The sequence below is a fragment of the Phoenix dactylifera genome, chromosome 5 (genome assembly GCF_051530095.1).
Source record: "Phoenix dactylifera cultivar Ajwa chromosome 5, Ajwa_hap1_PhDact_Kaust_v1.1, whole genome shotgun sequence".
Taxonomy (NCBI): Eukaryota; Viridiplantae; Streptophyta; class Magnoliopsida; order Arecales; family Arecaceae; genus Phoenix; species Phoenix dactylifera.
In genome coordinates this window covers 36,759,030-36,900,812 of record NC_143194.1, presented here as the reverse complement: position 1 = coordinate 36,900,812, position 141,783 = coordinate 36,759,030, and the positions used below count along the sequence as shown (strand labels likewise).

The following is a 141,783-nucleotide window of genomic DNA, read 5'->3' as shown; positions in this document are numbered from 1 at the left end:
TGTACTTCGATAAGAAACATTATGGTTTCTTTCAGGAAGAGCACCTTCGATCTATTCGAAGCAAAAGTAAGGGAGGAGATGGCAAGCTGACATGGGAAGACTACAAACATCTGAAATTCACTCAATGTGTAAACTGACGAGAACTGCAAAATTCTGCAAGAATAAGAACAGGAAGTAACAAAGAAGACACAAAAAGATGCACTGCTACTAATATAACTGTCTCTTGATGTAGGTTATCAACGAAACGCTACGACTTGGCAGTGGTTCGATTCTTCCAAAGAAAGCATGTATCGATATACAATACAAAGGTAGGTCCCTGAGATTTATCTTACAAGAAAACATCAGAATAAATTAAATATTCAAAGTGTATTTACATGTTTTTACTGCCTAGGCTATGTGATTCCGCGTGGATGCACTGTTATGGCAAACATCTCAGCAGTGCATCTGGATCCTTCGTTGTATGAGGACCCTGAGAGTTTTAATCCATGGAGATGGCTGGTGAGAGTTTAGTTTTTCCTTTGCATCTTTTTCTCATTCATCAGAATGAATTTTTGACAGGCAGATAAAATAAAATCCTTTGGTTGTTACTGCTGCTGCTGCTGCTGCTCTTCTTATTCTTCTTTTTGTTTTCGCTGATAGGAATTCAAGATCGCTTGGATTATATAAAGGAAAGATTCAACATAGGCAACCTGCCTATATAAATATAACAAACATCTTTCAAAATGAAGTTGATGCAATTTTTTTTTTCACCCCTTGATTCACAAACCTGTCCTATTCCACATTGATTTATTGAATCTCTTTCTCGGGGCATCCATGATAATAAAGCCAGCATATGTAACTTTCTTTAACAATGCAGCACTATTTCATTATTCCAGGAGATTAAACATGCCAATGCTGAAAAAAAGCCTCATAATATATCAATACAGAACCTTCCCATGGATGTAAAAAAGCATAAGACATCACAAATCAAATGAAATAAACTGGGATGCCACTTTCAAAGACTCACATGATTTGTATTTATAGATTCTTCCCTTATCATTTACCTTTTTTGTCATTACCTACTGAAATACCCTTACAAGCTAATTTCTCGAGGCTAATAGTGACATGAAAGAAACCAGTCTTTAATACCGCAAATATTTTCATTTGCCAAGTAGCATAGCTAAAAGATAAAGAAATAAGAATGTTCAGACAGTTTTTCTTATATTCTCTTCTTTTTTGAAGGATGCATCTGGTAAAGCAAAACTCAAGCACTTCATGCCATTTGGAGGAGGGATGAGGCAGTGCCCCGGAGCAGAGCTTGCAAAATTGGAGATCATTGTCTTCATCCGCCACCTGATCCTGAACTATAACTGGGAGTTAATTTCGCCCGATTGCCCTATTACTGCACCACATGTCGACTTCCTCAAAGGACTGCCGGTGAAGGTCCAAGCATTGTTGCTTGAATAGCAAATGGCATTAGAAAGAATCATGAATGCCAGCTTCCGAACTATATTTGACATTATTTTGAAGAGAAGCATCTTGGATCCGAACTGGACTCAGAATTTTTAAATGATCGGTAATAATGTACGCATAAATAATGATCGATATTAGCTAATAAAATTACAATTATGATTGGATTTAGAAGCTTAAAAGCTTTTTTTCCTTTTCAAATTAATCCTTCATAAACCATTTTGTTGTTTGCTCTTGGTTACCAAGACCAGCTCGTCCTGAGAGATGATATGCGAAGTTTTCGACCGAATTTATGCTCTTTCACTAACCTGACAAACATCGAAAGCTAATAAGCATCGAAAGCACCGATAGTTTAGTTTAGCAGCATATGATCTTCCAAATGCCATAGTTGTTGATTCTAAAGCAGCATCACATTCGAAATCATTAAGCATGTTATAAGTTTTGAGACTTACGACTGTAAGGACCCGTGCGGGCGTGTATTTAGTCCCACATCGATTATTCGTTGGGTAGATCTTGGATACTTATACAGGATTAAGGAAGCCAAATAATACCTTCCGGCTAGCCATTTTGGACGAGGTTCTGGGTTGTTACAAATGGTATCAGAGCGGATCCAGCCCATAACCTATGTGGACTAGGGGACACTGCAGTACGAATCCATTGGGACTGACCACGGGTCAATCGTGGTGTTTGTGATTAGATTTGAATAGATTTAAACCCTTAGCCTGACGAGGACGTCAGGACTTGAACGAGGAGAGTATATGAGGACCCGTGCAGGCGTGTGTTTAGTCCCACATCGGTTATTCGCTGGATAGATCTTGGGTATTTATACAGGACAAGAAATCCAAATAATACTTTCCGGCTAGCCATTTTGGGCGAGGTTCTAGGTTGTTATAAGGACATCCTCCAAATGGAAAAGGGTACCAACCAACCGACAAAGACCTCACTGATTGACTCTAGACAAACAACCAACAAGGTATAGCGAACGAGAGATCAGATCTAGTCTTGATCATCTAAAATAGTTTGTTAGATTCACTTCTACATGAGTGCTTCTTCTAAGTTAACTCATAGATCTAGTCTTGATCATCTAAAATAGTTTGTTAGATTCACTTCAACGTGAGTGCTTCTTCTAAGTTAACTCATACTTTGGTATCACAACTTATTTTAAGCTAAAGTTTAAGCAACAAGTATTGTTCTTTGTATAAGGTATTCGGCAGAACCAGTACCAAACACCATACCAGTTGTCTGGTGGGATAAGTCGGTATGGGCCTGCGTTGTGCCGTGCCGGGCCCATACTGTGCCGTGCTAAGCTCGTACCGACACATCTTCTACGGCAGGGGGAGAGGGAGAATGAGAGAGAAAGAGAGAGAGAGCAGAGGAGGGAGGGAGAGGAAGAGGAGGAAAGAGAGGGTCGGGATCAACCGACAGAAGCTAAAGAGCCTCCACGCGGAAGAGGCAGAGGCCGGGGAGACTCGGAGGCGGGACTTCGCCTCCGGACCCTTTTATTTTTGATTTTTTTAAGTTGAAGTCGGCAAACCCATTTCTGCCTCTGTGTCTTTCCGGCCTCCATCTCTTACATAAAGGCTCTCCGGCCTTCACAGAGTTCGGTGATCTGTTGGACCATTGGGGATGGGCGATCTATCGATATCTTGGAGGAGAGTTGGGTGACTAAGCAGCCGATCAGCCGATTGCCGACCATGCTAGACTCGGTGAGGTTGGCAGGGTGCAGGGTCAGTGATCTGTTAGACCCAATTGGGGGTTGGTGGAGGGATGGGTTCATTCGGAAGGTGTTTAAAGAGCGGTTAGCAGAGATGGTCTTGGCCCTTCCGACTCCTGCCTGGGAGGAGCTTGACAGGCTAGTGTGGCTGCCGTTGGGGTGGTCAGCTTGGCAGATAGATGGAGGTTGGATTTGGAGGATGTGGATTCACACACGGGTAGCGCTCTTCATCTGGAAGGTAGCATGGGGGAGCCTACTGACCAGGAGTCTGCTTGCTAGGCATAGCATGCGGGTTCCTCAGTGGTGTGAGGTGAACTCTGGGTCGGGAATCTTTGTCCAACTCTTTTGCATTTCTGCTGCCTGCATTCTTCTTCCCAGGGCCAGGTAGATATGGGGTAGGTCACCGGTGCCCCTACCCCACTCAGTGGAGGTGGTGCAAGATCTGATTTACTTGTTGAGAGTCTCCATGCGGAGTCTCAGCTCTGTTGATATGAGGATCCTTAGAGCATATTTAGCTTATTATATATGGTTGGACAGAAATGCTGGCCTTTTTGAGGGCAGGAAGGATTCTGTGAGGATGGTGGATAAAGCCACGCTACATGCAGGGGAGGTCATCGCTGCTCCTGCTACGTTCTCTTCTAGATTGACCAGGGACATATGGGGCACTCCTTCCGTTGTCACATCGTCGAAGTTTGTCTTTATTTCTTAGGTGCCTCCAACCTTTGGTTATCTTAAAGTGAACTTCGACGGTAGCGTGTCGAGGGATGGTACGTCTGAAGGTGTGGATTTCGTGATCAGATATTTTTTGGGCAGGTTGATAGCTACTGGTGGGCGCCGCACACCAGGTTTTACTACTGTTGGGGCAGAGTTTCGAGCAGCTTGGGAGAGTATATCTTATGCAAGATGGGTTCTTCATGTCAAGTGGGTGTATCTAGAGGGAGACTCTTCCTCGGTGATCGATTGGATACGGAGTGTGGATAGGTACGGTGATAGTCATCCACTCATTCGGAAGATTTGGAGGCTGCTTCAGCAGGCGGCCGAGTTTCAGATTGCATATGTGTTTCGGGAGGCAAACAAGGCCGCTGATTGGGTCGCTACCTTCGTTGCCCGACACTCCGAGGAGTTTCTTTGGACATTTGTAGCAGATGTTCCATTTCCTTTGAATGCTTTGCTTTCTTCTAATTTTGGCTGACTGTACTCATGAGTAATTTAAATTGCCGTTAAAAAAAAAAAAAAAAGGCTCTCCAGCCTCGGCCTCTCTCTTCCTTCCCCTTCCTTTTCTATTCTCCTTCTTCTAGAACCGCTTTGGTTCGCTGCCAACATGATCCAGGATGCCCCGAACCGAGTAGTCCGGGATGGTTATGCTGGCCTTTAGCTCTACAGACCAGCATAATCTCTGTGAGTTTTTTTTTTTTTTGCTGAAAGCGGGTGCTTCATACAGTGCGGGTACGAATACACCCAATAAAGTCAAAATACAAGACCTCACGGAGTGCCAATGGCAGCTCTGCCTCTCCTACCCAAAGGGCGTACCCCGAGTGGTGGGCCACATGGCCAGCCACCCAGTCGGCTGCCCCATTGGCCTCCCTGAATACATGTTTGGCCAAAGTGGCCCCACCCTGACTCATCATCACAATATCGCGAATCAGGGGATGGTCTGGGTCTCACCCCCCAATCCCCTCTGAATCCATCGGACAACAGTGGCCGAGTCCCCCTCCAAGATAACCGAGCTGGCCCGCAAAACTGCCCTCGCATGTCGAAGGCTTGCCCAGGCGGCATGCAACTCTGCTCCAGGCACCGATGTATCGAACAACTGACAGCCACCTGCGGCCACTACCCTGGAGTGTGGGCCTCGTATGACAAAGCCTGCACCGCCCCGCGTGCCGCCATCCAGAACCGACCCATCGAAGTTGACCTTGAGGAAGCTCAGGGGTGGGGGCTCCCAGGTGAAAAACACCAACTGGGAAGCTGCCGAAGCAGGGGGGAACCCCAGGTGTCCCGAGCTATCAAAGGTCTATCTGTAGAAAGGGCGGGTCTGAACTCCAAAGCCTGTGTTCGAGCAAGCTCTGCCACAAACCTCGGTGACACCCTGCGCTCACCGAGAGTGCGGGCATTCCTTGCCAGCCAGATCTGAAGCGCTGTGCAAGTAGCTCTGATGCCCTCCTCGCGAGTCCGTAAACTGGCTAACCACTGCCGTGTCACCCTGAGAAACTGTAGCCGCTCACTCCGGGCCCCCCGCGGGATCCCAGCCCACTGCCATGTCGTCCGCGCCCATGTATACTGGAAGAGCACATGGTCCACTGACTCCTCAGCACCGCACGTCCCGCACTCAGCTGGGACCCCCCAACCTCGCCTGCTCAGCTCTGCTCTCGTAGGAAGTCGGCTCCAGAACACCTTCCATAGAAAGAGAGCAACCCTCGGATGAAGTCCGGACCTCCACATCCAGGTACAGTCCGGCCCCGGCTCATGCCCTGGCTGAATGGCGCGCGTGATGTCTCCCAACCTAACGCTGGCCTGGCTCGAGGTGCCCCACACCCTGACATCTGGCCCCCCACATCCTGGTAACGGGAGGGATCGGATCCTCGCAGCTAGGTGTACCCCGAACAATAGCCTGAGTCTGGCCTCATCCCATACTGCCCCTCCTGGTACAAGGAGATCGCACACCCGCAACCCCTCAACCGCCTCTGTGTCAAACATAGTAGGCCAGCGGCTCAGGGCCAGGGAGTCCACCCATGAGTCGCTAGCCACATCAGTACTCCGACCGTCGCCAATCAAAACCCTGATATGTGCTGATACTGCCGGCAGGTGTCTCCCGATCTCACGCCACATGAAGGATACTCGGCGGCCCCGCTGTGCCACCCCTGAAACCCCTCGGCCATATCTAGCTGCCATCACCTGACTCCAGAGGCCGTGTGGCTCCAAGATGAACCGAGCCGCATGCCGTGCAATGAAAGCCTCGCGCCTCTCAATAAGGGACTGCACCCCCAGACCGCCCTCACTAGTGGGGCGGCAGACCTGCTCCCAGGCAACCAGGTGCACTCCGTGACCTCCACCGTATGACCCCCACAGGAAATCCCTAAGAAGGCGCTCGATCCTTAGCAGGATCGTCTTGGGAACCACTGTGTTGGCCATGAGGTAAACCGGTAGAGATCCCAGTACTGCCCTAACCAATGTCACTCTCCCCATCATGGATAATGATGATGCCCTCCATCCCTCCAGCCTGCTCCGGACTCGCTGTACCAAACCGGAGCACTCTGCCACCCGCAGTCTCCGGCCAGTGATAGGCACGCCTAGGTAGGTAAGCGTCCCTTCCTGCTCCGGTATCTGGAGGATCCCTCTGATCTCCTGTCTGACTCCGCTCTCTGTGCTGGGGCTGAAGGAGATGGTGGATTTAGAAAAATTCACCCTCTGGCCGGACGCCGCGCAGTATGCCGCTACCACCCTGCGAAGGACCCGAGCCTCTGTAGTCCGTGCCCTGGCCAAAAGAAGACAGTCGTCAGCAAAAAGTAAATGTGAGATAGGGCGAGCCCCCGTGGCTGGGGTGTAGGCCTCCAGCTCACGGCTAGCACACACTCTCTGCAAAGACCGAGATAAGATATCAGCACAGATAATAAACAAGTAGGGAGATAAAGGACATCCCTGTCGTAGCCCTATAGAGGACTCAAAGTAAGGTGACGGTGTGCCGTTGACTAAGATAGAGAACTTTGGCCCCCGAACACATCCCATAATCTCTGTGAGTTTGAGAGCATTCCCCAACCTCCTCTCAACCAATCTTAAACATTGGTTAGAACGCATGTTCCCATGGTCAAACGTAGTAATCCTCCAGAGAAAACGGGGACCGGATGTAATTAGCGTGCAGCGGAAGAGGAAGGCGAAAGAAAGGAACGCCGGACGGAATATTATGTTGCCACCCCCAAAACCCCAGCTCTTCCCTCGCAAGCCCCGCAACAAAGGTCGCAACCATCCCGGAGAAAGAGCGAGTAAGCGATCGATTTATCGAGAGAGGAATAACAAGCACTCACTCTGGACTTCTTTTGCGTGCAGGAGGGAAGTCGAAGAAGAAGGCCAGGATCACCCTCCCCCCTTCCTCCGATCCCATCCCTTCTCCCACTCCTCCGCCCCCGCCTCCTCCGACGCCGCCGCCTCCCCCTCCGCCTCCCTTCCTGTTTCGCACCTATCCTTCGCCTTCCTCGACTTCTTCCACCCCTCTTCCTCCCCCCTCGATGCCCAGGAAGCGCTTCCTTCGTCGTATCATGCCGCTCCTCCTCGTGGGCTCGGGAGGTCAGTCATCTGCTTCGCTCTTCTCGCAGTTCTTTATATTGACTGTGTTTGTTCTGCAATCCCAGATATCTAAAGAATCTTGATAGCAGAGCACGCACGCGTTGCTCTTTCTTCCTCTTATCAGCTCTCTAAAGAACTCAAAAATATGGTTAATTGATGATCTCTTTGAACAAAAAAAAATCATTTTTTTGGAGGATTTGGTGGCTTCTTGGGTTTAGCGCTGTGGAAAGAAAAGCATGAGTCTATTAAAAGATAGGTCAATCAAGGGGAAAATTGAACACTGGAAGGCCCTGAAAGATGATATGACCGATGAAATTCCAGCGCAAGTCCCAATCTTCTAGTTCTTTCACCAGTAGCTCTCATAGACATACGTGCAAACACCACATAGTCGTTCCTTCGGTTCACTTCGCATTTGTTTGTTGAGGTCTGTTTTGCTTAATTGTGCTGTTCGAGACCGCTTAGCCATGAAAGGGTGAAGTTATCAGGAAGGAAAAAGAAAAGGACTCCTGAATAAGTCGCATAGCAATTATCTATGAGCTTTTGGGTTTTCTTAAACTATGATGTCTTTGATTGTCTATGATTTCTTCAGGAGGCTGACGTATTGCAAACTGAAAACATGACAACTGCAACAACCACTTTGCAGGAAAGCATGCCTCTTAATGATCAGGACCATCACCATAATACTCTTGTTGATGGAATTTGCAAGAATTTATATCATTTTTTTTTACCTTGAGATTAAAAGATTATACTAAAAATACCTGCTTGTATCAGTATGTGCAAAATAGAGGTGACTTGAATGACAATGTTAGGCGGTGTCGGTTTTCCAAATAAGTGGATTTCTTGGATGGGATGCATCATTACAGTTGTCAATCTTGTGTCTATTCGGGCTTTTCTTCAGTCAAGACTTGGGGATGATTATCCAGTTTATATTAGTAGTTGGGCATTGAGCACGTTTTAGAGTTATGCATGAACTGCCATATGTGGATAATTGTTGCAGACAACTCCTTTGAAAGTGCCATTTACTAGTTGATGGTATTTATAATGCATGGAGTCAAAGTGAAACAATATTTGATGGATGGATGTGATCCAATCGACTGATGATGCTTTTGGGATTGAGTATTTGGACTCTGTAGAGAGAGAGAGAGAGAGAGAGAGAGAGAGTAGTTGGCTTTATGTAAGCCTCTCAAACTATATCTAATGAAAATTTGGGACAAATGTCGGGGGTGACTTTTAGAAGCCCTTTAGTTCGTATTATAGAAGGATTTTATGTGTTGATAATACTCTTTCCTGAATGCATTTCTAGTTGAAGTCGTATTTCTATATCATTTTTTTCCCTAGATACAAGGAAACCATATGAAAAATTAGTATAATCTACCTCCACCTTCAGTAGGCTATATGCCTTGGTACCTAATTTGGTTTCACTCATTTTTTAGTCCCAAATTTAATAACCATTCTCTTTTGACAGATTTTATGTTCAGGGATCTGTTGAATTATGTCCTCATACTAGATGATGCATGCAAATTTCATAATATATTCTTGTTTTTATGGTTAGGAGTTGTTTTCGGTTCATCTGGGTGTGCAGAAATCTATTGGTAGTTTTTGCATTAAGGCTTTGTACCGAGATGAGATTTTTGTGCTGTTCATGCATGCCTTTATCTGAGAATACTAGCTTATGGTATCTGCTAGAGATGCACATTCAAACAAGAACTTTTAAGTACATTTACATAGTAGACAACTATGCATGGAAGCTAATATTCTAGCAAGTCAATGCTGCAGCATTTCTGACAATTCAGAGGTCATTCAATTATAAGTTGTCCTTGTGCCATTGCAACATGCAATGATCTGCTTTTGTTGGGAGTCAACGGATTTTAAGAAAATAGTTATGTCCATGCATGATAATAGTTATTCTGTTTTTCTTCTAACTAATGATCCTTTAATTGCAGCTTATGCACTAATGAGGAACTCAGAGAAAGAATTAGCTGTGAAGGATGAAAAGCTGGGCTAGAGGTTTCTTCTGTTCCAGTTGAGAGTTCAGAGGTTACAGTTCCTGAGTAAACTTCCATCAGACCTATTTCTTCACCTGTAAAGATTTTTCTTTCATCATATGGGGACCAGTATTGGCTCTTCATATGGTTTTAATAAGAGAAGAGGATGATCAAGGCTGGTAGCCTGTTAAAGAAGACATAATGTAGTTGGGCACATTTGTCCAAAGATTTTGAGTAAGAAACTAAACTTATAGAGTTTTTCTGTAATTCTATTCTTGGGTTCGGTATGAATGTGGTTTACATTAACATAACTTGTAGGTGCCTGGCAGATAAATGCAGCGCCAGCAAATGCCTCTTTGGATTGAATTCTGAAGATCTGCCATTTTGGATACATTTGCAGAATTCTGTTTTTCTTTGCCATGAGGAATAGGTTTAGTTCTGCCTCTTTCTTGAATAATGGCAGAAATGCATATTATAACTGCACTGATGGAATGGCATGCAATATCCAACTAACAAGGTTAGTTGTCCATTGCTTGAAAATTTTGAAGGAGACAAACTGAAAGAATGTGATTCCAAGTGAAACCAAAGTTTAGACAATAACCTATTTGGTTAAGAGTTGATAGTTTGCCTTTTCAAACCAATATTGCTAGTATGGAAACAGTTTGATGCATTGGTTAGTCCGATGTAACTTTGAGCCTGATATAACCTAAGCTAAATACCCTGGACCAGGTTCTTTCTTTCTCTCAACTAGCATTAACTAGTTAAGTTAGCGGTGCGTCCTTGTACAAAGCAACTTCAGTGATGTGCCTGCAATAAAATCTAGAAGGCCACTTGGTAGGTAAAAATTTATTTTATTGGTCATGGAATTTACACTTATGCAAGTAAATACTTTCTCCAGAATTGAGAAAAGTCTAGATAGAAGGAAGAAATTTAGGAATGAATATGAGCAACTATGGTTATCTCTTGTAGAAGTAACCAAAGAGACAAATTGAGGCTAAATGCATAATTAGCAGTTGAAGTGATGAAAGGATGAGGTTTGGTCCTTGTTCTTCACTGGAACTTTTGTGACCTCGGTCAATTGAATGGAGGTGCCATGCTTTCACTAGCCATCTTTTGAGGTTTCTGTAAATTGGAGATTATTGGCTTTATCTATGGAATTCCTTTTAGACTCGCACCATGGGATGTATCACAGCCTCTAGAACTACCACCAAACACCCTTCGCTTCAGGACTATGTATACTGGTTTGGTTTTTTGTGTTGTTGTAGTTAATCTTACATGCACATGAACTAAGAATATAGAATATCTGCTGAAACCAATGGACATGAAATTGTTTCATTTTCTAACATCTTTTCAGAGGGAATCCAACTTATAGCTGTGGAATCTGTTCATTTTGTTGGATGTCTAATTCAGTATGCGGCATAAATTTTTACTCACCGGATCAGATCATCAAATATTTAGAACCCTTCAGCAAAAGTTACAGAGATTTCTGGTTAATTTGACATGGTTGAATCTGGAAAGAGTTATATACCTCTCATTTCTGTTATTAGTTCATCTATGAAGAGACAGAGCAATGGGGACATAATATCAGTTTCATGAGTCTAACAAGAATTAACATTGACTCGAAACACGTGTTTTTTTAATACTATTTTGGATAGATATTGTATGGTTTAGAAAGGCCATCTTTTAATCTAGATGTGTTAATCGAATATTAATGTGTATTGAACAAAATTAGGACAAGAAATATTAGTCTTTAGAAGAAGCTGTTGGCAATAATATAAATGAGCGGAAGACATACACCTTACCTTTCTTAAGGAATGGTTTTCTTGTATGGGTCTAGAATCTGAGCAACTTGGAACCCCAGAAATTCCTCAAACTAAGGACCTTAGGCTTAGTCATGGCTGTTAGGTAGGCTATCAGTACTTTGGAAATTGTCATGATTTGTTTTTCCAAGTTACTTTGGCTGCCACTGCCACTGCTGTAAACTCTGGTGGAGGTATTCCTGAAAGGAACTCAGCAACCAGGAAAATTATACTGTACAGGAGAAAATTCTGTTGGTCGCTAGGAGAGGAGGGAGTTATGGTTAATGATGCAGGAGATTGAACTTGAAATTTAAAACGTTTTGTTCGCAATTAGTGTGTATATATATATATATATATATATATATATATATATATATATATATATATATATATATATATATATATATATATATATCTGTAACCATAAGTGATCCGTTTCTCTCTTCAGAAAACAATGTTCTTTTTGCCAATTAGTTAGGAATCTGACAGAACCTTTTGTTTTCAGGGGAAAAAATTGGCAACTATGACGATGGATGGATGCACCACAATTTCTTTTAAGCAAAACGATAGGAATCTGAAGGACCCCCGGGTACATCGTAGTCCCGTTTTTAAGTTTATCTTGCTCGTTATTTTAGGCTTCATTGTCTCCTTGGTCTTACCCGTGGTTACAAGATGCGAATATTGCAGCTATTGTTTGTGACCACCACAGCCGGTTTCCTGCCGCTACCAATTTGTCTTGAATAGAATCGTATTTGTTGTTTTGCGAAGTACTTCACTGGGGTCACAAGGGGCACAAAAAGAGAGAGGAGAGGGGGTGGGGAAGTGAGGTATATAACGTGACATTAATTTTTTTGATTTTAATGTAACTTTCTTGATTTCTTATCTAATCTTAAGTTTCTTGATATTTCTTCCCAAAGATATTTCCCTCTTCACTTGGCTAATCTCTTTTCTGTTTTATCTATGTTGGTCCAAAAATTATAGATCTCTTTTGACTATCATTTTGGAATTGATAACAATATTAAACATAACAAACAGGTAAATTATATATGAAGTAAAAATTGGTGTACCTAAGGATTTAAACCTAATTAGATCGACTCAAAACTTAAACTTTTAATGAAGAGATCAATAATATATACCAACTCTTGATATATTTTATCTATGTTCCCTTTTGGATGGACTTTTCTTTTCTTCTCAATTTCAAAATCGAGAATAAAATATTTAAATTAAAAATCTACATCGATCATGACTTATACTATTAAAAATATTTAAAAATTAAATATTATATATTTTATTAATTTTTACATGTAGATAAAAAATTAGATGATGTTGATTGAAAATTAAAAAAATTTAATTTTTCAATCGTAGCATATTTAGGTTTTCACCAACTTGATGTTTCTAAGTATCTTTAGAAATAAAAGTCACCATCAACCGAATGAATTTTCGATGGGATGTCCTATTGTTCACGTTGGAGTTGAAAGAAGTGAAATTCTTCTTTACCGTAAAATTTTTATATTTCCAAAATAAATAGACTGGAGAGGGTACATCTACTCTTTTTTGGATTGGAAGGGAGCCTGAGAGCCACCCAGAACTTGAGAGTACGTCCACTCGATAATTATTTTGTCAATGATACCCCAAGATGTTGACTGATATATTCTCTGGTTTCTGTGCAATATGTATAAAGTTCCGGGATTCAAAGACTGATCCTAGGAAGGTCCATCTATCCAGCCCAGTGGGTGCTCCGGGGACTAATGAGCCCGGCCTCTGCCCTAGCTAAGGCCTGGAAATAGACTCGGGGGTGTCTTTGTCACGCCCCGAATTTGGTTCATGACACGGCCATGTTATTGCCAAGTAAAGCATACAATAACACGCAGCCACTTTAAAACTTTAAATTGTAAACAACTATATTCATGAAAGTCATTAGATGTTCATGTATTAAAATTCATACAAAACTTCTAAAAACAATATCAACATTCAACATTTGTCTTTCCCATAACCCTGGAGCATGTTACGCTCCTTGTTCCTAGCATCTTCTATTCATCTGTAAAGACATAAATAAAATGGTGTAAGCTATAAAAGCTCAGTAAGTAAACAAGCATAATCTTATCGGATCAAGCATAATGTTTTGTATGCTAATGCAATATTTGAAGAACAGACAATTGTAATAAAGAAAGCATTTTCTATAATCAAACCAGTCATAAAAACTATACATGCCATTTCATAAATATGATCATGCATCATAAAACTTTTGCCATTATTCCATGCTTTGAAATCCGTACTCTCAGATGGTAGTGTAGCTATGGCCGCTCTTATTCCCACGGCAAGGCCTTTACCACTGCAGGGTCATCTTCCAGTTACTATTACCCACTGGCGGGGGTCGTAAAGCCAAGTTACTTTTACCCACTGGCGGGGGTCTTATGCCTAGTTACTGTTACCCACTGGCGGGAGTCATACATAGCGATCTGAGAGTTCTTAAAACATATCATGCTTTCATAAATTTTCTTTCATAGAAACATTGGAAAATGAATAATGGCATCATACTAAATAGAGTTCATGATCATGCTGAAAACTCTGATTTTCGTGCAACTTCTATATCATCATAAATTTATATACATAATACGATATTCATGATGAATGTCATTTAATTAAAATCATGCAACTACTACTAACACATGCTTGATCCTAATTTTGTAGAACATACATAATCATATACAATTTCGTAATCACAAGTATTTGATAAATCATAAGATTATATCAGGGTTACTTACCTTAGTTCGTCCACCAACCTTAGGTTTGAGTGCCAATTCTTCAATTACCTAGCAACATCATTAAATTACTTGTTAATTACACATTCGACTTCATTTAATTACTATCTTTCTTAATAGCCTAATTCAATTTCTGGTTCAGGCCCATGGCCCAATTCAATTTCTGGTTCAAGCTTGATTTAACTTCTGGTTCAGGTCTGGGCCCATTTGTATTCAGGCCCGACTTTTAATTAGATTCTGGATCAGGCCCTTGGCCTGATTCAATTACTGGGCCCATTTGTACTCAGGCCCAGAAACACAATTAGTTAATTAAATCTTATCAATTCTAATTAATTTAAAGGGGGCCTAAACTTAAACTATATTCCATTTACTCCCTATATTAAAACTTGAACTCTTCAGGCCCAGTTAGTTCTGGTTTTAAGAACATTGGGCTTGGATCAGGGCCCAGCCCGGCCTCAGGCTCCTAAAGCCAAGTTTATTTGAAGCCCACTCCGGAATCAGGCCCACAGCCTTTTTTTTTTCTTTTCTTTTCCTTTTTTTCTTTCTTTTTCTTCTCTTCTCCCTTCCCGAAGCTTCCTCCCTCTTCTTTCTTTTCTTCTTCTCTTCTCTTTCTTTCTTCTTTCCTTTTCCATCCCGATCCCCTCCTCCTCTTCTCCTCTTTCCCCCCACGAAGCTAGGGGTGAGCTCGGAAGGGCTCGAGATGAGGCCGGCCCGAAGCCGGCAGCGCTGCAGCCAACCGGCTGCACTGGCGGCGGTCGTGGTTCCACCTGCGGTGCCTACGGCGGCTGAGATCTCTCCTCCTCCACCTCCGGTCGGGGAGATGGGCATGGCCACCCGTCGAGGAGCGGCAGAACCGGCCGAAGCCGGTGGTGCACGCACAGTGCACGGCCGACACCCGCTGTCGGTCCGATGGCCTCCACGGTGGCCCGAGCCGGTAGCGTCCACGGCCAGTAGGGAGATCCCCTTTGGCTCTCCTTCTCCGATCCTCTCCGGCCAACACCGGTTCCACCTATGGAAATCCGATCGGTCCGAGCCGAGGACTCTTCCGTGCATCAGAGGTAAGTATTCATTTAGGGTTTAGCTCTAGGGTTTAATGGGAAGAGGAAAATCGCAGTCGAGTGGAAGGGGGAAAGGCTAATTCGGCCTAGGCCGTCCATGGCCTTCGATCGACCGATCCAACATTGGATGATGGTCGCTCACAGTGAGATCTTCCCCTTCTTTCCTCTGTTAATCCTTTCCTAGCTAGGTTAAATCTAGCTTAACAGCATGTAAATGGAGGAGTTAGAAGTTTACCTAGCTCCGAGAAGCCGTGAAGTGTTCCCGGCGAGCTGCTATGTCTGCTCTGGCAGTGTAGTGCGGCGTCGAACTGGCGATCCTTCCTCCTCCGGCGCCACTGCTCCCGATCCAGCTCCTTGCACAGAGGAAAAGAGTGAGGAAGGTAAGGATGGATGATGGAGTCCTCTGTGACTCCATGGGCTTTTATAGCCCTCCATCAACCTCGGAGGGGTGGGGGACCGCGGCTGTTAGGCAGTTTAACTGCCTCAACAGCTGCGGTTCTCCACCACCGCCCTGTCAAGGCGGAAGCTGCGGGTTCGAGCCCCGTCAGTCCCGAACTAGGCAAGGAAATTTTGAGTCATGGATACAGGACCCTTTACATGTAAGACTGAATGTCTGAGTGGGACCTTTCCTCGTGAATTGCCTTCTTCGAGGCATGATCAGGGGCGGGATTTCACTCTTCAATGGTACGGTACCAGCACGGGCCCTTACTCCCGAAACCACCAGATGGACCGCCGACTTTGGTCCAAGCCGGTCCATCTGGTCCGGGGTTTACAGTCTTCTTCTCCTGCTCCAACATCAGGATGTTGTCTGACAGAGGCGGCGTCTGCTCCTTGCTCGAAGAGGTTGTAGAAAGCTCCGTCTAAGCACCAGGGGTGTGTCCCGGGGTTGCTCTCCACTAAGGCGGAAGGGAGCATGGTCTTGGTGGTGGTGGGGGTGGCAACAGAGTCGCCTGTCTAAGCGCCAAGGATGTATTCCGGTGTTGCTCTCCACTAAGGCGGAAGGGAGCATGGTCTCGGTGGTGGTGGAGGTGGCAACAGAGTCGGCCCGTCTAAGCGCCAGGGGTGTACGCCACAGTTGTGTTGAGGGTGATGGCGGTTGCAAACTCGAGGAGTGGGCCAGCCCAAGATGACGAGCGGGAGCTTGGGAAGGGAAGTCCGAGTGCAGTGGAGGAAGGTCCTTCTGTGTTGAAGATCCTAGTTTGGATTGCAGGGTGGTAAGCCCTCCTTCTCCTCTACCTTCAAAAGATTGATTCAAGTGCATGACCTAGAGATTTGTTTTCTATGTGAGATGCGGCTATCTAGGAGAAGCCTTCTTTGGATCCAATGTCGGCTTACGACGAATTAGAGTTTCTATGCCATTGAATTCTAAGGTCTAGTGGGAGGGATTATTGCTTTATGAAAGCTGGGTATGGCTATTGTGGATGTCTTCTACAATTGTACTTTCCGACTTTGGTTGCCGGCGACTTCTAACTGCCTCCAAGGGCTCGAGAGAAGAAGGGTGACAAGGGCTACACGGACAAACTCGAAATTAGGGAATTCCATGACATTATTGGGGCCAATGGGTTGGTTGATCTTTGCTTATCTAGTTCGAGGTTTACTTTGTACAACAATTAATTTGGCAGTGCTAGAGTTTGGGAGAGGATTGACAGGGCTCTAGCCACAGCGAGTTGGATCCAACAATTTTCCACTTACCAAGTTCATAATCTTCCTCAAATTGCTTTTGATCATTGTCCATTATTGATTAGTACTGCCTCCGACCCCAATCACCACAACATGTTCCGCTTCGAGAAGTTATGGATATCCTACCTGCAGTCTTGGGACAGTGCTCGTGGTGCCTGGGGGGTTCTGGTGCAGAGGATGCTATGCGGAGGGTTTCCAATAAATTGGAGCTCACCAAGCGGAGGTTGCAGTGATGGAACTGAGAGGTGGTGGGCAATATCTTCAGGTGCCTGGACGAGGTGGAAGCATCTATTAATGTCCTTTAGGGGAGAGAGGATAGTGTTTGTCTATGGATGAGCTGGTTGATCTTCGAGGAAAGCTTTCTATGCATCACTCCTTACTGCGGCAGCACGAAGTCTTCTAGCGGCAGAAGTCGAGGATTCAGTGGTTTAGGATGGGGATAGGAATATCAAGTTTTTCCATCAGTCGACTGTCATCAGAAGACAGAGGAATCTCGTTCGATCCTTGAGAAATGACACTGGGCAGAGAGTGGAGGAAGGAGTGATCAAACAGGTGATGTTCGACTTTTTCAGATCCAGGTGGACCGGGGATCGAAGTCGAAAAGTTGTCTTCGATCATGTCCTTTTTCAATGTGGTAGAGCTAAGTGGGCGTAGAGATTGACCGATATCCTGCCGAGGGTTCATCGCACGATGATCTCAACTGATGTTTTCCTCCATAGGTTGAGGAGGTGGCCAGTCACACCTCACTCCAGACCTGGGGCGATCATGGCTGCTTATGTTGCTTATTATATTTGGATGATTAGGAACGCCCAAATCTTCAGAGAGAGCAGTTTACCACCTAGGCTAGTCTTGGAGCGGGCTCGAGTGCAGACTCCTTAGATCATCCATGTAGGTCCTTTTGAAGAGCCTTTGACAGCTCAGGACATTTGAGACTACTTAAACTTTTGTAGCGTCTCGGACAATGTTTATTAGTTGGGAGCCCCCACTTACAAGTTTTGTCAAGGTCAACTTCAATGGATGCATGATGGATGGTGGCAAGAGGGGTGGTACGAAATTTGTGATCAAAAACTTGTGATGACAAGCCTAACACTAGAGTGGTGGTTGCTAGAGGGAGCCCAATATTAGACATCTCGGTCCCTGGGGAGGAGTTGAGGGCAGCCTAGGCTAGCCTCGCGCATACTCGGCATGTGTTAAGAGCCAACACCATTTTGCTGGAGCGACTTGGCCACATTGGTCGGCTGGATCCAGGGGCATACTATGGAAGTTCAGCACCACCCCCAGCTTCGGGACATTTGGAGCTTGGTTAGTAAGAGCATCTTCTTCGGGGCAAGGCATAAGATACAGGGAGGCGAACGGAGCTGCGGACTAGATGACTTCTTTCGTGGTGGATCACTCAGGTGGGGTCTTCTAGACGTACGGGTGAGGTGAAGCTGCCGAGGGCACTGCGTGACCTATTGCTTTCTAATTTTTTTGAATGTATTCATACGAAATTACTATGAATCGACCGTTGTAGCAAAAAAATAAATAAATCAAAGCCTACTTAGAGATAGAGATAGAGATAGAGAGAGAGAGAGAGAGAGAGAGAGAGAGAGAGAATGGGGCCATGATCCCTGGATCTGCATGCGTCCTTTTTAAAGCTGGACTGTTGGACATACTCGATCATGAAGCCCTCCAGCTTGTACATTTGACAATGAATTTTTTGCACTCTTTCTCTCTCTCTCTCTCTCCTCTCTTCTTCCTCTAAGCTGACGAGTGATGCACACACCCCATACGTATGGACTTTAGCGATCGCACAAACTTAATGCGGCCTCTCGAATCACGGGAACGTTATCTAAGGAACTTGAAGCTGGCGATATGTTCATCGGTCTACGTCAATGCAAGCTTGCCATAAGCTTTCCACGTCTCCATTTGATTTATTGGATATTTATCTCCTGCAATTTAGCTGGCCGAGTAACAAATATCTCCAGGGTCTCATTAGTTACTTTGCCATGGGCTGCCTGTTTGTTTGGAAGTGGTAACTTCGAATGAGTTGAACAATGGTCTTCAAGCAGTTAAATTGCTAGTACACTGGCATTTTTGGCCTCTGTGGGATCACGAGAGCTGCAGCTCGCCTAATTTGGCTTGTATGGATGGAAGCATGTGGTTTTGTGGGAGAAAGGGGGGTCCCTTGAAAGAAGATTGGGCAAGGTTGGGTGCTGAGGCTATTGGCGGAGAAATTATTAGATGGATCAAATCCGGTGGACCACTCCAAATTACGGGGCACATGTACATGTACAGCGAATAATAGAATGAATTCTCACCCTTGCTTTGATCTTGAATTGTGCAAATAGAAGATCGGAATAACGTGGCGAGTGATTATTGGAGTGGTCCACCTATTTTTATATAATAATAAAAACTATCCTAGAGGGCCATCTTGTCAAAATCCCTTCGTGCGAGCCTTTTTTCCAAATCTTTACAGAATTCCTAATTGAGTTCTTGGAATGGACTGCGAGGTTGCAAGTAGAGATATTTCTTTTATCAATCTCTTTTATGCTTTGTGGCGTCTTATCGTTTAGTAGCGAGTCACGTGAACGCCTTCTAAGGCCCTTCTCTTTCTCTTTTTGTGCTTTCACTTCCTTTCTTTTCCTTATAAAAGGAATCTAGACCCCATCCCACCCTGGCTTATTAATCCTAGATACTAGTTACTCAATAGTTAGCCTTTTAACACCTTCCTCTAGTCCCCTCATCCATTCCCTACCCATATCTATAGCCTTGCTCTCTCTCTCTCTCTCTCTCTCTCTCTCTCACCATGTCTCTATTCTTTATGAACCAATTTTCTCCTATCCCTCTGGCAGAGGGAGATCAAGATCAGAGCCACCTTACTCCGTTCACTCTAGCAAGTGCCCCTTCTTCATGCTCATGTCCCATTCTCTTGAACACTTCACAAGAACGAGGAGGAAACAATGGAGATCATCACCTTCTGCAGCAAGAGGTAATTAGGAATTTCCGTATCCAATATTAAAATTCATGTGATATGGTCTATTCAATATAATTCATGTGTGATCTAGTCTATCTGATAAACTAGTGAAAAGTGCAATGACTTTTGATTAGTCTATAATTTTTCCATCTCCTTTTCCATTGACAGCCCAAGGAGCATCTGTTCATCAGTAAATCAAGCGATCGCCAGGTCACATTTCCAACCGACTGCAACAATAACAACAATACCAACGAGGAATTTTCTCATGATCGATGCGTTAGTCAGGAAGATCTGCATGGCCCCAGTAACTGGATGTCTTCCAAGATGCGGTTTATGAGGAAGATGATGAATTCCGATCATGTCAGCAAACCAAGAAGAAACATGCAAGCACTTCAAGATCAAGTTCGGGCTAACCAAGACAGAAGCACAAGCAGCAGCAGCAGCAGCAGCAGCTATTCTCCGAGTGGTATCATCAGAGTGTGCTCGGACTGCAACACCACAAAGACCCCTTTGTGGAGGAGTGGTCCTCGCGGTCCTAAGGTATCCACCTCCCTCTCCTCCCATTGGTCAATCTAGCTATCTTTATCTCCAATTCTTTTTCTGTTTTTTTTTTCTTTCTTTCTTTTGACATAACATCCAGTTTCTTGCTGTACCGCATGGTGCAGTCTCTTTGTAATGCCTGTGGAATAAGGCAAAGGAAGGCGCGACGAGCCATGGATACAGCAGCTGCAAGTGGAGGAATAATCCCTAGAGAAGCACCCAGTAAGATGAGAAAAGAGAAGAACTCAGATGTTGATCGCACCTTACCATTCAAGAAACGGTGCAAGATCGCCACCACCGCCACTGCTACTCAAAAGAATCTATGTTTTGATGATGTTCTGATAAGTTTAGGTAATAGTTCGGCGGTCCACCGAGTCTTCCCACAGGATGAGAGGGATGCAGCGCTCCTGCTGATGGCTCTATCTTGGGGCATCATTTGCAGTTGATCATTGGCTTATCTTCTTTTTGTTTTCTTCTTTTCCCATCAAGTAATTTTTCTTGCTCTAGTGGGATCAGCGTGTACGTGCTTGTGGAATAAGAATAGGATGCCGCAAAGACTGTAAGTTTATGAAAAGCAAAATTTTCCACCAAGCTTGATGGCTAATATATATATATATATATATATATATATATATATATATATATATATATATATATATATATATATATATATATATATATATATATAATATGTATATATATATTTGCTGCGAGAGGGGATCGGAGGAGGGGGTCCGTGAAGCATTGAGGTAGCATTTGATGTTTACTTCTTCAATTTTATATCATATCAGGCTTCTCTACTTGATTCATTATCGTTAGTATTACTTTGACTTATTATAATTTATTTTTGATACATATCTTAATATCTTTCAGAGAGTGTATACTTAAACGAAGCAGAATGGAGGAAAGATTCATGTAGCTGATCCCAATTAGTTTAGGATTAAAATTTTATGGAGTTGAATTGTGTTGAATGTAATTTGCTTGTACTTTTTTTTTTCGGAAAAGGAAAAAAAATATCCTAAACATTATGGCTTTCTATAGTAGCTAATGATGAAGGCGTTTGAGGCACTGGAAGCCCAGGTATATCATTTCATAGTTCTAGCGTACCATTCTTAATTTATACTATTAAATAAGGCACGGAATGATGTACATTAGGTACTATTCTATATAACCAACAAAGCTCAGGCCCACTGACGACAGAAGTTAGTATCTGTATGAGAGCTCGTCAACATATGCCCAGAATCAAATGATGGGTTTAACTATAATATAATCACTATATCAACATTATACTGCAATCCATTGCTGTCATGAAACTTTAATCAAGCCTAAAACTTTTTATTGTGACAAAACCAAGCTCATTGTTGGTAAATTTTAGATGTTTGAATGCTCCAGGCTAGACTGCACTCTCTGTACCTTCTGGTAAGAGCACTGGGCCACTGGCATCCAAAATTTGGGTGCCATGATCTGGTCTAATACTCTGGATGGTTAATTATATAAATCTTGGACTAACGAAATTTAGTGAACCAATATCTCGATTTTATTTTCAGCCATGACGTGTAATTAACTGGAAAATTGTTTCTCCAAGCCTAACACGTCCTTATCAGGGGAAAATTGATGAAACAATTCGTCGAGGTGTTTCAAGTACCTGATTGATACTAACCTAGTTATACACTAGGATGAAATTCGTCGGTGTTCTAATCTGGTTTTGTCTAGAGATGGTGTAAATATATGTTAAATATCGGGTATGGGAGTCGTGGTGCTAAATTTTTATATCTTCATATTTCTCAAATAGAATTGTAGCCTTAGCTACAAGTAATTAGTTGTTAGCCATATCTTTATTATTACACGCTCCCTCGCCAGCCCTAAAACTTATGTTGGTCATAGAAGGGGCAAATCGACTTTTGTTCATATTTTAGGTGTTGCTCACCCTTAAATTTTTGAAGCCTCATAACTTTGTATAACAATCACCTAAGGGTCATTTGTACGCCTTTATTATATCAATCTCCAGCATGCACAGTGATAAGCCTCACTTTGCATTGATGATCCGTTGACACAATTACAATTTCAAACCAAGGTAATATATTTCCAAAATGAAGAAACCTCGAGTTCGAGCCGAATACCTGCAATTGCTTCTTTACCACTTCTTCTGACATGCGAATAACTAACTAATTGCTAGAATCGCATAAACTTGGAAATGGGGAATTGATAACCTATCTATGGATCTTGTGGCATACTCTACAAGATTAGTAAAAATTAATTTCAGATAGTTTTCCAAATTTACGGCAGATGCAAAGTGATGATGTAAGGGCCATCGTAGCCATAAATTTCTCATGATCAATATAATACCAAGAAAGCTTTGATTGGCTTAGCATGATGTACAAATATGTAGTTTGTCCAAGAAGGTAACTCCAAGGAAGATAGCGAATGAACCAAAAGCGAACACCATCAGAGGGAGGCCCAAGTAGCTGTAGATGTCTCGTGTCCCTATCAGTAAGTTCTCGATAACATTTCTCTCTTTTCCAGCCAATGGAACGGCGATCGAGCTCAAGCGTAGGCTCTGGAAGCAGATACCAAGTGCATGGTAGTAGGAATGACACGAGGCGTTCGGAAATCCAGCATAGAATTTAATCAAGGTTTATCCAGCCAATCAACTTTTTGCCGTATACTTCCAATTTATCTCATATCTTACATGCAAATAGCCGGCTCTTAGCATAGCAAGGAAGATAATGTTCGATTATTTAGATGGTCAGGTGAACATGTGGAGGTCTCAAAACCACAAATAGCAAGGATGAGAGCCATTTCGCTGTCACACACAGAGAGTAGCTACAAAAAGTTCTTGAAAGCTAGCCCGAGCTACGTACTTCAAATTAAATATGAAGTCTATGACCGAATGGCATCTAGCTTAGACTAGTTCTGGATCACCCTTGTGCACGTAGCCAGCACCTTGATCCTATATAAGGCCTAAAATGAGAGGCTAACAAGCTTGCTAAGCTTTTTTGCTTGTCTGCATTGGCCCATGAAGATGATATATATTTCCTTCCTTAATTCAAGAACTCCAAAGAAGACTGGTCCTTTTTTTTTTTTTTTTGTCGTCGCAACCTTTGACAATCGAGCATTATTATACGCATCGTTCATGACCGAACGGAGAATCTAGTCTGGATGTCAAGGACAGCATATCAACAGTTGATTGGTCCCCTTAGAAGACCTTGATGTGTTCAAAGCTGTCCTACGTTGTATACACACATTAACTGCCATCCCTTATTGAAGCTTTAAAACGTATTGTCTAGAATATCATTCCTTTTTTCTTTTTTTTTTCCTTTTCTCTTTTTGGTTGAGGGATGGGGGATATATATAAATTCATAGAAAAGATGGAATTACTACTATATATAGGTGTCAAAACACTTGGGAAACTTGTCTCAAGAGTTGAACGTAGAACTACTCTAGAATGCAATTAGCCTTGGTTCCTATAGCATTATCATATCAGTAGTCTAAATGTGCATCAAGGAACAAGAAGGGATATTACGAACCACGAAAATGCCCATAAAACATTTTTTAAAACATCGAGCATGGGTGTTCGACCATAAGCTTACATGAAATATAACTCAGCTGATTAATATTTGGCTGAGAAAAGAAAGAAGGAAGGAAATGACAGAGGGCAGGATTCGGGAGAACTAGTTCCGTTATATATATACTTTGCTTCTTTTTTCAAAAGAAGAGAACATCTATTTCTCTAGTCTCCAAAATCAATAACGGATCATCCAAATTAAAAAGCATATTTATTGATCATAATTTATATTATCAAAATATCTAAAAGTTAAAAATCATATATTTTAGTGGTCTTTAACATATGTATAAAAAATAAACTCTTAAAATAATATCAGGCCAAGTTTTGCTATGATCAAAACATAAAAATCTATTGATTTTCAACTACGGTACCTTTTTTAACTTATGTAGAATATGATTAACAAGGCAATTTCTCAATTTAAATATATAATATATAAGTTAAAGACTACCAATTGTACGATTTTTGATTTCTAGATATGTTTAGTAGCATCAATCATGATCAACCATTTGGTCTTCGACTCGAATGTCTTATTATTAATTTTGAAGTTAAGAAAAGTACATAACATCTCCTCTTAGAAGGAGCATATTCATCTCATAAACATATACACACAAAGAGAGAGCGACAAGGCTCTCCAGTGTTCTTGAATGGACAATAATGCCAGCGATCATGAAGCCAATCTTTTGTACTTACCGGAACGGTCTTCTTTAGATACAATATGGAATGGAAACATTATCGGTTGAATTATTCTTACCGTCGAGTTTACTTAGAATAACTTTAGCAGAGACCCTCTCTTATTTGGGGGCGAAGTGGCACGTATGAGATCCACATGTTGCATGCTGCGCTGCTCATGTATCTTGTGGGGCATGACCATTGTATCATGCATGGATGGCCATGATTGATCAAACCGCCCTCTCCAGTCCAATGTCGAACTGAAGTGGATATGAATTCACCGCATTCAGTTTTCATCAAAAAAGAAATAGAAAAAAAAAAGAGAATCCATTACATATAGTGGGTTTGGGACCTGCTTTGCAGCCTCAAGACAAGCCCAGGTCCAAAAGCTATGCTCCCTAGTCCCTAGACTCTGGGTCAAGTTCTTTTCAGATCTTCATCGATGATCTTAAAGATGATAGAAACTGTACGGGAAAAGGAAGGAAAAGACGCATTGCGTCACTGAAGAGAGATAGATGCCTCTGAGGTTGACAAAGACTAAGCAATCATAGCCATTATGCTAGGATACTAACAGCTCAGGGAATTTGCTGTCCCAAGAAATCGATCGCAAAGGCAAGGGGATCCCCTAATAAAGAGACTTAAATGAAAGCCATAAATCGATCCGCCCCAACTTCCCAAGCCCAAGACCTTGTTGTTGCACAGATTTATGGACTCCATCCAACTTCGTCCCATGCCATTTGGCTGGTCAGAATATATTATTTAAATTTTTTATTTTATATAAATATCTAAAAACTATCGATGAAAAATTAAATATATATCTGCACATATTTTCACGTATCTTAATATTCTAATGAATCCGTACTACCGTATCCTTTAGTTCACATAAGCTATGGGCTAGATTGATTCTGATACTATTTGTAACAACTTAGGATCTCATCCAGGATGGCTAACTAAAATGTATTATTTGGATTTCTTAATTCTGTATAAGTATCTAAGATCTATCCAGCAAATAACTAATGTGGGACTAAACACACGCCTGCACGAATCCTCACGTTGTTATTGCAGGGATATATGGACTTTGTCCAAGTTCATCCCATGCCCCATTACATCATTATTTATGCCACCATCTCTTGCCCCCCTATTTACAAACAGTAACAAGGGCAGATACTGCCTGCTTAATAATATTACCATAGGACTTCTGGTAGCCATGGAGGGACGCACAAACACTATTAATCCTTACATTTGATAGCAACTAACCGAGAGTAATGGACTCCTGAGTCCTTGTCCGTTTGTCTCACTACTTGATTCTTTTCCCCTCTGCCTACACGTGCACTGCTCCTAGATCACAACCCATTCCATTATTTCCATGTCGTTCTTTTCCACAGTTCATGTCCAAAACCCCACCCCGGGACGTGTTTCCATCCTATATATCCATCCTCCTCCCAGAGAAAACTTAGCTACATACGGGGCCCCTTCCTGTACCCTCGTTCCTGTAACATGACGCACTAGTGATGGTTGGGCCAAGAGAGGCAGGCTGGATCTAGCCAACGAGAATATCGATCTAAAGATCGATGCCACCCAATCCATCTCCAGATGCATGCTGCCTTTCTCTTCACATGATTGATAATTCCCTGAGGATATTCTCTATATCCCAAGATGTAGGGTAGATTTTTGTAAGAAAAAGGCGTCGTTAGGTCGATCGCAGGTTTTTATCAGCTATAAGCGGGCCTAGGCGAGGCGCTCTTTTTATCCCTGTAAATCTTCGTCACGAGCAATTCGATTGACAAATTTTAATTAATTTTTTAAATAAATATAATTTACAAACATATTTATTTAGCTGCTCTCGAATGTAGGTTTGGTTGTCCGATCAAAGGAATATATTTGATTGGACAACCAAAATCGGTTCTCTATAACTAAGGATACGAATGATTTGGACTAAATTATATTAGAAGATGCTTCCCTTTTGCTGCTCGAGCGTGCAGCTAGCCATTAGGTATCCCACTAAGATTTCTAGCTTAAAGTATGAGCAAATGGGTGTATCATTTAGTGCTAAACTGTTATGGCCAAATCTCCCTGCTTCCTTAAACTAATGATAAAACTGCAGTTGACGCTCTGATTTGCCGATCGACCGGCTGCTTTCCATGCTGAAAGGAAAAAAAAAAAATCCCCAAGGGAAGGGCATGGGCATCCATCTTTTGGTGTCAGATCATTGATTAGAAAGAAAGGTGGGTGATAAATATTAGAGGGGGAGGGAATTGATATGGTCACATCACGTTTTGATATGCCACCTAACCTGTACTGCGTCTTTCTCTCCGTCCCGTCAGGGACTCCCTTTTCGACAGCGAAAGGTTACACGGGAGGGTTTACGGGTGGCCGTATCAAGGCACCATGGAGTAACGCAACTATGACAAAGAAAGCCAGATATGCGACAACATTCTCTGGTTTTTATATAATAGGTCGGAATGGATGTTTTATTTGCTGTCAGCTGGCTTGGGAGGTATCACCTAATTGCACTGCCATGGGCTACAAGGCCCTTCAATATAAATCCAGCGACAGGACACCAATATATGCTTAAAAATTAAGGAATGGGGCTGGAATTGTGGTTCTCAGGTTTTGTTTCCATCCAAGCTCAGTCTATTTAGATCAGCTGTTGCCCATTTATGTTGGTTTTAGCTTAAAACATATGGGTGATAAGTGGTTCATTATGGTCATCTCTGTGTGCATGTTTATGAGGGGGCATGTGTCCAATTAGGAGAATATATCTGAACGGCGTTCTTAATAGGCTATACAATGTGGTGTGGGGACAATATATCTGTTGAGATGGATACTTTTGGTTAGGTAATATCATAGAACAAGAGGACCACCAATGAGAGAATAATTAAGAGCTGTACTATATCGTTCATATATCACCAAGCAAAGCAAGAGAAAAACAACAAGGGGTTGGGAAAAGAAAGCTGTCTAGTGCGCTCGAAATATGTTGTTTTTTTGACTTTTTTTTTTTTTTTGAATGTAGTCGAAGTAAAATTGTATGAATTATTCATTTCAATAAAAAAAACAAAAACAAAATGAATAGTGCATGTTTGTGCATGTGTGTGTGAGAGAGAGATGGGAAGGGAGGGGTGCCCTTAAGGAAAGTCTTTTTGTTGTGTGAAAGAAGGTTGTATTAGAGGATAGCTTATCTGGTATGTGGTGTGTGTTAGGGAGAGAGAAAGAGAGAGAGGGAGAGAGGGAGAGGGACAAAAGAGGCCGGTTTGCGATGATGATGGGAGGTGGGTTGGATTTTTCATTGAATGGACCTCACATGTGTGCACGAGGTGAGCAGCTGCGTTTGCTAGGGACTCTCAAGGACTGTGGCACGATACAATGATAGACGTGGGGACTATGCAACCATTAAATTGTGGGGACTGCCAAAAGCCCATTCAAATGCACCTTTGTACTTTAGCTTCTCGAACACCAAATTTCCACATTAACTCTTCCACCCTCTCCCTTCCATCTTCTCTCTCTCTTGTCTCTACATTCCTCATCGTCGTCATCACCATCCCCGTAGCAACATAACATACTAAAACGCCTTGGACAAGCGTAGAAGGGATCAAATCCGTGCAAGATGGACAATTTGTTCGTGATCACTTGGGTGGCTACGATTATGATCGTGCTAGCAACTATCCTTTGCACGAGTTGGAACAAGCTGAGGTGGAGGAGGAGGAGGAGGAGGACGAGAAGAGCCCAGCTCCCTCGAGGGACTTTCGGGTGGCCCCTCGTCGGCGAGACCCTCGATTTCGTGTCCTGCGCCTACTCCCCTCGCCCGGAAAGCTTCATGGACAAGCGCCGGCTCCTGTGAGTTTGCTTCCTATCTATCTATCCTTCTTCCCCACTTCCAAATTCCAATATTCATCTTCCCCACCCCCCGCCCCTCCTGGGCCAACCGCCAATTCTTGTGTACATAAAAAGGCAGCCCGCCTTCTCGATCTTCGCTCGTTTTGTGATTTCATGTCGTCCGGTTTCGGTCATCTCATGATTGGAAAAATCTTCGGGCGCTGCTCCAATTTTGCCGAAATCTTCGCAGGTACGGGAAGGTGTTCAAATCGCACATCTTCGGGAGCCCCACGATCGTGTCGACCGACGCCGAGGTCAGCCGGTTCGTCCTCCAGAGCGACGCCAAGACCTTCGTGCCGTGGTACCCGAAATCCCTCACCGAATTGATGGGCAAGTCCTCCATCCTCTTGATCAATGGGAGCCTCCAAAAGAAGGTCCATGGCCTCATTGGCACCTTCTTCAAATCCCCGCACCTCAAGGCTCAGATCACCCGCGACATGCAGCGCTACGTGCTCGAAGCCATGAACCACTGGCAGGATGACCAGCTTATCCACATCCAAGATGAAAGCAAAAGGGTCAGTCCTCTCCTCCTCCCTCTTTTCTTCCCCTCACTAAGAATGAATGCACGCGTGTGGCACCAGGCCGGAGGGGTCGGCACAAAGTGGGTGCATTCAATGAGCCTAGACTTGGGCATTGCTTCTGCGCCTACCTATTGTTATCATCATTAATTTGTGGGTCTCCTCCTCCATCTTTCTTCTCCGAGTAGAGTCTCCAGATAAAACTTTTCATTCAATCATCCATCATACGCCAATATCCTTCTCTCGATTATCAGAGTTTTTTTTATCTGTTAATAAGGTTGGTAGCTGGTTTAATTAGTTTCCTGGTTCCACATGCAGTTCTCTTTACACGTGTCAAACTCAAACAGGCATTATTTCCATGTCGCAGATTGTGTTCCAAATTCTAGTAAAAGGATTGATCGGCTTGGAACCAGGCGAGGAGATGAACTTTTTAAAGCAGCAATTCCGGGAATTTATTGCGGGTTTGATGTCTTTGCCTCTGAAGCTACCCGGGAGTAGGCTTTACAAATCACTACAGGCAAGTCTGGTATATATATATATACACACTACTTAAAATTAACGGGCGCTTATGCACACATCGATTGAATTAATTATGTCATCATGCAGGCAAAGAAGAGGATGGTGATGCTGATAGAAAAGATCATCCAGGAGAAGAGGAACAACAGGAACGGGTGCACCCAAAGGGACGTCGTCGATGTTCTGATCAACGATGCCAGCGATCAATTAACCGATGATCTCATATCAGACAACATGATCGATTTGATGATACCAGCCGAGGACTCTGTGCCTGTTCTTGTAACGCTGGCGATCAAGTACCTCAGCGAATGCCCGCTTGCTCTCCAACATCTGGAGGTACACGTACCGCAGCACGCTCTCTTTATTTCTTCTTAGTCTTATCTTAGCGATTCGTTTAGCAGCAACAGGGGTTCCGGTAGACCCCACCACCCCAACTTAATTAATAGGTGAAGATTACAAGACCAGAATATATGAGTAGGTAGGAAGTAATGCACTTAGAGATGCCAATTTGGCTCATTCCCTCTGTTGCCGGCCTTTCTTTTATCTTCTTTCAATTCAGGGCATCTTCAAGTGGTATTTTATTCTATATGTCACTTATCATAAGGTAGTCTTCTTCTTCTACTGGGGAAAAGCATAGTTATTAATTAATAAACAGTTGTTGAACCTGTGTCATGTTTGAATTCTATAATTTAACTTCATGATTGAACTCGTGGTACGCACTGCATAAGAAATTAAAATATACGCACCTTCTTTAGTGATATACCACTGCATAAGTAGATTGCGCCGACAGGTTCAATCGGTAAAACGGATGATGAATATTATAAGAGTGGATCAAACTGAGTCCAAGTACGTAGTTGGAAAGCGAGAAATTTTTGAATAGAATTGTAGCACTAATTAACCTGGTGATTATCTCAGGAAGAGAACATGAACTTGAAGAAGCAAAAATCTGTGACCGGGGAAAACTTGCAGTGGACCGAGTACATGTCTCTGTCGTTCACTCAGGATGTAAGTATGGTATTTGGCATCTACGAGTGCAAGAAGTACATGAAAGCCATCTTTATTTTAGGCTGATCCGAGCTGATATTTGTACTGCTTAATTAATAGGTCATAACAGAGACTCTCCGAATGGGGAACATCATAAGCGGCATCATGCGCAAGGCAGTGAAAGATGTGGAGATAAAAGGGCATTTCATACCCGAGGGATGGTGCGTGTTGACGTATTTTAGATCGGTCCACCTCGACGAGAGCCTTTACAAGGAGGCCTACAAGTTCAATCCATGGAGGTGGAAGGTAAGGGAAAGGAAGGACAAATTTCATGCAGGACTACTCTAGATATTCTTCTACTTGCTTATCCGAGTGCAATCCTTCTTCTTCTCCTCCTCTCTGAAACTCAAACAGGACAAGGACATGAGTACTTGTAGCTTTACTCCTTTTGGAGGTGGGCAGAGGCTGTGTCCCGGGCTTGATCTGGCCAGGCTGGAAGCTTCCATCTTTCTCCACCATTTGGTCACCGGCTTCACGTAAGGATGGCCACAAATATCTCCTCCACTCGTGTATACCACCTTGTGTATGGTACTACTGTATTGCATCTGATGTATGTTGTTCCTGCACGTGTTCATGGCATGTGTGTCCCACGCACCTGTTTAGGTCAAAGCTCACGTACACAACTCCCATACGGGGCAGCGCTGACCCACACGTGTGTACTAGATATGTGGATGGGCAGTATAAGCGACAAATTCGGCTGGTCGGGTCGGGCTTCACCGTGTCAGCTCGGTCACATGGCCTTGTGTACCGTCGCACTTTTGCCCTCGGTACACCTTCCTAGGGTCCGGGTTTGTGGTGGAATCAAAGCGTTCCAATTGGTGGATTGTGGTGCACGGCGGGCTTTGAATCCTGCGTCCTATCGACCCATGGGCAGCCTTATAACCCTGAATCTCGGATCTCCAAATCCGCCATGCATCACACCTTGAATTAAATCCACAAGACCGATTAATTTCTCTACCATATATAATTCTTTATCATACATCAGCTTTATTATTATAGTAGGAAGATAAGATCAAGACATTGCATGCATGTATGGATTTATTTTTTTTTTAAATTTTTTCTTTTGTTTTATATGTTATCATCAGTGCATGATGGAGGAAGTTGATGAGTCATGCGACTTTGTGTGCCCACAGGTGGGTGGCCGAGCAGGACCACATAATTAACTTTCCCACCGTAAGGATGAAGGGAGGAATGCCTATCCGGGTGAGAAGGAAGATCAAGGAATCGCCCTTCCTCGGTTAACGTAAAAAAAAAAGGTAGGGGGGGGGGGGCAGCAAAAGGTCCGTCAGTCTGCACACGTGCGGGCGCAGGCGAAAAAGCGGCACCAAAGGCTGTGATCTTTATCCCCGAGGGCGCTGCCTCTGCCATTGTCAATTGCAGGAGGGCCCCACCTAGAGGCCTCTCTGTAGACCTATACACAGTATAAAGATCCTGTATATATATATATATATATATATGAGAGTACACAGAGAAAGATTAGGATGGACCCATCGCCCATGTCACACAGTCTTAGGTTCACAAGCTCCAAGAAAAGAATCAAGTGAGAGCAGGGATGGGTTCTTTTGTTTTTTTCTTTGTTTATTTGGCGTTCCGGGTCAAGGGGTTCTGAGACTTTTTGACCAGGGAAAGCTGGTTTTGGGGCAGATTGGGTTTGGGGAGGGTATGCAGGGACTGGAGAAGGCTAAGCAAGCTATGGCTTTGGGAATTCCACCGGTTGGCTCTGCCCCAGTTTCAAGCTGCGAGTGGGAGAATGTGGAAGATGTGCACCGCATCCAACGAAAGAACTGATGAGAGAGAAGGCTAATCTTATCTCCTTGGATGCTCTTGTATTCATTTCTCTTTAAAATATCTTTTCTGTTCTTGGTTCTGGCAGCTGTTTATAAATGCGGGAAGGGGTGGGTGGATCCCACTTTGAGGTGAAATATAAGATAAAAGAAGGCATGGGCAAGTCCTATTAGTAAATTGTAGTAAGATGTGATAGGGACCCTTTTATGGCAAAGCATATAGTAAATTTTTTTTTGCTCCAAATTTATTGAAAATTGCTTGATTATTCTCAACTTTAACTATTCATAGATTTTGTGTTTCTAGATGTTTCGTGACTTCAATAAATCAGTGATGCCATTTTTTTTTGCTCTTCCGTAGTTATTCTCATATTAATAGATAGAATAAATTTGCGATTACATGAATTTTTTTTTTTATTTTTGATAGCTTCAGATTTTTTTTTTCAATTCCAAGTCTTTGGCACTAAACAAGTTTTATATTTTTCATGACTCCTCATTTTTTATTTGCTCGGAGATAATGATTCTTAAAAAAAGAAAAGATAAGGAACTTCAAATTCATAACGTAACCTCCTAAAAAAAACATTCTGTGCAATTAAAATATATAAATTATAGATAACTTTCCGGAATGCTAATTATGATTCTGAGACAACTTTGTTCTTGTGGTAATTTTCTCTATAGCTATTATAAATAAGATGTAGCAGTGACGAGTGACTTAGCCAAGTGGCCGGCACCCTCTTCCGTCCTCCGTGGAGGTCTGGGATCCAATCCACTTGAACGACTATGGATTTTAAAATAGTTTGGACTTTGTTTTTCTGTGGCTCGGGAGACAAATTGTGTGGATGTGGGGCCTATTCATTTTGTTTCTGTCTTCAGGATGGTCAGAGAGTATCCTAGGTAAGAATCTAGGGGAATTTTCCCCCTTTTTCTCTAAGCAAAACGGATTAAAAGAAAAAGAAAAGAAAAGTGCATCGCTTTGTCGCCCTTTCTCTTGCCAAGACACTGCTATAAAATTGTTGAATTTTTTTTTTTTAAACCTATGTTTGCTTACAAGAAATCCATATAAAAAAGATAAAATAGTTTTTTAAAAAATATACTAATATTTTTAAAAAATTATTAATTTTTTAAAATATAGATTTTGATCGCCATTGTCGATAGATGAAGAAATCCTATGAAAAGAAGTAATGCTGCAGGACAAAATTACTTCCTTATATAAAAACAATTCTCTCAGCAGGAGAATTAGTGCAGCTCGAAGTATTCGTCGCAAAATAAGGCAGTTGGCTAGTTATAGAGTTGCCAAATCAGCATAATTTTTTGGCATGCACATACCTGAAGCACTTTTTATGTGAAAATTTGTTGACGTCTATTAAATGTGAACAAGTCCAATGGCATACTCCTTAGTCATCATGGAGCTAATAATCAAGAAAGAATGTTTTGGATGAAGGTCTTACTTTGACCTTCCTCAAAAAATGGCCCAAGTTACTCATGTGGGCAGCAGTGAGGTAGTGCATCCCCTGCTCCTCTGCTACATGGTTTATACAATATATGGAAGGCAAGAAATCGGCATCAAATTGATGATGTGCTGCAAATGAGCAACTCAAACCTTCATGACAAACACAACCCTTCTCAATCAGCTCATTGGGAATCCACGGCATTCTCTTGCCACCCCTTTAACCACTCTCTTCCTGTATCTTGGCATCCTCTGCAGTTCGGTAGGCTGAAGGTTAATTTATAGCCGGAGCTAATTGTCTCGTTAGAAGCCATTGTGGTCAGACACCATGCGCTGTTTGATTTTGTTTTATTGCTACTACTGATCCCCTGGCTGAGTTGAGAAGACCATAGGCAGGCTTCAACTTGCCTTTGCATCACTTCTTGGCCACTAGAATTTGGATGGAGGGTGATTCATGTGAACTCGAACTAGGCCCTATCCATTGACCGGCCTGGAATGGCCCAAAGCTCCATTGCGAGTTACAAACAGGGCAGAGCCTTGCTCGAACACGAAGAGGAGGAGGCACCATATAATGAACCCCAACCCTCCCTTCAAGCCACCACCAATTGTTGTTGATTTTGCCGTCAATTTCAAGGCAAAATTTATTCGTTTCACCGTCTATCTCCTATCCGATCCACCATCATCGAGGCCTCACAGAGAGTTGGGTAGCAGTGCTGCCACCCTTGCCTGATCTTGCCCTCCATCAAACCACCATCATTGGCTGAGAGCACATTGTCGCATTAAGAATGGTAAGCTTTCTCCTCTATTCCGCCTATGTTTTCTTTTTTTCTTTTCTTTTCTTCTTCTTCCGACCATTATCGTCATCGGCGTTCATGGCCAAGGCCCTCAGTCTCTCCCTTGCACCGATCTGTGGCCTGCGCCGAAGCCCCAGCCACCGGCAAGCAGGCTGGGACCCAAAAATGATCGAGCCACAAAAAGCCCATGTTCAGCCAGTCGTGACTGGTTGTTGCCCGCTCGACCACGACCACACTTTTGGTTGTGCTGTCGTGCTCCCTAGTGAAGGATCCCGACCACTACCATATCTCTCTTTTATTTTCAATCTTTACACCCTCTCTCTCTATTTGATTCATGGATCCTAGTGAAGGATTCTGACCTCCTCTATGGACACCTAGTCAACTTTTGGAAAAAGGGGGTCCTAAATCGATCTAGGGGTTGTACGGCATGTCGACCTTGCTGGATACCCTTAGAATCTGATCACTGTCGATCCCTATTGAGTCACCTAAGGCAAAGCTAATATTAATCAGTTGAGTTCATCCTATTCAGACCGACTTGCAGTTGAGCTCCGCTACCTAGCCGACCTTATTCTTCATCCATCCTAGTTTAGATATAAAGCCTTACACTCTGCAGTATCCTAAATTGGATCATCTTGCCCAATTTTAACCTATTCTCAATTCTTTTGGATTTCAAAGTTATTGATGATGGATTTTAATGTTTTTAAATAAGTTTGAGTGATTCGCATAGTTAAACTTCGAAGGTTCCAAAGCGAAAGAGGTAAGTAACACGATACTCCTTACTACTTTTCAAATTATTGGCCGTTTTATCTTAAATAGAATGATATTGTGTTTTTTCTTAAAATTAAGAATCGAGCATACAATATTATAGAACTCATGATTTATCGCGAAATAATAGTTTCATGAATATGTTAATATTAATGGCTGATTTATGAAATATGAACTCCATATTTATAAAATTTGTATTTTTGTTATGAAAAGATTGATTTCATGTTTGCTTTCCTGTTAAAGATTTATTTATGGACTACAGACTCTATAAAGATATTTAGTGTTTATTTCATGTATGGTTTACGAGCATGTGTTTTAAGAAAATACAACCCCCCTAGCAAAAAAAAGACAAGAAAAGAAAAGAAAATATAACCCCCTTAGCAAAAAAAAAAGAAAGAAAAGAAAATATAACCCAAGAAATATAATTTTAGAAATATGTTTAAAAACTTTCAGATAACTATAACAGCTTTACTAACGTAGGGTCAATTGATACCTTTGAGCTAGCGTCCAACGAAAATAGCCCTCTACCGATGGGTATAAAGTTAGCAATGAATACAAATCTGTTGGCGGAGGCCTGAGGGGTCGAGTCAACGTTGGCGGAGGCCTGGAGGGCCGAGTCAGTCCTGCCGCCTGCCAACGTGGATGCGCTGGAGGAGTAGGGTGGGTTATACCACTAGGGGGTCCCTGAACCCACTGGCGAGGCCCTGTCGGAGTCCGGAGTTGGGCGAGGCTTGGTCGGAGTCGACTCGTGGCGCTATGGGCCCCTGCGCTAGTTTAAGGAAATAAAGTTGCGCCTTCACTAACACCTACGGGTTTTGGTGTAATGGTAGCGCTTGATCCTGACAATTGGTATCAGAGCCATAGGTCTCGAGTTCGAAACCCAGGCATCACGTTGGGGGGGGGATTGTTGGCGGAGGCCTGAGGGGTCGAGTCAACGTTGGCGGAGGCCTGGAGGGCCGAGTCAGTCCTGCCGCCTGCCAACGTGGATGCCCTGGAGGAGTAGGGTGGGTTATACCACTAGGGGGTCCCTGAACCCACTGGCGAGGCCCTGTCGGAGTCCGGAGTTGGGCGAGGCTTGGTCGGAGTCGACTCGTGGCGCTATGGGCCCCTGCGCTAGTTTAAGGAAATAAAGTTGCGCCTTCACTAACACTTGCGGGTTTTGGTGTAATGGTAGCGCTTGATCCTGACAAAATCATAATACTTTGTCGATTACGAAGATGATCCTATCACGGGTACAAAGTGACTATAGCATTAAATGTTTGTAAACAATATTTGGCACTATGAACCAATAAAACGATAAATGTTTATAAATTTATTTATATTATACATTTAGAACCATGTTTATGAAATCTTCATGATTTATGCATATATGATTGGTTTCTATGACTTGCTATATCTTGGTGTACCATGAAGTATTTTATTTTATAATGATAGTTATTTTCTCTAAATAATGCATTAATTCATGTAAAATATATGTTTGATTCATTAAGAAAGTGTAAAATTTACTTTCTGAGCTGTGTAGCTCATATTTCTCTCTATATTCTTCTGTTCTTTGAAACAAATAAGGATAAAAAATGGCTTAGGTTTGAACTTTGCACTAGCAAACTTAACGATTTTGTAGCATAATTTTAGCTATTTAATTGACTACGAATTTGTAGTTAATGACTTATGAATTTGAGGTTATAAATTTTGATATTTAAATTTAAATTTAGCTGCTTTGAATTGGCATTATTTTTATTTTTATTTGAAATTATATTGCTGGTTTTATATTATTATGGACTGTTTTTTTTTTTAGTATGGCTATGTCACGTCATTACGGTAATTGCAAGATTGTGTGCAGCATCGAAGCCAGAACTCAAGTCCAATCCCCTATTATTTAATGCTCCATGATATTCTGGCATACTTATGCTTCAAATATATACTTTTGTAGGATTTTCAGCTTCACATATATTTCGAGATTGTTCTGCATTCATAACCTGGTTTAAAGTTCTCCAACATGGCATTTCATCCTTTTTAAGAGGAGATTTGATCGAGCATCAAAAAAATTTCGCAAACTTCTTTTTCTATTTTGTGTAATCTTTTTGCTAGTAATGTAGTTGGCTATGCTCATTCGAAAGCTGTGTGAGTAGCTGATTTATCAAAAAAATAAAAAAAATAAAAAAAAAAGAAAAAGAAGAAGAAAAAGGAGGATTTCGCATCCTAGATCCTTATCAATCTATTTTTACTTACGAGTTATTACCTTTTCAATAGCGCTCTTTTTTCTTTATCAAATTTGTATTCTATAGGAAGTTCAAGCAATTGAACTAATATTAGTCAAATATTAGCCACCATTTTCCGCCTCCTGGGACCGAGTAACCTTCCACCCTGACATCCATCCTATCCTACTGATCGAACACACGTTTTGCACGCAGCATCCGTTTTGTTCATTGGATGTGGAGATAAAAACGGCTGTCCGAAGGCATTGCTTGCATTTATCCGTTCCGCAAAAGACATGCCTAAGAAACTGCAACGATTCCAACGTATCTAGAATTTTATCATTTTGCTGACTTTTGCGCGAGGGACTCGATCTTATCAATCACACTGATAAAATCCAGTCAACATTGCATTGGTTGCTCGTTGGAAGGTAATTTTCGCACCAAAACAATGAATCTGAGGGATAAGGCCAAAACATGCTTGCGTGCTACGAACTGTTTCAGGATCTGGTCTTAATGCAACCCGTCATAAATTATCATAGAGCGAATCCTAATCTTATGATCTTTTATGCCTTCCAACATACTAGATGACGCTACCATGGCGACATGACAAGATTGCTGCTATGATTAGATCGGATCTGGATCGAGGGGTACTCCTTTTTGCTTTCTTTTTGACCCCCTACTCTGGATCATCTTAATTCCATGGTTTGTCAAATCTCCAGGCTGGACAGACAATGACTTAATTCAAAAATAATAAAATAAAAAAAATATAAAGTACTAAACAACGACTTTCTTTCATATCCAACCAACTTAGATCCAATCTGATTCATTTTTAAGGACATGTGGGGTTAGATCGGATTCTAAAATTGAATCTATTCCATTTTCTAGGTCAGGTCTAAGTTTACTAAATTCAGACCTGCCACGATTCGACCCATTTGAAATTTAGGTAATTTTGAATTTTCAATCTTACGACCCGACTCGATCTGACCCAAATCTATAAAGTTATTTGGGCTCACGGAGGTGCAAACACAAGTTCTGAAGCTATGGATGGATTGACCCGAACTGGATCCGAATTTTTTGGATTGGGTCCAGATTATACATGAATCCAAATTTTTTAGGTTGGTCCGGGTTATACCTGACCCGACCCGACTTGAATGACCCGTTGGATCAAAAATTGAAGCAGTGGACCCGACCCGATCCAATCTTCTATCGGGTCAAGTTTGGGTCCAAAATTAGAATCCGAACAAGAAACCGGATTGGGTCGAAGTCACGCATGACCTGACCCGACCTATTTACACGCCAAATATATATATATATATATGATATAGAGAAATTTGATTCGAGGTCATTCAACCATTCGAACAATTTTTATCAGTTTATGCATAGATTAGGAATCTCTAAATTATATTATTTTTTTTGTGTATAAGCAGTTTAGAGGTAATATATCCCATTCAATATGTCATATCATCGATGTAGAATCTCCATCATCTAATATAGAAATGACTGACTGGATCTAAGTGGAGATATGCTCAAGTCTAAAATGGAGGAAGATTTTTTTTTTTTTTCCTAGCTCGCATGTTAAGCTGTTTGGGTGCACCATGACAGCATGTGGAGCTGAAAATCCAGTGACCTCTCCATAATCAGATCCCGTGCCAGCTCTAGATTAAAGGGAACAATTAGCCAGCATCATTATGCCATGCCATCACATCAGGGTACCCATAAGGGTGTAAAGCTGAGCCCCAACAGCCCTCGTAAGTCGCTCTCTCATCCTGCATGCAAGAAGTGGGATCAGCTGCTGGTAGATTCTCCCCTCGATGCCTCCATGGCACGAAGGCATCTTGATGCATTTGTCTGCTATGGTATGCTGAGTCCGCATCATGCACATGAAAAGTTCTCTTATGCCATATGCCATGCATGAGCAGGACCAAGCAACTTTCCCTTGTTCTACTAGTAAGTGGCGACGCCTACAGACATGGACAAGTTGTTCTCCACTGAGAATTCGCAGGTAAAACGTTCCTCCAGACCGTGTAGCCTAGAGAACCAGGAACTCCCTTTTGGGCCCAAAGGCTGATAAATTAAAGGAGCAGCATTGTGGAAGTTGGGAAAGGTTGCAGCAGTCATGTACCAGTGAAGCTGTTTCATCTTAGGATTGGTGGTGCCAATGGGTGAATCTGGATGACCAAACAAAAGAGGTTGTGACAGGATCTGGCCGTGGATTCCAACAGTGGAAACATAGATATGCGTTTCTCCCCAGTTAATGCATTTGCAGCCTTGTTGGCCTGCGCGAAGTTCAAAAGGAGGGGGGAGTTCAGGATCAGGAGGAGGAGCAGCAGCAACAGAGCTCGGTGCTTTAGTGGAGTTGGACCCCTACATGCCCACACTTTCAAATCAGCAAGGCGTATGTACTTTTGGATCTTGTAGTGGCCTGCAAATTAAAGGGGTGGTCCGACCCACGCACCATCTCAGACTCAGCTGGCTCTTTATCTCTCTCTCTCTCTCTCTCGCTTCTCGTGGAGTCGTGGTGTGTGTGTTTGTTTTCCTTGTCCAAGTATGATGCTTCGTTATCATCTAGATTATCCTTTGCTTGCTTTCATATCATCTTCTGTATGATAATTTGAAAAAGAAAATACTATGATGCAAGGTTACAGAATTTCGTGCTAACCTTCCATGAACTGAAGACAGCCGTCACAGTATCAATAGTGACAACACTCAGAACAGCAGTCGGCTCCTTGAATTAAAGAGGATGCATTCTACCAACTGCAGTCGATACAAAAGCCGTTTGGTTCATGATAAGGCTTCAGTTGCATGCCCTCCAGGGATGTTGAGAAAAGAACTTGTTATGGGAACAGAGATCCTACAGGCAACGACAATGACCTCTCTGGCCGCTCACACTGAAAAAGATGATCTCGTCTAGAGGAAAGGTGTCCCTGGGCAAAAAGGGAGTTGGATACTAGGACCCAATAATTTTGCAAGTGGAGTCAGTTGGGACGATGGGTATATGCGAGGCCTGTCCCAAGGGGTCTGGGTGAATTGTGACTTGTCCCATCCAAAGCCTTCCCTACCAAAGGAAGCCACAAAAAAAGTAGAATAGGTTGTGGCAAGTCTGTGGTGAGATTTTACAGAGAAAATTTTGATCAAACAAACTGGCTCTAAGGGCCACACACCTTACTAATGGTGGAGTTAATTAAGGTCAGCTTAGCATAAACTTTAACATATATCAATAGCTCAGTGGAATCGTGCAACGATAAGTCTCATGCTGAAGACTGAACCAGAAGCTAGTTTGCTTCCTATATAATCCTGCTCATTTGTTCAAGATCTGGTTGCCAGACCACACCAAGTGGTTTGAAGTTCTGTATCTAAGATGGAGGTAATTATAATCTCCCGACACCAAGTGTGATGCTTTACGTGGGCAATAGATGTCTCAAACTGTTCAACCGACACCGCAATAGGTGGATGCCGGATGCATCATGTCTTCTTTCTCGAACTAAAACCAAGAATAACGATCCAAAAGCGCCCTACGTACTTTGAGGGTTTACTTGCAAAACACAAACAGGACAAGGCGAGGGAAATAAGGCTCGACCATGCTGTAACCATTAGCCCTCTTGCCACCAACTTTATCAAGCTTGGAGCAAGCTTCTGATTAAAAATGGATTAATACTGCAAATATAATGGCAGTTCAATAATTCTTGTATCTCAGCTCAAAAGTAAAATCTATGAAGGAGATACATCCTACTGAGGCAGTTTTGAACCATGCTGCAACCATTAGCCCTTTTTCCCAACCACTTTCCAGAGCTTAGACCAAGCTTCTGATTAAAAATTGGCTGATGCGGCAAATCTAATAACAATTTGCATGATATCCCGACGCTACATGAATGAAATCTTTGATAAGTTATAAATAATGTCAAATCTATGTAACGGGGAACAACCAAGGAAAAGGTCGGGACACGACATCAAAAGCCCGTTTTGTTTGCAGAAAAAAAATGAAAAAAAATGTGGTCAACGAAAAAGTAAAAAAATGCCTCTTGTTTGATTGGAGTTTTCAAATGAAAAAAACAGAAAAGTTATATTCCCATGAAAATATGATTCCCACGTTTTATGGAAAAGTCTTTTCCATGAGAAACATGAAAATGTTATTTTTCCGTGAGTCGGAAATCAAAATATTTTTATTTTTTTTAAAAAAAAAAGACTCTTCAACTATCCTTATTTGATCCAAAGTATTAAAAACCTAATTTTTATTAAAGATATAATAAAAATTATACATAACTTTCCAAAAAAGTAAATGGTCAGCCAAACATAAGCACTCTAAAAATCTGTCACTTTCCCATTGTCAACCAAATATGTTAAAAATACTTTTCCAAACATCCTCTTTCTAAAAATCTGCTTTCCAGAAATCATATTTCTATGAGAAAAAAATGCTTCCCGCGAACCAAACGAGCTCCAAATGCCTCAATGGCAACCACCATACTTGTAATGAATCATGAAGCCCCCCTCTTCAATAAATGCACCCGGTATGATCACCGAAAATGCTAGACAGCAACTAAGAAATGATGTATGGAATATGGGAAAAAGTGCCTCAATGGCAACCACCATACTTGTAATGAATCATGAAGCCCCCCTCTTCAATAAATGCACCTGGTATGATCACCGAAAATGCTAGACAGCAACTAAGAAATGATGTATGGAATATGGGAAAAAGTGGGAGGACCCGCATTGTAGAAAAGAACCAACATTCTAATGCAACCTCGAATTCAGCTTGCCTAGAAATTTAAAAATGAAGGCAGACATAGGATTTACCCGAACAACGAGAGATTATCATGTGTGCCTAAACTATGGCATTACCATGGTTCGTGGAGACAAAAGGGGGCTCAAGGCAGAAGATCCAAGTTCTCTGAAAACTGCACAGTAAACAAAACCAACTAATGGTATAGCATAGGACCTACCTACCAGTCGTAACCTTCGTGGGACGTGCATGGGTGCATCTCAAGTGCTGATGCATCCACATGACGGGCCTTATAATGATCGACAAAATTCTAGTGTGCTAGGGTTGAAAATTGTTCGTACATTCTCATTTATATTTTGTAAAATAAGCGTACATTGCTAAGTGCAGAACAAAACTTGATCAATTTAATATCCGAATTTTTCAAACTTTAACCTCGTAATGTTAAAGGCCAGTGAACCCTTTGCCTAAAGATCTTTAAAACAGCAGCCACATCTTATGTTACATGCTACATATTTCATTTCCCAATTCGGAATGGGGTTCCATGTGTGAAAACATCAGCTCCATCCTCATGCCCCATCAGTTCACTGGTTAAGAGTCAACTATGCCAAAATGGCAAAATAATAGCAATGTCAGCTAAAAAGAGATACATACCATTTGAATGCAACAATCAGCCCTTCCATTAAATGATTGCTCAATCAATTGACAACTTAGGAATGTATCAGCTCCAAGGACGACCACCACCAAAACCCCTCCCACGATCACGAAATCCTCCATGACCTGTTCACAATTCAGTTGTTAGACCACGGTCTCTTAACCATCTGATTAGTCTGATGAGGTTCGTAGGATTCCAAATTCACCCATCAAATTTCAACTGGTAATGACACAATCAACAAACCAGAATCCACTGGCCAGGAGACCTTCATAGTTTGTCAAATACGGATCCAGCATGCTGGCCATTGCATACAGCAATTTAAGTGATGGACTGATCAGTCTATTTCTGGTCTTAGCCAGTCATATTGCTCCTATTGATAAGAAAAGTTGGGCAACTAGTGCTAGTAAAGACATTGACTGATAGCCAACTTTATGGTTCATTAGATATGGCTGGTAGCAGTGTGTGGAATTTGGGAGAAGGTAAAGAGAAAACAAAGTGCAAGAAGCACTAACCTGAAGGAGGAGGTGGGGCACCTCGACCCATTGCAGCCAGTTCAGGACTGACTTTCTGCCCAGCTTCTTCCAGTATATTAATAAGATCCTTAGCAAATCTTGCATTAGCTGCAGTAAAAAAGGTATATGCCGTTCCCTTGGCCCCAGCTCTTCCTGTTCGACCAATGCGGTGGACATAGTCCTCCAATGATCCAGGAAAGTCGTAGTTGATCACATATTTGACATCCTTCACATCTGTCACCAACATACAAAACAGTATAGTTAAGAAGCAAAACTCCTTGCATTCAGAGCTTTCACAAGAATATTTCGTTCATGTTCACATACCCAAACCACGAGCAGCGACATCAGTAGCAGTCATTATAGGACTCTTCCCTGATTTAAACTCAGAGAGGACCCAGTCCCTTTCAGCTTGGCTTTTGTCACCATGGATCGACAGGGCAGGCCAGCCATCTGTGCGTAGTTGCCTCGTTATTTGATCACAGCCCTTCTTTGTGTCCATGAATATCAGAATCCGACTGCCATCCATAATATCCTCCAGAAGTTTGATCAATCTGAGAGCAACCGGAGAGGTGAATTAGCATGCAGATTTATATATCATCCAAACAAACTTACCAATATATAGGATTTCCTACTTGTTATATTTCTGACCCTCTGAGACAATCTCAACACGCTGGTGAATTGCATGATTAGCTTTCAAGTCTATGGAACCAATAATCACCTGTGTCACGTCAGGGCCAATTCTGTCAGATCTGGTAAAGATGATATAATGCAACGAACCCACCTGTGCATCGCCTTGTTTGGCCCCAACATTTACCTTGTATGGGTTGTATAGGAACTGCCTTGCAAGTTGTTCGACCTCCTTTGGCCAAGTGGCACTCCAATAAAGAGTTTGACGATCTGGACGAATCTATTGGAAGGAAATGAACTAAAACATTAGGGATCCAAAGTGATATTTATATTCCAAACAACTGCAGAACAAGAAAAGCCAAACAGAATCAATGAACTGACTAATTTCACTTTATACATCATTTACTGCTGAAAAAATTCCCTATTTCCTATGAGTTGGGGATTGCCCCATTGGTCACTATCCTCACTTAGTAACTAGAGATTTTAGGCTTGATTCTTGCGTGGTGCATTCCCAAAAATCTGAACTTGGGTTATTATAGTATAGGTTGGTCTCCCCCCTCTCGAGGGAAGAAAAAGACCAATTCCCTAACTTAATTCCATTAAAATGGAAATAAAAATGCAATCTAGTTATCCACAAGACTCCATGGAAAAAAGAACAATTCAAAGAATCAGATATTTTCACAACAACATGTAAATATAATGTAAACAATAAGATTTTGCATCTCAAGAGCTTATGGCTTGCTGGCTGGATGATGAAACTGATAGCAAATTCTCCAGCACAAAGTTTCACTGATGTTCTGATACAGTGTAGGAATTTTTATATATATTTGAATGCTATAAATTTTCTCTAAAATCATAGCCAGCAAACAGCATTCCTGGTTATGGTGAAGAACCAGAAAACGAGAGTGTAATTTGATGCTTGATACTCATCTCTTGAGAAAAAACATGCACAACCAACTAAAAAAATGCGTAAGGGCTTATAGCGGCAAAGAAAAATGGTACAAGCTTTGAAAGCATAAAAAACCTGATTAAAATGAAAGCAGAATGGGCAGTATATCTAAGAAAAAGCATAAGCACAAAAACAAAAAAGAATTTCTTATAGCCTTGATTTTGTTGCCAAGCCTCCTCTGCCCTAGAACACCACAATATAATTTCATCATTATAAACAAAAACACCTTCTAATCTAATTTTCATGCAGTTCAACAGGCATTGAAGTTCAAAAGTGCTCTCTCCAAGAACAGTTAGTTAACCGAAAAATAAGTATGTCTCCTCATTCACTTGCAAGACAGTGCCTCACCAATTAGCGTCCTCTTCTTGAAGAAATTTGAAAGATAAAGGCGGTCATATTGCACGAAGGCAATAAGACTTGATAAAAATTTAGTACCCATACAAATAAGAGATACTGGTATCTAGAGCACATATAATCTAAAGGATCACCTCTACAAATTCTCCATTCAAAGAATATACTCATCTTAATTCTCCTCTTGTAGATAATATTTTACATAGAGGGAGCAAGAGAACGACGTCGATCAAAAGACTGTTATCAACTCAAATAAAAAGGGGAAAAAAGAAGAATCACGACAACAATATAATCTCAAATATACAGTCAGTTGATAAACTAATAGCCATCCCTCAAGTACTCATATGTTTGAATCAGTCATGTATATCACATGAGCCGAGCCATATTTCAGGAAAACAAGCATGATATGGCTTTAGACAATCAAGATGTAATTCGGCAAGCGCTTTGACTTTGAGTATGTTGCTTCCAAATAATAGAACATTAACTTAAGATTCAAAAATATGCAACTGTATGGACCTTCTGTCGGCAGCTAACTCTTATATAGATTCATCAAATATAAAACAACCTTGAGAAAAATTTTTAAAAAACACTAAAATAGGGACAAGAGGCAAAAGCTAATAGGCTTGCCATCTTCACTAATGTCGCCATCACAATTGCCCAGATCTGCTAAATTCTTCTTCACCTGAACTTTCTCTATTTCTTCCCCTTATTTTTCATTTTCCTCATCATGGCAGATTTGATATTTTGCCAACGGGGTTTCATCTGGCCTGTTGGCTTATCATTTGAGCTGTAAATGCAAAAGAAATTGTTCGTATCATAACTGGCATTCTTCCCTCTTCATCTAGACTCTTTCCAGGTCCATGGAACCTCAAGGGCTGCTCTTCAGTTGGATGTGCTTGAACAGTATGACCAACAGGGTAAGCTAACGGCTATAGCCAGTGTCATTCCCTAAATAAAAAGGTTAAAAATAAATTGGTTTCGGAATTTCCTCTTACAAAGCATTTTCTAGGTTATAGACCTACAAGGGACAGGTCCCTGGATTTAGCCACATATAAAATACAATCTCATACTCTTGAAGCAAAAGTATTTCAGGAACCAAAGGTCTAGGACTCAAATTTTCTAATAGATCAGAATTGCAAATTACCATAACTTATCTTTTTTCCCGGCTAGATTGCAACAGTGTCACCCGCTCCAAAAGCATTTTCTAGGTTATAGACCTACAAGGGACAGGTCCCTGGATTTAGCCACATATAAAATACAATCTCATACTCTTGAAGCAAAAGTATTTCAGGAACCAAAGGTCTAGGACTCAAATTTTCTAATAGATCAGAATTGCAAATTACCATAACTTATCTTTTTTCCCGGCTAGATTGCAACAGTGTCACCCGCTCCAAAAGCATTTTCTAGGTTATAGACCTACAAGGGACAGGTCCCTGGATTTAGCCACATATAAAATACAATCTCATACTCTTGAAGCAAAAGTATTTCAGGAACCAAAGGTCTAGGACTCAAATTTTCTAATAGATCAGAATTGCAAATTACCATAACTTATCTTTTTTCCCGGCTAGATTGCAACAGTAACATGTTGGGCCCAGACATATCATAGACAACCCTAAGCGAAATATAACATAATTAACTTGTTGATTTGTCATTTTCAGTAAGGATCTGAACAGTATATCTTTATCTGGAAAAATTAGACCACATGGTAACTTGAACACTTGAATGCCATAGATATGTTATTCCATTCAGTATTAATGTTATTAAATCAACTTAATAAATATTATGTTTAATCTGCCTTAGTTTGTATGCATGCACATTCATATTCATGTCTTGCACACCCTCCCACGCTATTGGCCTCATAATATTTCATGCTTAGGAGGTCCAATTTGTAACTCAGATATTGATTATTGCTTTATTTTTCCTAAGATTAATTTTAAATATGTTCTCCTTATCCCTCTCTTCCTTTCACTTTCTCCTTACCTTCTCTTCTCAAAAAACTACCGATTCTTATGGAGGCCCAATTTTCCTTTTTTTCTTGTCCATGGTAAATTTTCAACCATGTTCCTTGTTAATGAATCCCTCCATGGTAATAGCAACTTTCAGCATCTACTTCAACTCATTGCAACAATAGCATCAAAGTGATTAAAGCAGGAATCTCCTTTTCTTTCTCTTCCTTTATTAATTTTAGTCATATGAAACACCTACTTTATCCCTCTTCTTGTTACATTCTTCTTATAAAAAAAAGAGTTCTTTAAATTTAACCAAACCTCAATTAAGATATAGAACAGATTCAAAAATAATTTCAGCCCCATAATGATAGATAAGCCCTCCTACCATATGTAAGACCAAATCCAAAGTTTTCCCAGATCTCTGGCTTCGCTCCTACTCCTATCCGCACCCCACAATTTCTAGAAACACTCTATACTAAAACCAGAGAGCCTTCTCATACATATCAAAGGGCCAAAGAAGCACTCCTGAATTTAAAAGGTCAATGTCAAAACACTATAAATGCATGTAAAAATGTCCTTTAAATGGAACCAAGATGGGTAGCCTTAATGCCTTATCATTTTTTTTTCAATCAAGCATGAAATTCATTAAGACATCCATGAACTTTAGATACTTGGCATCTGTATCTGTCAACATTTTCAAATCTAGCATAAAGCTTCTGAAGTCATGAGCAATAAGATTAAAGGAAATGAGAAAAACCTCGTATGTAGTTTCTTCTACAATTAACAGAATTTCGCATGATAGAACCATCAGTATTTCATGTTAGCAAGTAAATTGAACATGACTGTTGGTTGCCTGCAATAAGTTCCATTGAATGCAAGTTCCATTGACAACAACACCCTTTGGACTCTCTAATGTCCAAGATTAATAGTTTGACTTAAGGACAAAAGTGCTGGTGTCGGCCACCAGGCAGCACAACACATGTTGGAATACCTGCCAGGCCATATCAATTTGAAAACAAAAAAAAATAAAAAGGGCTCACTACTCTTCTATAATTTTATTTTCAAAAAAAAATAATTGGATTTTTTTTACCGAAAAAAGAGGCTTCATGCTCACCTATGCTGCATGCCCACATTGGACAGGAATGATATTTGCCAACTGTCATGGGTTAGGACTTGAAACCTTAGTCTGAATTTAGTAATAAATTTTTGCGAAGGTTGCCTATTCTTCATAGTAGTTTGTACTAAGCACCATTAAGTAAACAAGCATTCGTTCTGATCTATTTTTTTGATTTTTTTGGGGGGGATCACAATCATAGAAAAGGTAAAAGTGTGTTCTGTTACTTTTGTCATGAATGACATGTTTGCTAATTTAATTAGATCCTCAGCACAAATATCAATTTTTATAAGAACCTGGACAACACCATATTTCCTTAACACTAAGCACACAAGCAAGACAGACTTTGCAAGAAACAGATGCAAGAAGTCTCCATAAATTAACGAAGCGACAATTTATTAGTCATGCATCCATTTTTACTAATTTATTTATGAAATAAAGGTATTCATAGTCATGAAAAAGTTCTTTTAAAACCTTATCCCTTTGCATGCATGTCACATAGCCTTGCAAGTAACATCAACTGATCATCAATTCTACAACTGCTCATCCATGATGTTCTTAGGCCCTGCTTGGTTCCTAAAACACTTAAGCCAAATATCTGAAAAACTTTACTCCAAAAAGCATTTATTCCTTGTTAACCCAGTAAAACTATTCAACCCCTTCCTCCAAATATTGCTAACCCAGTTAAAGCTGAATAAGTACCAAACAGGTGTCACTGAAATCCCAAAAGCACCGCTCAGTAATGAAGTTCTATCTCAGTCTGTACAAAGTTGTTTGGCTGAATAAACCATACTGGAGCTGAAAAGGTGAACTTTATTCAGGTTTATCATCAAATAGGGCCCAAAGATCGAATATGCAGTGCTAATACATGTTGCACTACCATAGAACAGGTTCAGGATACATCAAATGAGGTGCCAAGGTATAGCCATCTGATCTAACATCCATCATAGTGGGTGTGCCAGATATGAAGATAGATACTGACTATGCATGATAGAGGTACACATTTTTGGTTTCCTATCGCTCTATTCTTTATTTTGCTGTGGGCCAGGTATTTCTATTTATTTTCTCTTTCTCTAAAGTTCTATGACAAAGTACGTCAAACCATCCACACATCTTGCCCTGCTCCTCAGATCCATTCTTGCTGTCAATGCGAGGCAGGAGGATCAATTTTGTTTCTTTGTTGATATGTCAATGCGCTCATCTACTTATTTGTAATATTACCAAGCAAAATGGTGTTGCAAGGTCAGTAAAATTTCAACGAAAAAATCCCATTCCCATAATTCTTATAGGATGTCCGCCATGTTGGTTCAGCGCAAAATTACTGGCCCTCCAAACATGGAAACATGCAAGACTTTCAGCAAACTCTCCTAGCCTCCACCTCCTCCAGGACCTTCCTCTCATTCCACAAGCATAACTATTCTCAAAGTTGAATTCAATGATGCTCTCTATCAACCTCTCTAATTGTCCCTTTGCACGTGTTTTTTTCTAATGTTTGTTCCATTTATAGCATCGATGTCAACAATTACTATTGCAACATGTACAATAGGAGGTCGTATACATAGGCAACCGCAAAATTGCAGGATAAGGTTGCATATATCTGACCCTCCCTAAACCATGCAATAGAAGTAGTCGTATGCACAAGAAAGCCCTTTTTGAAAAAAATTAATTGTTGCACTACATGGGATGCTAAACTGCACTATTGGTAAGTATACCTGGAAAATTCAGCCCCCCAATCCACCCCGCTTGATATTCGAGCAAGCTTGAGTATGGTTTCTGGCTCATCGGTAACATAGGATGCAAGCTAACTAGACATTGTACTAGCTCAACCTAATCCAAAGTTCAATTTATATATAAAGCGTTGCATACATATAATCATTATAATGTCATCTACTCGTCGACGTGATATATATCTCAACCTTCTCCCACTCTTACCAAAAATCCACCCCACTCCACTTCTACACCCTTCCTTTGCCCACCTCCCCCCATCTACACACATGACACCATGGTATGACCATCACCTCACCATTTACATATCAAGCCCACCTCCTCTCATCATCCACCAGGACTTAATTGCTATCCCATCCATCCTCCACATCATCCAACCATTGTTGTCATAACTCTCCAACACAACACATCGGGAGGACCAATCTATACTAAAGGGTTGTTTGAGTCAAGTGAAACCACTACTATACCTGGAATTTAACAACAGGACCAGTTAAAGCCAACTAGGAGGCCCTTAGTCCTGACCTCAGGCCAGCATACACCTATCTCAGCCTTGTTGATTCCCAGGTGTACTTAAGGATATAGAATATTGAGACAAGCTTGGAGATTCATAACATGAATGTAAAATCCACATGAGCAAAATTCCATCAAAAGTTTGATTATTCATTTAAAAAAGAGAATACCATGTCAAAATAAAAAAGAAAAATCTAAAGGAACTTGTATTTTATAAAGATCTGACCTAGCACACTGCACTTGTGCACTGTGCTTCTGGAGAATCCTTTCCCAGATCTAAAATAACCTTTCTTTAAGCTAAATCAACTTTTCAAGAAAATCACTTAAGACTTTGTTTATCAGGAAAGCTTATATTACGGAACTCCTTTGTATTTGTTATGACTGATGGAATTGGCATTAATTCATAAGAACTAAGGAACCAATAAACTAATGTTTGTTAATGCATAAACCCATTGGACAGTATTCAAATATGAAAACAAGAAATCAATACAGTATAGTCACACGTTTTACAAAAGAACTGCTAAAATTACATTATGTCAGAAAAAGGAATATTGTTGCATGCATGAAGTGCAAGGTTTCATGCTAGTTCTTCATATGACTCACTCAAACCAACAAAAATTAGCAATACCAGTCATGGAAGAGTAAGCAAGTGACCACTAAAGAATTTTATAGGATTTAGCAACTGCAGCTAATTTGCTCTATAACTAACATCATTACTAATCCAACCATCAAAAGCTATATGAATAAAATATTTTAAAATTTAAAAAAAAAAAAAACACATGTGCATCTAGTGTATCATGTTCCACACAAGCATGTTTCCCTCACATGTCCAAAATAATGTTGTTTTTATCTCATATAACTAAATATAATTCTAGAATGACTGCATTCACTTAATCTATCTTATGTTTAGCAACTGGAAGAATCTTCGCATGTAACAGAAATGTATTTCACATATGAAGTCATCGCAAAGTGTCACAAGTTAAAATATATACAGTAAAATCTAAATCTAAGTGTAAATCATGCATCTAAGTCCTCACCTTGCACTAATTGATTTAACACCATATATGGCATCCATTCATGCAAAGACATGCACATGCATGTGCACGCCCTCATGGGGAAAAAAATGCTATACTTGCAAACTTGAATGTATATGCATATAATGCATCCCCATCCCACTTTGCGATAATGGAGCATATCATCAGACACAAGCACATGTTCAAGCCTGTGTGTGCATTTACATGCATGCATCCAGGGACTTAGAACCATCAAACAGCCACATGCATATAGGCACACTCATACAAACAAGAAAAAAGAAGATAGAGCAACATCAAAAACTAAAAAAAGACACGAAGTTGTCATAATACTAACAAATTTCTTTACTAAAACAATATTAATCTCACAGAAAGTAGAATATGCAAGGACAAATAATGTGCAGTGCTCGAATAAAAGGTTTCAAATCTCGACCATATTCTTACATATCAACCCTGTATCTACACCAATATTGACCTATATCAACATAGGGGTGTCATCCGAATCAGCAAACCATGAGTAGACACAGGGGAGGTACCCTCGTATAGCACCAATATGTAAATGTCTTGAAGACACACGGCAGATTTGAAGCCTTGATTGAATATGATTCTTGTTTAAAGTTATTCTTGTTGAAGTCAGCTTAATCCCAACCATGGGATGTCATACCATACTTTTCACTAAGCGTATATAATAAAATAGAGTGAAAAGGTCGGTCTCTACTAGTGCATACCAGGCATATCATATCAGTACCAAACCAGGACACAAGACATGGGCCATACCAAACCGACCCCATGCCAGGCAATACCAACATTGCACCAAGATGGTATCGGTACGAGGTCCGATACCAAGAACCCCAACCATTCCCTTAATAAAACAAAAGAAGAGTAAGCAATTGTTTATATCATAATTTGCAAATTGTCTTCTGTGCATCAGATACATTTTTTTGACATCTCAGCAAAGCCAATTAGCTACAACTGTGTGCCACACAACAAAAGACACACTGCTCGTTCCTCTTATTAGTAAAAAATAAAAAAGTAAAGTATCAGATTATAGACTTACAAGGCCATTCCTTTATTAAAATGCCATTTTATCTGGTTATTCTCAGTTAAATGCTATTGATATACATTGTAACTAGAGAAGATATGTGAAAAAGAGAGCCAACTATCCTGTTCAATCTACAAGTCTAATATGGATTATGGAAGGTAATAGTAATATGTGCCAAAAGCCAAAAGACTTTCATGGTTGAAAGAATGGTCAGCATACCTGGGAAACAATTTTCCTGATTTGAGGTTCAAAACCCATGTCTAGCATACGGTCTGCCTCATCCAAAACAAGATAGGTTACCCTTCTGAGGTTTGTATAATGTGATTCTAACATATCAATCAATCGTCCCGGAGTAGCAATAACAATTTCAACTCCTGATAAAGTGTTAGAAAAAACAGAAGCATTGATATCATGGCTTTCCATTTTTCAAGATAACATAACCACAACAACATTTTTAATTGGCAAGTTGAATCTCATCTACTAGAGTCAGTTTTATAATTTTTCTTCATTCTTGTCAATGGCTACCACTGCCAATACACAGTATATCTGTTTATTTCCATAACCCCCTACACAAATTTAAGTCGACCTTCTTACAACAGACTTCTCAGTCTTTACTGAACTTGATTATACCACCTCAACCAGTTCCCCAACACTAATATTGTTTTTTCATATATATAAAAAGCATAGTCATACAGAACTCCAAGACATAAACAATCAAATGATTATCATGTACCTTTCTGAAGATCTCGAACCTGAGGACCCTTTGGAACCCCACCATATATACAGGTGCTCTTTATCCTTGATGATGCCCCAAATTTAGTTGCTTCTTGTTGTATCTGGACAGCAAGTTCACGAGTAGGAGCCAATACCAAAACAATTGGGCCATCACCAGGAGCTTAAAAAAATTGTTGTAGCAGAAAAATTAGATGTTTGTACATGCACCAAGTGTATTTAAATGACAATCAACAGGAAATGGATCAATAATTCCACCTAAAATTGGCTGAGCATTAACATGAACAACCGCAGGTAACAGATACGCAAGCGTCTTTCCTGATCCTGTTTCAGCAATGCCAACAAGATCACGACCCTTTAAAGCCATTGGCCAGCCCTGTGATTGAATAGGAGTAGGCTCGACAAAGCCAGCTTTACTAATCTCTTGCAGAATATAATCTGAAGAATTGACAGCATACAAAAATAGGTTATCATCTGAACAAGACATAAGGCATATATAAAATCACAAAGAACTGTTCTTTGAGCAGCTATTTTGCAGAAACATAAAAAAGAAAGATAATATAAGAAAATAATAATAGGTCTGTCAGAAAAAAAGAAAATAATAACTTCTCCCTTCTCTGTCCAGGGATTACCATTCTGTCCAATGATGCGGGAAAGCAGAGTGCAGTCCTTGACAAAATCAAGGAGGCGTGATAAATAGATGAATTCTAACATGCTCATGAACTAAAGAACATATATATCCTCGATGTGAGCATGAGGTTACATCAATTTGCGAACCCTGTATACCAAGCCTTCTAGTGAACATGAGGAAAATATAGTTATATAGTCATATGTAACTTTCTATGTAATATGTATATATTTATCATATGTATGTCAAGGCACATGAATTCTATAAAACATAAATGGTCTAATTAAACATGAGAGAAAAAGAATCAAATGAGAAAGAAAGAAATAAGATAATGTACACAAGCCACTGGCTTGTTTTCGTTTTCCAAGGAATAAGTTCTCCACATAGACTTCGTGCGAGCGTCTCCTTGGCATCCCCCTTAAGGTCTCAATTCACATGCTCTGATGATAAGTGAACACAACTGGGATAGGTTCTTACTTGATTAGTTTATTACAATAGCCAAACCCTACTCTGCTCTGACTTATTAAGTGCTACGGGTTGAGGCCTGGGGAGGTTCTCTTCTCATGGTTTTATTACAACCAAACCCTGATATTGTACAATACATAAGGTGGAATCTCAAGTGAGAATTTAAATTGTTTAACAGAACCAGAACATGTGTGCATTCAAAAATCAAGAATAAAATGCTTTAAAATTTTTTTATGAATGCATTAAGACTAAGCATCAGTCAAATAGTAGTTTTAGCTATATATCCACGTCATCTTAGTTTGCATAAATTGGGGCGCCGTGCAATATTTCTTGGCCCTGGTTCCTAATAGATGCCACCTTATCCTCTTCTTTTCCCATGGTTTATTTTATATGACATTTTTCGGATGATCGGGATAAATTTAAATAGAAAGACTAAGTTGGCATCTAAAAAGGGCAGTCTGAGCTTTACTGATTATACTGTATTGCTTAATAATCATATCTGATATATCAGCGAGGTATGTTGATATTCTTGGCGAGGCATGCATCAATTCTTTAATCACCCTGAAGTATCACGAATACAGACCCATCAAGTTAAAAAAACTAATACATACTGTATGCACCTTGACTAATTTGATCATTAAAAGCCAAATAAAAATAAAAATGTTCAAACTCTCTCCCCTTCAGCAGGTATTCTCATGAAAACATGCATTAGAGAAACGACACATGTTTGAATATGCATGTATGAAGAGACAAAAGAGATCTGACTCACTCGCCCCACCAACCATTACATGACCTGCCCAAGACTTATTCTTGTTCAAGATTCCATCTTTCAGGACCCGCACATACCGAGAATTCCGTGGAAGAAGAAAGTACCTCCCACCCAACTTAAAGAATTGCAGAGCAAGAACAAGATTATTTTCCACGAAAGATGAGCAAAGGAAGATTACCCGGAAATCCGGCATCCCGGAACTCTCTGATGGGCTTGGGCACGTCGCGACCCTCGATCGTGATCTCCCTCTTGCGGCGGTAGGCCTCCACCTCGGCCTCGGTCATGGCCACCACGGAAGGGGACTCCACGTAGAAATTCTTCTCGAAGGGGGTCAGCCCGTCCAGGTCGGCGGTAACCACCGCTTCTCTTTTGCTCGAGGACTCGTAGCCCCTGCCGTAGCTCTGAGAACCGCCCCCGAATCCCGCATCACTGTAATGAAACAGGAAAGGCATGGCTAGGATGAAAAAACCCATCGAAACCCCTTATTCTGCTTCTTCCCCCTGTTATTGATGGATTAGGGTTAGGGTTTAGGGATTACCTTCGCCGATAGGATCCGGGGTCGCTGGCACGGCTGTCGTAGCGGCTCATGTCGTCCCGTTTCTTCTCCTCTCTCTCTTTCTTTCTCTCTCTCTCCGCGCTCTGTCGCTCAGTTAGAATGAGATAGGAGACGGGCTAGGCGCGGCAAGGGCTGGAAGAGAGAAGAGAAGCGAATAGATTCGACGATGACCGAACCGAAGGGATCGGAAGTGGTCGGAGGACTGGGATTCGGGGGAATGGAAGGCGAGGGGAAACGAAGGATGAGGGTTTAGCGAGGGCCGGGTCCGTCCGCCTCGTTTAAGATCGTTGCATATCTTTGCCTTTTACCAAATATATATATAAAAGTTCGATATATTTTGCGGAATGGGGCTGGTCCGGCTGGATGGATGGATTCGGACTCGCTTTATCGTCGGCGACCCGCGGCGCTGCATAACGGCCTCCCGTGCGCTTTTTTTTTTTGTTTTTTTTTTAACAGATATTTTATACCATCCTAATATTGATACATCTAATAAAATTATAAACAACAAATTTTTAAATGCTTTAGGCAACTTCCCTTACTTTCTTTCTTTCCTCCTCCTCCTCCTTATTCTTCTTCTTTTCTTTTCTTTTTTTTTCTTTTTTTTTTTTAAAACGGCGGTTCATATAACTCTAACTCGAGTACATCCAGCCATATCAAAAGAAAGTAAAGAAAACAATGAAATGGGACAATCAGCTACTGTTGTCCAAAGAAGCTCTCCGGAATGTCAGGCGACGTAGGAGGCGACCCAGTCTGCTGCTCTGTTCGCCTCCCAATACACATGTGTAGCATGAAAATCACCCATCTCCTGAGCCAGTCTCCTGGTCTCAAGGATGAGTGGATGACCGTCACCGTACCTATCTACCCCCTAGATCCAATCGATCACCACTAAAGAGTCCCCTCGAGATGCACTCAAGCGGCGCCGAGAATCCTCCTCGCATAGGATAAGCCCTCCCAAGCAACCCGCAGCTCTGCTCCAACAACGATAAGCCCTGGTATGCGTCAACGACCACCGGCGGCTATCAATCTGCCCCTACAATCTCTAATCACAAATCTCACACTCTCAGAGACACCATCCATCGACCGACTACCATCAAAATTCACCTTGAGATGACCAAAGGATAGAGGTACCCATGAAATAAGGGCGAATCTAGGTGTTATAACAGCGGAAAGAGTACCCCAGATGTTCCTGGCCATCTCAGAAGTGAACCAAGCAGTGGCCGCGGTGATCTCCCCTACATGTAGCACAGCGCGATCCACCGCCATCCCCGAGAAGATATCTCAAAAGTGGCTGGCCACATATAAAGTCATTTAATTCGCGGCTCTATTTGCCTCTTTGAAAATATACTTGGTCTGAAAAAATTGTACCATCTCTCATCATAACTCAAATATGCAGTTGTGAGATGAGTAATTTTTTTTATTTTGCATCAGGAAAGAAAAATTAAATTATTTTCAAACTATTTTCTTGGCTGCACCTAATTTGAGTCTATTTTCACGGACTTACGAATTATGCCTTGTCAAGGCCTGTGGCTGCGAGTAAGCTTTTCCATCTTATATGAAGCCTTTCGTGAGACTTGCGCCAGATCCTTTGGCAGCAATATATCCCATTTAGAAAGAACTTGGCAAAAGAAGTTCCTTATGATTAAAACTTGGCAAAGAAGATAGTGGGAAAAAAAAAAAAAAAAACTTTCTTATTGGAGAGTTGAGTTGGTTACAAATAAAGCTCTCTTCCTTATTTCTGGGCCTTGGTCAAATGTATACATGTGTTATGCTATTTGATATCTAGTCCTAGAAATACATGTAAAAAAAAAAAAATATCTAAGCCTAAAAATATCCATAAAAAATCATAAAGTCTAGTTTCAAAGTGCGGCGAGAATATTTTTATCCCCATCTATTATTTGGATAATGTCTGAATAAACAATTTATCCTAACTAGATTTAGAGACCAACAGTTTAGCGGACATAAGGATGAGATCACCAGAGGGATAAATACATTTCGGGAGATGAGAACTTTGAAACAACCCCATTTTGAGAGAGATGAAGAAGATTATAGGAGTGGAGTAATAACTCTAACATGCATGATACCATCCACTATCATTTTTCATTACCTTCTCTCTCCTTTTTCTTGCCCCCTCTTTGCTCTGGCCACAACAACCCTAATCTATGATCCACCATTTCTTCTCTCAATGCTATGAGGTCTTTTTTATCAGGTCCTTGGAGGCTTCTTCCTGACTTTTTTTTATCAACTGTCGATGAAGATATAATGATTCATCGTATAATATAAAACTCATATTTTACAATATTATTTTTTTATGTTACAAATACTATATTATTTTGTATATGCAACAATTCTATTGTACCTATTCAATCACAATATTGTATGCTAATATTACAAGATTTTAATCTTACCACATTTTATGAATATTATAATATGAATAAAGCTACTCCAATTTCTTACCATGACTGAAATATAATTTTACAAATATATAATTAATATCCTCTATCATCATAATAATATTTTAATTATTCTCTGAAATAATTTATATTGCAAATAAATGAAGAATAGTTGGTATTCACCTTTTTGGGTACTTATCCTCAAATTTCATCTGAACGTCATTTTCCTATATCCGAAATGCATGCATCCAAAAAAAAAAAAAACCAACAAAAATGTAATAATTATGTGGAATGAGAACATTAAATCTCTAAAGAAAGTAAAGGCCAATCCCATCTAAACTTATCATTATTTAACCTCAAATTCCCTTTCCAAACTTGGTCTAAGGAAATATCTAACCCAAACATCTAGACTCCTAAATATTTTGCTAAAATATCTCAAGCGGTAAAAGTTCCATGGAGTCTTCTAGAAAACCCTACCTCCTCCGGCCAGAAATCGCCTACGTATGTCTGGGCCTTTCTATGTTGTTCGAGGCCTAAATATTTGAACCGGGCCGGGCCGGGCCGGGCTGGGTCAAAACCTCCGTCAATTCAAATGCGGAACGGGACCAGGTCAGAATTCTGGTGGGCTGGGGGCCCTCGGATTGAGACTTGCGGCCATGGATATTTTCGGCTTAATCGGATACGGACCGCCTCATCTCCTTGCATTTGGTAAGCGAAGAGAAGAAGAGAAGAGAGAGAGAAGGGAGGAGACCCCGTCCATCGACCTCCAAGAACCATGGCCATGACCGCCATGGCTTATGCGAGAGTAGGGGTTCTGGTCCGGGCCTCGTGGGACACCAACCCCAGCCCCAAGCCCCTCCACATCCCAAAACCCCCCAAGCCCGCGCGCCTCCCCACTCCTCCGACCACGACGGCGCCGCCTGCGATGGCGAGGACGGCTGTCCTCGATAGGGACGAGAAGCTGCCCTCCTCCGCCCCCCTCATCTCTCGCAGCGACGGCCCCCAGATAGGTACTTCCGAACTGCCATCAAAACCCCTCATAAACCCTCAATCTCTCTCTCTCTCTCTCTTTCCTCGAGCGAGCTCTAGTTCTGTTATTTTCTCTTCTTTTCGTTTTCCCTTTTTGAAAAAAGGGAGAAATTTTGGAGAATTTCTGGTCTAACATCTCGCATAGGTGCGAATTTGTGGGTTCTTAATGTACTTATGAAAATGGTTTGTGTTTTATTTGTATTCTGGGAAATTTCAGTCGTTTATCATGTATATATGGTGTTATATTACGACTTTGTATTTCTTGCAACCAGAGAAATCGGATGAACAATATCTGGGTTACGAGAGATGGTGGTTGCCGGTTGCGCCTAAAGTGAAAAAGCCCCGGTCCATATATAATGCTGCTTCTTTGGCATACTTGGGAGATTGCATCTATGAGGTAGAACTGGTGTTCGATTTTCTTCTGGATTCTTTGGTCCTATGTTTGGTTTGACAATACCGTGACTATATTTAACTCTCTCTCTCTCTCTCTCTCTCTCTCTCTCTCTCATTTTTACTTTATTTGATTTAGTTGCATACTGAATGTATTGTATCTGGAAAAGGCCTTCAAAGGTTTTTTCTGTCCGGGGATCCAGCCTGCCCATAGGGTTTTAATGCAATTTAGCTTCTATTCCATCCTCAAATAAGCAAGTGCCAGCTTCTTATATTTGATTCGTTGCGTATCGATTTTGATAGCCTCTGCTTCTTTCTTTCAGTAATCATATTATCGAAGTGCTTCCTCATTTGATGTTGCACGTTTGTATGATTGTGTAATGCTATGTTTTTTAAACAACTGAACTGTATGGATTGTTATGCTCATCTTGTGATGATTCTTTTTGGGGAAGGTATCTGATTCAATAAAACGAGAGTAGAAATCAGAATTGACTGGGTTGTTGGAGCAAAAGATCAACAATCTCACTATCAATAGGAACCATGACATCTTGGAAGGGAAAAACAGTGGTGTTATTGTTATTGCTACTAAATAGGGAAAAGCGTGAGCATATATTAACCAAATCAAAGTTATTTCACAGGAATTCTGATATCAATTGTTATCTCAATGAGCATTAGAAAGCTTAGGAATATTGGGGAGCTGTGGTGGGAGTGCTACCAGTTGAAGACCACGTTTAGCACCAATAATGGTAGGTTCGTACAGCAACCATACATAGTGGAGCCTATAGATATCTCCTTTATTTAGAGTCTATGAAAGGGAGGCTAGCCATGAAGACCATGGGCAGTCGAGGAGGAGCCAATTTCTTTAACATAGGCTCTTATTTTTCATGATGCTTTTCTAGCATGGATTAAGTGAGCAGCATTTCAGAGTTTAAGTGTGCTTGCTAAGAGATCACAGCACTATTATCCATTATGATCTGTTTATTAGACAGTAGACACCAGATCCAAGTGTATTATGGTGGTTTCCTACTAAGCCTTTTTATGGTCTCTTTGTTTTTCAGTTTCATCAGGTGTCTTTAGGAATATGGTGCCATGGAAATTTTGTTTTAATCACTCAGTGCAAGATTCAATTGCATCTATTATTCTCGGACGTCATAATTTAAGGTCCACGTGGGCATTTTAGTATGCATATTCGCTGGTTGTTTACGAGTCCTTTCCATGTTAACTTTGAGATCTTGTTGCTCTTTGTTGGTTCCACAATTTTAATTGCGCACCTTCATCCTCCAAAGGTTTGTATTTTAAATGACCGAGAGTCTTAGTATATTAGCGCTGAAGGTTAACTTTCCATGCTACTGATATTCCATGTCCTCTTCATATCTACTGTTCCTTTTCTGTCGTTGAACTACTTGTCCACTTTATATTTTGCTGGTTCTTATGTTATCGAGTATTCTTTAGTCAATTCTTGATAACAAAGACTACAATGTGTCCTAGCTTTCCCCTATCTTGCCACATATCTTCCAGATCCTCTTTTGGTTGGTTGTTCCATATCTGTCCTTGAACTGTTTAGCCAACCTATTTAAATTGCAGGTGCTGTGTTGTCAAGATTCCTATCAATTGGCTTTGTTTTAAGAAGACTTCAGGTTTGGAATAATCTCTATTGGTTTCTTCTGTTTGTAAAGTAGTCCCTTTCTTTTAGTTGTGTGTGTCTCAATATTTCAGCCCTCTTTGTTACTGAATGGCATCGGTTTACCAACCTAATGACAGGATTACCTTATATCAGAAAATCGCATAGCTAGTATGTGAAAATACTTGATGCGCTGTGACATATTAAACTTCCTTTCAAACAGATGACCTATTTAAATAAACTTAAATTATGGAGCAGAAAAGTTCTGTCTGTTTCAATAATATTGAAACACTACATTATGAAGTGTATACTAAATTTTCCAGGATCATAAAAAAAAATTTAAGATAAAATATGTCAAATATATTGATTGAGGATGTAAAGTTCAGAAAATGTAAGATACCTACTTTGTAGATCTATGGGATTATTCCAATGCAGAATAAACCATGTCTTTTTGGTGATTATCAAGATTTTTCCTTGGAAGTGCTTACTGAGACTCCCTTGAACTCCAATTTTGTCAAACTGGTACTATCAGATCGTGGGCTGTAGTTTTCTTGCCTATATAGCAAAAAGTTTCTGGACAATACTATCTGTCGCTAATTTCTTTCTATTGATTTGTTAGTTCATATGTTGTTGCTGCAAAATTTAGAAGTGTTTTGGTCTAAATATGCAGCTGTATGCTCGGAGGCACTTTTTGTATCCACCTTTAAGTATCAACGAGTATAATGAACGCGTGATGAAAGTAGTATGCTGTGAAGCACAGGTATGCATCTAACTGTATGTCTAGTAAAATCAGTTATGTGATGATTGTTCCATTGCTTTGTTAGCATACTGTTTTCAAGTTAAATGTAAACCTGCCTGACTTGACATCTTCTCAGGACTTTTACCCTGTAAGTGTAGCATTTAGATGTACTTTTTAATATAGACATCTGTGCCATTCTTTTCTTACTTTTGGGTCCATTTCCAGCACAACCTTCCTCCTTATTTGAAATCAAATTACATTCTTTTCCCATTTTCATGTTTTTAAACTTAAATCTATTTTTCGTGTACTGTTTCATGTTGACAGTACATGCTAGTATCTCTCATCGCTTGACTGTTTTTTATTTTTCATATCAACAGTTCTGGTGTATGTTTTCTTGTTGAGCATTTTCACGCATTACTACTCTTGATGTTTTATGCCTTGGAAGTTCTCATACTTGTCTTGTGTTTCAGGATATTCTGTTTAAGAAGCTTCTTGATGATGACTACTTAACTGAAGAAGAAAGGTTAAAGCAAGATTCTTAAGTTTTAGTTGCTATTTTTCCTTGCTCATGTAAACCCTGAATTGTTTCGATGACTATAGCTAAATAGTTTATTCAAAATCTTACTAATTCAATTGTCATACATGCTTATTTTTCAGTCATGACAATCATATCCAAAACCTGTTCTTTCAAATTGTTTTCTTTCAGGAATTTGACAACTCTGTACTCAATTGCTTATATTTGTTATTATATATTTGTTTTTTCTGCTATAATCTGATCAAATCAACTTTTTGGATGGTCTGTATTTCTATGTCATTCAGGGCATTGGACTCATCAAGTATGTGTTAAAATTCTATAAATAGAAAATGTAAGCGAAGATGGTTTTTTAACGGGAAACCTTTTTGATTTCAAGACTTGGACCATAGATATCACATTCACAACTAGCCATGAACGTAGTTAAGGATGGCAATTTATGAGCCGACCTGCCAACCTAACCTGCAATCAACCCATTTAAGCAGGTTTGGGTTTGGCAAGAACAGGTCCGGGTCATAAAAGGTCAACTCAACCTAACTTGTTTATTAAATAGGCCAGGTCCAAGCTTAGAGTTCTAACCTGTTTAATCTATTTTGACTCATTTAATAGTTGGATCGGGTCGGGACCAGACCTATTTAAGAGCCACTTAGCCCATTTGAAACACATTTAACATATTTAAGACCTGCTTAAACCATTTAACCTATTTAATCTGATTTGACTCGTTTGTTAAACGAGTTATGCTGGTTGGATGGAGATACCTGCTTGATAAAAAGGTCGAGTTCGGGTCTAGAGTTTTGACTTGTCTCATAAACACATCAGTTTTGGGTTGACAGTGTTTTGACCCATATCCAAACTCGACCTGTATCCAATCTGACCTGACCTGACTGCCACCTTTAGATATAGTAACATATCACGAACGTGCATATAGTTAAGATTTAGATCATTATTCACACAACATGCAGGAATCATGCCTTTCTTGCAAATGATAAACAAATATTCATGAGGGATGTGATAGCATTTTCAATGTGATATTTCTACGTGCAAATTAAGATAATACCCTTTAAAATTGACCTTTGTATTGTGAAGTTATTGCTTCGTTCATGATTTTAGTTCCGCAATTCTTGGCTAATAATCATTAAGTTATACTCATCTTTTTAATTGTCTTTTGCATATGATTTTGGTAGTGTTGTACAACTGCTGGCTATTTAACTATAGCTGCATATGACATCATGTGTTCCGTAATTTTTGTACAGGGACATTCTTCGTTGGGGAAAAAATGTGGTTACCAGCAAATCACGAACTACAAAACGAGCTGGTGTAGCTGTCTACAATAGAGCATCTTCACTTGAAACGCTGGTAGGTAGCATTGTCTATGAACTCAAGGGGGTAAGAAAATTTTGCATCAGTTAGTCTGTCATGGCTGCAAGGCCATTTCTGCAAAGAACTCTAAATTAATTGTTTTAATGTCTGGCATGCTGATGTTGGAACCAGTGATCATAACTACGTAAAACAGTTGGGTTACCTATGTGACGAGGATTTTGAACTTTATCTTTTAATAGGTTGGATATCTTTACCTAACTGATGTGAAACGCTTGGAAGAACTCATGTTTAGATTAGGATTCTCGACTGGTGCTTCTTCAGATTTTATTGCAGAGGAACTTCGCATGAATCTCCGGTGAGAATTTTTTTTGTGTGTAATTATGCCCTTTTTTTTTGTGTGTGTTGCTCTGTTGGCTTGCTTATTCCTGTCTCTCCTTTTGCCTATGACCAAGAGTGCACTATAATCCTTGGCAGAAAAACTAGTAAATGCTCGAGCTCTCAGAAACCTACTACACAGTAAGTGAACCTTGGTTATCATTTGCAAATGTGGAAAGGAGAGAAGCATGGTGACTTGCTGGTGGTCGCCCATCTGCTGGAACCAACAATTCCATCGCTTTTTTGACATTATTATCAGCACAACAGCATTGACATGATATATTCACGATCCTTGAAATATGGGGAGAGGCATCCAAGCCAGAAGACTGTCAGCATTGAAGTCTTGCAAGAATGCAGGGAGACAGCTCTGGAACTGAAGCTATTATAGATATGTGTATATGAATCTATTGTATCAGAAAGAGAGATCGCAAACTATGAAGCTGTGGTTATCCCTTATTTGGATCAACCAGTACTCCCTTCTGATTGTAGCAGTAGCCATCATTTGTTAAAGCGATGCAATGCAAGCATAATCGTGATAAAGTGACCATTTTGAAATTTTATTGCAACCATTCAAACTTGAGCTTTATCCCCCATGTTTATGGTGATCTCTGTCATCCATGTTTTTCCAAAACAGGTTCCAATCATTTCATCAACTTGCTTGTGTTGTGTCAGCAGTAGATTCCGATGCGATGCATCACAAAATGCACTCATGTACATCTCAGAGCATTACATGACAAAAGGCTATTATTATGGTCTTTTAATATCAGAATATACTTCTCACATTCTTGATATTATGAGCACGGTGTGTGTGTGTGTGTGTGTAGCTGTTTGTATTTGATGGCACTTGATGACCAAAAGCTTCTTACCCCATTGGAATGACTCTTTCCCGGTGTTCCAATTAAGCTTTTGGTTTGTAAGAAGTCTTTCGAGAACACTAACAAAAAAGAGAGACGACTCAACGGGCTCACGGTCTCTTGAAGCGTGTGGACTCTAGACTTAGCGTGTTGACGCCAACTTCCTAGGAATTATAAAATCTTTGCAGACTCGCATGACCCTTGCGTCATTCTAAAAATAATGAAGTCAAAACCTGTCATTAGAAAGAAGAGTGGGATGTTGCTCTCAACCTTCGCTTATACGTCTATCTGTTTTTAATAATCAAGCATAAATAGCGATGAAAGAATAAAACAATGAGACTTCCTTCTCCTCTTCTATTTAACTCTTTTACATATTGGTGACATTGGGGTCAGTTGAGCATGGGTTAAATCATCTGGAGCTTGACCCATTTTGAATATGGATATGCTTGTCAAACCTCAATAAAATATAAATGATCTTCTAACAAACGTTTATAAAATGTTGAACATGCAAAAAGTTCCGGGATTTGCATGCATTTCGGATTTTACCTCTTCTTTAGAAGGTTAGACCGTGGACTTGCAAAAAAAAAAAAAAAACATCCAGAAGCACCAATTCCGGGCAGAGATAAAAAGAACGTTCAACATGGAGATCATATGCATGCTAGGGATGACAAAACTTGTATGGAACAATAGAGCTCATTCAGAGAAATGCTTTTGAAATGCATTAAAATACCATGCTAGAATGGCCCCTTTATCATCTTTGCGTTGTTCCTCCACATCATATGATGATATGAATCCCAATTTACAGTATATTTTACGTCCAAATCATCCATTATGTAGTGAAACTAACATGCAATATGGATTAGATTGTATAGAGAACTATAAACATCATGAGAGACTCATGTTACAACAATAAATATTAAAGACTTGAAGATCACAAAACCTACGAAATAGCTGTTCTCGTAAAGCAGGCTCCTCAAAGAAAATAGATCAATTTACTTGGAACCTAATTTTACTTTGGAAAAACTACTCTATATCAACCTTTAACTTGTCATTCGTCGTAAAAACAAAATAGCTATTTTTTCTAGTATTCGATGGATTGAGGTGGAGTAAAACCCCCTTTTACCCAGATGAGTTTATTTGGATACCATTACGTGCCAAAACAATCCCGCTGACTCAGAAGAGCAGGCTTAAGAATTCTAGGTCTTCCTGAGGTCCGTAATTTAGACCGGAGAAGGAAAACCAAGCCACAGGAGATGGTATCCTTCTGGCGTCCGTTGGACTCGCATATGCAGCCGACTTGTTTGATCTCGGTCTCCCCCACTCCCTTTCCTCACACGTATTCTTTCGTGGCCCTGACGAAAGAAAAGCGAGTCGCGTATCGGCGTCCTCAGTCTTGTTGTGACTCCACCTCCGCCTCAGCCTCCTCTCGCCTCCTCTCAAATCCTCCAAAACCCTGAAACAAACACGCGCACGCATACGCACTCTCTCCGTGGCATGACGGGCTTCCATCCATGGCGCCCCACCAGCAGCTACTAGCCTTCGTCAACTACTTCGTCATCTCCATGTCCTTCGCCCTCATCCTCTCCTCCCTCTACTTCGTCAAGAAGAAGAGCGCCGCGCGGAAACAAGCCCAAGAACGCGAACGCGCCCACCGCGCCATCGCTCTATCCGGAGCCCAAGAAGAAGACCTCCCGCCGCTCCCAGGCGGCGACCGGAAGGCGGCGGCGGCGGCGGCGGCGACGACGACGACGGGTGGCGGTGGAGATGGGGAGCGGCAGAAGGGGGAGGAGAAGCGGAAGAAGAAGAGGGGGAAGAAGAAGAGGCAGGAGTCCGGTGGGGGATTGGAGGATGGAGAGGAAGCGAAGGTTGGGGCGGGGGCGGAGGAGATGGGGAAGGCGGGAGAGGGGAAAGCGGGCTCTATCTACCCGTTCTCTTCGTTTGCCAGTGCAACTCAGAGGAAGATCAAAGCGCAGTACGATCAGCTCGTGGAATCCAACCAGGCCAACGCCTTGACGGCGGTGCAGGTGGTCTTGCTTTCTTCCCCCTCTCTTCTTGATATGTTTCTCATTTCTTTTCTTTTCTAAAGAGATGATTGGGTTTCGAAATTTCTTGATGGCCGAGTTTCATATAATAATTTCTTGATGTGTTTCCCAACTCATATAATAATCTCTGAATCCTAAATTCTGATATTTGCGTTTGGGGAAGGAATGGTTGAGATGGGAAATTAATGCTTGAGGCTTGTCTTCTAGAAAAAGATTTGAATTTTATTTTACTGTGTTGTTTCAGTGCCATCTGGGAACTCTTGTTCTTTCCTTCCTTTTCTTTATTGGACATTTTGTAGGCGTCCAAAGGTCAGGCTCACATTCTTTTTTTTTTTTTTTTTTGAAAGGAAGCTTTGCTTTAATCCTAATCGTTTTTTCTAGCGTGTGAAGCCAGTCACAAATGTAATAGTTTTGGAGTTTATCATGGTCTAGGACCTTTATGTATATGTTTTTCCTTTGAGTGATGTGTTGTCTCTTATTGGGTACTTGTCTGTCTTAGTCTGAACTAAAAAGTCGAATTCTTTGTTTGTTTGCCCTTCTTCTTTTTTTAAAAAAAAAAAAAATTACCCCTCCTTTTTAGGAGTTAAATTGAAGTTAAAGGTTCAATGCCCTAATCATAGGAATACGCAAGTAGTACTTCACAGAATAAAAGCAAGTGCAAACAACGTTTAGCTGTTGACATCTTCCACCTTGTTGATGTTTCTTACAACTCCAATTTCTGCGTCTATTGTTTTGTGCTTCTCGTTTCTCTTCAATAGTTTCTGAAAGATTGTCCTTGATGGTGCAGTCCCCATCTATTACGAAAAACCAATCCAGTTAACTTTCCATTACTATACACTTTATAGTTTTGACTAATCCAACTCTCTGCTTCTGATCGGACTTTTCATCATGCCCTTTTGTATTAGCTTGCTTCAATGTATTTGGTTCTTTCCCAACTTTCTTGTTTTAAGCAGCATATCCAACTGAGAATTCTGATCTAAGCTATTACAATTTTATTCATAAGTGGTTGCTTATTCATCTGTGCACATGACCTCAAATTTTTTATGGGAAAGGGTTGGATTCCACAAGCTTAAAGTTGCATTTATTCTTGCCTTCATGGTTTTATCACTTTTTATGAAAAATAATGTTTCCTTAAAACCCAGAAGCACGAGGCAAATGCAAAACATTATTTGTGCACCTTCTTTGATTCACCACATTGTAATTCTACTATATGCATCTCTTTCCTTATCCTTCAATGGAAAATAACATAGTGAAGAAAGGAGGTTTTTTCTTGGTTGTCAATTTATATGCTTTTGTTTGGTTTAACTGGCTGATAGTCAAAAGCTCATCTTTCCATTGTCTTCCTTCACTATGTAACTGGTGTTCATTGTTTTTGCTATATATTTGTTTGACAGTCTCGCTCTTTAATATAATTCTCAGTTTACTTCTCAACAGATATAGCCTATGGCAACTCGATGCTCATGGTTCTCATTCTGTTATCACCACTTGTTCTTATGCTTGTTACTTTGGCCTGCCAAGTTATTACAACTTGTTCTTATATTGTAGGATACATCATCCATTTGGTCCAGTACTTTATTTTCTTTATGTTAATATCTTGTATTGTCATCATGCTGATTAGGGGTTGGCAAGGTAAGCATATTGTGCCATGTCATACTAACTATGGCACAACCGAGAATTGCCCTGCTAGTCAGGTACCTTGATTCAATAATCTTAAAACAAGCACATTGAAATTAAAGTTCAAGTAAGGAACATACATATTCTATTACAAATATTCCTGTTCACTTGCATGACTTACCTAGAGTGTACCCCAATCTCATGATTTACCCATAAAGGTGGTACATAGATGGGTCCACTTTAAGGACATGGAGGATCTATTTTGTTTGGGAGATGGATGGTAAGTGTAATTCCTTGACAAGAAGGCGACATGCAAACGAAGTCTCGAATTTTAAATATGCGTGAAGAAGGTCATTTCCCTGTCTTTTTATTTGATAAATAGGCCTCTAACATCTAAGAGGAAACTAATTAGAGAATGAGGATTCAGTGTCTTGTATGTGAGATAGTCTTACATTTTTATCTATCTTTCAGAGCAATACATTGTATCTGATAAAGGACCAGTCAGCAGGTGGGGGGTTAGAAAAAACAAGGCAGCGTTTATACTGGGGACTCAAGAATGAAAAAGGCAAAATTTAGAAATGGGTCTCAGGACCCAAACGTGCTAGGCATGTCCCTTGCCTTTCAGTTATCAAAAGGGATACTATATATAGAAAAGAATAGTTATGGTCTGTCTGGATGCTGAAAACTACTATTTGAAAATTAGGGTTGATGACCGAGAGTTGCATTCAAAGAGGTGAAGAGGAGTTAAAGAGCATCGGTTGACTAGTTTGTCCTCATCTAACCCAATTTTCAGGGATAATCAAACCCTTCCTCTCAAGGTATTTGCCCTATTCTTGGAAATCAGGAATTAGCTAGAGTTGTGCTGCCTAATCTCTTTGGAGCACGTGCCGTTTGACGTGTCTATAAAATAGAAATCTTATCTAGAAGATCTTATCCGCTAATAAGATCTTTTAACATCCAACAAGCCACGATCTACTGTGCTAGTACTGGGCACCGTACCGGTTGTCCGGCGGCACGAGTCGGTACGGACTCATGCCATGCCGGGTCGGGCCCGACACAGGAGATGGCGAACACAGACCGTGGGAGAGAGGATAGAGAGAGAGAAGGGGGAGAGAGAGAAGGAGGCTAGCGGAGGGTGGCAAATCGTTTGCCGACTTCATTTAAAAATCGCAAACCTTTTTAGCAGCCGGACCACTGTTTCGAGCGAAACAGGAGATCCGGCCGCGGCCTCTGTATCCTGCCCAAGCGCCAGCCTCCGCACCCCCCCCCCCCCCCCCCGCGCTCGCTCTCACTTTTCTTTTCTCTCCTTTTCCTTCTCCCCGTCTGACGATGATGTCTCGGTTCATTGCCGGAACTGTCTTGGTCCGCCACTAGTATAGTTCGGGATGCCCCGAACTGGGCCATTCGGGACAGCTCCGCCGACCCTGCAACAAGCCCTTACGTCCTGTTTGGATACATAGGGGAGAGAAAAGAAAAGAAGGCGACATGAGAGGAGAAGAGAATCTTGAACCCAAGAGAAAAAGAAAAGAAAAGGAGAATAAAAAATTTTAGATGGAGGAGAAAAGAAGAGGACATTTTCTTTCCTCTCCAAAATCTCTCCTCTTTTAGAGAGATTATCAAAGCATTTGGAGAGAATCACTTCTTTTTGATTCTTGTCTCTTCTCTCCTGACTTTCCAAATGAGGGATTTTAGGTTTCTCCTCTCTTTTTTCCTTCAATTTCTAACCAAACAAGAGAAAATGGATTCCTCTTTTCTTTGTCTGAACAAAACAGTGGATTTTTTTCTCTTCTTTCTAGTTATCTCAAACCAAACAGCGTGTTAATGCATTATGGCTCAAATTACATAATTTTGTAGCATGACAGTTGCCAATTGGAATTCGGGTTCCAAGTCCCAATTTTTTAAGTCAAGTCCTTTGCTTTTGCTTCTTTTATCTTTCAAAAAGGTACTTATGCCAAAGAAAAAGACCAGTTAGGGAGCTAGGAATTAAATTGATGATTCATGAGAGATGACAAATATATTATGAATAAAGAGTACACCGAAGTATGAATGGTGTTAATTTTTATGCATGGATTCCCATTCTTTAACTAAAGGGATATGGATTGTACTTATTTATTATGAGATAAAAGAAAATTCTTGCCCATTATTGTTAAGCCCAGAATCACAGGAAGTCAAACCACATGAAGCTGTCTCCATTATCAGATTGAAATGGTCTATGGGGTCGGGAACATGCGAGGCTATTTATTGGTGTCACTTGGGGCTACAAATCGGTCAGACTCGAGTCAGATCTGTGCTATATGTGCATCCGAACTCGAGAAAAATATCGAGACCAGATCCATTAATTTAGTAAGCTTTGAACTCGCATTCAAACTCATTTAAAATAATCGGTTTTGAGTTTTTGAGATTCGATTTAGCACATGATTTTAGGGGCCCAACTAGACAAGGTTAACAATTTTCAAAATTGAAAGAACTCTGATCGTAATGGTCCTTCATATGTACTGAATTAGTGGCATATTTCAATGGAAAAGGAGCACTATATAGGAAGTGAATGATTGGTTTCAGAAAAATCCGATCCCATTTGAATTAGATTTAAATATCTATTTATTTTTAGTTGATTGAAACAATAATCAAAATCTAAGTGGGGATGAGATTGTGGAACTAAAATAGCAATGGGCGAGATATTAGGAGAGCATATGTGAGAAAAAGGCACAAATACAAACATAGAGAATGAATTCATGCATGTAGCTAATTCTCTTTATATTCCTATATTTGTATATGCTACATATATATAGTTTGTGTATATATATATTCGGGTTATCGGGTTTTGGGATTTGAACTAGCTGCATCCAAGTTCCTCTGACCAGAAATTGGATCTTAGAAATAGAATTTGACTTCGATCAAATAAGGTTATCAAAACTTAATTTAATCCATATATGATTAAAGAAATCAAGGCAAGCACTTCACATCATTTTCATGTATCTTGAATGTGTAGTTGGGTAGTTTTAGTTTGAAGGTAAATTTTATTGATTATTGAAGCCAAATACGTTAAATATATTGTGCGGATGTATCAATTATAGAGGATCAGCACCAAATATCACTTAATTAAGCATAAAATAGCAAGACAAGCATGGAAGAGTATAAATTAGCTAAACATTCCTATTCAATACCACATTACTTTTGGAGGTGGGTCACATAAATAATGATGGTCATCGTCTTTTTTTTTTTAAAAAGAAATCATCATCATCATTATTATCAATTCCGTCGAGTTTCGGCCAATTACTCCTTTTGGATCACCAATGAGGAGAGGAATTGCAAGGAAAGGGTATTGAGCAACCTGCGCTCATTGTGGAGAGGGATGAACAATGTCTGTTCCATCTCCTACTATTTAACTTTCAAAAGGAAGCAAGTGGGGGAAATAAGGTGACATTAATAGTCTCTCTCTTCTTCTCTTGAAAATGTATGGAACAAGAAAAAATCACTTCACTTCCTAAATAACAATGGAATCCAATTTTGAGATAATTTTGACCATTTCACTTAGTTCAGTCAAACCTGCTAAATTGGTGAAACTGACTAAAACAAATAAACTTTGATCAGTTTTAAAGTGTTTCAGGCTGAAATCAATCTATTTCAGCCGAAACACATTGGTTTCAGCGAAAACTTCAATCTTGGTCCATATATATGGTTGTTGTACTGGTAAAGAAGGGAAAACTTCGGAGTATGTATTGCCCCATACCATGGTATGTACCACCCTGTATTGTGTGCCATATCAACACGTACAATGTGCTATATCGGCACATATCGATAAACCATGAATAGATACGGGGGAATACCATAGTGTAATTTTGTAGTAGATGTGATTGGTAAAACTCCATACAACAATAGTTCAAAGTTCAAATCGGCTAATAAATGTTTATTTCTTATAGCTATTTGAGCTTCCTGACATCAGATGTTTGGGCAGGCCAATAGTGGGTTGAAATGGGTGGTGAATAACGGGTCAGCAAGTCGCTCGGGTTTTAGGAAATCTGGGTCTCAGGTTGACCCAATCCTTGTAGGCTTATGAGTCACTGGTAGGGTGGGTCAACCCGTCCGGGTTTTAATGGGTCCTGTTCATGAGTCTTGATCCTTTGATGCGAGAACACCACTATATTTCTTTCAAAATACAGTATGTTTGTGGAACAATGTTGTAACAGATACATGATTTCCAACTGAATTTTTTTGTGAATTTTGTTTCATTTTGGCATAATGCATCAAAATGCATGCTCTAGATGACCGAGGATGTAAGATTTACTTTGTCAGTGACAAATGTGGTTTTACATTTTTGAAAAGTGTGGGTTGTTTACTGTTTAGCGATAAAAAAATTGTAACCAAAATGATAGGTCTCCTAAACATTCCATTAATGCATTTTTAATAGGCCTTGAATATTCCATTTTTTAATTTGCATGCACAATTTTCCATGTAGAGCACATGCCTGATGGTTCCGAAAGTGCAATAGTGTTATGCTATTGTATTCTTTAAACCTTGAGTCAGAGAAAAGCATTATCCTGACCACCATTATGATGACTGACTGAATATTTTTACCTAGTTCTAAGAAAAGACATCTTTAACTGACTCTAGTGGTACTTTGTTGCCAGTTTTCAAAGTTTATTACAGAATTTTTTTTTCTGAATAAATCTCCATCAAAAATTGAAATACTCAGGTCCTAAGGAAAGTAACTCGGCAGAAGATTAGATTATAAGAGAACATGAGTTGAAACAAGGAAACAATTAGTTTAAAAATCCTATGCATTTATGACCATATTTAGAGCCTTGTTGCTTGATCCCATTACAGAGGAACACAGGAATCATGAATTTATTTGGAAAGCTGTGTTGAGCTTGCAATATTTACAACCAAAGAAATCAATCAGGGGGCAGGGAAGAATTCAAGCGCATCAGTTGCTACAATGAAATGTGTGAGATAACAAAGAAATCAAGATGCAAATATGGATGATTCATAGTTGACCAATGTGTTTTAGTTTCATGGTTATGGGCAGCAGGATATATGTTGTTTACATTTTGAGAGTCGTTCTTTTGAGGCATACTAGTATGTCAGTTGCAATTGTAAAATGTTCATGGTTTTTGCCTCCTGAAATGGTTAAAAAACTCCACACTTTCATATGGAATATGATGAATCCCAAATTGTTTGCACCATATGCATCAGCAACGTAGGCTTTTGCATAAATCCCTCTTTCTTCACCATATTCACCTTTTGTTCTTCATTGTTGTTCAGCAGCTGCAGTTATTATTGTAGATGCTATAATTGCATTTTCTCATGGCAACTACAGTTGATTTAATGACCTGTCATGGTTTTCAGTTCTTGGCATATAAAAATTTCTAGCTGAACTTGCTCTATGTTAGTATCCCTCCCCCCCCATCCCCCACTATTTCTGTATCTGCTTATTCTGTAGGACAACCAGCCCTCACATGTGGATCTTGTTCATGCAAACATTCTGCAACTTATGAGCTCCACGACCTCATGGGAATACCATCAACCTGTATCTATGTCATTTATAGTGTTAAACATGCAAAGGCATAAATGGTTTTTGCTACCGACTGTGTGCAGGTTGGACAATTTATCAACTGCCTAGTTGAGGCAAGAAATGAATTGCAGCACAAGTATGTAATTTTTTTCAGAGAGCTAGCTTGCAATGCTGTCCTTATTTGTGATATCATGTAATGAGTGTTATAGTTATTTATACATTTCCATTTTGTCAGGTCTGATATCATCCAACGTAGTTTTAAAATAAAGAAGGCATTACTCGTGAAGGCTGACAGGTCTTCATTTGATCGTCTTGCGCAACAGGTTTGCTGGACTCCCGCTTGCATGAATTGCTTGTTTTGGGCAGCTATTGTTTTCCATATTGCATGTTCTAGTGTATATCACCTCAGATCTGTGTTTATATCTGCAGATATACAAGTTAGAGGCAGAACATAAAAGATTAGAGGCGGATGCAGCCGTTTATAATCTACTGCAAGAGCAGCTTAAGCTCTCACCTGCATATAACGAGGTATTACTACAGCTGAGTTACAATTCAGGTAATATAATTTTATGTTGCCTTGATACATTTCTGATGTACTTTTGCTAATCTCCTCATGTCAGATGCTTGAGATTAGTTCGAACATGGAGTTGAAAGCTACTTCAGACCAGGAAACACAGGCAACAGAACTTCCTGATATCTCATTTGAGGAATTACTAGCACAGGAAAAGAAGGACTTGTTTTGGTAGGTTATCGATCTTTATTAGCTAGCTGCACTCATGCGATATTCCATTCGTTGCGTGATATCCCATCTCCTTGCAGGCAAAAAAATGGGAAGCTGAGATCATTTGCAAGCTGAGATCATTTCTGACATGCACATCTGCAGCTCAAAGAGTTTGTACAATTGCAAGTGTTTTCTTTTCCCTTTTTGTTTTTTTGGGTTGTGTCTGTGCATGTTTAATTTTGTGTTAAAACTTATTTTCCTGAATACTGGTTTACTGGTGGAAGAACATCTGGGTGCGAACAAGGTTAGAGGATATGATATCATTCTCCTGGCCTCGATCAAATGTTATATATACTGTAGTGAGAGGGGCGGGGGAAGGAAAAAACATTAGCCCCTCTTATAGCATTGGTTCTGTCTCCTTTTGCTGATATTGAGTAGCAGAGGAATATTTTAGTTGACGATTGTCATGGATGAGTTTTAAGCTTCAAAGCTGGCGATAATGGCCGCTGTTATGGTAGCAAATTTGCTAATACCATGCAACTTTTTTTAGGTTATATAGAATCAGATTTGCGAGCATCTTGGATCCATAGTTCCTACGGAGGTATAAGTAATTTGCCAGGAGTACTTCAGCAAACTAGTAGAAATGGATTTCCCACTGCCGGACAATTGAGAGATGAAGCCTAGCAATCCTGCTTGACATCAATGTTGTTGGTTTTATTCACATCCAAAAGGACAATTCCAGCTGTGCGCGAGCTATCATCTATGTTACTTGTTGATGAGTGCAAGTTGGTACCGATGGGTTCATTTCTTTACAAGTATATATTCAATGCAAGCTGGATACAGTGAAGATCGTGCCATTATTGCTTTGTTCATAGATATCAAGTAGCTGTAACTCCAACCTTAGTACAGATGGTAGATCCTTCGAGGTGTGAGGCTCGATCTGCTAGGTAATCTGAATTAAGGGTCGATGTGGCTGGGGAGCAGCCTCAAATAAGAGGTGCTGCCCACCATCAAGGGGAGTTCTTCTGGACTGAACATGCTTTTGTTTTTCTGCTACTGTGCAGTCTATTTTTTAGTGATTCGAGATTAGTATGAGCAGTCGATGTACCAAAAAAAATAAAATAAAATAAAATAAATGGCTGTAAATTACACGATGGTTTCTGAATTTTACACGGCTGTGTTGTAGCCAGAAAGAAAGAAAGGGGGTAGATTCTTTTGAAAATTGAAATAATTACCATCCAGGAAACATCTCAAGTTCAATTTTAGCCACACACCCAAAAAAAGAAAAAAAAACAAAAAACTCCCTGGCCCATTTGTTTATTCCATTATAATGACATACCATAATGCTCATTATGCCATTTGTGCACACCTTAGGCATCCATGCAAGAGGTACATTGATTAGATAGTTTTTAGATGGTTTCAACGTGACATACGGAAGTTTCTTTGGCTTGTCAAATGGTCCACCGGCGTCTTTAATTTAGAACTCAGGCCCGTAAATCAAGCCACGAGTTGTCTCTTAAGTAAATCTAAATGGACAAATCACTGGAACAACAAATCCAGAAGTGAGCAGTGCTCCTCTCGAGTGGATCCGTCGGTGACCCAATTCCCCCGCTCACTTCGGAGCTTTTCAACATCCAAGCTCCAGAAACTCACCGTGGCCGTATAAGCCCATGCGTCGGTTCACTATTGGCTGGAGCGGACCCACCTTGCGCCGCTGTCTGAAACAAGACGACCGGAGCCGCGCCCCGTTCGGTTCGCCCCCGCTCTCGCTCGTTGCGCGCCGGATGTCTACTATTTCCAGACTACTTCTCCCTCACCCAAATTTGTACCCAGAAACGAACCCACACCGCCACCCCTGGCTGCGGTGACGTCACTTTCAGAGAGTAGGGTTCCTCTGGGTCTCTAATTTCGAAAGAAGAAGCAGGGCCCCGTCCGGCCGCGCCGTTTTAAGAGCGAGGAAGAAAACCCTACACCCACGGCTTCCCCCCACCAGTATATAAACCGGCCTTGCCTCCCCTTTCTATCCCCCTCTTTTCCTCGCCTCCATATCCCCCTCTCTAGGGTTCCTCTCTCCCTCTCTCATCTCGGCGGAGGCGAGGCGACGACAATGAGCAACGACAAGCAACAGGACAACATCAATCTCTCTGATCTCGGTTCCGCTCTGCCTGCCGTCACTCCAGGTTTCTTTCTTCCTTCCGTTCATTCCCTTGGATCTCTTTTTTACTTCTTGATCTCTGTTCTTATGTGTTTGGGTTGTTTCTTGATATGTAGCTATGGGCGCGGAGGACCGAGCCGGTCTTGTTAATGCTCTCAAGGTGGCTTTTCTTTCTTTCTTTTTTTAACTGATTTTTCGCACTTTGATCACTATTTCTTGCTTCGTCTGCGTTTTCTTCTTTGCTCTGCTTCTATATTGAGAATTCTTAAAAAAATGAAAAAATAATAAGTTGATGTGTTCTTGATACAGAACAAACTCCAGAGCCTGACAGGGAAGCGCTCTGATGTGCTGGAGACCCTCTCGCCGAAGGTCAGGAAGCGCGTTGAGGTGCTGAGGGAGATCCAGGTTTGATCTTTCATCTTATCTTGATCCTTTGAATATGTTTTTCGTCTCAAAGGTTTCTTTTTTTTTTTGGTGCTTCTTAGGGTTTATAGCTTTCCTTTCTCTTTTTGACGGTCCCCATATTCTTTTGGCGATTCTTATTAGGGTTTCAGGTTCCTGTTATTTTAAGTGCATCTTAGGTTTTAGCTGCAACTTAGTTGTGGAAAAAATCTATTTTTGGAAAACCAAATACAAGGAAGGAAAGACTTGCATGCTAAAATTTGACAAGAATGCCGAGAATCATAAGTTATGTGCGTGCTTTTTTAGATTGTTAGATTCATAAACTCTTCGATGTATATATGGTTTTTGATCCATGATATTTTTTTTCTTTTTTAAGTAGGTGTACTTTTAATTGGCAGCATGCTTAAATTTAGTGTTCTTCTCATTCACGGTCCATGATTATCTTGCAAAGGACATGCTGCTTAGGTCACGTGGTTCATCAGATGATCCTAACAAATGTAGGATCGAGGAAAAAGTATTATTGAAATAAGAAGATTTAGGGGGTTAGGTGCATAAAAATTAGTTCACCAAATGTTTCTTTTGAAAAAAAAATTATGCTCCACAGGAGAACTTGTAGATTTTTTTTTTCTTGGGGGGGGTGGGGGGTGGAAGCTTGGTTTCTTGAAATCTGAACCAGTATTAATTTCACTGACTTAACATGGGCTCCCAAGGATAACTTCAAGTTCAAAACAGGGATGAGGAATTACTTCACAAGGGATGAGAAATTTCACTGACTTAATTTCACAGGGATGCTAATGTAGCTATTTTGGTGAAATTTCTCGATCCCAAAGGGATGGGCTCCTAAGGATAACTTGACAAACATCCAAAGAAATTATTTCACAAGTTACCTCGTCAATATCTCTCTCAGTTGCAGCAAATTTGAAGGTACATTGCTTAGTGATCTTCAATTGAACGTCCTTCTGAATCCAACCAAGAGGTAGGGGCGTGGAGGAGGCTTAGTCTGCTACTCCAGTTTATAAATCAGATTTTTAGAGATAAGGTTCTTCTGACTTTCAGAATCTACGATAGCCTCAATGATATTATGCTTCATCTGGATCTTCAGGCGGAAGAGTTTCTCTTGTGCCTATAGATCCGCTTCGGTTGCTGTCTTGGGTTTCCTCACTATCAGGCTCAATTTGGAGTTTGCTTGCTTAAGCTTACGTAACTCCTCAACTTCGACAGAATTGAGAACCACCTTTCTCTTCTTCTTGGAATCCTCTTCTTTCTGCGTCTTCCTCTTCAGTCGTAGCTCGGGGTGAAGTTTCCAACACTTCTTTTTGGTGTGTCCACGGAGGTCACAATGATCACAATAAATTCTTTGAGCTGTGTTGGCCTGTTTCTTGCCCTGCTCCTCCTTCTGGCTTGATTTTTCGTTGTCTTTCTTAAACTTGTCGCCTTTTGTACCTTTCGTAGGCCGATTTTTCTTTTTAATCCTCATGGCCTTCATGTTGGCTTCGCTGATATCTTCAACTTTGAAGAGTTTCAACTCCTTTCGGATGCTCTCGTGAGACCTCCGATGTATTTCATAAAAATTGCATTATTGTCGATGGAGATTTCGAGGGAGATTACTTGCTTGTGGAACTCGATGGTATAGTCCTAGATAGACTGATCATACTTCTGCCGTAGGTATTGCCACTTGATCCATCAATCCTCATGGCTGATTGGATAGAATTGTTTCTTGATTAGGATTTTGAATTTGTTCCATGTTAGATTTGAAATGCCATTATTCTTCATGTACGAATTCTACCAGGTAAGAGCATTGCTAGAAAGCTTAAGACGAGCAAAAGCTACCTTCTGGCGCTAGAGTATTTATAGATAGTAAAGTATGTCTCTAACGGGTCTAGCCGGCTAGCTTTTCCGCATTAACAATCCCATCATGTACAGGAATCTTGATTCAAGCTTTAACTTCAAACGGTTAAAGAGAGATTTCTCATACCCATAGGTTGCTCATCTTCACTATCCTCGCTGGATGGTGGTTCTTCATCTCGAGCTGTAGGAGAGCTTCGCAACAAGAGTTGTTGGTGCTTGTGTTGAAGATATTGCTAATCTCGAGACGATCTCGGTGAGTTGGGCAATCTTCTCCTCTAGCTGTATGAGATGTCCTTGCATCTCATCATCACCCGTTGAGGAAGAACTAGCAGTCATACTCGCTTTTGTCCTTCGATGCACTTGAAGCATGGATAGGCCTTCTCCTAATTGTTTGTATTGCTCACGCATTGGGACCGTAAACAGAGGCTCCCATAGATGTAGAGGATCGAGGCTCTAATACCAACTTGATCTGATCAGATCAAGTTGGAATTTTACCAAGTAAGAGCATGGCCCTGATACCAACTTGATCCGATCAGAGAGAAGGAAGATTTTTTCGATCCGCTTAACTCGAAGCTTTCGAAAGATAAGTAGAAGAAGATGGAGGAATCTCGAAAGTAGGGTTTTAAGTCCTTTTTTTTCATTAATCTTTAAAAAAACGAGATACATAGCCTCTATTTATAATGTGAGGTCCGCCCTAACATAATTTGAGTCGGATTTCTTTTCCTAATTTTTGTAAGACTCTTTTTTCCAAAAAAAGACATCTCTAATAGAAAAAAGCTAAAACTTTCAAGGAGGTAGATCTCGATTTCTACATCAACTCTATCTTTTGTCACTCTGCCTAATTCTAATCGGATAGAGAGCTATGTCTGGTCAAAGTTTTACCCTTTTTTTTTTTTTTGGTTTGACTAGGCCATTTCAGGGTCTAAATGATTGAATATCAGCTTGATTCAACCTGCCCAAAGTTGTAGATCTCGAAAAGATACCCCAATTAAAAAAAAATCTCAATCGACCATCATATGATCAAGTTATAGCTTTCAAAAGTTTAGTTGCGACTCAGCTTCTCGATATACCGAATCTTGCTCTTGCACCCTGTCTAGCCCTGCTCGTAGTAGTCAAAGTGGTCACATCGAGTCTAGATCACCAGTTGTTGTAGCAGGTACCGTCTTGATTACTGCTTCAAGTTTATTTGCAGAAAGGTGGTAAAGTAGGGATAAAATCATGTGTCAAAGCTCTAGGATTGGGATTAATGAGAGGCAGAATACTCACGTATAGCAGTTTTAAAGATCATAAAACATGTTTCAAAGCCTGCACGATCCTCTCATCAATTCAAACTTCATATTTAATTGAAAATTGGGTCTCTTGTTCTGTTTCAATTTTCTTTGTATTTATACTCATTAGTTCTCGATGTAATAATAAAGCATCCATAATTGTTACTTAGGATAGATCGAGAGTCTAACTGCATGTGCAATCAAAATTTGAAGGCTTGTGTGGAAAGGTTGGGAATCCAATTGGGAGGTTTAAACTTTATGGAAGTTCTGACCAAGGATTTGAAAAGGTGATACCAAATTTTAGTTGTTATGGGAATGACTCTCAAGGAAAGTTGACGCGGTGAGGCTTGTGGCTTGTGGTGAATCAGTCCACTTGTGAGTTGTAATATAACTTCATGGTCTTGATGTTTCTTATGCTTCAGTGAAAAACGTAACTTTTAATTAGATACATATATTTTTCATCATCTCATCTTTGGTATGACCATTACATCCTGACTTTTGGCTTCCAGCAAGCTACTCAGATTTTTCGCATCTGATATAGCCATCCTATAACCATCGCATTTAAAGTTGCAGCGATTGGCCCTTCTATTCATTTATATACTTCAGGACAGGTGTGCAAGTTACACGTTAAGGTTATTTAGTGGTCCAACTATTGAAGCAAGTATCATTAGTTGGTTCTTGGACTATGCCTCTTGAACTACATTGCTACACCACCTTTTTTTCCTGTGCCACCTTAAAAAAATGAACAGCACTGCTCCATTAAATTTTTTATTCAACTCCAGCTCCTTGCTTCTAGGGAGCAAGTAAAAAAATCTTGATGACTATGAGAATAATACTCTTGAACATTTGGCGAAATTCATTTCTCAATTTAGTGCCCCTTCTTTTCTACTACGTATATGAATTGCTTGTATACTTAAATCTACAATAGGCTTGTGAAGTCTGGTGGTTTATTCTGCCACATAGTCCTAGTCACGAATCATAGCTTAGCTTGGATTGGTTCAATTTTTTTTTGGCTAAGTTTTGAATGCATAACTGAACTGTTCCACCATTGAACCATCATATTATGTTCAAAGAAATTGTGCACGGGATAACATGGCCCAAATTCTACCTGCATAGGGTGATGCTTGAGCCTAACTTGCCTTGGTGTGAGGTATAGTTCAGGTTCATCTGACTGTCTTGATGATGCTCAGATATGCATTGCATATGAGTAAGAGCAGATAAATGATTGACAGATGGGGAGTGAAGGTAGGAGGCATATACTCTGAATTAATCTGTTCTTTCCTTATTGATCCCCCTTTTATTCATATTTATGACCCTTGAAATAAGTTTTAGGGGTGAAAGTAAATCAGATAATATCCATCCGGATCCATTTTCATATCCGAATCTATTCGGATATGCATAAAATTTGGACCATCTGACTAATATTCGTATCTATATCTGTCAAAGAAAAACGGATATGGATATGGAGAGATAATTACTTGATCTGTATCCGATTATCCGATCTGATTTGTAATCTTATCTAATTATATATAGCACTCATGAACTTGTAAGAGAAATAAATGACCACATTAACATGCTATGAACTTAATTTATCATCCACTTAGTAATATTTTGATTCTGTGATTATACAGTTTAATTATCCGAATTATAAGTATTTATATCCATGCTTCCAGTATCCAATTTGTATTCGTATCTATTTAAAACAAATATGGATATAAATTTTTGAATTCGACCAACATCTGTAACCATATTTGTATATGTCAAACAAAATAAATATGGATATGGATATACTAGTATCTGATCTATATCCGATCTGATTTCAGCCCTAATAAGTTCGCTTATTATTTGATTATTTTTTTTTAATTTTTTGCCTTTCTATTGAATGGCTAAGTAGTTTTAGTTCTTCACATTGATGATTTGTGTGATTGAATGGTCCAAAGATATTGCTTGTAACCTGAAGTAGTGTGTGTTTCAAGTCAAGTTTATGAGTAGGCCTGCAAGTTTAATTACACCGAATTGTGAATATTCTGACTGCGTTTTATTTTCTAGGGCCAACATGATGAACTTGAGGCAAAATTTTTTGAGGAAAGAGCTGCTCTTGAAGCTAAATATCAGAAACTTTATGAGCCACTATACAGCAAGGTATGCTCTTTAATGATGAATAATGTTGTAAAATATGTCATTACTTTTTCCACAAGCATTTCTCTGGTGCTTCAAAAATTTCGAAGACTTGGTAAATATTTTCTGGTGGCATGTTTTGGTTGCTATACAGACATCACCAAAAGTGTAACCTATTGTTATTCTACTGCTTTTAGTGGCAAATCTCATTATTTTTGTCTTTGCTCATCAAAAAATGTAGAGGTATGAGATTGTGAATGGATTGGCTGAAGTTGAAGGTGTTACAAATGAACATGTAGAGGAAAATCCAAGTGAAGATAAAGCTAGTGAAGGTTTGTGGCGGAACTGGTGACCTCAAATGTTTGTTGAATTCATTTCTATTTTCTTGTATGCTTATTGAGCTTTCATGCATCAGAAAAAGGTGTGCCAAATTTTTGGCTTGCTGCTATGAAAACAAATGAAGTGCTGGCTGAGGAGGTAATGAGTGTATAGTGCCATGTTTTTTGTTCTTTTAGTCCTTATGAATTGGATAGGTAACCTATGAGAGTTGAATTATGTTTCTTGAACCCAGATTCAAGAGCGTGATGAGGGAGCTCTCAAGTATCTAAAGGATATCAAATGGTCCAGAATTGATAATCCTAAGGGTTTCAAGCTTGAGTTTTTCTTTGATCCTAACCCTTATTTCAAGAATTCCATCTTGTCAAAAACATATCACATGATTGATGAAGAAGACCCAATCTTAGAGAAAGCAATAGGGTATTTTCTTTTCTATATATCTGCTAAATATTTATCTTTTAAGGATTTTTCTTTATTGAAAATCTCATCACATTTTTCTTTCCTTCTGTTGTAGGACTCAAATTGAATGGTTGCCAGGGAAGTGCTTGACTCAGAAGCTTATGAAAAAGAAGCCCAAGAAGGGTTCAAAGAATGCCAAGCCCATCACCAAAACTGAAGATTGTGAAAGTTTTTTCAACTTCTTTAACCCACCACAAGTCCCAGATGATGATGAGGATATTGATGAAGACACTGTAAGTTGACATCATGACCTACCTTCCCGGAGAAAAGAAACTATGAGAAGAAAATCAAACAGATTAGTAACTTGTCTTCTTCTGCCTTTGAACAGGCTGAGCAGCTACAGAGTCAAATGGAGCAAGATTATGATATTGGGTGAGCCCTTCTTTTTCTCTCGCATTTGAGCAGACCTACTACAGTTTGAAGACAGGCAAAAAGGATGTATTTATTCTGTTAAAACAGGAAAAAAGTGAAATCGAGATAACATTTTCAGAATCGTATTTGGCCATCTTGTCTCTTGACATTTGTTTGCAAGTACCGGCAATGGTTTGCCCATAGGATTATTGTAGAGATGAACCCTTCTCATTATCATGCAAGCTCATGCATTTCCCTATACACGTACTGAGTTGATGGCGTCATTGTCCTGCAGGTCCGCTATTAGAGACAAAATAATTCCTCATGCTGTTTTGTGGTTCACGGGGGAGGCTGTTCAGGGGGATGATTTTGAAGACTTAGAAGATGATGATGAAGATGAAGATGGGGAGGATGATGAAGATGAAGAAGAGGATGAGGAGGAGGAGGAGGATGAAGACGATGATGTTGAGGATGAAGGCAAGACCAGGAGGAAGGTATATCTCTGAAATTACTAAGATACTAACTCTACTCTTTTGGTTTTCTAATAGTTGATACTCATATGCTTAATTTTGATTTGTTTTATTGTCCCAAGCAGATGGCTACAACAAAGAAGGTGAGATATCCACTCATCCTCTTGATCTTAGTCTGTACACTCTTCTTAATTTTAATAGCCTTTATTGTGTCCTGGTCTATTTTCTAAATGATGGTTGCTGCAGAAAAATGGAGGGGAAGATCAACAAGGGGATCGGCCAGCTGAATGCAAGCAGCAGTAAACTTTTTATGAATGAAGTATTTTCTGGACCTTTAGATTAAAGTTTGGAGGGTCTGTTTTGAGGTGTTGGTCAATTAAACTGAATTTGTTCTCATTCCCTGCTGTCTTTTTATCTGGAAAAACTGAGAAAGAAGGGTGGGGGAACCGAATTTTTTTGGTGTCTCTAATCCGTGGTAGCTATTCTTTTACTCGTGTGTGGGTATCGCGTATTATGTTCATGCATGTTTGGTTGGTTGGGGTCTTTGGGGAAGATTTTTTTTACTGCCTAGTGTGTACACAGATGAACCATTAATTCTTATATTTATTATATATAGCAGACTGCTGTTATGCCTTCAGGTTTTTGAGTATGATGTAAGTTTTGCTTTCATGGTTCTGAATGGTTCCGTAGAGCTACTTTTTGATGTTTAAAAGATTGGATTCAGAGTACGTAATTTATATTTGGTTAAAGCTGTTTCTGGTAACATTGTGACAGCACGCAGCTTGTCAAATTATGTATCAGCCAGTGCGCGGCATCGTCTCATGCATGGTGTTTTCCTTTCCTTGTCTCTCTGATTCCGCGCTTCCTCGTCACCTTGCGCCTGAGTTTTATGGCATGTTGCTTTAGCATTTTCCATCCTATATAGGCCAGGAAAAACTGCTCTCCAAAAAAATTGAGATACTTCTAAGAGACATTCTTTAACAGTCATTGGATGAATTCTGCAAGTTTTGAAGGAGGGTCGGCAATTATCACCTACTTCTAAGAGATATTCGGACCATGGTTTGTTGTGGGATGTGTTTCAGGTGAAACATATATTTAGAGAGGCAAATGGAGCTGCGGATTGATTGGTTTCTTTTGTTGCCAACCACTCTGAAGACCATCTCTAGGTGAGGCGGAGTTGCTCATTTCTCTTCGCGATGTCTTGCTTTCTAATTTTCTTGGTTGTATTCATATTATGTATGATACTTCCGTTTTTAGTGAAAAAAAAAATACTAGAAATCATCTTTGAGAAATATGGAGAACTTTTTCATAACCATGCTATTTGCAATTTCGCCCATTATATTCTCTTCCATTTTCATCGTATTGAATGAAAAATGCATTGGGACACTCATTAATCCTTTTAAGCCATGCGACCGAAAGAAAGTTTGTGCGCATAAAGCTGACGCCCCGTAACATCACTTTATGCTAACTGAATCATTTGTTTGTTAGACGGTTCGATGTCTTGGATATCATGGATTAATCTAATAAATGAAGTTCAATAGCGAAAAGCCTCAAGATTTTCTATTGCTTTCAAAATATTTGGAAATAGATGGAGCAAGCCTCATTAGATCTAAACATATTAGGCATGGAATTTTAGGACTAGATTCTATTATTAACCAAAAAAAAAAAGTGATAATTGGTAAGTTTTTATCTCTGGCCTTTGAAACTTTTTACCAATGTTCTATTTATTTCGGTGGATTTAATGTTTTTCTCTCAATTTGGATTCAAAGATTACAGCCTGTAAGATAGTAGACGTGGAGGACACCAACTGATTACATCTAGATATCCACCAAAACCGAATACTCCCCTCCCCTCTTTTTTTTTTCTTTTTTTTTTCTTGGTAAAAACTCCCCTCCCCTCTTCAAAATCGGGTACTGTTTGCACTGTTCGTCTCTCAGCGGCTTCGCCTCTCAGGAGTCATAAAAAAAAAAAAAAAAAAAATCTTTCAACGGCTTCTACATCAGGGATAGGATTTTATTTATTCGTTCGTTGGCAACTTGTACCTGATTGTATTCCGCCAGGATCATCGCCATCAACTTGCAAAAGTCTTAAAGCGATCAAAGAAGGTACGACAATGATCTTATAGTTCTCGATCTTATGCTTCTTTTAGGTTTTCTTTTTCCTCTTGCATTGGTAAAATAAATCAGAGCACAAGAAAACGATGTTGCACTTCTAAGAATAGCCGGAAAACTCGTTTTTTCTCGAAAACTTTAGTTTTCCCAAAGCTTTTTCAAACAACCAAACATATACTAAGAAAAATCATGCGAAGAATTTATTTTTCTTAAAAAAGTAATTTTTTAAAAGTGATTCCAATATTAAAAGTGATTTTTTTAAAAAATAATTTTTAATGTTAATTTTTTTTTCTATTTCCCATATATTTTCTAGCAACTAAATATACCTTAGGCCTTGTCCATTAGAAATCCATAGATTTTACTTTCCTAGTACTTATTTCTCTCCGGTAAATTTTTTTTTATATTTTTTGTTGGCATTTTATTTATTTATTTATTTGTGAATATGGTGTTGGTTTTGTGTTTCCAACCTTCAATAGAATCCTTATGGTTTACTCCAAAACAACATAACTAGATTGTTAAATATTTATGCTTTTTTTAACCCCTTTGGCTTGCCTACGTAGATTGGGCAAATCATGTCCGATTTAAACTGCAATTTCACAAATTTGAGGGCATATTTGGTTCGTCGAAGTTAGACTCTGGAATGGAAATGAGAATGAGAGATTTCTATACCCTCCATTCGGTTGGAATGAGCTCTATTCTCATTCTGTTTTCGGTCTATTCTAACTTTCTTCTAATATTCAAATCCTATTCCAATTTCGATTTTGATTTCAGTTACAAACCAAATACGTCAAAAAATATAGTCATTTCGATTCTCATTTCAATCAATTCTGATTCCGATCATGAACCAAATGCATCTTAAATTCGTTCTTAAAACACACAGACCCCAAACTTTACCTTGCCAATAGGCCAGTTGGTTGAAATTGCACCAATTGGTTTCATTGGTTCCCCTTCAAAATGAACTGTTTTCAATGCTTAGACCAGAACTCCCATATAAATTTATGCCTTAAGTTTATATCATATGTTTTGACAGTTATCCATCTATTTTATCTTCATTATCATTCTTTCCTCGTGTAGATGGCTAATGCTGCGAACTCAAAGTGTAATGGTGCTAGAGAGAGTTCTCAAAGAGGTGTTGAGCAAGCTATAGAAGCATTCGAGTTCACCATATATGTTAGGTTATGGACCTCAATGGTACTGGAGCTTGAGGTGATGAGTTCTACTAGCATTAGCGATATCAAGGAAGCGATGTGCTACGTGGAGGGGACACCGAAGGACCGACAAATTCTCATATTTGGAGAGCATGAGCTGGAAGACCACCAAACTTTGGAGCATTACAACATTAAGAATGGCTCACGGTTAGATCAGCGCGTCAAGCGTTACATGTTGGACTTTGTTCGCTAGAAAATGCAGCTCTCCATTTGAACTTTTTTTCTTCTTTTTAAAGGGCACAAAAAGTTCAATTTTATTATTAAGTGATGCTGTGAGGACTTTTCCTAGTGCTGCATTGACTTTCTTCATCATTTATGCTTTTATAGATAGCAATTTTTGCTGCACACGAAGGTCTATAGCCAATATTTTTCTTTTTAACCATCCAATCTTATAGTTCAGATGATACTGTTTTTTGCGCGCTAAGCAAGAGAAGATTAATTTCCTACCTAGGTCAGATGAATTGGACATAAGCACCTCGTGATCTCTCTCTATATCTATTTATCTATCTATCTGCTTGTCTGTCTATCTACTTCTTAATAATTTTGAATGATTAAAAGCTTCATTCACTTGAATAGCTACAAGCAAATCCAAAAGATATTGCTATTTATATCTCCTCTTCTCTATGTTTGGAGGGCTTCTGCGGTCTATTTTACTCTCTAGAGGCCGCTGCCCGAATAGCATTTTATTTGAGCCAAACTAGCTTGGCTTATGGAGCCAAATGTTGTTGAGCTTGGGATAAGATTTTTGGCTTGACAGGCCAGACCAACCTCAATTTTCGAGCCTAATTTAAAATTAGATTGGATTTGGACTCGGTATTTTTTAGCCCAATCAAATGAATTTATATTTATAAACTTTGCCTACATGGTAGTGCGGCTGGACCTCACCAGTTTGTCCATGAAAGAGTCAAGCTGGTCACCACCACAAAGAGCGCACCTTCTTGAAGGCTCATGCCACCACTAATTTAGATGCAAAGGCCGGCCAAGGCCATTAGATGCACAAAGGGCGGATCACGGACAAGGTGTTATTTGTTTTAATTTAATTTTTTATATTAATTTTTCTAAAAGCATTAAACAAAAGGAAATCTGATGATAAATACAGTTATTCTTCCATTATTTTCTACTATTTTCTACAGTTAACACTGTTGTGGTTGAAATTTGGCCTGAGGGTGACCATGCTGGAGGAAGACGAGAAGCTGCCGTTTAGGACGAAGAAGGGGAGCCACCTCCTGCACTCCTGGAGATCTGCACAAAGCCTTCACCAGGATTTCGGCAAAAGCCCTCCAATGGCTAAGTTATCAGAGTTTTTGGAGTCTTTTTTTGTAGGGAAAAAGAAAAAAACTCCCTGAGTGTTGTTGGTGTGGCCTATTTATAGTCCTCACAAGAGCAACCAGGTGGCTGCTGTATAGATAATCCTCATCATGGGAGGGAATGGTTTTGGCCAGGTGTGGTAGGGTATGGCTCCTGGCAAATATAGCATAGTATGATCCTTGGCAGATGTGGCAGGCTATGGCTCTTAGCCGGTGTGGCAGGATATGGCCCTTGGCAAGTGTAGCAGAGTATGGCCCTTGGCCGGTGTGGCAGGATATGGCCCTTGGCATATACTTGGCGAGGTCGGCTCGGCTTTTAGCGGGGTCCGAGGTCGGCTGGGCCTCTGGCTGAGATCGGTTCGATCTTCGGTAGGACTCGAAGTTGGCTCTAGTAGAGGTCGCCTCTAGCTGAGGTCGGCTCGGTCTTAGGTAGGACCCAAGGTCGGCTCTGGCCTTTGGTAGGCAAGGTCGACTCTAGCTCTTGGTGGAGCCGAGGTCAGTCAGGCTCTGGTCGAGGTTGTCGCCCGCGGTCGAGGAAGCCTCATCGGCCTACTTGGTTCAGATGATTGTTTGGCCGGAATTGGATGACTCCGTGTTGGAATAGGACGATCCATTTTGCCTCCCATCAAACACTAATATAGCATAACGATGATCTTTTCAATACAACTGTTCATATAATCGGGGAGGGGTTTCCAATTGCCCGAAGACCGGTCAGATCCAGCCAATGACCGGTTAGACCAAATCCTGGACCCACAACATAATTGAGCCAGGTCGAGACCCATTTGTTGTATCGCATCACATCACATGATGCACATGCTTGCAACGCACATACATCATACATACATCGAGAGGGAAGACCGCGGGAGGAGAGGATGGAGGCGGTGCTGAGGGTGGTGGGGAAGAAGGACAACGTGATCCACCTCCTCCTTTTGGGCACTTTCGCGGCGCTCGGAGTCCGCTCGTTCAAGCAGCAGCAGGAGATCGCGGTCTTGGAGGCCGAGAAGACGACCCTCCGCTCCGCCAACACCGCCATGGCCTCCGCCATGTGGGCTTGGCGCCAGCATCTCTTCGGCCTCGCCGAGGGCGATCCCTCCGAAGCCCCCATTTCCCTCGCACGCCTCCGCGCCATCTACGGCGAGGATGACCCCGCCGCCGCTGACGACCAAGGTATCCACCTGACACACTCGGACGCCCTTGTTCTATCTAAACCCTAGTAGAAGAATATCGTACAAAACAACAACACAAAAACGTTTATTGTCTAGTTTTACAGATTTGTTTGTTACTCCACTTGCCCTTTCTGTGAATTTTATTTTGATTTTGTTAATCTGGTGATCTACGGATCCCTTCTATCCGAAACCCTCAAAATAGCAAGCCAAGATGCCTTTTTTTTTCGTTCCATAATATTGATCTTGTATCCCACATATCCTTCAATCTAAAGCCCTACCAATGCAGCATTGCTGCCAGAAGTGATTTTTTTTTTAAAAAAAATATTAATTTGGTTGTCCGCACACCTCTTCTATATGATACCCTTGAAAACTATCATGCAAGAAAGGATTTTTGTTTAATTTTATTAATCTGGATACTATCTAACACCGTCAAAGATACAGCGTGCCGAGGAGTGATTTTTAGTTTTTTTTACTTCTCTGAGATGCTTCATTTCCCTCCAGTCCAGTCGACTAGGGAACTTATATAGATGAGAGCAAATATAACCCAGTAGAAGAGGTAAAAGATAAGACAGCATTGTCGGCTACAAGATTGGCAATCCAGTCAGCCATTGATTAACTTCTCGATAAGTATGAGAACATTTGAAGTTCGAGACGCCAAGTGAGATAAAAGATGTGAAGGAACAAAGGGATAGGGTCCATGGTAGCTGATGGGCTTGATCTAGGAAATTACGGTGGAGGATTTGCCTTTTAGCCAAATTTTATCAGCTTGGTGGTGCATCGCAGCAAAGGTGATCCCCACCCAAGCTCTGCTTGAATTTCAGTTTGGAGGACCTAGAGTCCTGCTGAAAGCTACCCCCAATAGCAAGAAGCTTGCCAATATGATTGCTAATGATGGGTTCCGTGTCACAACACTTGCTACTTTAATGGACTAGTCAAAGCTAATCTTGAGGATGCCAAGGGTGAGGGCTCCTACAATAGGCTGATAACTTGTTGACCACCGATCTGGAAAAGTGCATGCAAGATCAAGATGGCCAATTAGGCCACATCCGAAACAAGCAATAATATTCTTGTAAATGTTGAGTTGCCAAAAGCTCCAGCGCTCATCTCGGATTTGCGGTCCTAGTTGCAAGGACTAGGAAAGGTCCACTTGAACATAAACCATCGCATACCCAACCTTGCCAGAAGATCTGTGCAAGTAGCAATTGATTGATAGTAGTGGCAATACAATGAACAAGAGATCGATACCAATGCTTGATAGAAAGTTTTGGTAACCTTATCTAAACAGCCACATGCTAGATTGCATCAACCTCTGGGATGAAATCAGGAGGCCATGGTTCAAGGGCCAAGAGTTGGCTAGTGATGGTCCAAGGACCTTCCAGAAGCACCGTGTTTCTCTCCTCTGTTTTGAATTAAAATAGGTGGATACCATCCACTAGGGAGAGAGCTTAATCGTATTGCCTATCTTCGATCTCTCCATTCGTCTCACATAATCAATCGATAGCCAATGACCAAGGCTCTTGCCAACAAGGGCCCTAGTGTCCCATTCCTTCCTAGACTCCTCACCACTGTCCTTGAGAAGAACTAGAACATTAGAAAAGTCTCCTAGAGGCTAGTGGTTTCCTCCTTGGAAACCTTCCATGTCTCTTAAAACATACTTGCTTGCTCCTTGAGCCACCTTAGCCTAAGTTCTCTTCTCGTGGAAACCCTTATTGGTTTGACTTCCAACATCTTGCCATTAATAATGCCATCAATAACCACATCCATGCTTACCAATAACTCATCTTGAACCCTTGGTTTACTGGTCCAAGCTTGGCTTGTGGCCGGGTTCTAGCACATGTTATGGTCCTGTGTTTCACCTCTCTTCACATTGATCAAAGCACTTCTCACTTTACATAGTTCTAAATCCTTGCCCCCATTTTCATCACCTCTCAAAGCAAAGTTTTTTTTTCCCCCATGGGGCTGGCCCTTCAGATGAAAGGGGAAGGGTGTTTTGACCTTCTCCCCCAAAAACCAGCTATAAATTTGGAGCCCCCTTCTCTCTGTCCTTTTTTTTGTTTTTTTTTTGTTTTTGTTTTTTTTTTATGATCAGAGGTGGTGGGTTTATCTATTGGTTAATAATTTTTAGATATTTGGACATGTGGCCTGCTAAACAAGTGTTTTCTCGCCTATAACCAGCAGGACTTCTTTGTTCATTTATGTGGGCGAGTTTCCCATTGTTGTGTTCATGAGCTTCTAATGCGATAGATAGAAGCATCTCAATACTCTTCGCACATGTGTAATCCACTAATTGGAGCATTTCCTATCAGTTTCACTACTTTTCATCACTAATCTATAAAGCAATGATCTTTCATGAGTGGATTGTAGAATACCAGTTTCAAATATTTTTATCCTCTGCTCCTCCCTCCACCCTAACTTTTTTTACAAGACTAAGGAGAAAGACCACTTCCTATTTAGTCAAATTCTTTGAGAATAGGGTGCCTTTCTCCTCTTCTCCTGACCTATGGCCTACTACACCCTCACTTGGTTTAGAGGCAATTGCAATGCACTGTGATCATACTAGGGATAACTGGTACCTACCTGTCCAAATGCCCTTTATGTATCTATCTCTACTTTCACCACCTGTTTTATATGTCATATTAATCTTATATCCCTCTCACAGTCAAGGACATTCATATAGCCATATAACCCATGATATAGTTATTTTCATTCGGATCTCAAGTTTGCTATTGTTTGGATTGGCAGAAGCAGAAAGAAAGTTTTGAGAAGAGTAATATAACATAATTAGGCATTCTTTTCTTAATAAAACATGCATATGTTGAGCACTTAGAAAATTGGGCAAGACAGAATAACCAATGCAGTTATCTTCTTTGTGGAAAGGAATTCCTTTTAACAAAAGTTGCACATGTTCTTTCATTTGATCTGTATACGTGTATTTTTTTCTTTTAGTGTCTAGGTTATGTAGACATGTTGAGTCATTATAAGCTTGAGGTAGAAATTATTTTGCATATAAGCAACTGAACAACCTCTTAGATAAAACGGTGGTAATCTGAGTAATTATCCAGATTTGAAAGTAATAGACATACATTCATCAATCTTTGAAGAGACTTGATCAAGGTCTACCACCTCAGAGGAGACTTCTAGATCAAGTAGTCTCCATCCAGGCCCAAAGGCTGTATAGTCAAAAACAAACCATTTGAGACTACCTGATGTTAAACACGTGCTCTAACAATGTCCAGGATAACACCCAAAATGCAAATCCAAGGAGAAAATGTTGGGTTTAAGGATAAGATGATCATTGAGCTTGTTGCCTTTTCTATAGCTATTTGATGGCAGGAATATCCTTACATGATGAAATTGGGAGAAGAAACAAATACACACACACATAGGGAGATAGAGAGAGAAAGAAGCAAATTCTGGCAGCGCTGATGGTTAGTTCATAGCAAATTAATTGATATCAATGAACATGGCACCAAGATAAGATAAAAAGGACTTGAAAGTTTTGAACGAAGACTTTTGTGTTACTTGTTTAGCACTTTCTGTTGTTTGTATTTTCTTCAGTTCTATCTGATTTCTTAGCAGGTTCTTACATCCATGGGTCATTTATAAAAAGATTGTGCAACATTATATATGTGATGCATATTTATATGTAAATACATATGCAAATAGAGTATTAGAATTTGAGGCCTACTAGAGCTCAATTCCCAAAATAGTGTTGTCCTGAAGGGTCATTTTCGTTGTAAGCTAAATATATTGTACCAGTTCCATAATTTGCTCTCTCTTTATCCTAAGTTGCACTGTCCTGTATTATGTAATAAGTACTGCCCATGAATAATAAGGCCTATCAATGTTTTTTCATAGTGTTGTTTATAATTTTCTTCACCCCCAAACGGCATGCTTGTACTAGGTACTTTTGCCCATATAGTTAGGACACAATTTGTTTTAGAGTGAGTTTTCAAGTAGAGGGCGAGCTCCTCATGAATTATCATAATCAGTGATATGCTCGTTATCTGAGGTTGGCTTTGCAAATCTCAGTTTCCTTATGTCCCTATCAAGGGCCATAGACAAGGGAGGGCCACAGCATAACAAAATCCCTACTTGAGGTTTCACTAGCCTTATTTAATGGAAATCCATCAGACTTATTTTACAGACCTTCAAGATCAAAAGTTTAATGGGGAAAATTACCTCTACTTTGCCAGCATGTATTGCCAATTTCAGAATTTGGTTTTCTAAACCTTTGCGGTCCTCTATGCAGGAAACAGATAATCTTCTTATTTAATTGCTTGCACAACATCTTCTGCAATCAGCACGTATTTTAAGCACAGCATAAAAAAAATTTAGAGTTTACATCATAGGGTTGGTTGAATCCATAGTGTGTTACTTATTACTTAGACTAACCAGAGACCTTGTTGAATCGGCATGAAAGAAAGTTAAATCCTTTATTTGGAGACAGAATATCATACAACAATCATTAATTATGGATAGTCTGGAATGCTAGTTGTTTTGTGGACCATTCTAATGATGTTCTTGTCATATAGCTGACTACTTTCTTATAGAGGCAGGACAATCTACTTGCCTAACGTGCATTAAATGGATGATGTACATCAAGTTGATTGCCGAAGTAGGCAGCCTAAAAGAAGTTTCCCCTTATTTTATCTGCTAGTGTTTGGTGATCTAGGAATCGGTGAGATGCAGATTTGTCTCCAAGGCTAATTATCTTCAGCTCTCTGATGTTGTTCCTCTATATTATCTGATTTGCAGGTGCAGGAGAGGTTACCGCCACCGCCGAAGAATCAATCACTATAGCCTAATGTTGTTTAAACTTGGCATAGATGGTCTGGCCATTTTAATAAGCACGTAGCCCATGAACCTGTGCTCATTCTCGCATAACCATGTTAAAATGCTGAAGAATGCATACCGAGAAAATGACGCAAGTCGCGAGCAAAAACAAGTTTCTCTTCTGTGGTGGTATATTTTGGACAAAGACCTGTAGTGAATGACGACTTTGTTTGGCACGCAGGACCTCATGTATGGTGAATGGCTTGGCCCCGTGTGATGGGGCGTATTGAATATTTACTGAAGTATGCATCCTGCTGTAGAACTAGCACCTAACATTGCCTTTAAACAACTGTGTTGAACAGGATGATCAACGCCTTTTGATCATTGTTGTTTTTGGTGGTACACCATTCAGTCTCAGAATATCATCACCAAGTTCATGGGGCGATGATACCGTCTTGTTCTGCCTTTTGTCAACGTAGACATGGTTATTACTTCTGTTTGACATGGTTAGAGGTTTGGTGCCAGTTAGGTTGGCTTTGATATGGTCAGATGGTGCGGAGCAAAATTTCCTCAACTGCTTTAGGTCCAAAGGTTGACAATTTCAAGGGCATTTTATTATCTTAAATTGCACCTTGGCAATCTTAATATTTTTTCAGAATGTGGCACCGACAAGGAAGATGGATGAATAGCCTTGTGCAGGTTTGTGTTGACCCAGGACACTGAAATCCCACCGGCCTTTCTTCTTCTCCCAGGTCATCACTACTAGCTTAAGTTATGTAATTTTTCTGCTGGTCTCTACTAAGATCCCCCACCAATCCACATCTCAGTGTTAAAAGACACAAGGCAATGGCATTTCTCCAGGAATTGAAATAAAATCTTAAGCTGGAATTCTCCAATGCCTCCAAAGTGAACTCAGCATTATTCTCAAATTGACTGATCCCATGGTTAATGCACCAAAAGGATTCTGCCAATTTGTTTCTGCGAGAACCCAACCTGTTTCTGAAAACCATTGTATAATTGGCACGGTGAAGTCTCTTGCCATGTGCCAACCACAGCACAAAAAACTCATCTGCCTTAAAAAATGGTGGACATCAATTGCAGGCAGAGACTTTAGTCCACTGCCCAATCTCCCTTGACTACAATTTGCATTGCAACAAAGGCCAGTCCAATGCAAACTCATCACTCTCCATATGCCGATACAAATCCTCGAGAACTTCATAAACGTCCTCTGCACCAGGTGGCAATGAACTTCCTGCCGAGAACACATACACATTATTCTTCACCTCAATCCAACTCTGCCCAGGACTTTTCTTCAAACCTTTCACCTTTGTCATCACTCTTACCCTTGCTGAGTCCTCCCACCTCCCACACGCAGCATATATATTAGAAAGAAGCATGTAGTTCCCTGTAGCCTGCCCTTCGGGCCCCAAAACTTGTGCCATTGTATCTTCAGCTGTTGCCGTGTTCCCATATATCCTGCAAGAGTTCAGCAAGGCCCCCCAAACACAAGCATTGGGCTTCACCGGCATACACTCCATGAGCTGACTTGCTTCTCGTAGCAATCCTGCACGCCCAAGAAGGTCCACCATGCATGAGTAATGCTCCATGCATGGCTGGATCTTATACTCGTCAACCATCTGAACGAACAAGCGACGGCCTTGAGAGACATGCCCTGAGCGACTGCACGCAGACAGAACGGCAATGAAGGTGATCCCATCCGGCTCACAACCAGCTCTCACCATGTCACTGAATGTGCCAAGAGCTTCATCGCAGAATCCATGTATCCCATAACCAGCAATCATCGAGTTCCATGAGATCAAATCCTTGTCTTCCATTCTATTGAACACTGACTGCCCTTCTCTCAGGCTCCCACTTTTGGTGTACATATTGAGAAGTCCATTTGCTACCAACAAATTATGATCCATTAAGCCTCGAATGGCGTGGCCATGAATCTCTTTACCCAAGCGCAATGACGATAACTCTGCGCATGCAGCTAGAACAGTGGCAGCTGTGATCGAATTGGGTGCTACACCAGCTTGCTGCATCTGCCGAAAGAGGTCCAGTGATTGCTCCACCATCCCGCCTGATGCAAACACTCCAATCACTGCACTCCAACTTACCACGTTGGGTCTGAATTCCCCGGTTTTCTCCATTCGTGAGAAGATCTCATAAGCTTCGCCGCACAAACCAGCAGCCGCATAGCTAGAAATCAACGCATTCCAGCTGACTAAATCCTTCACTGTTGTCTCCAAAAATAGCCTCTCGGCATCCTCTCTATACCCAAGCTTCCCATACATGCAGATGAGCGAATTTTTAACAAAAGAGTACCATTCGAAGCCACTCCTGATAGCATAGCTGTGCATCTCCTTGCCCTTCTGCAATGACGCGCTGCTCGCGTAAGGGTAAACGGATAGAGCCACCGCAACAACTTGTGCTGTGGCTTTACCTCCTTTCGTCCTCATCTTATCAAACAATCCGATAACTTCATCGTGCCGCTGGCACCGGGCATGGGCCGACAGCAGTGCCGTCCATGTGACAGGGTTCGGCTCAAACCCCGTGAATTCCATCAATCGGAATGCATCGTGTGCTGCCTCAGAATCATAATTCCGCGAGTAGCCAGAAATCAAAGTGTTCCAAGAGACGACATTTCTGAGAGGCATCGCGTCGAACACTCGGCGGGCCAGGTCCATCCTCCCGATGTTGCCGTACATCACCATCAGTTCGTTGGCAACGTGGAGATGCCACTGGAAGCCCATAGAGACAGCGTGGTTGTGGACAGGACCACACAGTCTGGGGACGCCGAGGGCGGCGCAGGCCCTGATAACTAGAGGGAAGGTGAAACCGTCCGGGAGGGCGCCGAGGGCACGCATTTCGTTGTAGAGGCAGAGAGTTTCGAGGGAATGGCTGTGGGCGAGGTTGGCGCGGAGGATGGAGTTCCAGAGGAGGGAGGAGCGGCGGTCGTGGGCGGCGCGGAAGACGGAGCGGGCGTCAGGGAGGAGGCCGAGGCGGCCGTAGACGGAGACGAGCCGCGCGAAGAGGTAGGCGGAGTCGGGATGGTGGAAGGCGGAGGAGGTGAGGAGCTGGGCGTGGATTTGCTTGGCTTGACGAGGGGTCGCGCATTGCTGAAGAAGAAAGTCGAGGGAGGACTCGAGTTCGGTGGGATGGCGGGGATGGGAGATGGAGGAGAATGGAAGGAGGAGACGGGACGGTGGCGGGGTCAGGAGGAGGTGGTAACGACCCAGAGCGGTAGTAAATTTGTCTCCCAGAGGGAACATTGTATCGTACTACACCGGTAGTAACAAATAAGGTGCGATTTGGATGCAAGATTTTGGCGTCTTACAGCCTCACCATGAAGTCTGGAGCTGATCATGATCAGGGCTTTAGGCATGGAAGATGTTCAATTTTAAATAGTTCAGACCCGAAGCTCGGCTCATGATCTGCTCGGCATAAATCATGATCAGCTCGGCATAAACCTATCTTGAAGTCCAAAGTAGGTTCCTCAAATTCTAAAACTTCAAAATTTGCTGTACATATAAGGAAACTATGCTGTTGGAACACTAATTTAAGATTAGTTTGAATCCTCTATGGTGCAACTTTTTCTCGAACACTAATTCGAGATGAGTTTGAATTGGAGCGCTTTATGATGGGAATCCCTCTTCATGACTCGATGGGTGATCCCCAGCCGGTGGCAATGGCCTCCATTAGCGGAAGGACGAGGTGGAGAGAGTCGGCATCCTCATAGGTGGCATGGGGGTTTCTCACACAAGCGGGCTAGTGAATTTTTGTCCGCCGGAAAGCGAGATCGTGATCGAGGTGGTCAAAAATAAGGTCCCTTTTTTTTTTTTTTTTTGCAGATCTCGCGAGCATGCAAGATTGCACTCTTGACCTCCCAGAGGGTAAGATTGTAGTTGAGGAGGTTAGAGAGGAGGTCCTTTTTTTCCCTGATCTCGCGAGTAGTGAGATCATGATCTTGGCCTCCCAAAGGGGTTCCTATCACGGGGAAAATGGATTGATTTGGCATGCCGTTGAGGTGGTATACCAAATGTTAAGTATAATTTCTCATAATAAACTGTGAGGATCCGTGCAAATATGTGTTTAGTCTTACATCGGTAATTCATTGAAAAAATATTAGGTACTTATACAGAACTAACGAATCCAAAAAATACATCCCAGCTAATCTTTTTGGATGAAGTCCTATATTATTACAAGTGATATCAGAGCGGATCCGGCTCATAGTCCATGTGGACTAGAAAATATTGCAGCACGAGTTTATTGAGGCTGATTGTAGTGCTTGTGAGTAGATTTGAATAAATTTTAACTTTGAGCCTAACGAGAACATCGGAGCTTGAATAGGGGAAGTATGTAAGAATCTGTATAAGTGTGTTTGATCCCACATCGATTATTTACTAGAAAGATTTTGAGTACTTTTATAAGACTAAAGATTAAAAAAAAAAAAAAAGTATAGTACCAACATTTTGCTATGGGGACACACCTCAAAGAGTCCCATTTCATTCAAGACAAAGTGCCTCAGAATAGTTATAACTCAAAATCGCCTACTATGATTAATCTAAATCACAAGAACAACATTTTGATTTTTTTGGGAACCAAAGATGAGCAAAGTCTGAGCAGGACAATCTAGGAACCTTTTTCTCCTTGCTCTTTGTAATTGCAGCGATGACATGACCAACAACGTGATCATCGAGCCATGGTAACTTCCGTCGAGTTTCCAATCATACAACGACTGACTGACGTACCACCTGAGTATCCGGCCACCGTAACTCTTGTCCTCCTTCAAACGTAGAACAGTCTATTGATGTATCTGCGAATCTTTATAGTGTCCTTCCCAGATCTGCCTCAATGTTTTGCCCAATCACAATGATGTGAAGGGTGGCCCATGACGTGATGGAAATCTCGCAAGTCTTGCCATTCCGGTCATCAACTCATCATCCCCCTTGTAGGGTCAAGTAGTTCGAGCAAGGACATTGACAAAGGAAGTCGTCCGCACTCACGTCCACCCAATGCCTTCGTCCTAACGTTAGAAATCTTTACGATGACGTATATTGTCCGTTGACGCCACCTTTCAGAGCTGCCGAAGCCTCACCGGCAGAGCACATATTCAAAGGAACCAATAACACCATAGGTTGGATGGCCTCTTTCATTACCAACCACTTAAAAAATATTTTTAAATAAAAAAATAATTATTCGGTGCAATTCATAATATGCTATTTTTTAATTATTTTAATTATAACTGTACATATTATATATAATACTTTCGTTTTTAGCAAAAAAAATAAAAAAAGCTGCACTTTAAACAGACAGTCCACCAGCCTCGCGTTAGATATATCAACATGCATGGTGCACAAGAGCGCTAATGGAGGAACTAAGAAAAATTACAAAATTTCCATAGAGATTTGATTCTTTTTCTAAAGAACCTCTTCTGCTCCAGATACTGAATGTTAATTAAAAGACGCTTTAACAAATCATAAGCAATTTGTACAAGATATTGATAGATGTCGGCTAATTTTTTTTCTATATATGAAGCCTTGATTTGGATTAACTAATCTGCCACGACACTGCTAATTGGTGGCATGGTCCACGAGCGAGGTTGTAAATATTTTCTGCCCTGGAGATAAGAGTGCTTTAGGATCATACTTCCTCTTCATCTCGACGAACTTGTCCCATCTGGGACCGAAGTGCTTCATCCAATCCTCCTGAGATAAATAATGAGGCAAGTACTGTTTATATTTGATGCCTTTCTGATCGCAGAACTGTATGATCTCCATGTTTAGATTCTCCAAGTACTCCCAATCATCCATTATCGCAGACCATAGCAAACCTATGGAATAAAAGATCTCTTCGTCAGGGATCACGGACGACATCCTCTCGTCCCACCTGTAACACATGCATCCGTATAATTAGCCAACAATATTATAATTCATCCATGGATCATTAATGAATTGAATAGTTTACGTACTTGTTCTTATTCAGAGGATAGAACAGAATTGGGCCCGTTGACTCGTTGTGCTTCAGTATCTTCTTGAAGACTCCACTATTAAAATCCTGTATTCCAGACTTGGGTAAAAATATATTAAGCCATGGGTGAGGAACATCCCAGAGGCCCATCGAACGGAGTTTCAACTCCCCATCATGAACTCTATCTAGAAATCGCTCATAGGAGACATCGTTTGTGAACGCAAACCCTGGGACAAAGCTTAGCTCTTCAAGCAACAATTCAAGCTCCTGTCAGTAGGTCCAAATTGTCAGCAGCTTGGAAAAACTACAGAAAATGCCAAAAGTCAATACTCTATGCTTGCACACAAACTAGAATACAAGGTCAACACTTTCCTTTTTTTTTTTTGCCTTCGAATAGGTCAAACACTTCTTTGTTCACACGCATCCAATGAACGGACCAAGGACAATCCAACCAACTATTCGTTCATGCTTTTACAGCTTATTTAACAACCTCAAGTCTCAAAGATCAGTGTCGATCTATTAAAAGACTTCAGGACAGGCCTTCCTATAAGGCCAAAAATGGTTCTGAATACAACAGTTTTATTGCACTTGGACCTATGAGAAGGTACTCCAAAATGAAAGCTGATGTACTAACAACGGATTGAAAAAGTAAACTACACTACTAATGCAAATGATCGAATATATGAAGGTTATGAACAAAAACAGTGTGACATGCAGGTTAGTATTCATGAGAATGGCTCAAACACGTACGATGTGAGACTATTTCTGGAGGACCGTCTGAGAATAAGCTGAGACGTGAAAAACTTTGGGCTGCTCAGGCTTGGGTTGGTAAACGGAATGAGCGCCACATCTTAAGCCCAACTTAATCACAAACGTGAGATGTGGTTATTATTTCATGATGATGCAACTTGAAGGAGCCTATTATATATCCAAGTGACACCTAGCTTTCCGTATCGACAACTAGCTAATCGACACTGTCTGGTCCTGGCTCCATTAGGAGTCAAAATCTAAACATTTAGAAGCTTGGGCTTGGTTTGTTGCTTTGTCAAACGTGAGCCTACCATCCAGCTAACCATAGATATGTTTACCAACGGCTCGAGTCAAACCTAACAAATTAAGATTATAAAAAGAGAGATGAGTCACCAGTCTTCTTACCAGATGTAAACGTAGAGGTTGTAAATGTTTTTAAAGGAGGAGCTTCACATGAATCTATTTTTACTATATTGCTATTAGAAGTCTGATTAAAGGAGACCGCACACTTTTTTCTTGGGGTGTGGCAGAGACACAAATTAAGAAAAAAATTTGGTTAGATCAGATCCATCGTTGAGCCGGTGGAGCAGTCCCACTAGAAAGCAACATGGCCAAACACACACAAAGAAGAATAAAGAGGAAAAAGGGAGCCAGGTTCATGTTGCTTTTTAGTTGGATTGGTCCACCCACTCAATAGTAGATTTGATCGACCTAAAAATTTTGCTAGATCAAGGATGTTTGAAGTAGAAGCATATGGGCCCTACGAAAGATACGATCATGTATACAAGGATAAATTATATCGTAGACGTTGTGCACCACAGGGTTCTGCACGCTGATAATTACAGCCACTCATTTTTGCAACAATGCACATGATGGTGCATGCAAGAACAAGCGGTTGTTATTGGTGGCGTACACGGCCACGTAAAAGAAATTCATGGCCGTGTTGCTTTTTGGTTGGATTAGCCCATCAGGTCAATAGCGGATGTGATCCAACTAAAAATTTTGCTGGATCAAGAATGTTTGGAGTAGAAGCATGTGGGTCCTAACTAATAATCACAGCCACTCATTTCCGATGCACATGGTGGTGCATGCAGAAACAAGCAGTTGTTATTCGCGTCATGCATGGCTATGGCCATGTGGTGCATGCAGTGTAGGATATAATTTTTTGGTACAAATAGGAACCGGCAAACTAGTCGGTACTTTTTTTTTTTTTTTACCTCATCCACCACCACCCACGAACGTGATGCCCTGACCGAGTCGTAGTACATGGCCCCTTCCAAGCAGTAGATGACGCCGTGCTGCGCTCCGAGCCTGGCGATCCTCTCGGCGTCCCACCCCGCGAAGGAAGACGACCTCCAGCTCCCGATAGGACTTCCATCCGCCGCCAGAACCGATCCCTCCACGTAGTCGAAACCCCCTCCTTTCTTCTTGCTCTCCCAGGATGCAGATATCGCTATGAGGCGCTCCTGGTCCCTCGTGAACGCCCCGAAATCATCGTATATCAACCGAACCCAGCGCACCCTCTGGGGCGCGGGCTCCAAGGCGATCCGAGCCCGGGTGATGATCCCGAACTGGCCCAGCCCTCCTAACACGGCGTAGAAGAGCTCCGAGTTGTAGTCCCTGGAACATGTGACCATCTCCCCCTTCCCTGTTCCACATGCAGTCCAGCAATTCCATCTTAATGAGTTACTAAAGCATTTTGTAATATTTTCTTCACACATATCTCAACACTTGATTCATAAGTTGGTAGGTTCAGTACCGGTGATGACGTCCAATTCATACACATTGGAGATCTGCGGGCCGTGTCGGAAAGCCTGGCCGCTCACGCCGGCATTAGAGAGGGTGCCGCCGACGGTCAAGTAGAGGTAATCGGTCCATGAGGGCGGCGAAAGCCCGTGTTCCAACGCTGCATGCAGCACGTCGATCCATAGCTGCTCGCCGCCGGCATCGACGTACCGAAATGACGAGTCATCCGAGTGCACGATGATCCGATCGGCGCGTCCGCGGCCGAGCGATGGCATGTCTATGACCACTCCATCAGGAGCAAAGGCCTGGCCCCTGATGGAGTGGCCGTGGCCTCGGGGGGCTACCGTGAAGGGCCGGGACGAGGAGTAGGAGAATTGCACCAGGACGGCAATGTCGTGGGGCGACGACGGGTAGAAAACAGCGGCGGGGGCGACCTGGGTGAGGCCGCCGAAGTCGGTAGAGACTAGAGCAGTAGCATGGGAGTCCAGACGGAGCTTCGCGGCGAGGTCGATGGCAACAAGGTCTTGGGGCAGGGCCCCAGGCCAGGGCCCGATTTGGCTGACTATGGACATGAGGCTAGTAATTACGAGGAAGATGACTATAAGGAAGGATGAGATGGAGCCGGTCCTTAGCCAGGCCATTTCACTAACTGGCTATAAAGGAGAGGGGGGTGGTAAGAATGGTGATTGAAGTTGAGAAAGAGAGGGAGGGGGTGGGAGTCATTATATACAAGATATTCTCATGAAAAGATGGGGGAGGAGATCTTTGGGGAGCAGGTGAGAAAATCCTGGCTTCTGGTTTGCGGAGGTCGTTCTGGGGCAGACATGTGGGTCTTCAAAGATACGGAGGACGAGGCCCAGAGATTCTATGATATGTAGGAGAGTAGAGGGAAAGCGGTTAAAAAGGAAGCCTGCCAAAAAACAGAAGGGAAAAGTAGTAAGAAATTGGGCAGCTTCTCAGAATATTATCGAGTCCGGAGGCTCCTGTTACTATTTTGTCCTGGCTAGCAAGCAGGAATACGATGCTCAGGGATGCTGCCCGGGTGCGACACAGCCTGGACCTCAATTAGCTTTCCTCTGGATCCAGCTTTATCTGTTTAATTTGATTTTTGACTCGGTGTGAAGTGTTTATAAGCCAGTCAAATGCTTCTGGAGCTGGAACTCTGGAAGGTTGAGCTTCTCCAGAAATCACGGCAAAGCCCGCTTGCAGCAGCGGCATGAAATCTTTTCCTGTTTGCTGCACGGAACCTGTGAAGATTAGAAGCAGGGCTCACCGTAAGGGTGGATTGATCGCACGCATTATTATTGTTCTAATGATGCTTTTAATTTTCTTATGAACTAATAATGCTCTGAAACAGGCATTGTTATTGTTCAAATATGTCGAGGTAAGTTTTTTGTGCTTTTTTCCAAAAAAAAAATCATAACAATTCTTGCACCCAAGTGACTTATAACTAGCCTAGTCATATATTGACTTTTTTAGCTTCGAACTATTTGGAACTGGTCCTAGTCAATTAGATCGAGTGAGGTCATTCCTGAATCCCGATCCAGCTGATTGCGTCCAAATTGATAGGTCCAGGTTGATCGCTTGGAGGACTCGGCAAGTTGGCATAAAAACTTGGTTGATTGGATGATCTGGATGTTCCAAGATTTTTTACAGCCTGTATATACTGGTGATGATTGGGGATTTGTGGCCAAAATATCTAGGCTTGTTGATAAGACTAATGATCTTCGAATTGGTAAACATCTCACATGGACATGGTGTCATGGTCCCCGTTGGCAAGTCACTTCTCTCTTCTTCTTTTTCTCGGAATATATCAAGTTCTTGCGTGATATTCCGAAGAACCTTCCTTTTGTACTGGTAGATCTGGTCTATCTATAGTACTTGCCACGAAAAGATGGACTCCTAGGGATTAGGATGAAATTTTACAACGAATGACAATCTAGTCATGTTCCAAATTGACTAAGGTTCGCATACCGACTGAAAAAAGCCTAATCTGAAAATGATAGAAATAATGATGTTAAAAAAGAATTCTTTGATCTACAATTTTGGATGGAGTGCAAATAGGAGCTAGTTAGGTAGGTCAAGATCATCTACAATTTATAAGCATAATTCGCGTGCTACTTTACAAATAAGAGGATCGCACATAAGGATCATAAGTTTGTCCAAAACATTGGTTTAGCCTTCAAGCCAGATTAGAATGCCACTTGATATATTATTTGCAACTCTTAGCTCCTAAAGTCTGGTTAATGCATGATTATATAGAAGCCTATTTGTACATGGCCCGAGTTCAATTGCTTTGCCCACTTTTTCATGGACAACGATGCCTTAAACAATGGATTCAAGGGAAACATGGCCTACCCTCAACAGAAGGCCCCATAATTCCTAGCTAGCAATAGGCCCAGGTTATATTGCTTTACGAGATCGAATCCTGCAAGCATATCATCAGGAACATCTTTAACAGCATCAATTCCTTGGGCTGAAATCTCAAAGAAGCTCAATTTTCCCACAACTTCTTCTTCATGCATCATCGTCTATGATAATAGCACATGTAGAACACGTTATGTGTGGCAGTCCATAGCCACGTCACAATGACAAATCCCCACTAGATTCTATCCCTCTAGTGGGTTCTACAGTGTAACATGTGGTTTAGATAAATATAATGGTGACATGGCCATGTGTCAGCAGGTCACGGACACAATATATATGTATTAAAATATTTATATAAAAAAAATAATTTTATTTGTTTTCATTCCATCTCACTCGATGTATTTTAGGACTTATATATATTTGTGTACAAACTCTATATAAGAAAAATAACATAAGCTGATATAGGATAATGCTAATAAAGAAAAATATTACTCGCTGATATAAGTTGTTATGCGATTATTGAAATCACTCAAATAAGATCATACTAATAAAATATAATATTGATCAATATAAAATTGTATGAATAAGAAAATATTAAATTGATATAAATTATTATATAATTTTTAAAATTATACTAATAATATGGGTGATGGGTCACCATAAATAGGCTAGGGTGCAAGTGGTCAGGACTTGCATGTGGCTTGAACAAACGAAATCAATCCCAGCTGCAGAGCAATCCCAACGACACAGAATCCACTCTTCAGCGCTGGGAATCAAAAGTGCCGAGCCTTGGAAAGGCAATTGGGTGTAACTACGTGCTGGGATCTCACAGGACAAGCGTCTTGGATTGTGATGAACGAACAGTACATTACGTGACATTCTGTGGCCTAAAATGTGAGCTGGCTGACAAGATATAAAAGCACAGGTCTCGTGCAGGGCACTAGAAATAATTAATAAAACAAGTAAGGATGTGCTCTTTCTTTCTGCATGTTTCTTTAGGTATGCTTTATAAAGAGAGACATGAAAGCAAGTTCGTCTCTTAGAAGTGTCTTTATCGATACCTTATGCGATGAAACCCTAGAGACCTACGGCTGCCGAAGAAATCAAGTAGAGAAACCAATTACTTATCCCCTAGGCCACTGTTATACCACTTGTAGATGGAGTTAAGCTTCCAGCTTAGTTATTGAAGACTATTTTTGAGAGAAAAGTATGGTGAGTGTCGAAAGGATAAATGAATAAGCAAGATTCATCTTCTGTTTGGGTGAAAAAATCAAGATTATTTTCTGGAATTAAGAAAAGAATGCTAGAGAATCTTGAGAGAGAATTCAATAGGAGCGCATAGAGTTGTAGAAATTTTGAGCTTTAACATAGGATTTCTTTGCATTTTGTACTCTCGAATGCGCTAATAATGCTAAACAAGCACCGTCAAATGATCATGAACTATATCCTCTTGAGAGGCCGAAACACTTTGTTTCCATGATCTCAATTATTTCTCGTGCTTCATTAAAAAAAAAAAAATACTAAACCAGCATGGCCCTTCGCAAGCAAACTTGAAAGAATAGGTTCAGAACTAGGGGGTTGCCTTGTTATTAGCAAAATATGTTATTCGATCTTTAAAGGAGATTATGTCGTTCTCTAACCCTAATCTATCAAAGATATCTAGACCTATGTTAATTTAGCGTTGAAGATGATTTGCATGAATATAAAAAACAAAAAGTGGAATGTATGATTTATACAATAATGGCTAATTCCTAAGATCCATTTCATGATTACCATTGCAGTTCGTGATAGGCATGAACGAAGCTAGAGCTAGAAAGGAACCTAAAATATGCTGGCCTTCTAATAATGTAGTTAAGGATGCATCTTTTGGTACTTTAAATTAGAAAATATGTGCATCAATTTTGTAATTCATTTCTGCATGCAAAATATAAGTACTTTATTCAAGCGCTCGTGATGAAAGCAGGTTTGGATTTTCCAACTCTTCTCAAACTTGTGAGGCCACACTAAACTAAAAAGAAAAGAAAAAATAATAATAATAAAGCAAATCCATCATCCATGTGCGCCCAATCGAGCCGTCGAGCCAATAGCGACGCCGGCGTTGGCACCCATAAATCTGCCCTCCGGCCGTCCATCCAACCCGTGCCCGTTGCATGGATGACGCCGAGATAGCGTCGTGCATGGGAGCTGACGCCGTTGCGGTCTTGGAAGCGACATCGTGCCGTCCCTTTTCAAAAGATTTCATGAGAAGGTGGACGGCGACAGCAGATACGTAAGATCTTTGTAGGGATTGGAGCCTAAATCTCCAAACCCGATGCGCCCATCGCATCCTACAGAGAAAGAAATAGACCCGAATCTAGCGCTGCAGAGACCAGAGACCGAGGGGAAGATGATGAGCACCTAATAGTGGCCTCACACGTCAGCACACGAGCCTTGTTTGCTGGTGTAATGATCGCCCACAATATGGAGCTTCTTTTCCCGTGGGAGCCTTGGCGGAGAGTTTTCAGTGGTCGTCCCCTTTTCCAACCTAACCCCTTAATCCATCCGGTTTTCTGGCTGGTGGTCGGCGCACGCTACTCCAGCCATCCAGCGGGTGGATTGCTCACGGGAGCACAGATGGGGACCTGCATATCTTTGTGTGCCAAGGTTCCAAGGGATCTTGAAATTTGAAATTGATGGCTAGGGCTAGCTAGGGTTTTTGCTGTAGCTAGATTTTGCTGATGGGTCTCTGCTTGTCGTTTGTACGATGGTAGGTTACCTGCTTGGAGAATTTTCGATCTTTTGTTGCCTTGGGAAGCAAAAAGTCTTCCAGCCTCGGCCTTGGCTTAGGTAAAATTAAGCATGTGTTTCAATGTATCTTCAGCAACTTGCATGGTGGTTCTCGTTGCCTCGCTTTCTCCGCAAAAAACATAGATTTCTTGCTGGATCGCAACCATATCTAATGTTTTGAGGATATAGCCAAGTTCTAGTTTTTCAACTTTGGCAGCTTAATCATATGCTAGTGTTATCGCTTCCCACTCTGATGTTTTCTATCTACGTCTCGCCTCCACTTCTAATGATTTTAGTAACTAACATTGGCCGTCCTTCCACTATGTACATCCGTCAAAGTAGCCCAGCCCTGTACTGCTTGTCAAACCGGCAATTATACTTAGGCCCTGTTTGGGGAGCTTTTGAAGGGCCAGAAAGCACTTTCTGACCCTCCAAAAGTACTTTTAGATGAAAAACTGTGTTTGGTAAATTTTTCAAAAAGCTGTTTCAATTTTTGCGGGAAGCTGAAAATAGCTTTCGGGAGGAAGCTCCAATTTGGAGCTTTTGGGAGGAAGCTGTTTCAGCTTTTTCGGAAAGCTGTATTTTTGACAAAAATGCCCATATTAAAATAACATAATTACATAGTTTGTCCCTTTATAAACCTAAAAATCTGCTGGAGCCAAGAACCCTGGCCGTCAGACTCCCTTCCGTAAGAAAAGGTTTTTTTCTTTTCAATTTTTGTATGCATCTCTTGAACCACATCTTAGAAGAAAAAATTTTTAATCTTTTTCCATACCTTCCAAAATCAATCTATTGTTTTTTTTTATCATCAACCTCGCGGCCCACGCTGAGATCCTCCTCGAGCATGGACCACAAAGAAGAGCCCCTGAACCGCGGAAAATTATTTTATGAAAAATTATTTTATACTAATAATTATAATATTTTATACCTTTATTTTTGTATTATACTATAAATATAATATCATATTATATTATATCATAATACATTAATATGTTATGTTAAATAATTTAATATTTGTTATATTATAAAAAATTAATTTATACTAATAATTATAATATTTTATACCTTTATTTTTGTATTATACTATAAATATTATATTATATTACATTACATTATAATACATTAATATGTTATTTTAAATAATTTAATATTATGTTATATTATGAAAAAGAAGTAGAACTACTTCCACCAAATCGATGACCCAACGGGGTGGTGTCCCAACGCGATCGACCGATACTGGCTCCATACGGATACAACAAAACACTGTATGAAACCCGAACCTCGCAAACTTAGGTTCGGAAAACTTTAAAGATGTCTGGGGAAGGGAATGTTTCCCCTCCCCCGAACCCCCTCCCCTTCCTATCTTTTATAGGATATTCTTACCCCCAACGGCTTTCGCCGTTGCGCGTTAGCGCAGCCGTTTTCTTTTTCGTAGCGCGTTAGTTTTGAAGCTGCGCCCCTCCGTTTTTCACCTTCAAAAGAAGGCGCCAGCGCTTTAGTAGTGACCCCTCCGGGGGTCCCAGGTTGCTTTGGCGCGCCAAAATTATTTATAATAATAAATATAATATTTTATACCTTTATTATTGTATTATACTATAAATATTGTATTATATTACATTACATTATAATACATTAATATGTTATTTTAAATAATTTAATATTATGTTATATTATGAGAAATTAATTTATACTAATAATTATAATATTTTATACTTTTATTATTGTATTATACTATAAATATAATATATATTACATTATATCATAATACATCAATATGTTATGTTAAATAATTTAATATTATGTTATATTACCAAATATTATTTTACTCTAATAATTATATTACTATTATGCGATATTAACATAAAATTTTTATATTACAATATTATACTATATCGTATATTTATGTATTAATTTATGTTATGTTTTATTATGTTCTGTTGTATAATACTATGCAATGTCCTTTATGGTAATTTTGTCATACAAAAGTACTTTCTTAGTTTGTTTATCAAACACAAAACAAAGTACCACAGCACTTTACGAATGTAGTTACCAAACAGCAAACAGCTTTTTATAACAGCTCTACTTCAGACAGCTCTACTTCCAACAGCTCTACTTCCAACAGCTCTGCTGCCAACAACTCCCTCAAACAGGGCCTTAGTACCTTGTTGTATCTTCATTCGGCCTATTTTATATTTACGCTCTCTCTGTCATTCCTATATATTTAGTCTTTGGTGTGATTTTTTGGTCAATTTTGATACAGTGTGCATTTAGTCATTATACCTATTCTTACTCCACCAAATGGCCAATTAGGGTTGTGTCTTCCGCGTATTGGTGATTCATAATCTTTACAAACTCACTATTTGTCCACTTGATTGGCAGCCAATTCTTTAGATCTCATGAAAAACATGTTGATGATCGGGACTCTGCAAGGCAATCAATGATCAGAATCTTAAAAGATACTTGTGTCTAGGGCCGCTCTTTTGTCGCGTTAGATTTCCTTATCTAGAAAGACAAACTGTTTGAATTCAAAGGTACATCATTTTGTTTGGATTAATGGCATATGGATAAGATAAAATAGTTCTTGTTCTCATTTTAAACATTATTATAAAAAAAAGAATGACCATATGATGATTTCCAATAGGGAAAAAAAATTCTTTATTACAATCCAGAAAGTAATTGCTGGATTTTTATATATAGAAAACAAATCTGTAGCCTCTAATCAAGTTATAGGAGGGTTTGGGTTTGGAAGCATGATGGAGACAGTAATCGGTCTTTTGGTGATATAGATTTGCACATCACTAATAGCAGTTATGCATGAAGAAAATATGCAAGCAAACAAAATGGCATGATCATTAAATATCTCCATCCTAGACCGGTATGGTGATGTCTTTAAGCGGTATCAGATCTCTTACACTTGATAAAGGTGGCAATAATGATACCACTAGATTCGACCTCCATTGTTAGCTGGCAAAGACACCTTGGTTGGTCAGCATTTAGATCTCCGGAGGATCCCTTGGGGTCAGAAAGCACTTGCCTTTTGAATAGAGAAAAAAGAAGATATTGGTTCACATAATTCAGAAGGAAAACGTGAATGAAAGCCATAGTGTTGGGCCACCTATTTTTCTTCTTTGCATGATTTGATTAGAAGTTTTGAAATTTGTCTTACGGTAGCAGATGAAGTAAGACACTTCCCCTAGCTTTATTAAAATAGAGAAAGGAATAAATACAATTTGTGGTGGTAGTTACTAGTGAAAGAGAGACATAAAAGGGAGAGATATAAGAGAGTCCTAGAGGATCAATCTACATTGTTGGCAACAAGAATTTCGAGATGGAGCTATGGTTGTTTAGCAACATGTCCGAGCATAAGTTTTGCTAGGGATGGAGCGATTGGAGAGTTTATGCGAAATGGTGGTTGATGAATATTTTCTTCTAACGAAAATTCACAAACTTAGTGCTATAAGAAGTTGATGCAAGATTTCCTTAGCGGCACATTGATTTCCTTGAATCTCCATACTATCCAAAGAATATGAAGATCCGGGTGTGAATCTATTCAAATTTAGGCATGAGAGCAAAGAGGACCAAATGCTTCTACTAAACGGACATTTTATGAAAAGGCCAGTTGTTATTTCAACCCCCAAGCCTCAATTCACCATCCAACTTTTTTTTAGTGGCAAGGACCTCTCCAATGTCCAATCTATTTTTCAAGGCAAGATATATGAACGCTTCAACTTTCGCCGGTACATTTACTTTTTAAGTAATTGCTTGTAACAATTAAGAGAGAGAGTAAGAAAATATTTAATTAAAAAATTGAGCTATATAAAAAGATTTTCTCTCTCTCTCTCTCTCTATATATATATATATTCTCGTGCCATGCTAAAGGAGACACCAACGTGTTACTCTCTCCTTCTGCCATACTAAACAGACGCCAACGGTCCCTTCAAATAGAGCATCAATAGGTGGGATGTTTCATTCTACTCAAATTTAGAAACCAACCCGTTGAAATATTTGGAGAAGAAGAGAAAAACAAAAGAAAAAAAGAGAGAAAAACGATTTTATTTCTCTATACTTGCATATTTAGTACATCTCAAGAGTTATATATACTCGTGTACAGACTCCATATATGAAAAATAATATAGGTTGATATAGGATCTCACTAACAATAGAAAATATCATAGATAATACAGGTTGTCATGTGATCTCTAAAATCACTCTAACAAGATTATACTAACAAAGAAAACTAATCAAGGTTCACACAGAATCAGACTGATAAACAAAAATATTATGAGTGATGCAGGTTGTTACATAATCTCTAAAATTATTCTGACATTCCAAGGTCAATATGGTAGGTCTCGCCCGAACTCGAGGTGGCCAATATTTTTTCAATCAACTTTCTACTCCTCAAATTTTTTTTTTTATTTTTCTAAAACACCATTATTATTTTAATAGCCTTTTAAGAAGTGGCATTTGCTATTTTGCTTCCAGCTCGGCGGATTCGGGGCCCGTACCTATGGCCTATGGGCCAACGTGAGAACTACCAGCGGTGCGGCCCGGTCTGTTTCAGCGGAGAGGCGTCCCTCGCTGACGGCCAAATTGAAATCCACGCTGCCCGGGAACCGCCGTCGCGCTTGTTTGTACTCGGGTTCAACATTCCCGGACCCGAGACCCGGTGCACCAAACCCCGTATTACAACATCGTCTGGCTCTGGCCCTCATGGTCTTATTAGGGGGGTTCTATATACACCCCCCCTATTGCTAAGGACACCCCCCAAAAAAACAAAAAAAAAAAATACCCAAACTAACCTTTAGTGTAATTACCATATTGCCCTTGAAATTTTCTCAATACACCCCCCTTCCTCCTCCTCCGTTTCGTTTTGAAAAGAAAAAAAAAAAACACCCCTCAAACCCCCCTTAAACCCCTCGATCCATTTACATCGTTTAGGCGATCTTTGAAGGAGATTTAAGCCCCATTCGAAGCATGGACAAGCAACTAGTGATTTGGGACGAAGAATTGGCCGCAAAGGTACGTGTTCCACCTTGTTTTGAAATTTTTTTTTTTTTCACGGTTCGTGCTCCGTTCGGCACTGGATCGCCGAACAAAAGGCTTCTGTTCGGCTGAACAGTGCCGAACAGAAGCCTTCTGTTCGGCAACCCTCAACCGAACTCTTCTGTTCGGCTGCACAGTGCCGAACAGAAGGCTTCTGTCCGGCACTGTGCAGCCGAACAGAAGGGTTCTGTTCGGCTCTGTGCAGCCGAACAGAATGCCGGCGACGAGAGGGAGAAGGGGGAACGGGGGGTTTTGGGCGTTGGCGAGGTGCTTTGGGCGGAACAGTTCAAAGGGAGACGGAGGGGGTTTGGCCGCCGGCGAGGTGCTTGAGGCGAGGTTTTTTGGGCGGAAGGGAGAAGCCGGCGGGTGTTTTGGAGGGGAAGAGCGGGGTGGGGGGGGTTTGGGGGGTGTAGAGAGCAATTTAGGTGAGGGGGTGGGGAGGGTGGGGGGTAATTTAGGAATTTTTAATTTTTTAGGGGTGTCCTTAGCAAATGGGGGGGTGTAGAGAGTATTTAATTTTTTTTTAATTTTTGGGGGGTGTCCTGAGCAATAGGGGGGGGTGTATATAGAACCACCCGTCTTATTACTGTTAACCCGAAAACAATTCCGCCGCGGTACCCCCAGCTCCCTTCCACTCCGTCGCATCTCTCGTCGCCGTCCATCCAGGAAACTCCTCCAAGAAGAGGCGGGAGGAATGGTGACGGCGTTCGAGACCCGCGCGCTTCAATTGGAGCGGCGGCATCCTTCGGCGTTTCATCGGATCCTTCTCCTCCTGCTATTCTTCTCCCTCTTGCTTGCGGTTCTCCTTCCCGTTCGGTCCTCCATGATGCACAACAAGAACTGGGCCGTCTTGGTTTGCACCTCCCGTTTCTGGTAACCCACATTTATGTATCTACCTAATTCTTTGCTTTGTCGGTGCAAGAAGAGTTTCTTGATTCTTCTTTCTCCTTTTCTTTTCTTCTCTTTTTTTCCTGGGCTTGTGTAGTGTCGGGTGTGTGGTATTTTGAATGTTTCCTTCCTGTACCCTAACGAATTATTGACCATGGGTTCGGCTGCCAAGAAAAGGGGTGAATCTTGATTTCATTGGGCAGTCTTCTTAGGTTTTGATTTCAATGTCGTCTTTGAAGAAGCCTTGTATCAGCGAATTGTTTAGGTTGCCACTTTTCAAGAAAAGGTCGAATCTTGAATTCAACGGGCAGTCTTGTTAGGTCTTGATTTCCATGCCGTCTTTGAAGATGCCCCATACTTGTCGGTCGAGATAGGGTTGAATCATGATTTTAATACGCAGTCTCGTTAAGGATCGAATCCAGTGGAGGCGGTCTTTTCATCTTCTTTCTTCATCCAGACAACTTTCAAAATATAAGGAAGTTCAGGGAGATTGCTCCTTGGTTCGATGAGTTCGGTGAGAACAGTAAGTTCGGTTTCCCTATTTGCCAGCCGTTGCACTAGGTTCCATGGCAGGTTGGTTTGTGTTGTTCAAAATCTTCTTGGCCATAAAAGCATTGCAAAGTCTTAGACAGTTGACACGAGGTAGATGGCTAGTTGATGAAAAATATGCTCCATCTATACATGAGCCTCTTTGATTTAGAATTATGCTCCATAACCGCTCCTCTTTATTGCAAGAGTCTGGGAAGATTGTAGTGACGAGGCTTTTTTAGGGTTTAGAGGATATTAGCGGTTTTCACTTTAACTGGCAGGAAATATGTTTCACCTGATGCTTTTTAATGTTCATTGACAAACAACTAAGAACAAGAGGGTTTGTGGGAAGAGATGCGAGACTGTAGAGGAGATAATGGCAAAAGATAAATTTGGAACCATAGCTTTTCTGAAAGAGATATAACATATTCAGGAAATTGCTTGTTTGTGCATATTAAGAAAGGGTAATATTCTCAAGGTGGTAAGTTTTTATTAATCTTTTATCTGCGAATATGGAGTAATAAGAGGCGAGGTTGGGCAAATGGGGCCAGGATGGATGAGGGATTACTCAGAACTCAGAAGTTCATTCAAATATAAAGGAAAATTATATTGTGAATGATTAGGCTGGGGATAATGTGCGTTCAGCAATAATCTAATTTTTAGTACTATTGGAATATGAGTTCCACTCTAGCCTCATTCTGGGTGTTGATGTTATTCATGTTCTCCTTGTTTTCTCAGTTTCTGTCCATATCTCACCATGTGCTTATTATATGTCTGCTAGTCTTCAGACATTTCAGTCTTTCACTAATGTTGTGGTTAGGGACTAGACTTGGAAGAAAAGGGAAAGGATCGTTTATGCGATGGTCCTACCATATCCTGTTTTTGCAAATGGTTTGTCTATAACTGACATGCATCAGCCCCAGCTAGTCAATTATTCAGTGTCAGATTTTTAATTGTGCATGCTCTTGCGCCTTAATATTATGGAAAAAAACTACTATTGCTATGTCTGTCTACCTGAAATTATGGTCATATATAATAAACATTGCTTACTTTGAATCATCTATGACTTTGTGGTTGGCGCCATTATTTATGTTTACCATTCTGCTCTTATTGCTTTGTTATTTGGTGTTATGTTGCCTTCAGTTTGATGGTTAAACCTGATTTGCATGCATCGCCTTGTAAATTTTACACGAAGGTCCTGCTCTTGTCATGTAAGTTTAAAAGATTCTCAGACAAAATTAAGTTGCTTGAGGCGATGTTTCAGATAGTTGGACTGTATTTTCACAATGAATATCTATGCTTCTCATGCTCCACTCCTTACCATGACATGCTCATGGAATTGCCTTTTTTCTTTTTTTTCTGTCAGTTATCAGTATAAATTTTGCTCATGAGGAGATGTGCAGTTATTACTGGCCTATTGCACCTTTGCTGCCACAAACATACCATTTGAAGCACAAAATTTGGTATCTTCAAAGAAGGCATGCGTGGGCATCAGCCCTCACATTTTCAATTTTAGATGTGTATAAAAAATATTTATTTTATTTTTTATATTCCTCATCAATATATTTGAACACTATACTGTTTCAATCTAATCAGAATATGGATGCAGAACTAATTGCAAGTTCACATAAGTGGAAAAGATTTCCTCAGAGTTTGTCAAATTTGTTATTGATAACCACCAGCTACTTGTTAAGACATACGATTATTTTGTGGCATCAATTACCGGTTAATTGACAGCATTGTGCAATTTCTGTCAATGGTAAGGTTGCTTCTTTATTGCTATCCAATCTATGTGGACCTTCGTCAAGCTGCTAGCCAATCTCCTATGACTCCATCAATGAGACATCAAAATGCCCACGATACCCCGAAAACAACCCTACTATCCACTATAGGTCTTCCATTTTCACTATTAACACCCATTTCCTCTCAATATTAGCTTTGCTACAACTAATGCCCAAGCAACCAAGTGTGGCATTGCTTAAATAGGGTAACTATCTCCACTGGAACGTGGCAAAGGAGAAAAACCTTGAAATTTGAAAGATTGTTTAATTACCATGTCTTTTGGATGTGTCTTTAGCTTGATTATATTTTAATTTAGCCACCATTTCTTTTTATGAGGTTGATCCATTGTGACCTGGGGGACTTGGGTGTCACGGGTTCAAAATACAGAAATAGCCTATTCACATTCGGGGGTAAGGCTGTATACATTTGACCTTCTTAGACCTTACAATGGCAGGAGCCTCATCCATTGGATACCCTTTTTACCATTTCTTTTTAATATGTCTTTGGCTTGATTGTATTTTAAATTAGGATATCCACATTTAGGCCATGCAAAAATGGAGGGTAATCCTAAATAGATCTATTTTACCAATCTAGGTTTAGTGATTATTTTCAAATTTTTTTGGATGCTCCCCTACCCTCCACCAGTTTTCTTTATTCTGGAGCAAATTTGCTAGGATAAAGCAAGATGAGGATTTATTCTAGTTTGCTCCACGCTGTCTTGAGTGTTCTCAAGCAAATAGGGCCTTAGGGTAAATGAGCGGTAATATATGTGATAATCTCCCATCCTTTTCCCTCCAAGCTATGTATCAAAGTGAATGCATTTTGTGAAAATTGGAAATTCTATTAGAATTTAGAACCTCTACAAAATTCTCCCAATAGTGGGGTGTAGATACCATTCTTAAGGACATGGCTTGGATGGTATGTATACAAGATTGTTTTATTGGAGCTTGACCAGTTTGTTGGTTTGATGATACTTTATAATTGTCTCTTGATTGGTGAATCTTATAGGAAAGTTTTCTAGAACTGGTGCAAATGAGAATATACAGATTAATCTTCGAATGTTGAGGGGATTTGATGGAACTTGAAATTGTTTATTGCATAATTTGCTGCTATGTATGCTACACCGAAGTATGCTCCTAGGTAAGCTACTAACCTTGGATCTGCCTCTTGAGCACGTGGGACGTATTCATTATTCTATCGATCACAAGCAGAAGACTCTGTTGAATCACACTCACGAGAGTCTAGGAATGGATCCGGCTAGGGGTATGTTTCTCTTGTTACCGTGGGCTATAAATCTGTCTTTGCTAGCACTTGGTCTCTCATTTTTGTATGTATCTAGATCAATGTACTCTATTGAAGCAATTGGCTTGCTTACATACGTGATTATGCGTGCCCAAGAATCGGCTTTGCTAGTAACAACCATTTCAAAATGGCAGTACCAAAGATATTTATAGCATGGGCATGGTTATTCCAGACTATGTTCCAGAAAAAGTAGCCTACTTGACAGAATGGGCAGCATGCAGCCGCTCTCAGCCTAGAGGTAGGCACTCTCGTGTTTCAGCCCCACATTACTTTGATAGTTGTGGGGCCTCGTGTATTTACAACTTCTACGAGTTGCAAGTGAATGGGGCTGGTGCGTGGTGAATGGACAGTTCGTAAAGCTATTTCTCACCTCAACCCCCTAAATGTGGTCAACGGAAAAATGACAAAATGGCTTATGTTTGGTTGGAGGTTTCAAAGTAGAGAGATGGAAAAGTAGCCTTTTCATGGGAGCAAGCTTCCTTTCTCCTATAGAAAATATAAACCTATGCGGGACATGGGAAACTCATTTTCCTATGCATTGGGAATCGAGGTAAAATCCTTTTTTTTCTAGAAATGCTCTAAACCCTAGTGGCTTATTTCCTTTTTTCTCATTGTAGTCAGTTTATTAAGGACAAAAAGTATTTTATACAACTTTTTTAGAAAAGTAGATGCTCAATTAAACATAAGTCACTCCGGAAGTGTGCTTTCTATACCACTTTTCTATGGTCAACCAAACATGTCAAAATCACTTTTTCAGGCAAGGTTTGCCGTCTCAGTATCAGATCTCGTACGATGCCACACTAGCACTGTTGGTACGGTACGGTACGGTACGGAGTCTTTTCGGCATACCAAGTATCAGTACGCCACCTGTATCGGGTACCGCTACCGAACCAGTACGATATGGTACACTCCATACCGCTCAGTTTGGGTCGGTACGACGAACCATGTTCTCAGATATAATGTACCTAGGCATTAGCTTCTTAGGAAACACATTCCAGTGAAGTAAAATTCTTTCCACAAACCAAGCAAGTCCTAAATAGGAAGAGGGGCACTTTACTAATGGGGGGCAAATGCATCGCACCTGACTGCGATGAATTAAGTAAGAATCTCAGGCTATGGCTTGAGAATGTACATCCAAGTGCTTTTTTTGTGGTTAGACCCTTGACTTTGCAGGGGCCCAATGTTTGTGCTCTCAACTAAGGTATGCCATATTATACCGATCCGAATAGCACGGGGCGTACCATACCGGTTCAGTATCGGTATACGGGACGGGAGGCATACTGACACTCGGTACGCCGACCCAGCCTCTATGCTGGGCGTACTGACATAGTAATAGGATGGCACTGGTACAGAGCCTAATACTGAGATAGCATATCTTGCTCTCAACTAAGTTGATTGAAGGGAATCCATCCCATGGAAGGGATTGCACCTACTCACAATCACTTTAAAATTACACTAAATAAAAAAGGCGATATTGATATGATCAAGACATGGCAATGCATGATGGAAAGTGGGACCGAGGGATGCATATCGAGCTCACGATGGAAATTTTACATGTCTATCATGATTTGATTAGGCCTATGAGCACACAATCATTTGAAAAGCAATACTCATTTTTTCCTTAGAAAATTACGGAGTACCTTGCTAAAGTGTGGCTGAATTTTTCCTTATATTTATTGAGTTGCTGATTTTATTAATATTTGTGATTGGAAAAGGCTAGGAATTTAGTTGAACATCGATAGTTTTTCATCTGATGATTAAATAAATTAACAATTCTATCTTTGATGAAAGTTAGGATTGTTCTATTAATCTGTTAAATGTCAGTTAAGTCATCTAGAATTTTGGAAAATATAATCTTGTCAGTTGGATTTGAATCAGCTAGTTTAAGATTTTCTGTCACCATCTTTGGAATCTGCAGTTTCAGTCTCCTGGTGTTTTGACAATTGGAAGTAGCAAGAAAGGGGAAAAATCCTACTCTCACCATCTTGACTCAGATGTAAGACCAGGTCTTCTAATGCTGTTTATCCTTGCATGAGAATTCTATGCTGGCATTGCTACAGACCTTAAGATTGCTGCAGCATCTTGCACATTCCAGTTTCATCCTTGCCACCTGAGTTTGAATAACTTTTATTGGAAATGTTTCCTTCATATATTGTAGATTGGTGTATCTGTTGTAGATTGGTTCACTTTCTACACACTCGCCTTTTTTGAGAAGTTGAACATGTACAGCAATGCCTCATGGAACAGGTAAAACATTTTTTTTGAAGCTTTTCAAAATATAGATTTCTGATTTTACCATACATGTGGCAGAATGCCCTACCCACTCAGTACTTAAGATATCTATAATTTTCTGGCTTCTAGTCTGGTCTGGAAAGATTTCAATGATTGTTACAATTTCTTTTGTAGTCTTTAAAGAGTGAATGCTACCGCAGGACTAAAATCAATGATGTCAATGCAGATTACGTAATCCCATTATATTATCTTTGAGGGCTTGGCTCAAAAAGTTGCTGTCATTTTTCGGCACACCTGGACAAACTTGACTTCCCCAGGAAGCCCGATGGGTGCAAGTGTTTACTACCAACAGTTTTCAAGGATACCTCAAATTGACCATCTTTCTTTTTTGGTGGTTGTAACAGTCCTGATTATGGTTGGATTGTCTATATTTGAAGACTCTACATAAGCTTGTTTTAGCACTGATACTTAATCTCGAGGCCTTGATGCAACCAACTGGCATTTGGCTTTATCATTCGCTACCTTGTGAGTGACATTTATGTAAAATACTGAGAAATTCTAATCAACTTATGATTTGTTTTCTTGGCTGTTCATGCTTCATGACCAAATACTGTGCAAAAATCTGCATGTAGTTAGAATGTGAATTCTCTGCTTTAGCTCTCAACATCAGACCTTTCATGCTTTTAAATAGATAAATACACCATGCAGATAGAATGTGAAATAGAAATTCAGCACGAAGAGAGCCCTTCTAGGAGTATGTGGTAATAGTGAAAAGGAAGAAAATAACAGAAAAGAGCAAAGAATAGAAGTAGAGGAAGAAGAATAGGAAGAGAAGAAAGAGAGAAGTAGGAAGGGCACACATGATAGTGCAGAAAGAGATGAGTGGGAAATGGTGTGTAGGGGAGATTGGGATTACACAATCTCCAAAAACATTAGGTTTGTCAGAAATCATGTTTTAGGAGTCTGGTTGCCATATTCCATCCAGATTGTGTGGTTTTGGCATGCATGTTCTTAGAACTTTCCTCTACCCCCTATAAAATAACCTTTCACTAATGTGGGGAGTATCCCATACAAGATCTGCCAAACCAGTACCGAATGTCGTATCGGTCGGCAACTGGTGTGGTATGATATCAGTCCGGTATCATATCAAAATATGGTGTGTATTGGCATACTAGTTCCATACAAGTGCACCATTTTTGTTTATTTTTCTTGTTTTTTCATTTTCTTGTTGTTTCACTTTTTCATTGTTTTAGAGTTTATTTTAATGGTTGCGGTTGTTCCAGGAGGATCGTCAGACTCGATGTGGATCGCTTTGACCACTACGAGTAGGGTTGGATGGGGTTCAGGAGCAAGATCTACCATATTAGAAAGCGAAATTGCAAGCCAAACTCCTAGAGGCCATAGCTGGGTCATATGACGTCCGATTATTTTTTTTAAAAGAAAATGGGATAACTTTTTGGGATCTATAACCTAGGGCCAACCTCCAAGAAGGTGAATGGGCTGAAGTTCTATTGTTTGGTCTTTCAAACAGGTCTATCAAACTAAAAGTTTTCTTTTCGAGAAAGACCGATCGAGCATATCTTCTACTTCGTGAAGAATTAGGTGGAACGACATAAGGCAAAGTTGATATAGAAGTTGAGATCCAATTTTTATATAATTTATTTTTTTATAATTATTTCTATTATTCTTATTTGTTTTTAATAGATTTAGTTTTATTCGACCAGTAGAAGAATCTAACCCGAATTGTGAAAAGGAGGACCTCGCTACTATTATAAATAGGGGCTATGTACCTTAGTTTATGAGTGTGGACCATCAATGAAAGAAAAGTAGATGTAAACTCTACTTTTGTAATTTGTCCATCTTTTTTTTATTTATTTTGAGAAATTCAAGTTGAGTCATTGAGAGAATTCTTCCTTCTTCCGGATCGAATCAAGTTAGTATCAGACCTTCGGTCTTCTACATCTATGGGGGCCTTAGTTTGTGGTCTAGATGCGAATGCATGGTAAGTGGTTCGCTGGGATCTAGAAGCAAAGGAGAGCAAGGTCGAAAACCATCTTCGAGCAAAGCCAAGAAGTTCAACAGTGATGCAGGGAACCAAGCGTTTCTCCATCTTCAGTTTTGATGTAAGAGAAACTAAATCTCCTAAATAGGGGGAGGTCTGATCTAGAAGAATCAAACTCGATGCGGATCACTTTGGGCACTACGAGCAGGGCTAGATAGAGTCAAACTTCCAGAGGCTATAACTAGGTCATATGACATTCGATTGAGATGATTTTTTTTTGAAATCGGGTAACTTTTCGAGATTTATAAATTAGGGCCAACCCCTAAAGGGTTGAAATGGACTAAAATTTCATCATTTGGTCTCCGAAATAGGTCGGTCAAATTAAAAGTTTCTTTTCCAGAAAAGATTTTGATTGAGAATATGAGAGTATCTTTCAATCTGTGAATAATTAGATGGAGCGACAAGATAAAGTTGGTGTAGAAATCGAGAAATACCTCTAGTGGCACTAATTTTTTTCTCGTAATTATTTCTATTAGTCATTTATTTTTGGAGATCTAGTCCTATTCAAACTAGGAGAGAAATTCAATCCAAATTATAAAAGAGAGGACCTCGCTACTATTATAAATTGTAGCGATGTACCTTAGTTTATGCGTGTGGATCATCGATGAAAGAAAAGAGGAAATAATGCTACATTCGCATTTTCTCCATTTTTTTCTAATTTTCTCTTGACAGATTCGAGTTTGAGCGGATTAAGAGAATTCTTCCTTCTCATTGATCGAATCATGAGGTTTAATTTATAATTTCTATGTTATTTTGATGTCTTTTTCCTCTGGTTTTGAGTCTCGACAAACATACTATAATTGATAAATTAATGCAATTGTCACGTAATTGAATGCATGACTACATATAATTGAATATACGTACAATAGAATGGATTTGAAGTACAAAATGCGTATCAATATCTAAATTTTGTAGAGTGCTTATTTCTCGTAGATGCTGGAATCCTGGTCATAATCTGGGTTAGGGATATTACTTCAATTTTCAGATAATTTGTTGCCCATTCCTGTGGTCTATAAGCTCCACCTTTTGGATAGCCGTCCTAATACTGATCCTCTGTCTCATACTGGATTGGCCATCTGAAGATCGAGGCAGCAAAATCTGACATGTATACTACCTAAGACTGTGGAGGTTACTAGGCACTTGAATATGACACATGAATGAAGGATTTCCATGTGGGTCATAGCTTCCTTGTGTGGAATAAGATCTAGTGTGTGACTCAAATCTAGATATGCCCAAGTATCCAACTACACGTGCAAGGTCATCTATAGTAGTAGTGCCATGTCTCAAACACCTCAAAAAGTTTGTCTCTTATATGCAATCGTATTCTCACGGGCTCTACTTGATCGTGCTTCGTGGTCCATATCTTGTATGATATAAGAGTACTATGACTTATTGGTGGATCGAATACAATGGGTTGTAAGTAGTATGCACCTGTGCCATGTCCATTGCTTCCTCCTTGGTCGCCACATGCATCATCGCTCGAAATATTAGTATCATCATCATTAGCAAGATGATCCAGGAAGCTAGTCATCTGAGAGCTCATTGATCTCGGAATCAAAGTGAATAGACTCCTCATCCTCTCTCTGCAATGGAACTGCAGTTTTCTTTCTTTTCCCTTTTTTGCTGATATGAGGAACTACTTTCTTTCTCTAAATACCCCGGTTTGTCTGGCTCTACTGGGTGGCTTGACTAGGCCTACCACCTTGACTGGTCCTACTTGCCTGAGCAGATCGGGTACCATGGTGGTCTCTTCTTAGTCTCTCTATATCAACTCTCTTGGAGGATGTCTAAGATATGGATCCCTATGATAACGATCAGCTCCCCCTCAACTTCTGCGGTTGCTCAGCATGAGCATGGGATGCATCATTCTGCTCATTATTTTGCATCCATCCTAGCTTTCATTGCTATAAAATTGGTTGATCGAAAAGGTAATCCTAGATCATAAACTTTGGCGGCCGTTGTTGGCCTCCAAGCCAACCAATCATTGGATCCTCATCATATATAAAATTATTGTGAAGTGGATCGTTGTACTTCAGCACTACTTCAATACATTTCAATTTGAGCCTCATATTACAATGGGCATATACTAGGTTGTCCAAGTGCTTCCATTTGAGGTGGTTCTTCTGTTTGTTGTAGATCAGAGCAAAGATAAACCAATTGCGTTCGCATCCATTGGAGGAAACCATCTGCGAGAGGATCTGATCGCCTTAAGATTTTGTATGATTTTCCAAAGCGGGACCACCATTCAGCTGCAAATGCAATAAACAAATTGCTTATCAGATACTACTTATCATAAAACATTAGATTAGTTACAGTCGCTATCTGAAAAAAAAAATCTGGATTCATGCTATCTTTGCCTGCCATATTTGCCCTTTCGCCAAAGTTGTGAGAACCCTCCCTAAATGCTTGAGTCTATGAAATACACATATATGTCAATGATGTGCTTGAGTTGACAAACTAATGATCCTGTATCCCATTAAAATTCTTGCCTCCTCTAAACATCCGATGGGAACTACTAGATAGGCTCCATCTGATGGATCATATTGCATAGGACAGTCAGAAGTTTCCCATCCATGTCCATTACTGAGATGCTGTATTAGAACTTCATGTTGAGGTAACATTTTGCAATTGATTTAGTTAATTAAAAAGTGAGTGTGCTTTTATTTTATTTTATGAGAATAAACAAGTACAAGGATGAACAAATGATGACCCTGCTGGAAGTAAATCCCTCCCAATCTGGTAATCCTACCTCCGCTTAATGACATCATTATACTTTTTGATATGCTTTTGGTGTGCCTGCTTGATCTCGGTCTTAGCAGCCATTATCATATGATAAAGGAAGCCCATCTAAGGATATCTTTTGCCATCCGTGGTCTTTAATACTTGATATAATGGTGAGATAGCCTTAACTATTCTCTCATCTTGCAACCAAAACTTTTGACTTGTGACTATGCTGTCCATGTGATTGTCTTCCTTTCTGGCCAGATATATCTACTCTCCTGCCACTTGGCACTCATAAACATATAATGTAGTCTTGCCTTCCTTTCGAAGAGGCTATTAAGTGCAATATCATGTGTAGCAAAGCAGGTTACTGTTGGTCTCAATATCTCACTTTTGTTATGCTTCCTCATCAAAGATAGAACCATTATGTGTTGTATATGAATCTAGTAATGGATTGGTCTGTCTTTACAATCTGCTTCATCCTACGGATCTTCTCGATGACTAGTAGTATTGCGTCTATGCAAGGGGCAGCACATAGGATCCAAAAAATATATGGCTACATAATCATCAGAATCTCCTTGGTGGTCTTAGATTATGGTTTGTTATCCGTGACCATCTGCACAACATGCTACGGCTCTATCCATAACTTTCTCCATCAAGCTGGAGATGTAATGGGTGTCATGCACCCAATCTACAACGTCAACTGACTTGTAGAAAAATGTTTTCCTTGCACAATATGTCAACAAATTAATGTTGCTTCACTTGCTGGGACTTGTTCAACCATCACATGTCAAAGGCAGTCTGCAAGTGTCCTTACTCTAGGAGAAGGCTATCCATTTCTATAACTCATTATTATTATTTAGCAGCTCACCACATGTCCCTCCACCTAGAGGATTTACACACTGACCAACTCTCTAAATGGAGCTGATAGCATGCTGATAGAACGTCTTGTTTGCCACATTTGCAAGAATGTGGCTAAAGTGAAACCTCGATACAATAGCTCTTCACATGTTCTTTATCTTGCCCTTTACAAGTATAATGTCAATTGTTTGCTACTTCGAATCTTTGCCAGGAAAGTCATGGGGACTTACATCGTGAATGGTGACGCCTGCTAGCAAGGTACGCCGTACCGGTCCGGATTGGCGTACCGGTGGCCGGCCGGACCGGTACGGTACCGGTCCGAACCGGTACGTACCGGCCGGTACCGCGAGCCAGACATTTTTTTAAAATGTTGTCTCTGTTGGATCTTAAATTAAGTGAAAATTGATGTTTTTTTATTGCTTTTTTCATGATTTTTGATGTTTTTATATTTAAATTTAGGGTTGAAATTTGAAACATATATGATGCATGATTGCATGTTATGTTTTCCTCCCGTTCCAAATGATAAAATCATACACATAAAATATCTTCAAATTAAGATACAATCATTTATATACATTTAAAGTACTCTAGGATATCTAAAATCGGGACGAGTGCCGATGGCTCTCGTAGATATCTGGATCATAAGTATAATCAGGAGGAGGCAGATCAACCCAATCAGAAGGAACGCGCGCCAGGTTATAAGAACTGTCGGATCTCTCGCTCATGCTCTAGCTCTGAGAGGTGTCCTCTGATTGTGTAGGGGCCCATCCAAATATGGCGGAAGCAAAATCCAATGCACCATATCCATATTCGTCAGGCTGAGGCTGTGGATAATAGAATCTGTATCCGTATGTTATCAGATCTACAGTCGTATCCTGTCTTCCTGAACGACCTCGAGGAGCCCGTTTTCTATATCCAATAATATCCTCACGACATCTATCAGGTGGTCGACCGTGGTCCGTATCCTGTGTAGCATCCATAAATTGGGACTCACCGGTGAAATAAAGACCACCCTCCGGCTGTGTCTCATGAGTACCATACTGTCCTCCGCTCCCTCAATGGCTAGAAGATCCATCACCACCAGAATCTTCATTGCTGCTAGTCCAAGTCTCTTCCTCGACACTCTCCATTAGGATTCTTTGTTTTCCTTTCCTGGCCCTCTTTGTCTGGCTCCCCTGTGCCTGCGGCTGATCAGCTCTGGGAGTGCGTGGAATATTGCGCTCAGCCCATTGCTCTGGATCGACCCCAGCTTCGGTAGCTATGAAGGTAGCTGGTCGTGGAGGCGATCCTGGCTCGTCAAGCTCGGGCTCCTGCTGCTGGCCTACAAGCCAGCCGAGTAGTGGATCATCGTCATCAGCGGTGAAGGACTCATAAATCGGATCTGTATACTTGAGCTCCACTTCCTCCTGGATGCACTTTAGCCTCAACCGCAAATTGTAATGCACATAAACAAGGTCGTTGAGGCGCTTTTGCGTCAAACGGTTTCTTTGTTTGTTGTGGATAAGGGCGAAGGTGGACCAATTGCGCTCACATCCACTAGAGGAGATTGTTTGGGAGAGGATCCGGATAGCTATCCGCTTTAGATTTCTCGCGGATCCGCCAAAATGCACTCACCATTCAGCTGCAAAAATATTTATGAAAATTACATATATGATAGTTCCATAATAGTAACTAAGTAACACCAGGTGAATGTTTTCCTGATGTGTCACGTACCTGGATTCATATTGTGTTTGCTGACGACAGCCGCTCATTGGCCAAAACTGTAGCTGCCCTCTCTAAATAATTTGCTCTGTGAAAAATAAGCATAAGAAAACCATGTTAATAATTGAAGATGCCGATATACTTACACATGCTGGTAATTACTAAATCATAATTACCTCTTCAAGACATAGGGCCGCTTTTTCTGGATCTGCCTCCATCTTGTAAATCACATTACGCAAAGCATCCAGAAGTGTTTCATCCATACCAATTCCATCTATGCTGTATTGAAATCGGAGGTTTAGGTAGTATGCTGCATATATACGAGACTATCTTAGCATAATTATATAATTATATCCATCACTATAATTGTCACTATAATTATATCTTAGCTTACCTGCTAGATGTAATTCTGTACCCATTTGCGTTCTCCACCGTTGCTCAATGATGTTGATGTATGACCGGCCATGTGCTGGATCTGCCTCCATAATCTGATCCTTTACCTTGACCATCATGTGATACAAAAACCCCATCTGGGGATAGATCTCGCTATCTACAGCCCGCAGCACTTCATATAATGGTTTGATAGCTTTGACTATTGTAGTAGCCCGCTGCCAGAATGGCTGTCTCGTCACCAAGTCTTCTATCTTGCTCCCTTCAGTACCGGCATAAGAATATCTACTATCATACCACTCGGAACTGGCAAACATCTGACGTAGGGCTCCTCTCTTCTCGAGTATGCTATAAAGTGCAATGAAGTTGGTAGCAAATCGTGTGACTCCTGGTCTCAGAATCTCTCCCCCTGCATACTTTCTCATCAATGAAAGGATCCAGTTATGGTTATAAATATACCTGGTAATGCGTTGGGCTGTCTCCACCGTTTGTTGCACCCTACGGATCTTTCCAACGTCCATCAACATAAGATCGATACAATGTGCAGCACATGGGGTCCAGAAAATATGTGGCCGCCGCTCCATCAAGACCTGCCCGGCAGCCTTATATTGCGGTCCATTATCAGTGACGACCTGTACGACATTCTCCTCTCCTACCAGATCAATCACATCCTCCATAAGTTTCAGCATGTACGAGGTGTTGTGCACATAAGCCGAAGCATCAATCGACTTGTGGAAGGTCTTAGCATCACAGTATGTCAGAAAGTTGATGATGCTCCGCCTGGTCGGACCGGTCCAACCATCGCACATGATGGTTAGTCCATATATGGGCCACTTGCTCTTGTAGGAGTCAATCCAATTCTCCAGCTCCTCCTTATTGTTGTCAAGAAGCTCACCGTATATGTCCTTCAGGCCTGGAGGAGCTACACCGGGACCGGCAGCTTGTATGGCGGCAATGGCAGACCTATAGTATGTATTGTCTGCCACATTTGCTGGAATGTGGCTGAAGTGAAACCAGGATCCAATAGCTCGCCACATAGTTTTCTTCTTATCCTTCATCCACATTGTGTCTACTCTCTGCTGCCTTGAATCTCTACTGGGGAGAGCATGCGGATCTACATCATGAATTGTCGCTCTTTGTGGAATTCCTCTAAATGACTTCTTTCGACTACCGAAACTACCCAGCATAGATGCAATCCGGCCACGTTCTTTGCCGACGCCCTCCCTGACTGAAGTTGTCCTTAAGAACTCTGGATCTTGTCTAGTGCTCCTAGAACCGCCGCCCGACTCGTATGCAGAGGGCCCAAATCGAGCCCTATGCCTGGCCACCTCCTCCTGCTGCCACTGATCATCCAGGCTTGCATGCATTGCCGCCTGAATATCTGCCTCCTCCTCATCTAGATTTTCGACCTCCTCTGGCTCCCTAGAGTGATAAGAAGGTGGCTCTGCCGCTTGGCGATCGACCTCCGCCCTCTTCTTGGAAGCCATCTTCTTCGCTTTTTTAGCCTCAGCGAGATTCTGCCTCATTAGCACACGAATCTCGCTAGGACAATTTGGGCACGTAGCAACCTCACCGGAATTTCCGGCTAAGTGTTGCTTCAACCTGGTTACCCCTCCTCCCTTGAAAACCTTGTCGCAAAATTTGCATTGAAACTGGTGTCTTTGCCCCTCACTTCCAAGTCTTCGCCCATAAGACCAGCCAATATCACGCTTTGCAGGGTTCGTTTTTCTTGATGGCTCCATTTCTATCATAAAAGGACAACTTATCAAAAAATTAAGCTAATAAAGTAAATTTTTTCATTATCTTATTATTTAAGTAATTTATAAATTATTTTTTTAAATAAATTATTAACAAAATTAATGAAATAACATAGGACAAAAAAACCGCACCTTAAATAGTCTCCGCTGGATTTTTTGGGCAGGACCTCCTCCTCAATTTGTGGGCTATTTCTCAAATCTTCCCGTCTCTGATTATTCTTCAGAGGCTCATTCCTGAATTTTTTATTAACAATGCCTCTCGTTCGGTTTTTATAACCGAACGAGCGAGGGTGCTGTCGGCCACTTCTTGTCTTTTTTTTTTATTTGAAAGAAGTGGCCCGTGGGCCACTTCTTCCTTAAAACCACGCGCCACGCGGTGGTTTAAAAACCACAGCGCGTGGCGCTGTGGTTCCCAAAAAAAAACCTGGTTTTTTTTTTATTTGAAAGATTCCTTAAAACCATGCGCGGGCGCGTGGTTTTTAAAACCACGCGCCATGCGATGGTTTAAAAACCACAGCGCGTGGCGCTGTGGTTCCCCCCCCCAAAAAAACACCGTACCGGTGCGAACCGCCGGTTCGCACCGGTACGAGGCCGGTACCGGCCGGTACGGGCTCCGTACCGGCCGGTTCACAGAAGAAAATCGGAAAATACCGGTTTTCATCTATTTTCGGTACCGGTCAAGGACCGAACATACCGGTACATACCGGTACCGGTCAAGGCCCGTACCGACCGGTACATACCGGCCCGTACCGACCGGTACATACCGGCCCGTACCGGTACGGGCCGGTACGGCATTCCTTGCCTGCTAGTATGTCTCGAGACTTCTTATTGTCAAAGGTCCGAAACATAAAGTCAATTAGGCTGCTGCCTCTATTGACCTCTCTTAATGATGAGTTTCTCTTGCAGATGGATCTGCCCTAGCTGATCAGGAACTAGCACCAGCCTCATACCGTGAGAGATAGTTCTCCGGATCCCTCGTGTGGGGTGGCTTGGTTGCCCATTGTTCCATCTTTGCCTTTTCTCAATACTTTTTTGCTTGTTCGTCTTAAAATCAGCAAAGCAACGGACCTCATGCGGGCATTTCCTACAAGCTCTGCCTCTATGCATTCAAGCTCTCTTGTATAACCGCTTGAATTTACGTCTCTTCCATGTCATCCGGATCCGATACCTCATAGTCCTCCAGATCCCTCAAGTGGTATGAAGGTGGCTTAATTGCCCGATGTTCAATCTCCGCCTTTTTCTCTGCATTTCTTTGCTTGCTTGTTTTATAATTGGCAAAGTTCTTTTTCATCAATCGGCAGACCTCATGCGGGCATTTCCTACAAGCTAACATGTTAAGGTAACCACCGGTCATATGTTGCTTCAACATGATCACTTTTCGTTCCTAAAGTCCACATCGCACCACTTGCATCTCCTGTGGTGTTGGCCCGAAAGTATCACAATATGAGCCCAACCTATGTCACACCTAGGCTCCTTTTTTTTCTTCCTAGATCTATTTCTACAAGTTTGACAAACATGTCACATATTTTCACATAAATTCTTAATTATTTATTATTTAAAAATTAGTGAATTTATATTGTAATGCAAAAAATCATTGAATTAGTTGGATTAATATTTAATTATAAAATATCTAGAATGTTAACTTAGTTCGGATTAGTGTAGCACCTTACTAGGGGTGCTAGATATATTTTTTCAGCCCATGTGTATGAACTAATCACCATTTTTTTATTTTTTAAAATTTGGGCTTAGGTTTGTGTAGTCTAAATTTAAATAATTATTGCTACCAAATTGAGGTAACAAGTAGCATGTGTATCCCGAAACATGCTACCAATTTTACAATTTTATTGTTTTATTTAGTACTATATTTTAATCTAAATATATTTTTGATCTAATAACTTGTACTATTAATGAAAAATTATGATTTTCAGCATTGAGTAGATTATCCTTAGATCTACAACATATCAAGAAATTATTTTAAAACACATTTCATCTGATCTCAAAATGAAAAAAGAGGGCTGAGGAGAGGAACAAGGAAGGAGAGTAGAATTGTACGCCAATGTTGGCTTGAATCCAGTGAGAATGGGTATTTTTTTCTGTCTTCTCGAAATTAAAAGAAAAAAAGAGAGGAAGAGATAGAGAAGGCACGTAAGGCCTTCTCTACCTCCCCCTTAATTACTTCGGCGGGACAAGTGACCGACCGCCTTGATGCTTGTGTCGGTTTAGGCCGGTTAGGGGCCTAAATTGAACCGAATGCCTGTCTTGTCCTGGTTCCAACCCGATACAGGTCGGTACACCTGAATTGGACAATTGAGGATGAGATGGCTAACCTTGATCTCGTGGACACAATATGAGGGTTTACTTGCACCATCCGCTAAGTGATAATTACCTCAATAACTGCTAAACAGTTGGCTTGTAATCTTAAGTCCTATCATGTTTTAATTTCATGCATGAATTCACTAACACGTAAATTGGTATTTGATGTTCAGCAACATTTTAGCAACTGTATAATTGGAAGGACAGCGAGGCAGGACCTTATGTTTTGCCCTTTTTTTTGCTCCTGAATATTTTTTGGTTAGTACAAATATATGGCCATTCTTTTACAGAGATTCGAAATTTCTCAATCAACATGTTGAAATCTGTGTATGTTTATCTCTATTAAAATTTCATCAAAGTGGAATTTGCTCTCTTCCACTCTTTCTTTCCTTTACATTTCTCAATCAAGAAATGTAGCACCTAACCTATCACATAGTATTTTTTGCTTAATCTTGCTAATGAGCCCCACTGAAAAATTCTTTTACTTATTTGAACTCAACATCATCTTTTATCAAATTTCACATTTCTGCACTGATCAAAGAACATCTTAATATCTGCAGTCTTTTTAATTCATACGATCCAAGTGTGCTGATGTCAACTGCATATTACCATATGGATCTTTATCAATGATCCCTGAGTGAGGTATCATTTGGGGTTTCACTACCTATATTTTAGTTCATCAGGGTAATGTTTTATTGGATGCTGCTACGACTATGAACAGGTGCCTGTAACAAATTTATTTGGGTCAGTCATGAAAACAATTCACACAGACTCAGCATACACTGGCATCTCAGCTGAACCTAAAATTGAAGCACCGTACGTCTTGGAAGATAACAAGGCTGACCGAATAATGTTAGAAAGTGATGCTGACCGGTACAAAACATATGATCAGGACAAGAAGGTGAATCTCTAAATGTTTTATCGTATGAGAGAATCCTAAAGAAGCTAATGGTTTGACATGTATGTGCAGGAGGGGAACTGTAGTTTCCATACATGGTTGAAACATTTACAAGAAAGACTGGAAGATGAGAATGCTGACACTCTAGTGAAATATGGCTTTGGAACCATGATCTTATCACTAGCAGTTTCCACTTGGCTATCGACATAGGCATTCCAAATGACATGCATGGGTCATCATCTTCTGTGCCATAGCTGTACATGATGATGATATTCAGGGTTTGGCATCCCGTCCATTCCACGATATTTCAGAGGTACATTTCTAGAATATTCCTAAGATTTTGTTGTATTTGCTTGAGTTCATCTTCTGATTTTCTAAACAAGTGATGCATGTTCCTCTGTCATGATAATTCTACCTGACCTTGTCAGAATCGTTCTTCTCCTTTTTCTTTTTTAAGGGATATTTAAATTTGGCTTTTTTGCAACCCTATATACGTTACAGTTTTGAAGCACTCATTGTAATAATGGTAATGTCATTGCATGCATCAGATATAAGAATATAATCATCTTTGTCCGTAAACCAAAGCTGGTTAAAATGACTCATCACGAAACTCATTTCTATTTTATGTTTCATTATTGCTTGATATGTAGATATTATTTTTTCATGTTTACATCTTTTATGGGAATCTTTCATATGTCAATATTTGTAGCTTATTACAAAGATAATTTCATTGATTAACTTGGTTGAGGAAATTCTCATTTTCTGCCCCTTGATTTTCTGATAATGCTAGTTCTACTAGTGGAACAATTCTCTTTGCTTTTCTCGTTTTACTTGATGCCTTTAGATAGAAAATCAACAGAAGAAGCATAAAATGGTTGTTCTTGATTCTTTCACTAAACAAATATCTCCAATATTGGTGAAAACTAGCTACTAGGCACGTGCAATTCACATTGTGGGAAGAGATAGGGCGGCAAGTATGTCTTAAATTGAATTAGAGAGAGAGCGTCCAAACCATTTGGAAGTTGAATCAAAGAGAAAGTGGATGGGTCCAGTCGTTTGGGAGTCTAATCTTATTGGACAAAAGCGAGAGGGTGCAGGCATGTGATACTTATTGCAGAGAAAGAGTGAGTGAGGTAATTGACATATTTTTTAAGATAAGCCGGAGGGCGTTCTTGGTATGAAAAATGATTGATGGAATCAAAAAACAATATTCCCTAAGATAAACATAACAATTTTATTCCTCTTCTTTCAATCTTTTTGTCGACAACAACAAGAAAAATGAGAAAAGAACCATAAAATCTATTTCATCAGTAAAACAACTCACATTATCAAAAAAATAGGGGCAAAATAATGTCAACTTCCTTGAACAAGTAAATCAGTGATGTTATTTCTGACATTTGACGGAAGCTTTGTGAAAGACATGTACGAAACAAAAATGAAATCCAAATATCAAACAATATCATAAATGTATAAAACATAAAAGAGTTTTGTAATGAGTTATTTTACCTCCATAGGTTTACAAATAGGGATGGTTATGTTTTTATATCATATGCAAGCAATAGCATTGTTGCTACTGATGATGGATGCTTCAGAACCGTCACTAGTATCTCTCTTGACAAACTATCTCATGTCCCAATTTGCAGTATTTGTTTTTTATATGACTGATCATTATTATTTGCTGGTTTTCTTTCATAACACCATTATTGTTCTGTCCAACTGCAAAAGTTTTTCCAAGTTTATTTGGGATGACTGTCCTCTCAAGGAAAAACTTTGGTTGCACATTTTCATTGGCGGCAAGCCAATCAGCATAGGTAGCTCCATGACTATTTTGTGGTTGAATCCTGAAGATACTCATTTGTTGCTGTGGCTAACTTTCTAGCCTCGGCACTTCCATAATCATGGTTGGCTTCTGCATGTGAGATTAAGCCCTTTTTTGTTACTATAAGGGTCGTTAAAGTAACTGTTGGAAGGCCAGTCAACAGTTTTGAAGCATTATGGTCAGGAGGAAGGTTAAATATGGGAAGTATGCTGCCAAATGGAAAGAACTTACATCATGAAAAATGTCAACATGTAAAGATCAGAGATTGTGGGCAGAAATTTCATATCAGTAGTATGAATGTCTCAAAATGAAGAAAATAATTCTAGACTTCAAGATGATAAACTTGAACTAGAGAGATAACCACAGAATTTTGTTTTATTTTTGTTGACAGGTATCCTGGTATTTGATTTTACCATGAGATCTAGATGCGAAGTTTCTACTCCAAGGCTTATTTATTAAGAGTTTTTTTTTTCAGATTGAAGGGCCCATAGGCAATCTACAACGGGGGGTAGCCCTCAAATACCTCTACCCCCGAAACCCTGGTGAAAGGGGAATTCAATCCCAGGTCACTTGGTTAAACTATCAAGGACTTTACCAGTTTGGTAAACCAGCACCTTCTAAAAAGTTGTAAGTTTGTCTGCCCATAAAATTGGTTTAAAGGAGCTTAATTTCAAAAAGAGATATGGATTTCCAATTGGGATCTTTTGAATTCTTCACCTGAATCATTTCAAAGGCATCAACTGCTCGTATTGTCTTGTTTACACACCTATTATGGAGGGTATGTAGAGAAGTGCCCCATCAAATGGTCACATGCATTGTAGGACTTCCTGCTTTTGAGTCATTCCAGCCATGACACTTTCATTTATTGGCAGGAATTTTATGGGTAGTGAAATGGAAGACCTCAAGAAAGTTCTTGCTTTTTAGGGCAAGATTTCTGGACTGGCAAATTTTTTTTTATCATAGGTTAGTGCTTAAGTATGTTAGTTTTGCAGGAAGCTATTTTATGCTTGTTTACCTGAAAAAGAGTAGCTATATTTACTATTGGAGTTGCCTTTGTTTTGAGTACCTTAGGAGCTTAACTTTATTACCTGATTAACTGGTTAATTTGTTTAGATTTTGATCAATAATTCTAAATCCACTATTTTCCGATTGGATTTGGTTCTCAGATGGCATGTTGTAACAAGTTGTCTACGACTTGATACATTGAAGTATAACACCATCCATGTTCCAGTTCATTATAATTAAAAATTTTTGAAGTTACAAATGACCATAACTAGAAGGTTAAACTTGGAGGAAATTTAGGAGTAGACATATAAGAGAATTGCTAAGAAAAATAATTTGCTATTTCCATTCATAATAGACATTGAAAAACTATTCTTAGTTCTTATTCATGATAAGAAATCCTATCGGCAAATTTGGTTATTACATTTTGAACATTTCAAGACTGCTAGTTAGATTATTGGTTGCTTATGCATCTACTATTCTATGGCCACGTAACCTAGTGGCATGGGTTAGATAACAGATATAGGGTGCACCAAGTGTCATATAACAAATACCACTATTCTAATCACCGGTGGCTCGGTGCCGAAAGTAGTTTCTCAAATTATAAGTCGATAGAACCAATGTATAATCTCCATTTGGAGGGTCAGATCATAGCCATGTTGAGAATATATATATATATATATAAACAATTTTAGAAACTACATGGTCAAATTTTCAAAATTCATTCACAAGAATATCAAAATATATAACATATTTTAAAATAATTATGGGTGTAATAATAGCATACTTGACCTGTTTAATCAAACATAAAATAGGAATCATAACCAAATTTAATAAACTAATTATATGTTTTCGAAGGTCATATAGAAAGCAAACTTTGAAGCATTAGGTTACTTACATCACATCCACTCGGACAAGTCCACATAATTCCAGCAAATTTTTTTCAAAATTCTTAATTTATACACCATATCAAAGTATCCCATTGTTGAACATCTTGTCTAGATAACTTTACTCCAAGCAGTGGTGCCCTATGGCCTAGATTGGTCCAATCGTTTTAATCCAATCGAGCAAATTACGGATCAAGAATCAGGATAGGGCATAGATAAATTTTTTAAAAACTAATGACAATAGAGTCCAGCAGTGTTTATCAAGGATCAGGGTATTGCTGACATGCTGCTAAACCAACAGAGCATTTCAAGAACCCTCTACTAGGGTCAAATCAGATCCAAAAGCAACAGGGCTTGGGACCTTGCACTAGGTTTATAGATCAAGTAGAGAGAGAATGATGGAGAGGAAGAGAGAGAAACTAAGAGGGTGAAACAAAATTGACCAAGCGATAGTGTCTGACATCTCGATCGGTCTGATTTAGCTAATCTAACCGGTCTAAACACAGAACAAGAATCTCGATAGGGTTTATATAACAATATAAGAAGTATTGTTGGTGGAATCAAGCGGTGCTTGACATGGACTGGGTTGGGTTGGCATGCTACCCAATGGCTAAGGGTGTTAAGACCCCTTTACCAAGGTCATCATAGGTTACAGGGGTGGGACCCTCTAGGGTTCACCCTTCATCAATAATGAAGAGAGAGAGAGAGAGAGAAGAAGAGGCGAGAGAGAGAGAGAGAAATTGGCTTTTTCTTTCTTTTTGTTTTTTTTTATCTTCTTCTTTTTGGCAAAACTAGGGAAGGGTGTTGGCCTCCTTCTAGGAAAGGGCATAGGGAGGAAACGCAGGCGATGGAGGACTGGTGGGGTGGGGCTACATAGCTGGAAGGTCGGCGGCCAGACACAACTGCAGAATGGTGGCGAGGCATGGCAGGGGAACGGTGGCTGGCGATGCAAGAAAAGGAAAATAAAATCAAGGCATCAACCCATGGAACATCCAAAGGAAAGGCAACTTCTATGCTGACTATAATCGGGGATTGGCTTGAGACAACCACTAGTCCAAAGGTCGGTGTGGCCGTGAGCCAGCAGTTGGAGCCATATTTACTCAGAAATTTCCGATAAGACCCCAAAATAAGGGAAATCACAAACAAACAGAACATCCTTATCCTGACTAAATTCGATGACTATCCAACCGGAATTCATAATCTAAAGGCTTGAAAGGGTGTAGAGAATGATTAATTAGAAGGTTAGAGGCTAATCACCTTGATCGTAGCGATGTTTGAAGACTATTTTCGGCAAAACAGTGGTTGTGGCGAACAACGATCAGGACGAAAACTTCGGCGATTCTCCGACTTGGAGGCCTGGTGTCAGAGGTGGAGATTAGAGGGGTCTGAAGTTGGTTTCAAATCATGGCATGCCATACCATACCGAACGGTATCGGGCGTACTGTACCGTACCCGATTCGGTACCGATATCGGTGTAGATAGCATACCAACCCTTGGTACGCCAAAAAAACTACGTACCGTACCGACGCAATGCTAGTGTGGCAACGGTACGGAATCCGATACCGATACGACGAACCTTATTTTAAATAGAAGAGATATCGAGGCTCTGGATGATCTTTTGACGTCGAAATTTCATAAGAATCGAACTCCCTCAGGCAGTCAGACTCCTTAGCGAGTCGGGGAAGTAGTTGGAGTCCATTCCTCCATGCACGTGCATTCCAATCCCTCACCACCTAGAACATGCTCGGGCTGAGTCAAGAAATTCCAATTTTTTTTCAATTTCTAGGTTTCAATTTTGGGGCTGATTTTGGGCTGGGTGGATTTTGGGCTGATCCACGCAGGCCCAATCCAATATCAGGCCTTAAAAGGCATGGGTTTTACAATTGGTTTCTTATGCATCTACTAGGAAGATGTTCTTGGAATGAGCACAATCAATATCATTGCATTTCTTGTTAATTTTTGGTTTTTAAAATCAATGAATGATCAAACATCTGTAATTTTCATTGTCCTTGAGATTGTACAATTTTTTGTTAAAAGCAGAACCTAGGATGAGCAAGATCTTTATGAACTTGATGCAGATTGATGAATTTCTAACCGGCACCCATGTGTATCACTTTTATCTCGAAAATATCTGGGAAAAAAAATCTTATCAATTGAAATAGAAACCCTGCAATAACTGGTCCATCACGAGTTGTGGATAGACCGAGCAGGCAAGTTGGACCTCAGACAGGCATGCGGATTGTTAGTATTGAAGCTGCACATCTGTCATTATGATGTGGATGTCGATATTTTGTACGGACTCATGCACTGGAAAAGAAAAAAAAATGTATCCTGTCAAAACCTAATCATTGGGTCCTTAGCTTGTTGACACTAGTTCCTAGTGAATTGTTGACATAGAGAATCTCCAATGAAGCTTCTAGAGAATGAAGTGTGTCTCATACCCATTGCTTTTGATGTGCATACATGCAGAATGGTTAAGTGTATTGCGATGTCATGATACCAGAATGTTTATTTCTGCTATCTAAGCTTCATCGTATAGACACGCTATCATGCCATGCTTTTTGGAAAATTTTTCCATCTGCTGTCTAAGCTTATAAATTCGACCTTTGTGATTACCAACTGTATTTTCTTTATCATGAACTCAACTTTTTATGCTTAAAAAGCCGCTGTACTTGCCAGCGGTGTTTTCACTAAAGTAAGCTGACTTCTTCAGATGTCTTTGAACTCTATGATCGCATTATCTTTTTAATTGCTTGCAGGGTTTATTGAGAAAAAAACATTTTTCTTTTTTAATCTTATGGAACATATATGTCTTCAACTGTCTGGAATATTTATGGTTCTTCTCTCTTGATGTTTATCTCCAGATAAGGAGAAAACCGTCAAAATGTAGCATGCCAATCAGTTCACATGAATTCGGATAAGATATTTATGACTGGAATTAGCTGACTCAGGTCAGGTCTTGAAGACAACCTAAATTTGAGCTCTCTACATACGTGACAGACGCTTAAAGAGTCTATTCTCTCAGATTAGATGAAGTTGACTCCTCCATGGTTGGCAAATTCCTATCTTCTTGGGGCCTCATGTTGTGTTACTGATCTGCTACGGCATTGGGCGAATAACAGTCCTTATTGTGGGCCGTCCGTATGTACTGAGTGCCGCCATTTTTAGTTTCAGCTTCGGAATCGTTCTCATCCACAAAGGATTATTGATCTTTAGTGGCATGTTTATGGCATGAAAATAATAAAAAAAGAAGAAGAGGAAAGTTAATGGAAGAGTTTGGCAATCCAGAAGCTATGATACCTGATCTCTTTAACGAAGACCGGCTCGTTCCTTTTCTTCCATAAGGTATCATTCATGCTGCAGTTTTGGTCCATCCACCATCCACCGGGTATGTCATCTTGTTGGAATTTTAAGTTACTTTTGAGAACGTTCGTTGAGTATTATAATGACTTCTGCCGTGGAGGTCACCATCTGACTGCCGAACTTATCAGGATGGTAGCTTCGAATTTCTGTGAATCCTGTTCTTTGCATGCACGGTGCCTCATTTCTTGTATTACAAGCCGCACACGTTGGCCAGATGCAGTTCTGGTTTCTGCAGTCTGATGGCTGCTACCTATATTCGTCCTCCTAGCCAAATTGCTGAATGGAGGACCCATGTCTTTGGGACCCGTTAGCGAAAAAAAAATTCAGGCTTAATTGTGGGCAAACTGCATTAGCATTTAAAGGATATGGTTTGGTTGGAGTGCACTAAGAGGGGCCTAACAATTTTGAGAAAGGTGAGACCCATGGCTTTTGATGCACGAGACGTCTGCAATCTGGCTGATAGATCTCTGTTCTCTCATCTTGCTCTGTTTCCTGATTGATCTTATGTTAGTATATCATTGATTATTCTACTCTTATTATTTGATAATAAGAACTATAAGGGTCATTGCTTAATTTCAAGCGCACAAATTTAGTAAACGGTTAGCATCAACTGACCTGTGCTATACTTGGGGGATAAGATCAATGTAAGCTCATCCGTTGGAGACGCAAAGAGCAAAAAGGGCGGTAGCATGGTGCATTTAAACAACTATAAGAGTGGATATAGAACAAGGAGTACAAATTTAGATAACTATGAGTGATGCAGTGACATGGATTCCAAGGAAATCGAGAAGAGAAGGTGCCCGGATCTCTTTGCTTCAGGACGTGTGTTAGGCATGTGTCTCATTTTACAACTGGAATGAAAGAAACATTTGTTTGTTCTCTTTCTTTTTTTGTTTCCTTGTTTTGTTTTGAGAGAGAGAGAGAGAGAACACGGCTTAATGATACGTTAGATCATAATCAAGTGATTTTTTATTGCTAGATGTTTAAAGTGGTATAGATCACAATTAATTGTGGGCATCTTTGATTTAGATGCCTGGTTATTAATATGCCCTTGGAGGGAATAGATACCTTCCTCTCTATCAATCTCTTGAAATTTTCCTAGATTATAACATTAATGATGGATCTTATTGAACAGCGCAATCATATTAAGTTATGAATATTCTCATAGAATAGTTTAATGGCATCCACTATCAGTTGCCAGAATATCATTGCTATCGTCATAGCATGTCAACGGGCACATCGTAAAGTAAAATAATTATCATGTCATACCTCCTGCCATGATGCAAACTCTCCTTTATGCTAAAGGATGGATTCCAAGTTTCCATCATATCCTTAGAGATGTTCCTTTATTTTTCACTCTTCTGGTTGAATTGTCTCTTTAAAGGAGAGAGCAACGAAGATGCATCAGCTAAAAATTCAAGCGTTTTTATCAGATCACATTCTCCTCTGAGTCATAAGTTACGAGTATGACCAACTCCACCTGTCTGCCAAGCTCAGACTTCCAACTTCGAAGCATCCATTAACTCGAGTTCCCTTCTCCTCAACGAGACAAAAAGGATTGGGCGTCGGCCCGCGAGAGACATTTGAGCCCAGGAGTCCACGGAGGAATGGATGATCATTCCACACTTTTATTTAGAAAAGGGAGCTGCCTCTTTATTCCCGTTGCTTTGTTTTTTACTTTTTGGTAATCATGTTTGGTGACAATTTGACAACACTAATCTCTGTTAAACATGAAGATTTCTGTAAATAATGCTGAGAATGATGGTGAGAATGATATCCTCTCCTAGTCAACCCCAGCCCC

General features: G+C 40.5%; 12 protein-coding genes and 2 long non-coding RNA genes across 18 annotated transcripts in view; 9 read left to right on the top strand and 5 right to left on the bottom strand.

The window, feature by feature from the left end:
• The window catches only part of LOC103718662 (steroid (22S)-hydroxylase-like), a 4,553-nt gene extending 2,964 nt beyond the window's left edge, over window positions 1-1,589 (top strand). For both annotated transcript variants that reach the window (XM_089930981.1, XM_088722694.2), the window contains 4 exons: window positions 36-128; window positions 233-308; window positions 392-498; window positions 1,222-1,589. In XM_089930981.1, coding sequence (XP_089787107.1) covers window positions 36-128; window positions 233-308; window positions 392-498; window positions 1,222-1,446 — 501 coding nt within the window. In that variant the 3' untranslated portion in view covers window positions 1,447-1,589. The remainder of the gene's footprint in view (window positions 1-35; window positions 129-232; window positions 309-391; window positions 499-1,221) is intronic.
• A 4,941-nt stretch (window positions 1,590-6,530) lies between these two features.
• LOC103718649 (uncharacterized) lies at window positions 6,531-9,693 on the top strand. The gene is made up of 2 exons (XR_015987544.2): window positions 6,531-7,441; window positions 9,385-9,693. It is a non-coding gene; the product is annotated as an uncharacterized LOC103718649 (long non-coding RNA).
• A 3,470-nt stretch (window positions 9,694-13,163) lies between these two features.
• LOC148703594 (uncharacterized) lies at window positions 13,164-15,506 on the bottom strand. The gene is made up of 3 exons (XR_015987545.2): window positions 15,281-15,506; window positions 13,991-14,038; window positions 13,164-13,263 (listed from the first exon to the last, which is right to left on the bottom strand). It is a non-coding gene; the product is annotated as an uncharacterized LOC148703594 (long non-coding RNA).
• A 3,785-nt stretch (window positions 15,507-19,291) lies between these two features.
• Window positions 19,292-21,045, top strand: LOC103700319 (protein CYTOKININ-RESPONSIVE GATA TRANSCRIPTION FACTOR 1-like). The gene is made up of 3 exons (XM_008782269.5): window positions 19,292-19,696; window positions 19,850-20,221; window positions 20,347-21,045. The coding sequence occupies exons 1-3, from the start codon at window positions 19,514-19,516 to the stop codon at window positions 20,665-20,667; spliced, it is 876 nt and encodes a 291-aa protein (XP_008780491.5). The 5' UTR covers window positions 19,292-19,513; the 3' UTR covers window positions 20,668-21,045.
• Window positions 21,046-27,865: 6,820 nt separating this feature from the next.
• Window positions 27,866-32,538, top strand: LOC103718648 (cytochrome P450 90D2-like). 2 transcript variants are annotated; one of them, XM_008807565.6, is made up of 8 exons: window positions 27,866-28,289; window positions 28,519-28,843; window positions 29,214-29,363; window positions 29,453-29,698; window positions 30,278-30,367; window positions 30,467-30,652; window positions 30,761-30,882; window positions 31,540-32,538. In XM_008807565.6, exons 1-8 carry the CDS (start codon window positions 28,060-28,062, stop codon window positions 31,646-31,648), a joined length of 1,458 nt encoding a protein of 485 aa, XP_008805787.4. In that variant the 5' UTR covers window positions 27,866-28,059; the 3' UTR covers window positions 31,649-32,538. The 2 variants fall into 2 exon arrangements, with proteins under 2 accessions (XP_008805787.4, XP_088578819.2); XM_088722693.2 differs by having other exon boundaries at window positions 30,761-30,929; window positions 31,540-31,657.
• A 9,945-nt stretch (window positions 32,539-42,483) lies between these two features.
• On the bottom strand, window positions 42,484-56,124 carry RH20 (DEA(D/H)-box RNA helicase family protein). Its single transcript, XM_008807564.5, has 10 exons — window positions 55,700-56,124; window positions 55,340-55,590; window positions 53,558-53,737; window positions 53,301-53,462; window positions 52,787-52,941; window positions 44,084-44,176; window positions 43,902-43,987; window positions 43,594-43,820; window positions 43,270-43,503; window positions 42,484-42,882 (listed from the first exon to the last, which is right to left on the bottom strand). Exons 1-10 carry the CDS (start codon window positions 55,747-55,749, stop codon window positions 42,824-42,826), a joined length of 1,497 nt encoding a protein of 498 aa, XP_008805786.1. The 5' UTR covers window positions 55,750-56,124; the 3' UTR covers window positions 42,484-42,823.
• A 2,673-nt stretch (window positions 56,125-58,797) lies between these two features.
• Window positions 58,798-64,699, top strand: LOC103718646 (uncharacterized). Of its 3 annotated transcripts, none has more exons than XM_008807560.5 (7): window positions 58,798-59,117; window positions 59,409-59,533; window positions 61,818-61,907; window positions 62,357-62,409; window positions 63,672-63,774; window positions 63,978-64,093; window positions 64,213-64,699. In XM_008807560.5, the coding sequence occupies exons 1-7, from the start codon at window positions 58,883-58,885 to the stop codon at window positions 64,256-64,258; spliced, it is 768 nt and encodes a 255-aa protein (XP_008805782.4). In that variant the 5' UTR covers window positions 58,798-58,882; the 3' UTR covers window positions 64,259-64,699. The 3 variants fall into 3 exon arrangements, with proteins under 3 accessions (XP_008805782.4, XP_008805783.4, XP_088578818.2); XM_008807561.5 differs by having other exon boundaries at window positions 64,191-64,356; XM_088722692.2 differs by lacking the exon at window positions 61,818-61,907.
• Window positions 64,700-66,301: 1,602 nt separating this feature from the next.
• Window positions 66,302-75,371, top strand: LOC103718645 (uncharacterized). The gene is made up of 6 exons (XM_008807559.6): window positions 66,302-66,991; window positions 74,219-74,271; window positions 74,371-74,458; window positions 74,565-74,663; window positions 74,756-74,877; window positions 74,955-75,371. Exons 1-6 carry the CDS (start codon window positions 66,479-66,481, stop codon window positions 74,989-74,991), a joined length of 912 nt encoding a protein of 303 aa, XP_008805781.4. The 5' UTR covers window positions 66,302-66,478; the 3' UTR covers window positions 74,992-75,371.
• Window positions 75,372-76,612: 1,241 nt separating this feature from the next.
• On the top strand, window positions 76,613-84,900 carry LOC103718643 (nucleosome assembly protein 1;2-like). The gene is made up of 12 exons (XM_008807558.6): window positions 76,613-77,036; window positions 77,128-77,171; window positions 77,321-77,416; window positions 82,579-82,671; window positions 82,889-82,979; window positions 83,063-83,124; window positions 83,219-83,403; window positions 83,498-83,675; window positions 83,771-83,814; window positions 84,089-84,287; window positions 84,389-84,406; window positions 84,510-84,900. Exons 1-12 carry the CDS (start codon window positions 76,964-76,966, stop codon window positions 84,564-84,566), a joined length of 1,140 nt encoding a protein of 379 aa, XP_008805780.4. The 5' UTR covers window positions 76,613-76,963; the 3' UTR covers window positions 84,567-84,900.
• A 4,794-nt stretch (window positions 84,901-89,694) lies between these two features.
• On the top strand, window positions 89,695-95,215 carry LOC103718642 (uncharacterized). The gene is made up of 2 exons (XM_008807556.5): window positions 89,695-90,056; window positions 94,814-95,215. The coding sequence occupies exons 1-2, from the start codon at window positions 89,762-89,764 to the stop codon at window positions 94,861-94,863; spliced, it is 345 nt and encodes a 114-aa protein (XP_008805778.1). The 5' UTR covers window positions 89,695-89,761; the 3' UTR covers window positions 94,864-95,215.
• A 210-nt stretch (window positions 95,216-95,425) lies between these two features.
• On the bottom strand, window positions 95,426-98,222 carry LOC103718660 (Pentatricopeptide repeat (PPR-like) superfamily protein). The gene has a single exon (XM_008807580.6). The coding sequence runs from the start codon at window positions 98,104-98,106 to the stop codon at window positions 95,968-95,970; it is 2,139 nt and encodes a 712-aa protein (XP_008805802.4). The 5' UTR covers window positions 98,107-98,222; the 3' UTR covers window positions 95,426-95,967.
• A 2,122-nt stretch (window positions 98,223-100,344) lies between these two features.
• LOC103718641 (cytokinin dehydrogenase 6-like) lies at window positions 100,345-104,036 on the bottom strand. The gene is made up of 4 exons (XM_039129266.3): window positions 103,314-104,036; window positions 102,772-103,202; window positions 100,806-101,071; window positions 100,345-100,723 (listed from the first exon to the last, which is right to left on the bottom strand). Exons 1-4 carry the CDS (start codon window positions 103,939-103,941, stop codon window positions 100,408-100,410), a joined length of 1,641 nt encoding a protein of 546 aa, XP_038985194.1. The 5' UTR covers window positions 103,942-104,036; the 3' UTR covers window positions 100,345-100,407.
• A 13-nt stretch (window positions 104,037-104,049) lies between these two features.
• LOC103718639 (uncharacterized) lies at window positions 104,050-140,958 on the top strand. Its single transcript, XM_089923567.1, has 10 exons — window positions 104,050-104,076; window positions 104,658-104,684; window positions 104,957-105,035; window positions 114,030-114,349; window positions 119,895-119,972; window positions 120,135-120,223; window positions 132,574-132,655; window positions 132,735-132,914; window positions 132,984-133,224; window positions 139,484-140,958. Exons 1-7 carry the CDS (start codon window positions 104,050-104,052, stop codon window positions 132,641-132,643), a joined length of 690 nt encoding a protein of 229 aa, XP_089779693.1. The 3' UTR covers window positions 132,644-132,655; window positions 132,735-132,914; window positions 132,984-133,224; window positions 139,484-140,958.
• On the bottom strand, window positions 127,233-129,993 carry LOC148703593 (uncharacterized). The gene is made up of 2 exons (XM_089930978.1): window positions 127,730-129,993; window positions 127,233-127,641 (listed from the first exon to the last, which is right to left on the bottom strand). The coding sequence occupies exon 1, from the start codon at window positions 129,692-129,694 to the stop codon at window positions 127,880-127,882; it is 1,815 nt and encodes a 604-aa protein (XP_089787104.1). The 5' UTR covers window positions 129,695-129,993; the 3' UTR covers window positions 127,233-127,641; window positions 127,730-127,879.
• Window positions 140,959-141,783: the final 825 nt, after the last annotated feature.

Bases quoted from the DNA above. Each gene is read 5' to 3' on its own strand.
- LOC103700319 (XM_008782269.5), top strand. From the start codon at position 19,514: ATGTCTCTATTCTTTATGAACCAATTTTCTCCTATCCCTCTGGCAGAG. The intron at 19,697-19,849 runs GTAATTAGGAAT...TTCCATTGACAG, and splicing joins ATCACCTTCTGCAGCAAGAG to CCCAAGGAGCATCTGTTCAT. The intron at 20,222-20,346 runs GTATCCACCTCC...CGCATGGTGCAG, and splicing joins GTGGTCCTCGCGGTCCTAAG to TCTCTTTGTAATGCCTGTGG.
- LOC103718648 (XM_008807565.6), top strand. From the start codon at position 28,060: ATGGACAATTTGTTCGTGATCACTTGGGTGGCTACGATTATGATCGTG. The intron at 28,290-28,518 runs GTGAGTTTGCTT...AAATCTTCGCAG, and splicing joins ATGGACAAGCGCCGGCTCCT to GTACGGGAAGGTGTTCAAAT. The intron at 30,368-30,466 runs GTAAGTATGGTA...CTTAATTAATAG, and splicing joins CTCTGTCGTTCACTCAGGAT to GTCATAACAGAGACTCTCCG.
- RH20 (XM_008807564.5), bottom strand. From the start codon at position 55,749: ATGAGCCGCTACGACAGCCGTGCCAGCGACCCCGGATCCTATCGGCGA. The intron at 44,177-52,786 runs GTATGCTGACCA...TCCTTCCAATAG, and splicing joins TCAGGAAAATTGTTTCCCAG to ATTCGTCCAGATCGTCAAAC. The intron at 42,883-43,269 runs GTTAGTGCTTCT...AATTGTGAACAG, and splicing joins TGCCCCACCTCCTCCTTCAG to GTCATGGAGGATTTCGTGAT.
- LOC103718646 (XM_008807560.5), top strand. From the start codon at position 58,883: ATGGCCATGACCGCCATGGCTTATGCGAGAGTAGGGGTTCTGGTCCGG. The intron at 61,908-62,356 runs GTATGCATCTAA...CTTGTGTTTCAG, and splicing joins TAGTATGCTGTGAAGCACAG to GATATTCTGTTTAAGAAGCT. The intron at 63,775-63,977 runs GTAGGTAGCATT...ATCTTTTAATAG, and splicing joins CATCTTCACTTGAAACGCTG to GTTGGATATCTTTACCTAAC.
- LOC103718645 (XM_008807559.6), top strand. From the start codon at position 66,479: ATGGCGCCCCACCAGCAGCTACTAGCCTTCGTCAACTACTTCGTCATC. The intron at 66,992-74,218 runs GTGGTCTTGCTT...GACTGTGTGCAG, and splicing joins ACGCCTTGACGGCGGTGCAG to GTTGGACAATTTATCAACTG. The intron at 74,664-74,755 runs GTATTACTACAG...TCCTCATGTCAG, and splicing joins TCTCACCTGCATATAACGAG to ATGCTTGAGATTAGTTCGAA.
- LOC103718643 (XM_008807558.6), top strand. From the start codon at position 76,964: ATGAGCAACGACAAGCAACAGGACAACATCAATCTCTCTGATCTCGGT. The intron at 82,980-83,062 runs GTTTGTGGCGGA...TTCATGCATCAG, and splicing joins TGAAGATAAAGCTAGTGAAG to AAAAAGGTGTGCCAAATTTT. The intron at 83,676-83,770 runs GTAAGTTGACAT...GCCTTTGAACAG, and splicing joins AGGATATTGATGAAGACACT to GCTGAGCAGCTACAGAGTCA.
- LOC103718642 (XM_008807556.5), top strand. From the start codon at position 89,762: ATGGAGGCGGTGCTGAGGGTGGTGGGGAAGAAGGACAACGTGATCCAC. The intron at 90,057-94,813 runs GTATCCACCTGA...TCTGATTTGCAG, and splicing joins CGCCGCCGCTGACGACCAAG to GTGCAGGAGAGGTTACCGCC.
- LOC103718660 (XM_008807580.6), bottom strand. From the start codon at position 98,106: ATGTTCCCTCTGGGAGACAAATTTACTACCGCTCTGGGTCGTTACCAC.
- LOC103718641 (XM_039129266.3), bottom strand. From the start codon at position 103,941: ATGGCCTGGCTAAGGACCGGCTCCATCTCATCCTTCCTTATAGTCATC. The intron at 103,203-103,313 runs GTACTGAACCTA...CATGTGGAACAG, and splicing joins TGAATTGGACGTCATCACCG to GGAAGGGGGAGATGGTCACA. The intron at 100,724-100,805 runs GTACGTAAACTA...CATGTGTTACAG, and splicing joins TATCCTCTGAATAAGAACAA to GTGGGACGAGAGGATGTCGT.
- LOC103718639 (XM_089923567.1), top strand. From the start codon at position 104,050: ATGGGGGAGGAGATCTTTGGGGAGCAG. The intron at 104,077-104,657 runs GTGAGAAAATCC...GCTCTGAAACAG, and splicing joins AGGAGATCTTTGGGGAGCAG to GCATTGTTATTGTTCAAATA. The intron at 104,685-104,956 runs GTAAGTTTTTTG...GATTTTTTACAG, and splicing joins TATTGTTCAAATATGTCGAG to CCTGTATATACTGGTGATGA.
- LOC148703593 (XM_089930978.1), bottom strand. From the start codon at position 129,694: ATGATAGAAATGGAGCCATCAAGAAAAACGAACCCTGCAAAGCGTGAT.